At 40.6% G+C, this 144,179-nt stretch overlaps 2 protein-coding genes and 1 non-coding gene across 8 annotated transcripts; 2 read left to right on the forward strand and 1 right to left on the reverse strand.

The window, feature by feature from the left end:
* The first annotated feature begins 5,904 nt into the window (after window positions 1-5,904).
* On the forward strand, window positions 5,905-77,458 carry RPRD1A (regulation of nuclear pre-mRNA domain containing 1A). 3 transcript variants are annotated; one of them, XM_034996100.1, is made up of 8 exons: window positions 5,905-6,192; window positions 31,793-31,922; window positions 35,215-35,321; window positions 35,401-35,501; window positions 38,847-38,973; window positions 39,084-39,259; window positions 73,912-74,109; window positions 76,622-77,458. In XM_034996100.1, the coding sequence occupies exons 1-7, from the start codon at window positions 6,042-6,044 to the stop codon at window positions 74,059-74,061; spliced, it is 942 nt and encodes a 313-aa protein (XP_034851991.1). In that variant the 5' UTR covers window positions 5,905-6,041; the 3' UTR covers window positions 74,062-74,109; window positions 76,622-77,458. The 3 variants fall into 3 exon arrangements, with proteins under 3 accessions (XP_034851991.1, XP_034851989.1, XP_034851992.1); XM_034996098.1 differs by having other exon boundaries at window positions 73,912-77,458; XM_034996101.1 differs by lacking the exons at window positions 73,912-74,109; window positions 76,622-77,458 and adding an exon at window positions 40,543-43,614.
* A 15,066-nt stretch (window positions 77,459-92,524) lies between these two features.
* On the reverse strand, window positions 92,525-98,271 carry CUNH18orf21 (chromosome unknown C18orf21 homolog). Of its 4 annotated transcripts, XM_034995770.1 has the most exons (5): window positions 98,050-98,267; window positions 97,940-97,962; window positions 95,749-95,948; window positions 94,605-94,801; window positions 92,525-92,729 (listed from the first exon to the last, which is right to left on the reverse strand). In XM_034995770.1, the coding sequence occupies exons 1-5, from the start codon at window positions 98,124-98,126 to the stop codon at window positions 92,576-92,578; spliced, it is 651 nt and encodes a 216-aa protein (XP_034851661.1). In that variant the 5' UTR covers window positions 98,127-98,267; the 3' UTR covers window positions 92,525-92,575. The 4 variants fall into 4 exon arrangements, 2 of the variants coding, with proteins under 2 accessions (XP_034851661.1, XP_034851662.1); XR_004677581.1 differs by lacking the exon at window positions 97,940-97,962 and having other exon boundaries at window positions 98,050-98,237; XR_004677582.1 differs by lacking the exons at window positions 97,940-97,962; window positions 98,050-98,267 and adding an exon at window positions 97,748-97,919.
* Window positions 98,272-101,076: 2,805 nt separating this feature from the next.
* Window positions 101,077-101,187, forward strand: LOC118004849. The gene has a single exon (XR_004677725.1). It is a non-coding gene; the product is annotated as a U6 spliceosomal RNA (small nuclear RNA).
* Window positions 101,188-144,179: the final 42,992 nt, after the last annotated feature.

Genomic DNA, 144,179 nt, shown 5'->3' on the forward strand with positions numbered 1-144,179 from the left:
CACATATTTTGTATGCTATATGTATTGTATATTGTATTCTTACAATAAAGTAAGCTAGAGAAAAGAAAATGTTATTACAAAAATCATAAGGAAGGGTCACCTGGGTGGCGCAGTCGGTTAAGTATCTGCCTTTGGCTCAGGTCATGATCCCAGAGTCCTGGGATCAAGCCCCAGGGCTCCTTGCTCAGCGGGGAGCCAGCTTCTCCCTCTCCCTCTGCCTGCAGCTCCCCCTGCTTGTGCGCGCGCTCTCTCTGTTAAATAAATAAATAAAATCTTAAAAAAAAAAAAGAAAAAGAAAATTGTAAGGAAGAGAAAATACATTTACAGTACTGTACTGTAAAAAATCCAAGCATAAGTGGACCCATGCAGTTCAAACCCATGTTGCTAAAGGGTCAGCCGTACATTTTTCTTTTTTTTTATTAACATAAAATGTATTATTTGTTTCAGGGGTACATTTTTCTTTTAAGATAGTACATATTGCACCTTGAGAATCTAATATATCTGGAGCTGCTCTATTTTGATCATTGCCTATCCAAGTTTATGAACTTTTGAGAGGGGTTCTAAGACTTTAGTAGCTTACCATTACCTTTGCTGCTATTTCCTTACCTTACCATGTAAGATCCCCTCCCCCCCAACACACACACACACTTTTTGTCCCTTCCTAGTATGACATGATAGGGATTATAGACTTTTGAATATTTTGCCTGTTGTGGTGTAAGCTGTATACAGACTTGTTAGTTGGGCACCTGGCTGGCCTAGTCGGTAGAGCATGCTATTCTTGATCTTGGGGTCGTGAGTTCAAGCCCCATGTTGGGGGGTAGAGATTACTTAAAAGAAAAAAAAAAAAGAATGTTAGTAATTGAAGCTAATTAACCAGGAAATCAACTGAATTTTTACAAGGAAAGACACTGGTGGGAACTCAAAGGTGGCCTTTGAGGTGGCCCTCAAAGGAAAGTGGATACAAACATAGCAGCTGGTTTTATTATATGTTTTAGCTAACTCATAAAAAATCACACTAGGTATTAGACTCAATACCAATGACTAGAGATGAAAAGAACTGGGGTGCCTGGGTGGCTCAGTCAGTTAAGTGTCCAATTCTTGATTTCGGTTCAGGTCATGATCTCAGGGTCATGAGATCCAGCCATGCATCAGGCTCTTTGCTGGCCATGGCGCCTGCTTAAGACTCTCTCTCTCTCTCCCTCTGCCTCTCCTCCCGTTCGTTTGTGCATGTGCACGCGTGCACACACACACACACACTCTCTCTCTCTCTCTCAAAAAAAAGAAAAAAAAAGATAAAAAGAACAATATTAAGAATAGGGCCTTATAGGGATTGTGCTTAAGAGGTATCAGGTGTCTTAAACCAAAAGAGAGGAAGAAAAATAACAAAAAAATAAAGAATAGGGGCACCTCGCTGGCTCAGTCGGTAGAATATTTGACTCTTGGATCTCAGGGTCATGACTTCGAGCCCACATTAAGTGGATTGCATTGAAATTGAAGATTGCTTTGAGTAATAATTGCCATATTAACAATGCAAGTTGGGGCGCCTGGGTGGCTCAGTTGGTTAAGCGACTGCCTTCGACTCAGGTCATGATCCTGGAGTCCCAGGATCGAGTCCCGCATCGGACTCCCTGCTCAGTGGAGAGTCTGCTTCTCCCTCTGACCCTCCCCCTTCTCATGTGCTCGTTCTCTCTCTCAAATAAATAAATAAAATCTTTAAAAAAAAACAACAACAAACAATGCAAGTCTTTCAATCCATGAACAAGGTATATCTATCCACTTATTTAGGTCTTCTTCGATTTCTTTCAATAATATTTTGTAGTTTTCAGTATATACTTGAAAATCTCCTTGGTTACATTTATTCCAAAGTATTTTATTATTTTTCATATTATTGTAAATGGGGTTATTTTACTAATTTCATTTTCAAATTGTTCATTGCTAGTATGTAGAACTACAACTGATTTTTGTGTATTTATCTGGTATCCTGTTATTTTGCTGAATTAATTTATTAGCTCTAGTGCTTTCGTGGATGCTTTAGGATTTCTTTTTTGAGGATTTTTTAATGTATAAGATCATGTCTTCTGCAAATAGAGATCATTTTACCTCCTCCTTTCCAATTTGGATACTTTTTATTTCTTTTTATTACCTAATTGCTATGGCTAGAACTTCCAGTATAATGTTGAATAGAAGTGGCAAAAATATATATGCTTGTCTTGTTCCTGATCTTAGGAGGAAAGCTTTCAGTTTTGAATCATTGAATATAATGTTAGCTATGGGCCTTCCCATATACTTTTTTTTAAAAAGTATTTTATTTATTTATTTGACAGAAAGAGAGAGCACAAGCAGGGGGAGTGGCAGGCAGAGGGACAAGGAGAAGCAGGCTTTCTGCCAAACAGGGAGCCCAATGTGGGGTTCGATCCCAGGACCCTGGGATCGTGACCTGAGCTGAAGGCAGACACTTAACCAACTGAGCCACCCAGGCGCCTTCCCATACACTTAATATGTTCAAAAGTTTCCTTTTATTCCTACTTTGGTGAGTGGTTTTTTTTTTTATCATGAAATGGTGCTGGATTTTTTTTCATCATTTGAAATGATCATGTGTTTTTTCCTTCATTCTATTAATATGGCATATAATATTGATTGAATTTTGTGTTTGAACCACCCTTGCATTCTTGAGATAAATCGCACTTGGTCATGATGCATAATCCTCTTAGTAGGATGCTGGATTGGGTTTGCTAGTATTTTGCTCAGGATTTTTGCATCCATATTCATAAACAATATTGGCCTAAGTCTCTTCTTGCAATAGGCTTTTTTTAAGTTGAAGGAGCACATCTCTTTGTTACTTAGTGGTTATTCCAGGAAAGCCAAAGATAGTTATGGAAAAAATGCATTATTCTGAATTTGAGACCTGTATTTGGAAAGACAAAATCAAGAAGTATAGTCAGAGGCTATTATGAAAATAAGTCATAATTATCTAAGGGCAAGGGTGCCAGGGTGGTTCAGTGGGTTAAGCATCTACCTTCGACTCTGGTCATGATCTCAGGGTTCTGGGATTGAGTCCTGCCTTGGGCTCCCTGCTCAGCAGGGAGACTGCTTCTCCCTCTCCCTCTACCCCTCCCCCCGGCTCAATCACTCTCTCTCTCTCTTTCTCAAATAAACAAATAAAATCTTTTAAAAAAAATTATCTAAGGGCATATGCAGTTACAACCAATATTTTGAAAACACAGCAATAATTAACAATGTCAATAAATATAGATCTAACCGTTGCATGTGGAAAGCTGTGTTACACACAAGTACAGAATACTGTGTAAGTCCATAGCAGGAGCAGACAAATCAGACTGAGAACTAAAACAAACAGAAGCATTGGTGCTTTGGCTGAGTCACTGAGAGCAAAATCTAGCTGGGGAGAGAATATTTAAACTATATAATTATAAATAACACAGATTAGTAGTGTAAGGCATTCAAATCAGTAAATGATACAGGAAGAAACTTTTTACATACATTGGACTGGTTGGGAAAGAAAAGAAGGTGGAATTTACGGTGGTCTTTAAATTTCAGGTAGAATTGAGGTAGAGAAGAAGGGAATGTGAAGAACTGGAATCTTAGGTGAAATTTAGCAATTTTGTTGGCTGCAGGGTTCACGGAGGGGAATAGTGTTGAAGATACATTGAGGTCTCAGAAGATAGATAAGTTAAACTCTAAGTTCAGGCTAAAAACTAGACTAAACAGTTTGGAAAAACAAAAGGATGTACAATAGGGAAAGAAGCATGAAGAGATAGGAATAGATATTGGAGTGAAAGGAAGAGAGAGGAGAGTTATTTCACCTCTTGAGATATCCTCTGAACCTCATAGTAACATTAAAAATTGGAATGATAAACTATAATTATAATCAAACAAAAAAACATAATTGCTGCCTACTTGGTGCAAAGTTCTTGAACAGTGCTTCTCAAAAGGTAAGAATTCCTGTGGTTTTTTATTTATCTTTCTTGAAGTTTATATTAATATTTGGAATGTGACAGTATCTACCTTTCTGCTTCCTTTGTGAACTCATAGTACTATGTTAAAATGTATGGATTTGGGGGTGCCTCGGTGGCTCAGTTGTTAAGCATCTGCCTTCAGCTCAGGTCATGATCCCAGGGTCCTGGGATCGAGCCCCATATCGGGCTCCCCGCTCCGCGGAAGCCTGCTTCTCCCTCTCCCACTCCCCCGGCTTGTGTTCCCTCTCTCGCTGTATCTCTCTGTCAAATAAATAAAATCTTAAAAAAAAAAAAAAAAAAAAAGTATGGATTTGTCATACATCATAAGTCATTTGTCACATGTCAAAATGTTGGATTTTTTAAAAGATCATTTATTTATTTATTAGAGAGAGAGAGAGAGAGAGAGAGCAGAATGGGGGGGTGGGGGGTGGGGCAGAGGGAGAAGCCGCCTCCCCAGCAAGCAGAGAGCCCTAGGCTGGGCTTGATCTCAGCACAGGATCATGACCTGAGCCAAAGGCAGACGCTTAACCAAATGAGCCAGGCACCCAAAATGCTGGATTAATTAGGAGATTTCTGAAATTAATTTTTAATTATATAAGAAATACATGAACCCATTCTTGTAAAAAATAAAAACAATATAAACACAGGTTAAGGGCTCCAATTCTGATCCTGTCTTTGACACCACTATTAAAGTAGTGTGTATTCCTCCAAACTTTTTGCCATGCATTTACATACTTATGAATTCATATACAGGGCGCCTGGGTGGCTCAGTCGGTTAAGCGACTGCCTACGGCTCAGGTCATGATCTGGAGTCCTGGGATCGAGTCCCGCATCCTGCTTCTCCCAAAAAAAAAAAAAAAAAAAAAAGTATATATTGTATATGAATTCTTTTTTTTTTTTTAAAGATTTTATTTATTTATTTGAGACAGAGAGAATGAGATACAGAGAGCATGAGAGGGAGGAGGGTCAGAGGGAGAAGCAGACTCCCTGCCGAGCAGGGAGCCCGATGCGGGACTCGATCCCGGGACTCCAGGATCATGACCTGAGCCATAGGCAGTCGCTTAACCAACTGAGCCACCCAGGCGCCCTACTTTAATTTTTTTTTAAGATTTTATTTATTTATTTAGAGAGAGAAAGAGAGAGCATGAGCAGGGGGAGGGGGAGAGGCAGAGGGAGAGGGAGAAAAAGAATCCCAAGCCGACTCCTCAGTAAGCAGGGAGCCCAGTGGGGTGGCTGGATCCCACAACCCTGAGCCGAAATTAAGAGTCTGAGGCTCAACCGACTGAGCCACCCAGGTGCCCCCCAATATATACTTTCATAAAACGAATGTTACACTGTATTTTTCACTCTGAAACTTAAAAAAACCCTCCAATCCACCACTGGATTTATTAATCTTTTAAACTGCTACATATATTCTATAATATGCAGTATCACAATTAATCTTGCCATTTATCTTCCGTGAATGTCCCAACTCTTAGGGTTAGTGAGCCAGACCCAACAGCTAGCATACAGCTTCTTGTGCAAACATGCTGCTGTTTCCCTAGCACTGATGGCAATTAGCCAAATTGCAGGGTCATAGGGAAGGTGCAATTTTAAATGTAATATATCACGTCAAATAGTCTTCCAAATTGGCTGTACCAATTTACACGCCAGTGTAGAGAGGTTTTTTTTTTTTCAGCCAGTGTAGAGATTTTTAATCACTCCTTTTTCAGCAGATAGTTTTACCCTAGAAGGCGTCCGTGCTGGGCAAACCCCAGCCCTCCCCCGGCCAAAACCCAGGCGGCACGCCCCCGTGTGCCTCCCGAGCGCCAGTTCCGGCCCCGTCCTTTCGCTCCGAGGTCCTGCCGCTTGGCCTCGCCTCTTCCGAGGGCGGGGCGTGGATGGGCCCTGACGTCACTGCCGGCCAGACGCCATCTTGCTGGTTTGCGGCCGGTCTCGGATGTGGCGGCGGCGGTGGTGAAGGCGTGGGGAAGGGTGGGGTGAGGGGGCGAGGCCGCGGCGCGGGCGGCTAAACTCTCCTCCCCTTAGCCCCACCGCGTGGGACGGCGTGAACGCGGTATCGGAGGGATGTCAGCCTTCTCTGAGGCGGCGCTGGAGAAGAAGCTGTCGGAGTTGAGCAACTCGCAGCAGAGCGTGCAGACCTTGTCCCTGTGGCTCATCCACCACCGCAAGCACTCGCGGCCCATCGTCACCGTGTGGGAGCGGGAGCTGCGTAAAGGTGAGTCGCCCCGCCACCCGGCCTGTTCCCTGGTGCCGCCGGGCCCCCCTCCCTGCCAGCCCCATTCCCCCAGCGACCCCAGCTCCTTGCAGCCCGGCACCGCCCTACCCGGCGCCCCCGGCTCCCTGGCGTCGGTGGTCCACGGGCTGGGACGAGCGGCATCCACCGCGCTTCCCGCGGAATCTGCGCTTAGTAGGTCTTACTGCATAGGGACTGAAGGATTAAAAACAACAACAAAAACAAAAATAAAAAACCCTTGTGACTTAACACAGAGGCAGTCGTCAGGGGCTCAGGACTCTGTCCCTGATGAGGGCCAGGAATTCAGGCAGTCAGGTATTTTTTTACATTCTGTAGATCATAATGGAGGATAGGGGTGGAAAGGAAAAAAAAAAGACTGGTGTGGGCATGGGAGTTAATTCCATCATTTCTGTAATACATCAACTCAATCTTGTAAAATTAATAGCGGAATCAGAGTTTTGGAATTGGGGAATCTAAAATTGCATCCATGCATGGTGCAGTGGAAGAACCCTGATTTTGTAGATTTTAGAGGACTAGGATTCGGCGAATTTATTAATGTCTGGATTGCAGTTGCCTCACCTCAAAATGAAGTTCGATTGAGTGATCCAAAGTCCTTTCTTGCTGAGTGATTATATACTTCTAGGGCAGCGTGCTTGTTTTGCAAAACATTAGCGCTCCTGTAAATGAAGTTAACTTTTAAGAGCAGTATGTGCCCTCACTAAAATATTCAGAATCATTTCACTTCTGCAGAGCAATTGTATCAGTAAGAACTGATTGTATGTTAGTGTGACTAAAAATAAAAAAAATTTCATTTGCTTAGAGTCTGGGTTTGCACCTTAATTCTTCAGTTCATTGGGGAGAGAGAATGGGCACTTGTAGTTATTGTTTCAGACATCCTGATGTATCGATATGATGGTTATTTATTAATTAAGGGTTTTAACAACTGTTATTAATCAAAATAGATGCTTGTTTACTGACCCATATGAAATCTCTATGATGTATTAATATGAGAGCTAAAATGTGGCGTTGGCTATAGGGAATGGAGAGCTGTGCTGGTGTATTTGCTTGTGGTTAATCTCTTAGGAGAAATTGACTTAGAGTCCTGTTTTTCAGTTCATGTATAAAGTGTGTGTGTATTGGCACTCAAGGAGGAATTCATCTTCTGTGAGTGGTCAGAAGGGTTTGAGAAGCCTAGGTATAAAGGTCTGGAAAATAGCTGTGAACTTTGAAAAGGCAGAAATTGTCTTTGCTCCTCCTCTACTTTACTAGATTTCGAAATAAGCAAAAGGCTTGTACTTTGGGGTGGAGGGAGTTTTAGAAACACATAGAATCAATAAAGGATTGGTACCCAGACTATCTTAAGAACTACTACAAATCAGTAGAAAAATAGCAATGCTGTTAAAGGCATTTCACATGAGAAAAAACCTGAAAGGCCAATAAATGATACTTAATAATCAGGAAAAAATAAACCAATGAGGTACCAGTTTATACCCTTCAGTTTGCAAAAGTAAAAAAGTATGACAATACCAAGAATCGGTGAGGATGAGAAGAAAAATGGAACACTCTTAGTGACCTCTAATGAAGTTGAAGGTACATAGTCTTTGACCTAGCAGTTCTCCTTCTAGGAATGTATCCTAGAAACTAGTACCTGTGCTCAAGAAATTATATTTATTGCACCTTCTTAGCAACAAAATTAGAAACCGTTTAAACATCTCATTAGTTGGGAGTATGGACAAATATATTGTAATATTCATAGAATATAATGCTGACCAAGAGTTGTCATGAAACAACATGACTGAATTAAAAAACAACAAACAAGCAAAATGTTGAGCTAAGAAAGCAAGGTGCCATTTGGTAAAGTTTGAAAACATGCAAAAACAATATTCTATTTTCACAGATACCTGTAGTTACAGTTAAAATATGCATAGTGATGATTAACTTCATATTGCAAGATAGTGGTTACCATAAGGGAGAGAGGAAGTGAAAATGGATCCGTGTTATCTTATATTTCATACATTTTTGAAAAATTTGATACACGTGGGAAAATGATAAGATGTGCTATTTACTGGTTTGGGGGATATTTCCATACATTTAAGTGCTTCATAATTAGAAAAAATTAAAGGCATATAAATAGATGTTTTAGGAGGAGTGTGGTGTTGGGTGATGATGGTGATGGTGGAAGTAGTGGTGGTGATGATCATGCTGCTGCTGCAGTTTTGTTTGGTCTTGGATTATCTGCCAGAAGTTTCTTTTCCTTGACATAACTGTACCTTTGTAGGGCACAGTCTTTGTGTCCTCCCACCCCCACCTCTGCAGTTTTGCTCCTCAGCTTTAGGATCCTGCGTTACCTGTAGCATAATGATAATGAGAATAATTTACTGAATATCAGGGATTGTTTTAGCCATCTTATGTGATATCATGAATCCTCACATTATCTCTGCAAAATAAGTGTTTATAAAACAAATTGATCAAACTTGAAATAAGGAAGTAGATGAATAAAATCAGTTGAACATTTTCTATTAAGCTCGGCATTCTTTAGTTTCTTGAAATGTTTAAAGAAGACAAAAATGTGACACTAGTAGGAAAAATTAGTGTTCGAAATATAAGAATGAGTAGGTAAAATGATAATGTCACACATGGTTAATCATTCAGTTTTGAAGATTTCCTTTCTTGTTCTACCTTCCTTGTTTTTGCCTCCTTTAAAGAAAGAGAATTTCTGGAGTGGGGATAAGAAAAAGAGAATTTCTGTTTAGAGGGATATACCCCAAGGCCTTTATGAAGACTAAAGTAGCTATAATTTCCCTGAGAAATGCAATAGAGTGTAACCAAAAACGTGAGGATTTTGTTGTTTTGTAACAGCTTTAAAAAAAATTTTTTTTTTTTTTTAAGATTTTATTTATTCGAGACAGAGAGAGAGAGAGAGAGATCAGGAGCAGGGGGGAAGGGGTAGAGGGAGAAGCAGACTCCCGCTGAGCAGGGAGCCCTGTGTGGGCCTCGATCCCGGAACCCTGGGATCATGACCTGACCTGAAGGCAGATGCTTAACCAGCTGCGCCACCTAGGCACCCTGTAACAGCTTTATTGAGATATAATTAACATATCACATAATCCACTTACTTAAAGCATACAGTTCATTGGTTTTTAGTGTATCATATAGTTGTGAGTCTGCCACCACAATTTTAGAATGTTTTCATCACCCAAAAAGAAACTGCCTTTTAGCCATCATCCCACAACCCCTTCCACCTTCCCCAGCCCTAAGCAACCATTAATTTACTTTGTCTCTATAGATTTGCCTATTCTTAGCATTTCATTAAATGGAAGCATGCAGTATGACATCTTTTGTGATTGACTTCCTTTGGTTAGCATGTTTTCCAGGCTCATCCATGTTGTAGCATTTATCAGTACTTCATTCCTTTTTTTTTTTCTTTTTAAGATTTATTTATTTTAGAGAGAGAGTGTGGATGGGAGGGGCAGAGGGAGAGAGAGAGACCGTCTTAAGCAGACTCCCAGCTGAGTATGGAGCCCAATACCGGGCTGGATCTCATGACCTTGAGATCACAACCTGAGCCAAGACCAGGAATCTGACGCTTACCAGACTGTGCTACTCAGGCGCCCCAGTACTTCATTCCTTTTTATGGCCAAACAATAATCCATTATATGAATTTTTTTATTCATCAGTTGATAGACATTTGGGTTGTTTCCATGTTTTGCTATTATGAATAGTAGTGCTATGAACATTTGCATACAAGTTTTTGTGTGGCTGTGTTTTCATATTTTTTGGAAATATACCTATGGGTAGAATTGCTAGGTCATAGAGGAACTCTGTGTTTAACCTTTTGAAGAACTGCCAGACTGTTTTCCACAGTGACTATCATACATTCCTACGAGCAGTGTATGAGGATCCAATTTTTCTACATCTCTGCCAAGACTTGTATTATCTGTCTTTTAGATTATAGCCACCCTATTGGGTATAAATTGGTGTATGATTGTGAATTTTATTTGCATTTCCCTGTTAGCTAAGAATGTTGAGCACATTTTCATGTGCTTATTGGCTATTTGTATGTTGTCTTTGGAGAAATGTATGTTCAGATCCCCCCCCCCCCTTTTTTTTAAAGTAGGCTCCACACCCAGCCTGAAGCCCAGTGCAGAGCTTGAACTCACCATCCTGAGATCAAGACCTGAGCTGGGATCAAGAGTTGGACACTTAACCGACTTAGCTACCTGGGCGCCCTGATCCTTACCCATTTTCAAATTGGGTTGTCTTTTTATTAATTGAGTTACAGGTGTTCTTTATGTATTCTGGATATGAGTCCCTTATCAGATCCATAACTTGCAAATGGTTTTCTCTCATTCAGTGGTTGTTTTTTCACTCTCTTACCTACTGTCTTTTGAATGCAGTTATTTTAATCTCTGACTCAAGTTTGGGGCTGAATTATAAAACTATTAACATACATCACTTATTAAGTTATATTTTACATTCATTGCTATGGAAATAATGACCATGAACATACCAGAATTTACAAAACAACACTGATATTTGGGCTCTTATTTGGGCTCTTTTCTACACACAAACAACAAAATTGGGCTCAGTTGGTTAAGCGTTTGACTCTTGGTTTTGGCTGAGGTCATGATCTTGCTGTCATGGGATAGAACCCCATATTGGGCTCTGCCGTCAGTGCCGAGTCTGCTTCAGCTTTTCTCTCCCTCCTTTTTTTTTTTTTTTTTTTAAGATTTTATTTATTTATTTGACAGAGGGAGAGAAAGCATAAGGAGGCAGAGCGGCAGGCAGAGGGAGAGGGAGAAGCAGGCTCTCCACTGAGCAGGGAGCCGGACGTGGGGCTCGATCCCAGGCCCTGGGATCATGACCTGAGGTGAAGGCAGCCGCTTAACCAACTGAGCCACCCAGGCGCCCCTTCTCTCTCCCTCTTATTCCTGCTTACTCACTCACTCTCTTTCTAAAAATAAATAAAATCTTTTTTTTAAAGATTTTATTTATTTGACAGGGAGACAGCACACAAACAGGGGGAGCAGCAGAGGGAGAGGGAGAAGTAGGCTCCCCGCTGAGCAGGTAGCCCGATGGCGGGGCTCCGTCCCAGGACCCTGGGATCATGACCTGAGCTCAAGGCAGCCACTTAATGGACTGAGCCACCCAGGTGCCCCAAAACAAAAACATTTAATTTTTTATTTATTTTTATTTATTTATTTGAGAGAGAGGATGAGAGAGAGAGCGCACATGAGAGGGGGGAGGGTCAGAGGGAGAAGCAGACTTCCCACCGAGCAGGGAGCCCGATGTAGGACTTGATCCTGGGATTCCAGGATCATGACCCGAGCTGAAGGCAGCCGCCCAACCAACTGAGCCACCCAGGCGCCCCCCAAAATGAAAACATTTAAAGTATTTACTTAATAATTACTTATTTTAAAACTACAGTGCTAAATTGATTTCATGTTAATGTAAAGTAACATAATGAAAGATAACTATTTCCTAAAAATATTAGGGAAAGGAGTGACTTACATTTTTGCAAATCTTCATGTCTGTCTTAATTGAAGCCAGCTAGATTCTCATGTCTGCCTTTGCATTTAGTCTTGCTGTATTTTATATCACATGACCTCTGGAATACACCACTCTACACCTGTGAGAGAACTAGAATGAAAAAGGCAAATAGTGTAAAAAAATAAAAGGCAAATCATGTCTTGGTATTATTGTAAAAATAGTTCTGACTTCATGGACTCTATGAAAATGTCTGGAGGACATTTTGTTTTATGGGTGCACCAAAATTTATATAACCATTACTTTATTTATTTATTTATTTTTATTTTATTTATTTATTTGACAGAGAGAGAGACAGCAAGAGAGGGAACACAAGCAGGGGGAATGGGAGAGGGAGAAGCAGGCTTCCCGCCGAGCAGGGAGCCCGATGTGGGGCTCGATCCCAGGACCCTGGGATCATGACCTGAGCTGAAGGCAGACGCTTAACGACTGAGCCACCCAGGCGCCCCCAACCATTACTTTATTGTTGAACATTTACAATGGATCTGTTTTTAATCTTAAAATTTATAAATATTAATTTATGTTACTAAGTATTCTAGGTTTTTTTTTCTTAGTCGTTCCAGCTGACTTAAGAGACCATGATAGAAGTGATAGGCATTAGTGTATCACACCATTTTTTAAGTTCATTTTTATCCCCACATATTTGAAATGTCTCTTTTATCATAAATTAAGTTTCTCTATGTATTTGGTATATTTCTAGACTATCATTCTGTTTCATTGGTGTGTCTGTTTATGTACCACTATCACATTCTTTGGTATGTTTTCATATCTGGTAGGACATCTCCCCACCCCCATCCTTTCTGCCCTGCCCCCTGCAAGTTGGTCTTCCCCTCCCACCCCAGTTTTCCTGTGTATTCTTATAAGTTGTATGCCCATCAACAGACATATAATTATTGTTTTATGCATTTGTCTTTTAAATCATATAGGAAACAAAGAGTTACAAAGCAAAACATAAGTTAATACTGGTTTTTATATTTACTTATGTAGTTACCTTTATTGATGATCTTTCTGTGGCTTCTAGTTATTATCTAATGTCCTTTCATTTCAGCCTGCAGGAGTCCCTTTAGGATTTCTTATAGGACAGGTCTACTAGTGACAAACTCCCTCAGCTTTTGTTTAGCTTAAAATGTCTTAATTTCTTCAGTATTGAAGGACAGTTTTGCCAGGTTTCTTGCAGTTTTTTGTTTTGCTTTGTTCTGTTTTAATATGGCATACCACTTCCTTTTGGCCTCTATAGTTTTTGATCAGAAGTTGGCTTTCAGTCTTATTGAGCTTTCTTTGTGCATGACAGTGAGTCGTTTCTTGCTGCTTTCAAAATTCTTTGTCTTCTGAAAGTTTTTTTATGATATGTCTCAGTGTGGGTCTCTTTGAGTTTATCCTACCTAGAGTTCATTGAGATGCTTGGATTTGTAGATTGATGTCTTTCCTAGATTTGGGGGCATTTTGGGCCATTGTTTCCTCAGATATTCTTTATGCACCTTCCTCTCTTCTGGGATTCCTATAATGTTTATGTTTGTTGTATTGGTGTTGTGCCACAGAGTCCTTTTCTTTATTCTTTTTCTTTCTGCTCTCCAGACTCCATTTCAGTGGTCTTATTTTTAAATTTGCTGAGTCTTCCAACTCTGACATAGTCTGTGGTGTCACCTCCCAAGTACTTTATATGGCTATTGTTATAGCACTTACCGTACAGTATTTTAATGGTTCTGTGCTGAGTTTCTTTCTACTGGAGGACTGAGCCTATTCCTTTGTTGCCTCAGAATCTAGCACAAGGTAGATACTCAGTAAATATGTGTTGAATGAGTTAATGAATGAATGTTGGAAAGTATGTAGCATCTGAGACTTTTAGAGCTGGAAGGAGTATTACAGAATGTTTTGCCGTTTCTTTTAAAGACAGTGCCTGATTTAGGAACTTCTGACATCTTAAGGCAAATAATGAATTCCAGTTACAGACATTTCCCTTATTGAGATAGACTTGGAAAATTTCTAGCTTTTTCAGTCTGTCATATTGTTCTGTTCTTCCTATATTTATCAATTCTTAGAGTAGTGTTCTTAAAGTATAGCTGGTGGATCACCAAGATTCTTTTAGGGAGTGTATGAGTCCACAGGGTAAAAATTATTTTCATAATACTTCTAAAACATTTTTCCCCTTTTAACTGTTGACATATGTTGTGATAGTGTAAAAGCCAATGTGAGTGAAAACTGGTAGTACCTAAATATTAATCAAGGTAGAGGGACCACTCTGTACTAAAATTCATTGTGTTTGTCACACCACATTCACAACTAAAAATATATCACATTCCTGACTGCTAATCAAAGCAGTTCACATTACTAATTTGTTGTATCTTGATCCTTGAGTGCATATCTATGTGTGTGTGTGCGCGCGTGTGTGTGTGTTCACGGCGCACCTTTCTTTATTGTGGTAAAGTATATGTAACATAAAATTTAACATTTTAACCTTTTTTCTTTGTCTTTTTTGTGGTAAGCTATACATAATATGAATTTACCATTTTAATCATTTTTAAAATGTGCAGTTCAGTGGCATTATGTACTTTCACATTATTTTGCAACTGGGATCACCATCCATCTCCAGACCTCTTTTCATTTTCCCAAACTGAAACTCCATATCCATTAAAAAATAACTCCCCATTCTCTCCTCTCCTGGCCCCTGGCAACCACCCTTCTACACTCTTGTGAATTTGACTACTGTAGGTACTTCATATGAGTGAAATAATGTAATTTATTGTGTGTGTGTGTGACTGGCTTATTTAACTTCGTATGTCTGCAAGGTTCATTCATGTTGTAGCATATGCCAAAATTTCTTATCTTTTTAAAGCTGAATAATATTCCATTTTATATATATACCACATTTTATTTATTCATCTGTTGATGACATCTGTTGCTTCTGCCTTATGGCTATTGTGTATAATGGTGTTATGAACATGGGTGTACAAATATCTGTTTGAATAGCTTCTTTATTTCTTTTTAATATGTATCCAGAAGTGGAATTGCTGGGTCATACAATAATTCTATGTTTAATTGTTTGAGGAACCACTATACTGTTTTCCACAGCAACTGCACCATTTTACATTCCCACTTGCAGTGTACCATGGTTCCAGTTTCTTTTCCTTTTTTTTTTTTTTTTTAAAGATTTTATTTATTTATTTGTCAGAGAGAGAGCACAAGCAGGGGAAGCCACAGGCAGAGGGAGAGACAGACTCCCTGCTGAGCAAGGAGCCCAGTGCAGGACTTGATTCCAGAACCCCGGGATCATGACCTGAGCCGGAGGCAGACACTTAACAACTGAGCTACTCAGGTGCTCCTGCTTGGGGTTTTAATTTGTATTTCCATAATGACTAGTGATGATTCTATGTGTGAGGGTTTATTTCTGGGCTGTTTTGTTCCTTTGATCTATTTGCCTGTATTTATGCCTGTACAATACTATTCCAGTTAGTGTAGCTTTCTAGTAAGTTTTGCAGTCAGGATGTACAAGTCTTCCAACTTTAATTTCTTTTCTAAGATTCTTTTGGCCATTTGATATCACTTGAGAATCTATATGAGTTTTAGGATGGGTTTTTTTATTTCTGCAAAAATGCCGTGGAGAGTGTAAGAGGGTTTCCATTTAATCTGTAGGTCACTTTGAGAGGTATTATCTTATCAGTAGTAAGTCTTCCAACCCGTGGACATGGGATCTATTTGAATTTATTTATGTCTTCTTTCGTTTCCTTCAGCAGTGTTTTGTAGTTTTCAGTGTACAAGTCTTAACACCTCCTTGGTTAAATTATTTCTAAGTTATTGTTTTTATCTGATTTATAAATGGAATTGTCTTTAGTTTCCTTTTTGGAAACTTATAATTAATAGAAACTGAATTTTGAGTGCTGATTTTGTATGCTGCAACTTTGCTAAATAGGTTTGTTTTTTGTGGAATCTTTAAGGTTTTCTACAAGTAAAATCATGTCATCTGTGAATAGATTTTTGGAAAACTTGCATGTGTCACCTTGAGCCCAACAACTACCCAATATTTTTAAACACTTTTCCAGTGAAATCAATAAGGATATTTACACATGTGACTTTTGATACTGCCTAATGAAATGTTTCAATAGTTGGAATGTCTGTATAACTGTGAACCAGTATTTTTCAGAAGACCAATGCATGATGTTACGAAATTATGCATGAGTAAAAGATCCATTCAAAGAGCCTGGTAGACAAGGATTTTAATGTCACAGTTTTTAAAGTTGATTGATATGTTTTAGGATTCTGTATTGCAATTTAGCATCTTTTTAAAAAATAGAATTTATTGGGTTTTGTTGTAGTTTCAAAAAGAATATCCACAATTATCTGTGATAGTTATTAAAATAGTTGCACTGACTGTATCTGGGTGAAGCCTGCTTTTTTTCATTGCTTCCACTGAATAATTATCATGGCTTATTTAATAGAGAGCAGATATGAAAATCCAGCTCTGTTCTGTTGAGCTGAAGATTTGCAAAAATGTAAAACACGACTCTTCATTTTTAAGTTTTGGAAATACTTTTTTTTTTTTAAAGATTTTATTTATTTGACAGAGAGAGAGAAACAGGCAGAGAGGGAACACAAGCAGGGGAGTGGGAGAGGGAGAAGCAGGCTTCCCGCCGAGCAGGGAGCCCGATGCGGGGCTCGATCCCAGGACCCTGGGATCATGACCTGAGCCGAAGGCAGACGCTTAACGACTGAACCACCCAGGCGCCCCTGGAAATACATTTTTTAAACGTTATGTTAACATCTAATTTTTATTACTACTTTAAAATGAACTAATACATATTTTAAAGTTCTTCTGTTTTAACTTTTAATAAGGTAAGCATTGGTAAATGTAAGCTATGTGAGTAAAATCTCTTTTGTGTTCTCAATAATTTGTAAGAGTATGAAGGGGTCCTGAGAGCAGAAAGTTTGAAAACTGCTCTCAGATTAGTAGAGACCATGAATGTTTTACATTAGTTTTATTTATAATCTTGCCTAATTTAACATAATAATTGTTTTAATTTTTAAAGTTTTAGCTTTCAGATCCTTTTGGGGTGAAATCAAAGAAATTGCTATTAATGTCTGTAAATAAGTATGTAAATACCATATGAAGTTTCTTCCAGTTACCTTCTTATGGGCAGTGCTTGTGTAGTGATTCTTTAGCCCTGAGACTAGAGGTATTAATGTGAAGTTATAAAGAATACTGTATATTTTTAGATAATTGTAGATTCACATTCATTTGTAAGAAATAATACATCCTGTTTAGCCTTTGCCAGCTTTCCCCAGTGGTAAGTAACATCATGCAGAACTAGTTTTTGTAATTTCCAAAAAAACAGATATTGAATAAAAAGCCCAGCACAGTTGTGATACTGACATTATTATAGTCAAGATAAAGAACATTTCCATCACCACAGGGAATTTTTTTGTTACCCTTTTATTGCTATTCACTTCACTCCCAGCACACCCCCTACTTATCCTCGGTTTATCCAATTTTCTATTTTGAATTATGCTTTTTTTACAAAAAGATTATTTGAAAGAGAGAGAGAAAGTGTGCATGCATATGAGCCAGGGGGTGGGAGATCAGAGGGAGAGGGAGAGAAACAGACTCCCTGCTAAGTGTGGAGCCCAGTGCTGGGCTCTATCCCATGACGCCGAGATCACCACCTGAGCCGAAATCAAGAGTCTGCGCTTAACTGACTGAACTCCCAGGTGCCCCTGCATTATGCTTTTGATGTCATTTAAGAACCTTGCTTAACCCTGGATTTTGTGGGGGTTTTTTCCCCTATGTTTTGTTCTAAAATGTTTATATAATTTGCCTAAGTCCATGATATGTTTCGAGTCAATTTTTGTATAAGGTATGAAATTTAGGTCAAGGTTTGGTTTTTGCATGTAGATGTTCAGAATCTCCAGCACTTTGTTCAAAGGCTGTCTTTCTTTCATTGAATTGCTTTTGCACCTTTGTTTAAATTTTTTTTTTTTTTAAGATTTTATTTATTTATTTGACAGAGAGAGACACAGCAAGAGAGGGAACATAAGCAGGGGGAGTGGGAGAGGGAGAAGCAGACCTCCTGCCGAGCAGGGAGCCTGATGCGGGGCTTGATCCCAGAGTCCTGGGATCATGACCTGAGCCAAAGGCAGACGCCTAATGACGAGCCACCCAGGCGCCCCTGCACTTTTGTTTAAATTGACTTGGGCTTCTTTGTGTGACTCTGTTTCTGGGTTCTCTATTCTGTTGATACATATGTCTTCCCTTCCACCAATGAATACCATACATAGTCTTTTTTTTTTTAGATTTTATTTATTTATTTGACAGAGAGAGAGAGGGAGAGAGCACAAGCAAGGGGAGCAGCAGAGGGAGAGGGAGAAGCATGCTCCCGCTGAGCAGGGAGCCTGATGTGGGGCTCGATCCCAGGATCCTGAGATCATGACTGGAGCCGAAGGTAGATGCTTAACCGACTGAGCCACCCAGGCACCCCACCATACATAGTCTTGATTACTGCAACTGTGTATCTTGAAATTGAGTAAACTGGTTCCTTTTATATTTTTTAAAATTGTTTTAGCTATTCTAGTTCCTTTGCTCTTCTATACAGACTTTAGAATAATCTCGTCTATATTAATAAAAGTTATTTGATGGGATTTTGATAAGGGGTCTTTAATGCTATATGTCAGTTTAGGGAGAATTGACATCTTTATTACTTTAAGTCTTCCAGTCCGTAAACATGGCACATCTTTCCATTTCCTTAGATCTTCTTTGATGTTTATAATCAACATTATGTAGTCATATGTGTGTTTTGTTTTTGCACTTGAGCAGTTTAGCTATTTTGAGCAATTTAAAATGGTATTGTATTTTTAATTTCACTGTCCACATGCTCATTGCTTATATATTCAAATACAAGTGATTTGTAAGTATTTATCTTGTTTTCTGTGACCTTGCTGAACATACTTATTAGTTGTAGGAGTTTTTTGGTAGGTTTCCTTGGGACTTTTCTGTGAAGACAGTCATGTTATCTACAAATGGGTACACTTTTATTTCTTCATCTTTGACCTTTGTGTTTTTCTTTTTCTTACCATATTGAACTTGCTGGCATTTCAAGCACTGTGTTGAATAAGAATGATGAGAGTGGACATCCTTGTCTTTTTCCTTATTGGGAAAGCAGTCAGTCTTTCACCATTAGAATGTTAGCTGTAGTTTTATTTTTAGATTCTGTATGAAGTTGAGGAAGTTCCTCTCTATTCCTGGTTTTTGAGAGATTTTAAAATAAAATGTCTGAATTTTGTCAAATTCTTTTTTGCATCAGTTGATCATGTGATTTTTCTCTTTAGCCTCTTAATATCCTGTATTATTGATCAATTTTCAGATCTTGAGCCAGATGTACCTCCCTACCATAAACCCCACTTGTTTGTGATTGTGAATTTTTTTTACATATTGCTGAATTCTATTTGCTAATATTTTGTTAAGGATATTTACATCTGTATGTATGAGGACTTTTGCTCCACTTTGTGTGTGTTTGTGCATCTTATTTTGAAATTAGAGTAGCACTGACTTCATAAGGTGAATTGGGGTGTGTTCCCCTATTTCCTGGAAGAACTTGTGTAGAATTTTTAAAATTCTTTAAATGTTTGGTAGAATTATTTGGCAGAAACCATCTGGATCTGGAGATTTCTTTTTTGGGAACTTAAAAATTACATATTCAGTTCTCTTAAATGTCACAGGACTATTTAGATTTTCTGTATCATACATTGGGTGAGTTGCTGCAGTTTGTATTTTTTTGAGGCAGTGTAGTCTATTTCACCTAAGTTGTCAAATTTATGTGTCTGGGGTTGTTCATTTTATGCTCTTTGTATCCTTATTGTCCTTTTGATGTCTATACTGATATTTTTGATACTGAAAATATGTGTTTTCCCTTTTTTCCCTTGTCATTCTTGGTAGAAGTTCATCAGTTCTATCTATATTTTCAAAGAAACAGCTCTTTGATGCTCAACATTACTAATCATTAGGAAAATGCAAATCAAACCACAATGAGGTATCGCCTTCCACCTATTAGAATGGTCATCATCAAAAAGATAAGAGGTAACAAATGCTGGAGAGGATGTAGAGGAAAGGGAACTCTTGTTGGTGGGATTATAAACTGATACAATTACTATGGAAAACAGTGTAGAGGATCCTCAAAAAATTAAAAATAGAGCACCCATATGATACAACAGTTCCACCTCTGGGATGTATCCAAAAGAAATGAAAATGCTAACTTGAGAAGGTATCTGCACCCCCATGTTAATATCAGTATTATTTACAATTTCCAGGACATGGAAACTACCTAAGTATTCATTCTCAAATGAATGGGTAAAGAAATTACTGTATATATACACACTGGAATATTATTCAGCCATAAAAAATGAGGAAATGCTGCCATTTGTGACATGGGTGGACTGGAGGGCATTATACTAAGTGAAATAAGTCAGAGAAAGACAAGTACTGTATGATCTTATTTATATGTCAAATCTTAAAAAAAAAAAAAAAAGCCCTAGAAGCAGAAACTCAGCAAAAAGACATCAAACATGTGGTTACCAGAGGAGGGAGGGGGATTTGGAAGAAGGGGTCAAAAGGTACAGACTTCCGTTTACAAGGTAAATAGGTACTAGGGCTGTAATGTACAACATGGTGACTAGTTTATCTTGCTGTATTATATAAACGAAAGTCATTAAGAGTAAATCCTAAGAGTTCTCATCATAAGGAGAAAAAAACTTTTTTTGCGTCTGTATGAGATGATGGATGTTAAACTTAACTGCAGTAAGCATTTCAAAGCGTATGAAGTCAGACCATTATGCTGCACACCTTAAACTTGATGTACAATGATGTATGTCAATTAAATCTCAGTAAAACTTGGGGAGAAAACAGCTTTTGTTTCACTGATTTTTTTTTCCTCTACTTTTGTTTTAGTTTCATTAACTTCTGCTTTTATTATTTCCTCTTTCTGTTTTCTTTGGTTAATTTTGCTCTTATTCTAGGTTTTTGAGGTAGAGGAGTTTAGATTATTGATTTGGGACTTGTTCATCTTTTCTATTATATGCATTTAGTGCTGAAAGTTTCTCATCCCTGCTTCAGTTTTATTTCACAAATTTTGATAGGTTGTATTTTCAGTATATTTGCTTATGCTAGTTGAAGCATTCTTATGATGGCTGCCTTAAAATTTTTGTAAGAGAATTCTGATATCTCTGTCTCTGCAGTGTCAGCATCTATTTATAGTCTTATTTCATTCAGTTTGAGATCCCTTTGGTTCTTGGTATAATGAGTGATACTTGCTTAATCCATATTTTGTGTGAGTGTTATGTTTGAGAATCTGGACTTTATTTAATACTGTTTTATCTGGATTTCTCTGATACTACCCCATCAGGGGAGGGAGGTACTCTTTGTCACTGTTGAGTGCAAATGGGAGTTTGGCAGACATCACAAAGTGGGGGTTAGGAATGTGGTCTTAGGACTGCTGGGCCATTGTGGAAGTCCTAGCTCTCCACTAGGCCTTCTGTGACACCATCCCAGGGGGCAGTGCCTTCTTACTGCTGGGTGGGAATGGAAGTCCAGGCTTCCCTACCTTTGCCTTCTCTGACACCACTCTTGAGAGGTGTTGGGCTCCACATCACAGCCTGGCTTCTCATTTAGCCTTTGTTTAGTGTGGGCGTGGGTGGGGTACAGTTTTTTGTGCTGTTTTATCTTTTTTTTTTTTTTTTTTTTTTTTTCCCCTGTGGTATTTGGCTGGAGTAGATTGGTTATTGTCTAAAAGTTTTCTATCTTTCTAGGTTTCCCTTTTCCTGGTCATTTGGCTAGAATGGAAAGGTTTGTGTTGGAACTTTTTAAGTCGGCACCTGTTAGGATTTCTGGGTTGCTGACTTTTTCAACTCCCAATCTAAGATAAAGGCAAAAAGAAAACTCCAAGAACTCACCTTGTACTATTCTTTGGGTCCCAAGGTCCCTAGCCTGTCTGCCTTTGTTTCTTTTCTTATGTTTGTTTTATTTATAATGCCCAGGATTTGTAGTTGTACTTTGAAGGAGAAATAGGTAAAACGACATCTCCATCTTCCTGGAAACACAAGTTCCCTACAAACTGGTCTTTATATTGGAACTGGGACACATCATTTGGAACTCTGAGACTAGTATTTTTACTAGTTTTTCTTGTCTTAGATATTATAAGATACTTTCTGGTTTGCATGTTGTATTAGTATTTTAACAAACTTATTTTAATATAACTATGCTAAACACTTTTAGTTTTTATTGCTTTAAAATACACACTTGTTATAAAATTTAAAACAGCACAGTAATATGTTAAATTCCTAAGTAAAAATTCATTGCAAAAAGGCCAGTTATTCCTCGATTAATTTGTAAATTCAGGGCAGTCCAAAAGAAATTTGTTCTTTTACAGGAAATTTAAAGCTAAATCTAGAGGTCATTGGGAAAAGTAAATGTGGAGGAAGAGCAAGGCAATTTTTAATTTTTGTCTTGTAAATTTTGACAATTTTTTTAAAAGATTTTTATTTGACAGAGAGCAAGAGAGAACAAGCAAGGGTAGTGGCAGGGAGAGGGAGAAGTAGGCTCCCCGCTGAGCAGGGAGCCCAGTGTGGGGCTCCATCCCAGGACCCTGAGATCATAACCTGAACCAAAGGCAGATGCTTAACCGACTGAGCCACCCAAGTGCCTCATGAATTTTGACAATTTTGAAGGGAAAACAGTAAAGGAGATACTGTGTTCTTTTAGGTATCCACATAGCCTTTAAAGGCATTGAAGTTAGAAGAGTATGATGTCAGTACAGGAATAGGAATATGTATGAAAGGAACAGAGTAGACAAGAGGAAACCCATTTTATGTAGGCATTTGGTAAATTAGACACTATATTCATGGGAGAAGGACTGGAATATTACGAATGATTCTTAGATTTCTACTCAATACCGTATGTAAAATTAGTCCAGTTAAAGATAGAACACTGAGAAAAATCAACTATGGAATCATGTAAGGAAAACATGCATTTATAGTTCTTTCTAGTCTTGTGTTGTGAAAAGACTTTCTAAATAAGGCCCCAGTGGTCTTATAAGAAATACAAGGGGATCATGGCCTGAGCCGAAGGCAGATGCTTAACCGACTGAGCCACCCAGGTGCCCCTATAGTCATTCTTTTTGATGCTCTTTTGCCAGTGGCAGCCTCTTAGAGGGTCACTTGTGTCCTTTGGATACAACCCCTGTAATTTTTAAAGAGCTTTCTTGCTTTCTATCATGACAAGTTATGCCAGGTTATGCCAGGCTCATCTTACACATTTCCTGCTTTTATTGGCAAAATGTGTAGGGACCACAGTATGGGTCCTGGGATTGCTGATTGATTTTAGTGCATTTCTTTGAATGCATTTTATTACTTTAATAATTATTTCATTGGTAAATGGAGATAATAACTTACCTTGTAGGGTTGTTTTGAAGATTAAATTAGATACACAGTAAACTTTCAGAGCAGTGCCTAGTTATAAGAAAATAGTATGTATTTTTTTAATTCAAGTATAATTAGCATACAGTATTATTAGTTTTGGGTGTACAGTATAATTCAGCAATTCTACACAATTCTCAGTGCTCATTGTGGTAAGTGTACTTTTAAACCTCTTTATCTATTTCATCTATCCTCCCACCCACCTCTCCCCAGCAATCATCAGTTTGTTCTCTGTATTTAAGAGTCTGATTTTGTCTCTTTTTTCCCTTTGTTTTGTTTCTTAAATTCCATATGAGTGAAATTATATGGTATTTGTCTTTGACTAATTTAGGATTATACCCTCTAGGTCCATCTGTGTTGTTGCAAATGGCAAGATTTATTCTTCTTTATGGCTGATTAATACTCCACAGTATATCCATCTTTATCCATCAGTGGACACTTAGGTTGCTCCCATATCTTGGCAATTATTTTTTTATTTTTTAAAGACTTTATTTATTTATTTGACAGAGACACAGTGGGAGAGGGAACACAAGCAAGGGGAATGGGAGAGGAAGGAGAAGCAGGTTTCCCGCGGAGCAGGGAGCCCGATGCAGGGCTTGATCCCAGGACCCTGGGATCATGACCTGAGCCGAAGGCAGATGCTTAACAACTGACTGAGCCACCCAGGTGCCCTGGCAATTATTTTTTTAAAAGATTTATGTATTTATTTATTTAGAGAGAGCGTGTGAGAGAGTGGGGGGAGGGGTAGAAGTAGAGGGAGAAAATCTCAAGCACTCTCCCCGCTGAGCATGGACATGGGGCTCGATTTCATAACCCTGAGAGAATGACCTGAGCTGAAATCAAGAGTTGGATGCTCAACCTACTGAGCAACCCAGGTGCCCCCATATCTTGGCTATTGTAAATAATGCTGCAATAAACATAGGGGTGCATATATCTTTTTGAATTAGTGCTTTCGTTTTCTTTGGGTAAATACCCAGTAGTGGAATTACTAAATCATATCGTAATTCTATTTTTTATTTTTTGAGGGACCTCCATACTGTTTTCTGCAGTGGCTGTGGAAATTCCACAATACTATTTTAAAAATACTATTCTTAAAAGAGCAAAAAAGTTTTAGTCTCAGTCCCACTCTAGAAGTATAATGTGAACAAACCATATGATGTGTATTCTTCCAGAACTCTTCCAGTTGACAGTGTCTTCTATAGTGGTCTGATGGTCCAGGATGAAGTTTGTTCTTTTCAACATTTAAAAAATTCATTTGTGGGGCGCTTGGGTGGCTCAGTCATTAAACGTCTGCCTTCGGCTCAGGTCATGATCCCGAGGTCCTGGGATCGAGTCCCACATCGGGCTCCCTGCTCGGCAGGAAGCCTGCTTCTCCCTCTCCCACTCCCCCTGCTTGTGTTCCCTCTCTCTCGCTGTGGCTCTCTCTGTCAAATAAATAAAATCGTTAAAAAAATTAAAATAAAATAAAAAATAAAAAATTCATTTGTTGTATATACTAAAATCAAAATTTTTTGAAATTATTTCAGGAACTTGAATTGACTTTGACTTGTTAGACTGGGGAAGATGTCCATTTGCTTGGGTCTAGGTGGAGTTTTGTTTTGTTTTGTTTTCCCAAATATAGAGAGATCATGTACCTAAAGGACAAAGTCAAATTGGAGCATCAAGTGAGCACTACTCAGAAGCCCTCTTCAGCATGTAGGCCCAAGTTATTTTTTTAATATATAACTCATGTGTTTTCCCTTTACTTTATTTTTTTTAAAGATTTATCTCTTTTAGAGAGAGAGTGCATGGGGGCAGGCCAGAAAGAGAGGGGGAGAAAGAATCCCAAACGGACTCCCTGCTGAGCTGGGAGCCTGATGTGGGGTTCAATCCCCATGACCCTGAGACTGGGACCTGAGCCAAAATCAAGTCAGAACACTTAACCCACTGAGCGACCCAGGTGCCCCATCTGTTTTCCCTTTATTACTTAAATCTTTGTTGGCAACTCTTGACACACACCCCTCCCCAAATTATTTATTGATCCTCCCATGAAGTAGGTCTGTCTACTGTGTGTTTGTGTGAATATGTGTAACTTAACACTATGTCTGAGATACATGTCTGAGATAACACTATGTATCTCAGTATTATGTACTGATACTCCATATCAGTATATAAATTTCTCTTTTTTTTGAGGGGTGGGAGGGGCAGAGGCAGAGGGAGAGAGAATCTCAAGCAGACTCCACACTGAGCGCAGAGCCTGACTCGGGGCTCGATCCTATGACCCAGAGATCATGACCTGAGCCAAAATCAAGTCGGACATTTAACTGACTGAGCCACCCAGGTGCCCCTCTGTCTCATTTTTGAACAGCTGTAGAGTATTGGATTGTATGGATATACTGTGATTTATCTAGTGATATCTTGTTATCATGAGTATCCTTAGTGATTTCTTTGGGCAGTTATGATAATATATCCATAGGGTAAATTCCTGGACGTGAAGTTTGCAGGGTCAAGGGATTTGTGCATTTACATTTTTCATGGGTGTTCCTAAATTAATTTTCTAAGAGGTTTCACTAATATATATATTAACCACCAATGTCTGAAGGTATCTAAAGGTGATAATCCCACCATATTTTTGCCAGCTTTAGTGTCAGATTTTCATCTCCATCACTCTAATAGGTGGAAAATGATAATTGGTTTTAATTGCTTAATATTTGTGTTTCTTTCATCTTTCCATTCACACTAGCCCATTTTTCTATAGATTATTGATTTGTGAGAACTCTAGAATGGAGGAGGAGATAAACATACTTGAATTCAGTACTTCGAAAATAAGATTAGCTAGATCTGTAAGAAAGTTTGTCTTTCATAATCTGAATTTGAAGTTGAGGTTTCTGAGAGCAGTGTAATTTTACATTTTTCCCCCTTCAGCTATGCTGGGTGAGGTTAGAACCAGAAGCCAACTTAGTAGAACAAATAATTGAAGGAAAAGTTTTAGGCCAAAAAAATTACTGATTTAGTAAATAAGCAAATTGTGAATCAGCTGCTGGGCTTGATGCCATAGATGGGTAGATGAGAGTGACAGTTGTTGCTTTCGATGGAGCTTAGTTTAGTTGGGAAGCATTAGATTAAAGTAATTATAGTTGGAGTAAGTGCTCCATAGGAAAGTATGGGGTGCTATGAGAGCCCATCAGCGTTGCCTAACCTGTGTACTGGGTGGTGAAGGAAAACCAGAGGAACCTGTTTAACTGAGGTCTAAAGGATGGGTAGGAGTTGGGGAAGTTAGAGGAGTGGTTGTATTGGGCATGAAGAGAGAGTATTAGAGAGGGCAGAGACAGACATTTGTGGGCCTTTGGTTTCTATTAAGGATTTACAGTGTTACCTGGAGAACAGTAGAAAATCTTTGAAGGATTTTAAAGCCAGGGATGGGCTGCCAAAAGTCTGAGGCATTGTGGCAGTGGTACAGGAATACACTGGCTTTATCCACCTCATTTTTCACCCACCTCAGCTATTATGAAGCAGCCAGCTGTATTTGACTGAACTCTTGGTCCTGTCTGGGACAGATAGAATCTATTCATGAGTCACCTGTGGATTACGCACTTTCTGTGGCAAAGAGAGTTAAAGCAGTTTCTGCCATATAACCAACTATTCATCTGTATGAACATGTCTTGTAATATACTATAGTGATAATTAGTTTACCAGGGAAATAAATGAGGCTGTCCAGCAGTTTTTAGTAAGTCTTTAATAGGTTTTTGTTTCAAGATAATGGCTTTTCTTCTGATTTCCTCCTATAAGACCTACAGTAGTGTTCATTGGTATGTGTGTGTGTCTGTGTGTATATATTTGTTTATTCATTTTTTTTGCTCCTTCTCCCCCGTAGAAGGCTTCCTCTGTAAAGAGGGTTCTTGAGTTAATAGATAACACAGTAAAATTTTAACTGTTTGTTGTATTTATTGGCATTGTCATCTAGTGTGGTTTTAAATTTCAGTCACCATAAAAACATGGGTGATTACCTTAGATTATGATATTCTGCATTATATCAAAATAAATAGGCATATATGGTTTGTACAGTTGTAAGAAAAGTAATGATGCTCTCGCTTTATAAAGATTTTATTTATTTATTTATTTATTTATTTATTTATTTATTTATTTATTTTGTAGAGAGTGAGTGAGCAAGAATGCGCACAACTGGGGGAAGGAGCAGAGGGGGAGAGAGTGGGAGGAGGGGAAAGAATCCCAAGCAGACTCTGTGCCGAGCATGGGAACCCAACATTGGGCTCAATCCCATGACCCTGAGATCATAACCTGAGCCAGAACCCAAGTCATATGCTCAACCGGCTGAGCTACCTAGGTGCCCCAATGCTCTCACTTTCTGATTATGATTAAGTAAAACTAGATTCTAAACTGATCATGAATTGGTGAAACTAGGTGGCATTTATGTAGTCCTTTGATTGGCAAAGTTTGTTTCATATTGTTTATATAAGAGCCCAGGCTCTTCTTTTTGAAGCCTTGTAGTTGGTATTTCTTTTATTTGAATTGTGAATTGTTATGTAACTGTCTCTTACTTATGTGATGAACTGAATTTGTATTGCCCTTTGGGGGATATGCTCAACATTTTAGGTAATATTATGTCCTCATATATTATCCAGCCAGATTTTATTATTATTTATTTGTTTTGATTTACCTGTTCACATACAAGGTCCAAGGAAAAGGGGCTATACTTAATACCCACAGTAGCTTAAAATTTTTAGTTCAGAGAGGTGAGATATAAGAAAATGGTTCCTACAATGTAAATATTGACTGGTCCTTATTTGCTTATACTTTATTAGCACAAAAATAGCAGTATACACATACAGATACACTTGGATATATTATATTTATGATTGCTTCCAGTGTTGGTGTGATACATTAGTGGAGAGTAGGAATAAAGAGAACTCACATTTTTAGTGATGTGACCTGTCATGTGCCAGTCTATATAGAGCTTGAAAATTCTTGATTGAACAGGAAAGGTTATTTTTGGTCAATGCCCGGCATGGTCCCTGGCACATAGCAAACATTAAATAAATGCTATTTAGATTGAATGGAAGATTTAGAAAATAGCCAGTTTTACAAGGAACCCTGTGACAATAGAAATAAAGGAAGAGATTAGGTCAGACCCAGTTTTAAGCGTTATATTTTATTCCCAACAGAGTTTTTTCTTTAAGGAATTATGAAATGGTTTGTTTGCTCTTTCTGTTAATTTTGTATGCTTTTTTTTTTTAAGATTTTATTTTTTTATTTATTTGAGAGAGAATGAGATACAGAGAGCATGAGAAGGGGGAGGGTCAGAGGGAAAAGCAGGCTCCCCGCCGAGCAGGGAGCCCGATGCGGGACTCGATCCTGGGACTCCAGGATCATGACCTGAGCCGAAGGCAGTCGCTTAACCAACTGAGCCACCCAGGCGCCCCAATTTTGTATGCTTTAATAACAATTTATGGCTCTGTTATTATCAAATTATCAAAATTCATTTGAAAATCATTTTTGTGATTTTCTTCTGGAATTGCTTGTTGTAATTAGTTCCATTAGTTTATTTTTGCTCTCCATGAAGGTACACATAATTTTAAACGGAAGTAAGTTTTTTTACTGAGAATTTGGAGAAGGATATACGTTATAGCGGTTTCTAAGTATTTCTCATATTTTAGCTTGGGTTCCACAAGGGGAAGAAAATGAAAATAATGTGTTGATATTTGGACCTCATACCAAATCCATGCTGTAATTTTGGTTTGTTTGGGCGCCTGAGTGGCTCAGTTGGTTAAGCGACTGCCTTTGGCTCAGGTCATGATCCTGGAGTCCCTGGATCGAGTCCCGCATCGGGCTCCCTGCTCGGCGGGGAGCCTGCTTCTCCCTCTGACCCTCCCCCCTCTCATGTGCGCTCTCTCTCTCATTCTCTCTGTCTCAAATAAATAAATAAAATCTTAAAAAAAAAAAATTTTTGGTTTGTTTTTTGGAATTTGCTGGGAAATACATTTTGATATCTTGTAAATTTTTGCTTTAATGTACATTGTAGAAACCATTCTGAATTATTTTTAAGAGCTGGTAGCCCATGGATTTATAAATATGGTAAAATACACTTTTTATTTTGTGTGGTACATAACAGAATTTACCATTTTAACCATTTCTAAATGTTAGTTTATTGGTATTGAATACATTCACACTATTATGCAACCATCATCACCATCCATTTCTAGAATTCTTTTCATCTTCTAAAACTGGAACTCTATACCTTTTAAACAGTAACTCTCTGTGCCTTTCTCCCTCCAGCGCCTGGCAATCACCATTTACTTTCTGTTTCTATGAATTTAACTATTCTAGGTATTTCATATAAGCAGAACCATATAGTATTTTTTTTTTTTTTGTGACTGGCTTGTTTCACTTAGCGTAATATCCTCTAGGTTCATTCATGTTGTAGCATGTGTCACGATGTCCTTTCTTTTTAAGGCTGAATAATATTCCATTTGTATGGATTACCACATTTTGTTTATTCATTTATCTGTCAGTGGATCCTTGTGTTGCTTCTACCTTTTGCTATTGTGAATAGTGCTGCTAACATTCTAAAGTATTTTGGTTGGGTCACTACTTGATCTTTTCAAAAGGTAACATCCTCTTTCATTTATAACATAGTCGTAAGAGGCTTAGTCCAGTTAAGAGGGAATGCTTAGGAGTTGGACTTTGGATTTAATTCCTGGCTGATCCCTTCCTGGATATCTCAGTATGGGCAGATAACCCTTTTGATGCCTATTTGTTAAAACTGCCCAATGCAGGTAATGATGGTACCTTAAATTATTTGGATTAAATTAGGTAATACATGTAAAGTGCTTAGAATAGTGTGTAACACATAGTAAAAGTTTGATAAATGTTACCAGTATTTAGGAAAAGGAGCCCATTGATTCAGGTACTCATTTAAAGTACTACAGATGGTCTCCCAATTAGATAATAATAAAAATTTGAGTTTTTAAACTTATTTTGATGCTGAGAAGGCAAATACTTGGATTAATTAATTAATATTAACCTTTTCTTTGGGTGGGATTTTCTTTGGGCAGGGATAGGTAAAAAAGAGACAGGTTTGAATATTGGGAAAGTTGTCATTATGATCATCTTCATGGGAAAGGGTCCTGGTATCTTAATCAGTTATACTGAATGGTTTATCTAACCAGACCAGAGCCAAAAGAATCAGAAGTTGGTCTTTGTTATTGCCATCTCTTCCGTATCTTTATTCTATTCCAGGACTTTCAAAAGCATAGTAGTGAGCCACATCTTTAGACAGGCAAATGAGACTATGCAGTGGATGGCACAGATTTATAAAGTCTGGTCGTCTCTGACTCAGTATTTTAGTTTCTTGTAAGCAGGTTGTGTGTCACTAGTTTTTTCTCAAGAAAGACATGAACTCAGAAGTGGCTTTTAATGTGTTGAATGATTAAACTGAATACTCAGATCTAGAGGGCCCAAAGTAGCCTGCCTGTTTTCGTCTTAAATCCACTAAGCTGGCACACATATATGGTGCACTGGATTATCAGTCTTGACCATAAGTTTCCTATGCCATTGAATGTGGATGCCACAGAGTACAGTGTTTCTGAATATAACTGTACTACTTTGAATAATTCATATTTAATTCTAGTAAAATTATATTATGAAAATAGTCAATATAAAAGATTATGTTCAACCTACTAAATTTTACTTGTATGTATGACTCTTAACTTGAGTTGTACTTAATACTGTACCACTTAACACTTAACATTGTAATTAGTAAAAATGTATTCTGGCCCACAACTGTTGAAATCTTTTCCGTTCTTTTAGAAGAATGACTACACCCACTGAATATTATGAGAAGAGACATCTTTTTGTCCAGATGAATTCAACTATTTAAGGCCATGTAATCCAAAGTGGGTGAAAATCTAAACTGCCCATTTGGTCTCCCTAACATTTACTCTGTCAGCTTGGGAAATATTTATTTCATAAACAAAAAGTACATAATTAATTGAAGTGAGGTCTCTTTCAACATATTTTACATTTCGTACTCTTGTTTTACAATAACTTAATGATAACTTTAAAATCAATGTGGGTATTAAAACAGTCATAAATTCAAGCTTTAAGGTACCATCTTAACATGACCAGTTACCATCTTATTTTAAATAAGCTGTATTTCATGTAGTGTTTAATAGTTTTAACAAAATTTAGTACAGATTGAGTCACAGAGATGCATTTTTGTAGACCTGAGGATTTTGGTGTATAAAACTACTAATTTGGGAATAGTGGTAAGACTAGTAATCAAAGGTAAGTAGTTTGGGCAACTTAGTAAAAGCGCAGGGAAACTAATTATTGACTAGTTCCTCCTCCTGAGTCCTTTTTTTCCTCACATGCTGCATCTCCAGAAACTATAGAAACCTAGAGAGTTAAAGAATAGTGACTTGATAAGTTCGGTAGTAGAATGAGAAGCTAGAGTTGAACATGATACATAAAGGTTAGTAGGTTTGTTGTAGTTCTCAAACTGCTTGAGTCATATATTGAGAAAGTTTGTCCAAGTTAAACGAGGATATTTTAAGTAGATTTTTAATTTTTTTTTTTTATTTTTCAGCCAAACCAAACAGGAAGCTTACTTTTCTCTACCTAGCCAATGATGTCATTCAGAACAGCAAAAGGAAGGGACCGGAGTTTACAAAAGATTTTGCACCAGTTATAGTGGAGGCTTTTAAACATGTTTCAAGGTATGGTAATTGAGTACTAGGTAACCTCTTTTAAATATGCATAATATGTCCTTTTGTTAAAATTTGCCGTAAGCCATTCAAACAAAAAACAGGGAATTTATTTCTTTGAAATTTTCATTTGAAAAGACTTAACTATAAATGGCATTTGTAAATGTGTTAAATACTTTGTGTGAATGGAAATTTTTGAACTGTTGCAATGGTGGGTATATGGAGTACTTGAATTAACAGCTTTCCTTTAAGAGACCAAAAGCAACTGCCATTTTGGAATGAACTTCATTAAGAATAAATGAAGGTATTGAATTGAAAATTTGTGTGCTTATAAAGTTATTTTTCCAACTAATATTTCTGGATAAACGTCATACCTTTTCCTTTCATATTGCTTATAACTTTAAGGTTTTTTTAGTGTTTGGGTACATATTACAACATTTTAAAATGCTTTGGAAGTATAGAATATTTATTTAAAATAATTATAAGCCTGTTGAAAAATTTTGCTACAGAAAAATTCTGAGGGTAAAGGTCAGGGCTTTGGCTTATGCCCCTTTTAAATGCTTATTTCCAACATATGTGAATATTTGGTAGATTACTGGGTAAACATTATTGGGGTAGACTACTAAATCAGTCTAAATTATAGAATCCAGGGGTAAATGAAGATCTGTGTTGAATGATTTAAGGATGAGAATATACTCCAGGCATGCCCTGCAACTTTAGTCATAGTGGATGCATTTTTCAAAAATTACAGTGCTGTATGTTACTTTCTTAAATGTATATTATTTATCTTTCCGTTTAGATATTGTCTTTTACCATCTTTTCAGATGTTGGCATTTCTTAAGAGTTCAGTCCTTAGCCCTCTTTCTGTGGTCATATTCTTCACTTGACCTCTGGGCGATTTTATACATTGCATGTATTTAGTTATTATCCACACCCTAATAACTCGCAATCTTACACTCCAGTCCAGATGTGTTTTCTTTGTTTTAGACCTGTGTGTCCTCTTGCCTAATGAATTTCTAGTTGTATGCCTCCATACATCTCAAATGTACTAAGTCCTGTTGAACTCATATTGTCCTTGCTCCTGTCAGACTTGCTCCTCCTCTAGGTTTCACTCTCTCAGTAGATCCAACTCTATCTATCCAGATGCCCATATGAGAAATTAGGTGTCAGCTTTAACTTTCTCTGATACTGTGATATATAGTATATCACATTCTCCTCTCTCTTTCACTCCCTTTATCCCATGTAGTATATATAGTTCCCACAGTTCTTTAGATTTCTTTCCATTCCAGTTTCCATAATGTCATTTCTTTTTTTTTTTTTTCTTTTTAAGATTTTATTTATTTTTTTAGAGAGCGCACACGAAAGCATGAGTGGGGGTTGGGGGGAAGGGGGGACAGAAGGAGAGGGAGAATCAGACTCCCAACTGAGCAGGGAGCCCAGGGCGCAGCTCTGTCCCAGGACCCCAAGATATGACCTGAGCTAATGGCAGACACTTAACTGACTGAGCCACCCAGGTGCCCCCATAATGTCATTTTCTATAATAATTGCAGGAGCCTCCAGTATTGTTTAATCCACTTACAAAACTAGCCACAGTTGCAGAGCTGATCATAACGCTTCCTTGCCTTTGAGTTGTTCTCATTTGTCCCAGAGATTAAGTCTAAAGTCTTGAGCAAGACTTAAGGTGTTGCTTCATGGCCCTGTCCACATTTTCAGACTCCTGTCTCACATTTCTTCCACACACACAATTTATAGTCCAAGTTTAAGCTAACTGAACTCACTCTTTTAGTTCTTTCTACCTTAAGTTTTTTAAATATGTTGCCTCTTCTGAGAAATTCAATAAAGTATTTATTGACTGGCTACTACGTGCTGGGCCCTAAGGATACTTTAGCGAACAGGATAAAGTTCTGTCCTAGTGGAGCTTGCATTTCAGTGGATGACAAAGGTAAAAACTAGATGTACAGGTGAATATATACTATGCTAGTAGGTAAGTATTGTGAAGAAATAAGAAAAGAACTAGAGGGTAGGAGAACTAGAGGAGAAATAAATTAAGGAAAAAACTAGAGGGTAGGAGAGGGTAGGAGAAGAAATAAATTAAGGAAAGAACTAGAGGGTAGGAGAGCTTTACATCATGAGATAAAGAATGACTATTTTGGGGAGGTGGCATTTGAACAGAGACTGAAGGAAAAGATGAAATGAGCCACTTGAGCATTCTAGGAGAGGATTCTATGTAGAGGGAATACTTGGCAGAAATAGACAGCTGTGTGCTGGGCATGTTTGAGGATCAGCAAGGAGATTTGTATGGGAGAAGGTGTTTTGTTTTTTTTTAAAGATTTTATTTATTTATTTGACAGAGACACAGCGAGAGAGGGAACACAAGCGGGGGAAGTGAGCTCCCTGGGAGCCCAATGTGGGGCACAATCCCGGGACCCTGGGACCATGACCTGAGCCAAAGGCAGACGCTTAATGACTGAGCCACCCAGGTGCCCCTGTATGGGAGAAAGTATTTAGAGAATGTAGACTGAGAAGTAGCTAGGAAGTAGAACATGTCCCCCTTGTGGTCCAGCATAAGGATTTGGGTTTTATTCTTGGTATGATTGATAGCTCTTAGGGGATTGAAGAGCCGTATGATTTGATTGACATTAGTAGAGCACAGTGAAGAGTAAGAGCCTAAGAGACCAATGAGAAGACTTAAGAAATCCAGGCAAGAGGTAATAGCAGCTCAGTCTACAGTGGTAGTGATGAAGGCAGTTAGGAGGTGGTTGGGAGTAGTCTGTTTGCCACTACCCTGTTATTCCAGTCATCAGATCTCAAATATCACTTCCTCAGATCCTTTTTTTAATCTCTTTTGAAGTGGGCCAGGCCTCTGCATTATGCTTGTCTTTAATAGCTTGTTCTTTTTTGTGGCCCTTATAAGCAACAGCTGCTGTAAAGCTCCATTTGTATCTCCAGTGTCAAAGATAGTGCCTTGATCAATAAGTATTTGTTAAATAAATTTAAAAATCACCTATCTGAAATCTTCTTAGCCTCATATTCAGCCGTCATTCAGTTAGGGGCATCTTCTTTGTAAACCCCTAGTAGCCAGTGTGAGCACCTTTACATTTTTTTGTAATTTTTTGTTTAATAATGTGTCTACGGGTACCTGGCTGGCTCAGTCAGTAGAGCGTGTGACTCTTGATCTCAGGGTTCTAAGTCTGAACCCCATTTTGGGTGTAGAGATTACTTAAAAAAATAAAATCTTTATTAAAAATAACCATTACCTTTTTAGTAGCTCTATTAATTGTTATTATTTGTATTTTTTCTTTAGTGAAACTGATGAAAGTTGTAAGAAGCACCTTGGAAGGGTATTATCTATTTGGGAAGAAAGGTCTGTTTATGAGAATGATGTATTAGAACAACTTAAGCAAGCTCTGTGTAAGTGTGTAATCTTTTATCATGATCTCTTCGTTAAAATGTTTGCTTTCATTAAAACTTCAGTGTTCTTCCATTTCAGATGGTGATAAGAAGCCTAGGAAGCGAACTTATGAACAGATAAAAGTGGGGGATGAAAATGAAAACTGTTCCTCTTTGGGATCTCCAAGTGAACCACCACAGGTAGAAGTTTTTCTGTGTGGAGGGAGTTTTGCTACTGTTACTTCATGTGGCCACGAAGCTTTATTAATTTTACTTAAGTTTTACTTCTATAAATTGATTTTTATTATAATTCTGAGTGCAAGAAAGAAGCTATGTGAATATCTCTTATTTTCTGATTAACAGATTGCTTATGTTTAATATATGTTGTATAATGTATAGTAGGCAACCGTATTTTGCATAGAAAAAGAATATCTGATTGCTAAATATGAGGTCTGGTGAGATATCCACCATTTAAATAGTTTCCTTTTAAATAAATAAAACATTATGTAGTAAGACTATTTTGTTATATGATTTAAGTACACTGAAAATGCCATTCATAGAGATAAACACTGCCCTTTAGAGTATTTTTTCTTTTAAACATGTAAAAATGAGTGTTACAGTAACAAGCATGTATTCATACAGTTCTATGTAACTATAGAACCATGTAGTTCCATGGTAAAATAAGATGGATTAGAGTCATTATCTTAATACCCCATGTCCTTCCAGGTTGGTACAGTATAGCATTCTTTAGCCATCAATGATTCCAGAAAAACATTTTTAACTTTTAATTAATGTGGGCATTGAGTGTTAAAGCTTCCTCCTTCTATGTTTCAAACATATAGGAGGGACAGATAAAATTTAAAAGGAGAAAATGAAGACATAGCCATACTCATAAAACAAGGTAAATATCTTCGTGGGCTAGAAATGGTACAGAAGCACAATTCAGTATGTGAGCCAGAGCCTGGTTCTTGCTAAGCTTTGGTCCGGAAGTACATATGGCTTTCCAGAAATACTAGGGTAATAAGAACTCAAAGTGCTCCATGGGAGTTGGAGGACTGGACCTGAATTCACTGCATGAAACCAGAGGCTGGGTGAAACTCTTTCCCAATGAAAGGAACTTGAAAGAAAGATAAAACCAATCACTGCCTAAAACTGTTGGTGTGTTATGTCACTGTTAATACTGGGGAGGCAGAAAGAATCTCAGCTAGGTACTCAGCCAGGACCTGATCCAAACTACCTGTTCACTCGTTGACAGGAGGTGCAGAAGCCCACATGATCACCAGGGACAGAAGCTTGAGGAAAAAATAATAACATAACATTTCAAATAACCAAACGCTAAGGTTTATATTTCTTTTTATTTGGTAATAATTAAGACAAAGCACTTTGTGCTGAGAGCCTTATTATGATTCCATGAACAGTATTTTACCCAAGTTCTAGATACAGGGTCTGATCCTCTTGTGTTCTCCCTGATGAAAAGAGTAACCTCAGTTGTACATCTTAGGAGTATCTGTCTGACTCTAATCTAGTACTTAAATAAAATGCTGTTGCTTTTCATTTTATAATGACTTTTCAGATTAGTTATACTGCTTAATTCTCAGTGGTTCAGCTTTGTAGCTACCATTTTATTTTAAGAATGGCTAAAATTTCTCTTTGTAGGATCCAGTTGAACTCATTTCATTCTCTTCTGTTAGAAAGTTGTAGGCTAGTGTTGTTTTCAGACAACTTTGCTTTTTTATCTGATCCTTGACCCAGCACTGGAAACTTAGAATTAACTCATGTGGGAATGTAAAGGCGAGATGAGAGCAGATTGTAGTTAAAGCATGCATATCAAGACCATAAAGCCAGATTACTTCTCAGAACTTCAGAAAATTTTAGAACGTTCTAAGACTAATTAAAAAATTACTATATAAAAGTTAATTGGGGCACCATGAGAAACAAGCTTCCTGATAATCATCATTGCTCTCTTTTTTTTTTTTTAATTTTATTTATTTGAGAGAGAGAGAATGAGAGAGAGCGAGTACATGAGAGGGGGGAGGGTCAGGGGGAGAAGCAGACTCCCTGCCGAGCAGGGAGCCCGATGCGGGACTCGATCCCGGGACTCCAGGATCATGACCTGAGCCGAAGGCAGTCGCTTAACCAACTGAGCCACCCAGGCGCCCAATCATCATTGCTCTTAAGCTCACTTTCATTTGTAAGGGGATATATCTTACATCAAAATTATTTTGTAAAATATTAGAATATTAAACACATAGTAATGAATTAAAAGCTTATGTGGGATAGTATATTTCATATTAGATTCCATTCATTCTTAATCTTGTTTGATATTTACTTTGTGCTAGACCCCAGTGACAGCACTTTTTTGTAAGGGAATAGCTTAAAGAAAAACCAGTAACGATCTGTCAGTGTCATCTTTAATGTATGCACAGAATTGATTATATCCTATATTTTTCAAGTGTGTGTAATTTCCTACTGTTCCAGGAACTAGTCTTAGAGATAAAAAAAGAAAAAAAGAAGGAGGTGGGATGGAAATAGAGACCAGTAAAAAGAAAATGTATTTCTTTTTCTCTGGAGTAAATTTATAGACATTATGAATTGTGAAGTTACCAGCAAAGGCTTGCTGTTCCCTCCTAATTATATCTGATATGAAAACAGTGCAAGTAAAATATTCTAATGATAAAATAATTTTTATATTGGCTAAGTGTTTATGTAAGTATTAGTCATCAGATGTATGGAATTTTGTGATATTTTAATGATCTTGTTAACAAACTGTAGAGTAGTTGAAGATACCATATTTAAACAAATTCCAAAGCTACATTGCTCTTGTGCTTTAATTATGTCATATAGAAATACAATCGGTAAGACTCTTCTTTGTTGTAGTAGAACAATTTGTATCCCCCTACCCCAAATATCCAATTTAGTATTAAAAAAATTCTGCTCATGTATAATGATAATATAATGAATATGTCATATGTAAAACTTGTATTGTCTAGGTTGAAGTTATAGCCTGCTTTCCCTTTTGCCACTGTATGTATTTGGCATATAAATGATGCATGTTACTTTCAGAGTCTGATAATTATTTTTACACTATCTGTCTCTACCACTGGAGTATGACTTCCTCAGGGCTGAGGGCCATGTCTTATTTTTTTTTTTTTTTTTTTTTTGAGACAGAGAGAATGAGAGAGAGAGCACATGAGAGGGGGGAGGGTCAGAGGCAGAAGCGGGCTCCCTGCTCAATGCGGGACTCGATCCAGGGACTCCAGGATCATGACCTGAGCCGAAGGCAGTCGCTTAACCAACTGAGCCACCCAGGCGCCCGCCATGTCTTATTTTAGTTTTCAATTTATGTATTTCTAATACTTGACATAGTATAGTTTCTTTTTCTTAATATTTCTTAAAAGAAATGGACTGCCTTCAAAAGTAGTTTATATTTAAAACTTCCGACAGATACATAGCCCATAAGGAGTAAGGAATATGAAATAAATTTTAAGTCTTTTGTATTTGTTTAAGCTTCATTTATTATGGTTCTAAAGTTGTATAACTTTTTAGACTCTAGATCTTGTTAGAGCATTACAAGATCTAGAGAATGCAGCCTCAGGTGATGCAGCAGTTCATCAGAGGATAGCATCTTTGCCTGTTGAAGTCCAAGAAGTATCCCTACTAGATAAGATAACAGGTAAGAAAAGAAAAATGTGATCTGGAACTTTTTTGGAAGTCAGGGTGAGGGAATGGCATATGGCATTGTTTTTGTTGTGTAATAATGTTGTTATTCTGTGCTTTTCTTAGATAAAGAATCTGGAGAAAGGCTTTCTAAAATGGTAGAGGATGCTTGTATGTTGCTGGCAGATTACAATGGCAGATTGGCGGCTGAAATAGATGATAGGAAGCAACTCACTCGAATGTTAGCAGATTTTCTTCGTTGTCAAAAGGAAGCCCTTGCAGAGAAAGAGCATAAATTGGAAGTGCGTAACCTTTTCCTTCTTTAGTGCTTGTTTATTTCTTGGGTAGGCGTTTCAGAATACTCTGTTTCCGCACGTTTTGCATTTTTTGACATAGACCTTTTTAGACAATGGCCCAGGTAAGCTACTCCTTGCAGGAATGGGTTTCTTTCTACTTGAACCAAGTCAGCAGCCTAAGTAAATTTAGAAATTTGGTATTATGAAAATTGGTTGCTTTATAAAATTATTCATGTGGAATTCCAGTAGTAGTAATTCATCTGAAGAGCTTAAACTCTTATTTTCAAGAACAGATTTATGCGAAAATAGCAGTATAAAGTCTGGTGTCAGCTACAGTAAATTATGGTTGGATTTCTTGAATTCCTGTTCAGAGTACATGTATGCACTTTTAGGTATACAATCAAAAAATAAAAAGAGTTTTTTTGGCATAGAATTAATTGTGGGTATGCTAGTCCCCCTCTCCCTGTCCCTGTAAAGTTCATCAATTCCGTTCAAGAAGTTAGTCTTCAAGTTACTCTTTTGTTCCATCCCTGATTCTAATGTTTAACATATTCCCACCTCACTCCTGGCTCATACACAACCTTTGGTAAAAGAAAGTCATCACTACTTTAAGTTAAGTGGTGACTGATACTGTTGATGAGTCTGGAGGTTCAGGGGTGAGAAACATTTTCCTACTTCCTTTGAGCAGAGTAGCTGTTGTCAGGGGTGGTTGGACCAGAATCTTTTTTGACTAGTTCTTGTTTAAATTGTTTATTGCTCTAGCAATTTCTTTTTCTATATGTATATGTAGGAGAATTTCTAACTCGTCTGGATCCCTTTATTTAAGCAGTTCTCTGTAAATTTGTAGGTATGTTATGATACTGCCTCTACTAAGTTGCTTTTATTAGTGTCTAGTTCTTGTTTTAGCGGTCTCTGCCAAAGAGGATCATCATTTCTACCTGTGAGACCAGCTGTTTGATCAAGAGCTCTCCCACCCCAAATTCTCAGCTTTTAATTTAGCATTACCCCTTTACAATTTGGAGCATAGTTATTGGCACCATGCTCTACCTTGGAGAGAGCACGTACAAAAGGTTTCCCAATTGTACATAGAAAGGAAAAGGTAAAATATTTTATGAAGATACGTACGATATTCAACTTGGCTAGTTTTTGATCTTGTGATGCAACTTCAATCTTACACATATTGTTACTTGTTTTATTGTTAGCAGAATTAAGGGTAAGTAATGTTATGCAATTTTTGTCCTTAGTCTTTTGGTATGGTTTCTTTAACTTCTATTGAGCTTCTGTTGCAGGTATTGGACATGGGCGTATCTTCTAACGATGTCATCATCATTAGCATATTCTTCCTGCTAAAAATAAATATCAAACTCCAAAGCCTGTATTGTCTCATGTTTTTGAAAATTGAAGACTGAAACTGTTATTCTACTGTATACTGCTTTTTCACTTAAGTTGGTTATTTATCACTGGTTACAAAAATAGAATTTATGTTTGAAATGTTAGGAAGTGTAGAAATCAGATGTCACCCTCCAGTTCCCTCTTTTCCCAGTTCCTTTCAGCTAGATTGCCTAGTTGATGGTTATAGGTGATGAGGCTGATGATAATAATAGCAATAACATTTACCATGTGTTAGGTACTATTGTAAGCACTTCACATCTGTCAACTCATTTAATCCTATATAGCAGGAAAAATGATCCCCATTTTACAGGTAAAGAAAACCAAGGCACAGGGAAATTAAATAACTTGCCCAAGGTCAGAAAGAGGTAGTGAGTTGTTAAGAACCCAGGAACTCTGCCTCCAAATGGCACATTTGCTTCTAGGTTTTACTTAAAGAAATTTAAGTTCACAGCAAAAGCTAAAAACTCTCTCTCCAACTCTTTCTGCCTGCTCCCTCCTCAGAGGTAATCACTGTCTTAAAGTGTTCTAGGAACTTTTTTGATTTTCAACGTGACTGGATATTATCATATTAAAAAGAGACCACCTAAATTATGCTGAACATGTTTTTACAAGTAATAAAAATGTAGATTTCCAATACATTAGGAAGTCATTCCACAAAACTCTTTGTAAGTTATTATTTATAACTAAGTGATTTCTTTGTCAGAAGATTATGGAAATGATTTGAGATATTTAGACATTTTTTGTATCAAGTAGGTGGCATCGCTGAAGTTGAAACTGAGAGGTCAAGATTTATAGTTACCATATATATAAGCTGTGATACCATCAGATAGTTTTCAGTTATCTGCATCTTTGAACATCAACTGTCATTGACCAGGTATTGATAAGTCGTTTTTTGTTTTTCTTTAAATCGAACATAAGTTCAAAGTATTCATTCAGGGATTGTCTATTTCACATTTTTTAAGGAGGTTGCTATTTAAAGCATTTGTAATGAACGAAAACATGAAATTATTTTGGAAATTATGAATCATTTTTGGAACTTGTTACTAACTTTAGCTGGTTATTAAGCAGATAACTGTTAGACTATTAATCTAATTTATATTTATAAAATGCATGTCACAGATTGCTGTAGAAAATCATATTTCACCATTCAGAAGTTGACATTGAATAAACTCTTGTTCACCTAGTTTATTATTTTGGAAGGCATTCATGGATAGGGGACTTAAAGTAACATTTTGATTTTGATACTGTTGGGGAGGGGAAAGTATAGAGATCAGCAGTTCTTTCACATTTAATAAGATAATGTCTTTGATGCTCTGTTCAGCTGGTATAAGGAAATATGCTTTTATAAAATCCCTATTTTATGTCATAGTATCCAGATGTGTTTTAAATTCCTAGAATTCCATAGAAAATTGGAAATCACAATTTGATGGCTCTTAAGTCAAATTATAGTTCCAAGTTCTAGAAGTCAGGATGGGAAAACTGTCGGAGAGGACTGTTTATCTTTTGCAGTCCTACATCTGTATATTCAGATTTAGCTCATTTTTTAAATTGATGGCGTAGTATTCAGTGTATGAGTGTTATTTATTTATTTAAATCTGTCCTTCTTCTCATGGTGTCAGATTGCAACCACTGAGTTGCTTTTATTAATTTTGTGCATTTTGGTAGTGCAGCAGAGAACATCCTGGTGAGGCAGGCTTGTATAGTTGTGCAAGTATATCTGCAGGATTGACTACTTTTCTATTTGGTTCTAAGTTTGCTTGTTAATGTTTGTCTTTTCTTTTATAGATTCTGGGCTTTCTGGATATAGTTAAGATGGTGTTCTCAATTCATAACCTTAAAAACACTATGCTATTTTTCTAATAATTTTTTCCTAATAATTTTATCCATTAGGATTTTTTAATTTATGGTGTGACATAGGGATCTAATTGAAAGTGATAGTAAATGTCCTTTGTCATGTATTAATGATTAATGAGTTAATGACTCAGTCTGTCTTTTATTATGTTGTGAAATGCCGTTTCTGTTATACTTAATTCCTATATATGTATACATGGGAATGTAGTCTTTTTTATTCTAGTGGTCTATTTGTCTTACCCACCTTTAATTGTGCAGTAGATTTTTGTTTGTATTATTTTTGGTATTGTTCATGTCTGCAATTTTAACTAATAATGATTGTTGTGTATATGAATTTTTACTTCCTTTCCACTTACTTTATATGTATTTGCTTTCATACTTAATATTTCAAATGACATTTTCCTAAGTAGTTATTTCTTACTTTACTTGGCCTTCTCCCTGTTTCTGAACACATTGTTTACTTTTGTTGTCCATCCCCTCTGTCTGCTAGACAGCATTATCCAGGATTTTCAAGACTGTTACACTTTCGTAAAACTTCTTTTTCCAGAAAGTTCAATTTTCATTTCTTAAATGCTTAAGATAAATTTTGTTTTGCCTGAGACATTTAATGATTAGAAATTCCAAATGTCTGCTCTCGCACTATAGGAAATAAGAATGTTTTAAATAGCACTGAAAGTGCAGATTTAAAAATCCTCCTGAAGGTGTTACCTGCACATAGCTTTTTGATGGTTATTTATCAAATTTCAAATTTTATTAAGGGTATAGTGGTAAGGATATGGAGAACTGATTATGGAATCTTTCATCTGTAGTTCAGTTATTTCTTACGTTTTACTTTTTTTCACCGAATCATTGATTTAAATTTAGAAGTAATTTAATAAGATGGAGTTACATGGGTTTTTTTTTTTTAAAGCAGGCATTACTAATTTCTTAATGGTTTCTTATTTTTTGAGATCTAAATATCATTAAGTGTAAAATTTTTATGGTTAATTTACTTTTCAAGAATCATAATATTAATATTTTTTATTATGCAGTTAATCTATGTTCATCATAGGAAAAAAGCTCCGTTTTTTGTTTTTTTTTAAGATTTTATTTATTTGACAGACCGTGAGAGAGGGCGCACAAGCAGTGGGGGAGTGGGAGAGGGAGAAGCAGGCCTCTCACTGAGCAGGGAGCCGGTTGTGGGGCTTGATCCCAGGACCCTGGGATCATGACCCAAGCCGAAGGCAGACGCTTAACAACTGAACCACCCAGGCGCCCCAGGAAAAAAGCTCCCTGAGCAAAAGGCTTAGCCCTGTGTTTTGGCTCCATGTATTTTGCATACTGTTCTTTTCATGTAATATATGTACAACTTACATCACTGTTTTCCATTTAGTGAATGGCTATATCATAATTTAACAACTCTGTGTTCTTTGACTAAGTGTTTCAGTTGCTTTGATATTATTGTAAACAGTATTGCAGTGAACATCTCTTCTAGTATACTCTTGACTCATCTATGTCTTCTTGTTTCATGTATGTGATAAATTCCTAAAGATGAAATTGTTGATTCATGTTAAGGACTTGATACATGTTATCAGTCTAACTTTCAGTAAGATTGTACTAGATCATTGTCTTTGATGATTCCCAAATATTATTTATAGGTCTTCTCTTCTGGGCTATTAATTTTCTCCAAAAAAAAAAAAAATGCATCGCATTTGCTGGGTAGATAACATAGGCCATCTGTTTTCAGAATAGTGCCTTACTTTTGTCTGTGATTTGGATCTTCAAATGCAAATCTTTGGCTTGGTTTCTTACTCCTGTCTTTTGGCTCTATATGATAAGAGTTTTAACAGACTGATGTAGAGATTCTCAGTTGATCTTAATTGTCAACATTTCAAGGAGCTTGGTACCTCAAAGTCCTGAGCCCCTCCAAAGTTGCTCAGAATGAATTATATCACTTTCGGTCGTTATTCCTTGTTCCACTTTTTCCATCTTCCAAAAGTTTCTTGACAGCTGTGTAGTATGAGTCCCTTTTCTCCATTTCTTTCAGTTTCCACCTTTATAAATTGTTTTACTATTTTAGTGGCTTTTTGGGAGGGAGTGGAGAAAAATATGAGTTCAGTTTATTATAAAAATGGAAGACCATTGTGTCTTGTAAAATAGAACTATAGTATATGTGTTTTGTAACTTCTGCCAACTACCCTTGTCTAAGTGGTTGTCATACATTGCCTAGATTGTTAACAACTCATCTTCCTGTTCTCTTAATGCCCTACGCAACTGCAGCCTGGTTTATCTTTTAAGAAGTCAGGGCTCATCATACCCCTGTTTAAAACTGCACTGCTTCCCTTTACACTTAGATCTTATTTAAAACTCCATGGTAGCACTAGTCATGAGTCTGCATTTAACCTCATCTTGAACCATTTTAACAGTATCCATTTTACTCTTAAAGCAGGTGAAGCATTTCTCACATCAGATCAGGGTTTCTGCCTTGCTAAGCGCTAACAGAGTAGCTGGATGCTCTCTCCACCAGATCTTTACTTAGCTGGTGCCTTTTTTCATTTAGATTTATGTTCCTGTGTTACCTCTTCAGCGTCCTTCACTGCCCTTTCATTTGGTTCCACCTGCCCTTTTCCCACCCACTGTATTACACTGTCGTTTTCTTTTTGGCTTTTTATTTATTTTTCCTTCACAGTACGTATCACTCTTTGAAGATTTAAAATATTGTATATGTACTTAGTTATCATCTGTACCTGCCATTAGAAAGAATGTGAGCTCCGTGAGAGGAAGAACTTTGTTTTTTCATGTTTATTGCCATATCCTAAGCACATGGAGTAGTACTTTTCTCCTGGTGTTTTTGTTGAATGAATAAATGATTCAAATGATGAATGAGTGAATACCAGTACAAATGTAATTTGTGAGAAGTATATAAATATTTATATTTTAAATTGGTGATTTATTTTGTAATTAAATCAGAAAAAGAATGTTGCCTTTAAAAATGATTAATGAGGTTTTTGAGGAAAATTATATCAAGCACAGTAGGTGAACTAATTTTTAAGTCATATTCGTCTAGTCCAATACCTTAAAAGGTGGGCCTTGTGTTCAAGAACTGCAGCTGAGCATTTGAAACAAAGGAGTAAGTGGCCATTTAAAAATAAAATTATTTTACCAGTTTGCCCTGTTTTTCCTTCAGTAGAATAACATGTTAACAATATGTTAGAAAACATGAGTAACAAATGAACAGTACTCATCAGTGAAGAAGCACTGAATATATGAGTCACAGTGCTACCTGGTGGAAGAACTGGAGCCACAAATGATATCAGTCTTTAAGCCAGTGTTCTTTCTTTTTACATAAAAAGAAAGGAATTTAATCTGTAATTGCCTTTTGCTTGCTCACTCATTTAAAGAATATAGCTGATAATAGTAATACCCTTCAAGAGGGGCATTGTGATTAAAGAATTTATGCTTACAAAGCAGTTAGCACTCTTGCTGAAGCCAAGTAAGTGCTCAGTAACTGATAACTTCTACTACTGTTCCTGTAGCAGCTGAGAATTACTAGAAGTGAGGTGAGATTGGAAAGTAGTTAGAACCAAATTGTGGAGAGCACTGAAGGTCAGGTGGAGCTGATGGTTGTAGCAGTCCAAAGGTTGGAGAGGAATGGTGGTATTGGTAGTGTTTGCAAGCCTGGTTGAAGTTAACCGAGTGGATTACAATGGGGGAGAATATAAGAAGACCAGATAGGATTTAATTAGAAAATTTTTATTATGGATAATGAAGGCCTGAACCATAGTTGATGATAGCAGTGAGAAAGGAATGGGCAGGTATGGGAAACCACTGAATCATAAGAATTTTATCAATTGGGTCTGAGGGTAGAGAGGTAGAAGGAATCCATGATAAATGAAATTTTGAAAACCATGGGGCAAATGATTCTGACATTGGCTAAAAGGATATTAAATAGGGAACTGGTGGGGTGCCTGGGTGGCTCAGTCCTTAAGCGTCTGCCTTCGGCTCAGGTCATGATCCCAGGGTCCTGGCATCCAGCCCCGCATTGGGCTCCCTGCTCGGTGGGAAGCCTGCTTCTCCCTCTCCCTCTGCCGCTCCCCCTGCTTGTGTTCCCTCTCTCGCTGTGTCTCTGTCAAATAAATAAATAAAATCCTTAAAAATAATTAAAAAATAGAGAACTAGTTTTGGTGGGGAGGATTTTGGTTTTAGGTAGATCAAATTAAACTTTTTCATTTTTATTTTTTGTGCAGTGAAGCCTATTCTTTTTTCCCAGGTTTATTGAGATAACTGACATAATGAGTGAACTATTTTAAAATTCTTTTTTTTTTTTTTTGCTTTCTTAAAAAATTGAATAGTTGGCACTAAAGTTTTTCTAACTGTAAAAGTAGTAAGTGATCTTCATAGTTTAGAAACCCTTCATAAGAACACACAGATACCATCTGTAGTCTCATTACCCCTTAAATGCAATTGACAAGATTTGGAAGATGGAATCATATAGTGCATGCTATTTTACATACTGTCTTTTTTACACATTTATAGTAAACATTTTCTCATTATAAATATTCTCATTATCTAAAATGAAGTATTTCTTTAGCCAGCTGCCTATTGTTTAGCAGTTTTTTTTTTTCCAGTTTCTTGCTATTGAAAAAACACTGTTTTGAATCACCTTTTAGCTAAATCTTTGCTTATCTGTGATAATTTTTTTCATAAATTCCTAGATGTAGGGGGGAAAATAAAGGAATGAAGTGAAGTGAAGTGATTTTCATGCTCAGTCTGCTACAGTTTAAGAAACCAAATGATACCCTGTCTGGTGACAAGAGGAGGTGGAAGTGGAGATGCCTCTGTTGCATTTTAGTGATGTAAATCCATATGACACAATCTGCGTGAAGACAGTTGGTAATAAAATCAGAACCCCTGATTTTACATAATTATTTTTTCTGCTTTTATCCTTTTACCAGGTCATTTAAATTGCATAATGCTCTAAAAGTAGCTGGTTAGTAGGGGAAATTCTGGGAGCCATTAAAGTGATGGCATAGTTCTTGCTTTTATATTTTAAAATATTGTAAAAAACACATTACCTAAAATTGACCATCTTAAGCATTTTTAAATGGAAATTTCAGTACTGTTAAATACATTCTCATTGCTGTGCAACCTATCTCCAGAACGCTTTCATCATTAATGGGTACAGACTTTCAATCGAAAGTCTGTGCCCATTAAACAACTCCCCATTCCCCACTGTCCCCAACCCTGACACCCACCATTCTTTCTGTCCCTGAATTTGACTAGGTATCTAATATAAGTGGAATCATACACTATTTGTCTTTTTGTTACTGGCTTGCTTCAGTCAGCGTCATGTACTCTTAAGTTTTATTAGTGTTGTAGCATGTACCAGAATTTCCTTTTTAAGGCTGAATAATATTCTTTGGTGTGTGTGTGTGTGTGTGTGTGTATACCACATTGTTTTCCAATGCATCTGTTGATGGGCACTTGGGTTGCTTCCACATTTTGGTTGTTGTGAATAATGTTGCTATGAGCATGGGTTCTTAGCAGATAACTCTTTTGAGTCCTTGCTTTCAAGTCTTTGGGGTTTATACCCAGAAGTGGGATTGCTGGATCATATGGCAATCCTATTTTCGATGTTCTGAGAAACTGCTGTACCATAGCAGACCATCCATAACAGCTGCACCATTTTATGTTCTTACCAACAATGCACTGACTTCTAATTTCTTCACTTCCTCAACAACACTTGTTGTTTCTGTTTTTGTTGATAGTAGCCATCCTAATTGATTGGCTATTTGTTTATCATCTTGAAGAAATGTCTGTTCATGTCCTTTGTCCATTTTAATTAGGCTGTTTGTTTTGTTGTTGTTATAAAGGGATGATATATATATATATATATATAGTCTAAGGTTGATGATAACTTGTTACCAGAAAGAGTTTTGGAGATCATGTAATCCACCAGTGCTGGATTGTGCTAGATGTTATTCTAGAACATCTCCCCCAAAATAGCCTCTGCTTGAATGTTTCTGATGTAAAGGGAGCACACTGTTTTGAGAGCAGTCTTCCATTTTCTGGAAAATTGCTAGAAACATGTACTTCTTATTTTAAAATTTTCACAAAAGTATTTACTCAAACATATATATTTATGTGTGTGTGTATCCACACACACAGATTATACATTGGGGAAAATGGAAAGTATCAGAAATCTAGAATGGAAGATAAAAACCAGAATCTACTATTGATATTCAAAAAATGCACAGTTTGAAATAAGAGCCCCTTAGTTTTCCCCTGTCTTTCCTCCTTATAGACCAGTTTTGTTTATAAGATCTTAGACCCTTTATTGATGTGTAAAGAATCATTTTTCTTATTTTTTTATTGTGTTATTACCATTTTTCATGTATTGTTTGTCATTAAAAATTTTAAATGGATAGCTATTTCAGTCAACTGTGTCAAAATAAAGGACAAGTATAGCAGTCATGAAGAGTGACAAAAATAGTGCAAGTCCTTGCATGTCTGAGAATGGCTTTCCTTTCTGCTCACCCATGAATGACTGCTTGGCTGAATATAGAATTCTTGGGTCATGTCTTTTCTTTTTCTCTTTGTCTTAGTTACTGTATTTTTCCTTTCTCTTGCACATTTAACACTTTGCCTAACATACGTAGGATATTGGTCTTTTGTTAATTTTGCTTGATATTTGGTGTTCCCTTTTATTGCGAAGATCTAAGTTGCCTTTTTTTTTTCCGTTTCTCCTTAAATTCCTGTTATGTTGAATCTTCTGTATCTTCATGATGCTTATCTTTTCTCATTATTTTTCCTCATTTTTGTAATTTTCCTTTAATATTTTCCTTGAGTTTTTTGTTGTTGCTGTTGTCTTTGTTGTATTTGCCCTTACAGTGTGCTTATCTGATGTTGGAAGTTGAGATTGTTTTCTTGCGTGTTTATGGGGTTCTGTTGAAAAAAGGGATTTATTATAGCTTTTAGTGGGGCACTTCACAGATTCTACAATTCTGGGGCAAGTCAAAAGGAAATCAGAGTCACAGGAGATGATAGTGCCAAAGTTGTGTGAGTTTGCCACGTTTGCCCACACCTGACCGGCACCTTGCCTCTGTTTTGCAAGCACACCCGCCACACCATCCGGTACCGGTGTGGTCATTGTGGTTCCTGAATCTTCATGTGGTTGGGAGTCCCGGCAGGCACAGGTCGCCTTGTGAAAGTGACCCACAGGAGAATCAGCAGTAAAAATGTCCATAACTACTAGAATAGTCATGCCTCCAAGAGCTTGATGCCAAGAGTGTTTGGACCTATTTAACGTAAATGTAAAATACTGTTTAAGTAGTAATTTTTATAAAGCTTAATGTGGGGTTTTTTTGTTGGTTATTTTATTTATTGCAGCAATGCGTGCTTAAAGCATTTACTCCCCCTGCTTTTCGGTAACTTCCTAATCCATGGGTTTAGGAATTTTGCAATTAAATATTTAGAAGTGTATGTCTGATGCAAGTAATGGGCTCTGAGAAAGGATCTAAGGATCATTTCAGTAAACAAAGTATGTAACTATAGTAAGATCTGTAATGTGTCTATATTTTTTATTTTTTAAATAAAGAATATTTAAGTAAGGTCCAGTAAATAAAATTTTTACTATAGCATAAATAGTTTATGACATTTCTTTCTGTTGTGTATAAGCTTTACTTCTAGGCTCTGGAGTGTGCGTGTGGTTTTTTTTTATGGAGTGTACATATTTTTGACAGTGGAGCATTGGCATTTTTTTGATCGTGTTAATTTTAGGACTACTTCAAACCTCTTTTATTTTTTTTAATATCAGCTCTTCTGGGCATTGCTCATCAGATTCTTACGTACTTAATTTTTAAAATATATGTATCTTTATTATCTTATTGAGTCAGTGTTTCAGCCCACAGATTTTCTTGAAAACTTGACTTTTGTCATTTATTTTGGCTCTCTTGGCTTGCTTTCTTTTGCAGATTTCTTAAGGCTATATTCTGACTTAGAGATAAAATGTTTTTATGTGTTGAAGAGATAGGCCAGAACATAGGTCTGTCTTTGGTTAGAAATTTTTCTTAGTTGACTTTGGTCTTAGATCAGTGAACACTATGAGAAGCAGTTCAGCTTTGTGATGAAGAGTGGGAACTCTGGAACTGGATTATCTGAGTTTAAATTCTGTCTTTACCATTTACTAGCTCAGTGATACTAGGCAAAACATTTGACCTCTTTGTACATCAGTTTCCTTGTCTGTAAAATAGGAATAATAATTATACCTGCTTTATATGGTTATTATGGGATTTACATGGATTGGGTGTTTAAAACTGCCCGGTGTATATATAGTAACTACCTCAGAAAGTTCCAGCCCCACACAAGAAAACCTGGAGGTTTTCTGGCTAGCTTATGTCTGTCTTAGATCTATAGTCCTCTCAAAAAAGGAAGTTTTTATATTGCTAGTTATATTCTTAGCATCTTAAGGATTGTGCCTGGATTCCTAAGTTCTTTTAAACAACAATATGTTTAGTCATTTTTTGAGATCCTGACTTACCTGTATCAAGCGTACTTGTCTGTTGTTTATGGAATCTACCTCTTTAAATTAGGTACAGTATTTGCTCATGTTCACCCTTTTAGTTCTTCACAATTTCTTCAAAGTGATTGTCTCAGAAATCAAGTTGGTCTAAAGTTCACCCCAGTGTTCTGGAATGTAATTGATTATGTTGAGAGACTTGGATTCAAATAAAGTGTTACATTATTTCCTTGATGATTTAGATTTTCATTCTGTTCTGTAGAAAAAAAAAAAAAAAAAGCAGGATAGTTGCTTTGACATTCTACTCTTGACTTCTGTTTTAAGATGTTAGAATAAATATATAAAACTTAGTACAGTCTGTCTTTATAATACAAGTAATAAAGATGTATATATAGATACCTTACATATTGTTACATATCTCTTATATAAATAGAAAATAAAAAGATAGATATGAGAAGAGGACGAGAGGAGAAAAATAAGATGGAAAGCCAGATGAAATAGAGGGGTTGAGATGAAATGTATAGAGATACAGAGCTGCATGAATTGTTCAGTAGGTGGCCACTAGCCACCTGTGCTATTTAAGTTAATTAAAATTAAATAAAACATAAAATTTAAATCCTCAGCACTAGCCATATTTCAAATGCTCATTAGCCACATGTGACTTTTGGCCACTCTGTTGGATAGTGTGGATACACAGCATTTTCATTGTCACAGAAAGTTCTGTTCATAATGATTGGTCAAGATTGCTTAAAAGATAGGTGTTGATACACAGAAAATGAAGAAATTATATTTACTATATATAATATATGACATAGCTCTGCTCTGATAAAAAGGAAATGATGGGTGCCTCCCAGTGGCAGTATTGTTAGAAGATAGATACTGACAGGAATCGAAGAGAGGAACCGCATCTTGGCATTTACTCTACTAAATGTGGGAGCGTTCACACAAATACTCTGTGCCCCACATGGAACACCTAGAAGCAGGCGGCTGGAACTAAGGGTACTGCAGAGTGGAAACAATCGGGAGGATCAACTCCAATTACATCTCCTTTCTTGGGCCAGATTGCAGTGGTGAGGAATCTGTGTCTGTATGGGAGCTTGGAGCAGAGGAAAAGAGCAGTGTCCCTTCTGGCTGGTGAGGCCCAGGAGTGATGGGGATCATATATATTCAAAAAACCAATCACTGCTCTAAGTCCATGTTGGATCTTGTCCACTTTACTGACAACCAAAGCAGGTTACATACAGTCTCTAGTTACATAAAAATAATAACATCACTGGAACCACAGGGCATTTTCAGAAAGACAATACATAAGATAGTTGGCACAGAGGGAAGAAATTTCCCCTAGGAAATAATAGAAAACTCAGCACAGTGATGTACTGAAAATGCCTAAACACCTGTAGATCCCTGCCCACCCATATCCATCAGAAAAGAGTGTCTTCACAACCATGTTACAAAAAGCTCTGTACTTCTAAATTCTGATTGACAAAGATTCGAATGGTTGGGAATTCTAGGCAAGTAAAAAAACAATATAAGCAACAACATTATAGTCATAATGACTGTAAAATGAGAGCATAAGAGTGAAACAGTGGGACAAGTGAGCTACTTTGTGAGATTGTGGAAAAGTGAGGCTGCTGGTGAAGTTAGACTTAGTGTTTCATCTTCGCACATAATGCATTCCTAAAAAATGTGAATAAAAATAAATTATAGGACATTTTAGCAACAAAATTATGTATTGTGAGGGACAATGTTTTCCCCAGGCAGATTTCTTAAATTAAAAATTACTATTGTTAATATTTTTTTTAAGTTGTTTTGTGTTTTTGAGAGCGTGAGCAGGGGATGGGGGTGCAGAGGGAGAGGAAGAGAGAATCCCAGGCAGGCTCCCTGCTCAGTGTGGAGCCTGACACAGTGCTTGATCTTACAACCCTGTGACCCTGAGTTCATGACCTGATTTGAATGCTTAACCAGCGGAGCCATCCAGGCGCCCCTGTAGTTAATATTTTAAGCCCCTATATGTTATTTGAGATGTAAAATTCGTAAGGACATGGATTAATTATTAAAAAGAATGCAATTTTAAATAATATGTCATTCTCTTGACTAGATAGGAATAACATTTACTAGTCAGGAAGATCTAATCTTCAAGTTGAAAAGGATTTAGTTTTTAGAGCCTTGAACTAGAACTGGGATGTTGATTTTGACCATAGTTCGTCAACTTTCCTTCAGTCTATAAAGCAAAAGATGTGCAACAATTTGCCATCTTTTATCTTTTCATAAAATGCAAAGAAGCAATATCCTCCTCTTTGGATTCATGTAATTCCCTTTGCGTTTGGACCACTGGTATTTTTTTATTGCTGAATCCCAATTCAGAATTAAAAAATTCTGTTCTCATTTTCCTTTAATATGGAACATACAGCCAACCAGCTGAAGTCCAGGGAGTATCTGAATGGACCTAAATATTTGCCACCTTTAGCATGTCTTTCTATCATTCTTATCACAAATATTAGTACCCACATAAGTCTCCAGACTGCTGTACAAATTGGAATGACTGTAGCATCCTTATGGGGTAGCTTTGACTTGTTTGCTATCTATAGTGTGAAACCTGAATTTGGTGTCAAAGCTGTTTAGAATTACCTGTATACTGTGTATATACATAGTGTACATTAGGCGTACTGGTATATATACATTTCAAGCAAAATGAATTTTGTGTGAAAGTTGGGAGATGCCCTGAAAGTAATGTAGAACTGAAAATTTCACAGTACAGCTGTAAATGATGGCAGTGTTAAAGAGTTTCCTTTGACAGGATGAGGCAAGGGAACAAAAGCAAAAGAGAAAAAAGATGGACAGAAGGAAAACTGGGACAAAGAAGGAAGATAGGAACAAACAGTACAGCTTGCTTTATGCCTGCCAGAATTTAGTATTGTGTTCCCATCCAACACTTGGTATCATGTATAGCAGGTGACCCTTTTTCCTCAACTCACCACCTGTCTTAGAAGTTATCATCTGGGGGCGCCTGGCTGGCTCAGTCGTTTAAGCGTCTGCCTTCAGTTTAGGTCATGATCTCAGGGTCCTGGGATGGATGCGGACTTCCTGCTCAATGGGGAGCCTGCTTTTCCCTCTTCCTCTGCACCTCTCTCCTGCTCTGCGTGCACGCCACACGCTCTCTCTCTCTCTTTCTCACACACACAAAAAAATCTACAGGGAGGAGTGGACCATCTGGATGGCTGGGGCTAGTGAGTTTGAGTTCTAGGTTGTCAGTTTGGGCTTTTCATGCTAGATTACACTCTGCAATCCCTTTCTTTCTAATCAGCACCAGTGCCCTTCGTTAAAGCTTTGTAATGCAAAAAAAGAAAAAAATAAAACATTTATTCAAGAAGCTCTGCTCTTGAAGCCTCTAGTAGCTTATTAGTTTTTGAATAGTCAGAATTATTCAGCCTCTTGAATGAATCTGCCAATAGTGCATAAAGGATATGTTTCCATGAATTCTTTGAGTGAAAAATTACTAGTGTCTTTGTACCTAACCTGAAACCCTCCTGTTGCACTTAAACTTCACTGTAGGGGAGACAATAATTTAAAATTGAAAATTTTATCATAAATAACTAATAGCGTTTACTCTGTGCCAAGGTATTGATCCTATTTTTATTTGTAATTCTATGAAGTAGGTAACTTGTTAACATGTTTTATAACTGAGAACACTGAAGTCCAGAAATATTACTATATTACAAATTTGAAAAACCCACTAAGCTGAATACATTAAAGGCACTTAGCTCCTGATGATATATTTAAAGATTTTGTTTATTTGACAGAGAGACAGCTAGAGAGGGAACACAAGCAGGGGGAGTGGGAGAGGGAGATGCAGGCTTCCCACTGAGCAGGAACCCCAATGTGGGGCTCAATCCCAGGACCCTGGGAACATGATCTGAGCCAAAGACAGATGCTTAACTGACTGAGCCACCCACGTGCCCCTCCTGATGACATTTTGATATATTCCATTTGTCTTATAATAAAAATCATAGAAAATATCATTGTAAACAGTTATAAAATTTTTTTAAAAAAACAGTTAATAGCCATACTGTATGTACAAATTTACGTTCTATTAGGATAACTTAGTCTTCAGGGAGTATAGAGTATGGACTTAGAATAATGACAGAACTTAGAGTTACAGGTTCTGGAACTTAACTATGTGAACTTGAAATTGTACAATACCAAGCCTGTTCCTTTCTCATCTTCAAAATGTAGATATCAAATCTAATGATTTGTAAGATCTGTCCAAGTTCTAAAATTGAGTGCTCTTGCCTTTTTTCCCCTATTCCTTATCTCATGCTTGGGAACTTCTAAGTATTTAAGCTTAACTCAACTTAAAAAAGCAATATGTAGAATTTAAAACTTTTTCCTTGCCTTTTTTCCCTAAAACACTCTCCCACCATAAAAACAATACATGCTTATTGTAGAAAATCTGGAAAATAGGGGCACCTGGCTGGCTCAGTAGGTAGAGCATTCAGCTCTTAATCTCAGGTTGTGAGTTAAAGCCCCACATTGGGTATGGAGCCCACTTAAAAGAAAAAAAATCTGGAAAATACTGAGAAAAAAATATGAAAAAGCACTCATGAGTTTACACCAACCATTGAAAACAATTATTAACATTTTGATATATTTTGCTCCACTTCTTTGTTTTTAAGTAGTTGCATATATTCACTTTGATTTTTTATTTTTATTTATTTTTTTAAAGATTTTATTTATTTATTTGACAGAGAGAGACACAGCGAGAGAGGGAACACAAGCAGGGGGAGTGGGAGAGGGAGAAGCAGGCCTCCCGCAGAGCAGGGAGCCCAACGCGGGGCTCGATCCCAGGACTCCGGGACCATGACCTGAGCCGAAGGCAGTTGCTCAACTGAGCCACCCAGGCGCCCCTCACTTTGATTTTTTTTTTAAATGTATGTGCAAATGACTTTCTAAACTTAACATTTACAGCTGCTGACCAGCATTTATTTTATTTTTTGTTTCCTTCATTTCAGATAGGAGTGGAACTTTAAGGGGATTTATCTACATTGAGTTAAATAAGTTATACTTCTTGGACTTACTTAAAGAACTAGGTGTCTGTGACAAAATTGGGGAGAGATGTGTACCATCAAGAATATTTGTTTAATAAAAGTTATTGCCTAAGTCCAATTCCTTCAGTACACTGTTGTAATTTATTAGGGGAGTGGTATTACTGGTGACTATGCCATCTAATTTATCCACTCCTTGCTTTTGAAGTAAGATTTGTGTTAGAAATAGAACTTAAGTCTTGATAATTTTAATATCATTGCATACATTGGATTTGTTTAAGTAAAATGTAACCTCTCACATAGTTCAGCCAATGAAAATTTTATGGAGAACTGTGCGTCATTCATACTAACCATCTCATACAAAGAGTTCTGTCAGACTTTTTTTTTTTTTTAAGATTTTATTTATTTGATAGAGACATACCGAGAGAGGGAACACAAGAAGGGGGGAGTGGGAGAGGAAGAAGCAGGCTTCCCGCTGAGCAGGGACCCCGATGTGGGGCTTGATCCCAGGACTCTGGGATCATGACCTGAGCCGAAGGCAGATGCTTAATGACTGAGCCACCAAGGCACCCCAGACTTGACTTCTTAAAGCAAGAATTCTTTGTAAAGCATCTCCTAAATCTGGTCATGTTTAGACCAATTTATGGAAAAATTTAATTGCTTCAGAGCAAAGCCTATTCTTCTTGGAACCTTTCTAAGATCCAGTTATCTGATTCCAGTATGAAGTAGTAGTATTGGGAGGTTTTTAGGATTAATAAACAATACATTTTATTTTTCAACTATACATTTTAAAACAATTTACATAACAAAATGCACGGATAGTAAAGCAGCTCATTATCTGTAAACTTGGTAAGTTTGGCGACCTATTTGATGCTAGACCTAACATTATGCCACAGTAATATGTTTTGTATTCTAATTCCTAATGAGGTAGTAGTTATCATTTGACTTGTGGGAATATAACTAAGTGTGTTTAGGGTTTTTTTAATTTAGCAAAAGTGTTCATGAAAATCAGAAAGATTATACAATATCAGAACATGGACATTCTTAACCTATTTTGAGTTGCCAGCAGCTTTGAAAAATCCAGCATGCACACAGATTTGCTTATAACTTCAGTTTAGGGCCACCTCTGAGACTAATAATGGTTCACAGTTTAATGACCATTGTTCCATGACCAGTGCAAATTGAATGGGGATCTTTGGGAATCTTGCACTGCTTTCTCTGCTTAAAAACTTCCACCGTCAGTTCCTCCTAAGTTCACTGCATCAGTATGGTCAGGACCTGGCTTGGCATCACTTCATGAGAGGAAACACTAGTCATGGAGCAGGTAGCATGGTGACATAGCTGGCTTAAACAGTGTTAAGATACACTGAGTGTTCAGAATATGGCAAGTACATTCTGTTTCATTGGATGTTGGTTCAGTCACTGATGGGTTTCTTACTCAACTCAACAAAAGGAATTAAGTGCAGAGGCAGGGGCCAGGATGACAAAGGAAATAGATACAATACCTTGGAGGACATTTGAAGGAAATGGGGATATCAAAGATCAGACTTGGGGACAGGCATAATTTATGTCCTGTCTCCACATGAAACTATCAGAAGATAGTTTGAAAACTACCAGAAGAGAGGACTTGGGTTTAGATAAGACGGTACAACTAGGACCCAGTGGATATGTTACAGGTGACAAGACCGTTCTGCTAGTTAGAACTCACTAATGTGAAAGGACTGTTTAATAAAGAACTGAGTTTCAGCCTCTGCCATCCATATCTACAGCAAACACAGCCCATCTCCTGGCCAGATGAAGGTAAAACCTCACAATAAAGGCCCATTTACCTCAGTTCCTATTACCTGATAATCATGTTCAGCTTTTGAACAAATTACAAGGCATGCCAGAAGCCAAGAAACGGCCTGAAGAGACAAAACAGATTCACGTAGAGCACGACTTTTGGAACTATCAGACCAGGAATTTAACTGATTAATGTGTTAATAACTCTAATGGAAAAGTAGATACCATGCTAGAAATAAAAAACACAAAGGAGGAGTACCTTTGATGGACACTTAAATAGACTGGACACTGCTGAGCAAAGTATCAGTGAGCTTGATAATAGGTCAGTAGAAAATTTGAAACTGAAAAGCTAAAAGAAAAAAGGGGGAAAAATCCAACAGAACATTCAAGAATTGTAGGATAATTTGGAAAGATGCCACACACGTGCTTGGAACACAAGGAGAACAATTGAAGCAGAAGAAATATTTGAAGACGTAATGACCAAGAGTTTTCAAAATTAATGACTGACATCAAACTACTGATCTAGGAAATTCCAAGAACAAATACTAGGCAGGATACCAAAAAAACCTACAGTCTGCACTTAGGCATATCTTTTCCAAACTGCAGAAAGCCAAAGACAAAACTTCGGAAGAAACAGTAGGGGCAAGGGAGACATAGGATGAGAATTACAGTGGGTTTCTCAGCAGAACCACTTGAGCAAGAAGGGAAGAGGGATGAAAAGTGTTGAAAGAAAAACCTCACCAACCTAGAATTCTATATCCAATGAAACTACTCTTCAAAAGTGAAGGATAAATAAAGTAGTGAGTTTGCTGTTCGAAGAGGTGAAGAGGTTGAATGACCAGGACAAGAGAAACGTTGGGTCTATTGTTTGTATTCTATATATAAACTATTAGCCCTGGGAGGTGGGTAGGATGTAGTCAGCAAAAATGTATTTCAGTGATTTTGAGGAATGTTATAAATCAGATTTTGCTCTTGGAGCTTTGCTCTGACCATGAGCATATTAAGGGTTGGAGGGATGTAGCAAAGAAACTATTTTTGCTCCCAAAAAGCTCAGAATCTCTGACTTGTGATCTGAATGTTAAAACTTTGTGTAACAGTGTTTCATGAGACACCCAATTTGGTAAACACCAGATTAACTGATTATTACCCTGAGATAGTGTGATTCTTTAGTAACTGGATAATATGTACTGAGGGAGTGAGGCTGAAAGGTCACACAGAAAATGGAAATAAAGATAGCATAATTAAGTCTACTTCCTCATTTAAATATCAGTAGAATAGAAAAATTAACTTGCTTGTTAAAGCTCACTGACTTAAATTACTGCTCCCAACTTGATAATTGTTTAATAAACAGAATTAGCTTATATGCTATTAGCTTCTGGACAACCTCTTCATAATTAACAGCAGGTCCTGCTTTCCTGGAATATTGGTCATCAGTCCTGAGTAGACTAGCTCCTTGTGTCATTTCCCTTGTGTTTTCTCTGTGTTGTTGCTACTTTTACTGTTATTGGTCCTTTTTGTGTTTAAAAAAATTAGTGTTAAGGCCCATATGCTATTATTTGTGAGAAAAGGAGAGCTCTCCACTACTGGGAATTCCAGAGATGTTTAAATGGCAGAATTAGACTACCTAATAAAAGTCACAATTTGTTTGTAGGATTTTGTTTTACGGACAGGACTTAGTCCTGCCACTGTAGTGATCCTGTATTTGATGTAAAGTAACTTTTCAGTTGGATAACATATTTCCTCAGAATACCTATCCCATTAATAATTCCAAGATATGAAAGGGTAACATAATGGTTAAGCTTGAGGATTCTGAACCCAGACTGTCTAGGTTTGAATTCCTTTTTGCTCCTTAATCTCTTGATTTGGGAGAAGTTTCTTAATCAGTAGTTAATTGTGCTTTAGTTTCATTATATGTAATGCAGGGATAATAATGGTTTCTACCAGTGAAGATTAAATAGATCACTTAGAACAAGTGATTCTAATGGTTGGCATTTAGTAAGCACATCAAAATTTTAGTTAGGGTCACAATATGCTAGAGTGCATCTAGAAATGTATAAAGCTTATTTATAACAGTATCTACCCGTATTACAAGTTAGCACTGATTTTCCAAAACCTAGTTGATAACCAGGTGGGCATTGGGTTCCTTGCAGAAAAAATAGTCCCTGAGAAAACTGTCTTTTTTCCGCTTGTTAACAATTTAGAAGGCTAATGAACCTTTGTAACTTATTAACAGGAATTATTTATTTCAAGGATATTTTTAAAGTAAAATCTGCCTTTAGAAAACTTATTTAGGAGAATGAGAATAAGCCTTCAAAGGATGTGAGAGGTTGTGTTAGAGATTATTTACACTAAAGTATTTCCCACTAAATGGTAAAACTTGTGCACATAGTCAAGGAAAAATGGCTTCATCAGAGAGGAGTGTGATGTGGAAGGAAATAAAGGATTTGATAGCTGCATTTATATATTTTTTAAATTGATCAAAAGCAGGATTAGATCCCAAGCCAAATTTGGGTATTCTTGGAAGACAAGTTAGAACAAACCACTGAGTATCTTTATCTGCTTTGCCCTTTCTCCTGGAGATAGCAATAGACTTGACTCCTGGAGATAGCAATAGATTTGACTACTCAGTCTCAGAAAGTTCCTAACATCATGGAATTTTTTGGCCTTGTTAAAAAACAAAACCTTGTGCGATTTTTTTTTTAAGTCTTGATCAATACTTCAATTAACTTTTCCTATAGCAAAGAGCCCCAACCCCAGGGTAACCAAAATGAAGTCAATTATAGTGAATCCCGAAAAGTAAGAATCAAAGCTTATAGTTACATTGAAGACAGAGGCTTAAGAAAGACGTGTATGTTAACATTTTAGGAGAGGCAAAGAACAATGAAATACACGTCAAAGAACAAAACCATTTAGGGGTCTGCAAGAAAACAAATAAAAGGAACCAAGATTGTAAAGATTGGGTTCTATAATATAAAGATTATGTCTCAATACTCTTTTGAGTGAAGATAACTAACTTTTCCTTCAACACTAATTTGCTCTTTTCTAACCCAAGAATTTACTTATTTTAATTCTCAAATATTTAGTTACAATAAAGACTGGTAAGAATGATAAAACAGATAAATTTTAAATAGAACTGAATCAATCAGATTTCAGACTAAGGATACATATATTGAGATATACAGGGAGAAATTAAATTGCTTAGATATTTGCATAGCTATGCCTTCGGAAATACTTTGGAAATAAGGTGTCATGGAAATACTACACCACTATCTCCATCGTCAAGAAATACTGTAGGGGAAAGTCTTTAACCATCATCCTCAGATGTTCCCTGTTTCCTTTGCTGGGAAAAAAAAAAAAAAAATCCTAGCGTATCTTTTTATTGGGTGTTACCCAGTCCCACCACATTGTTCTTTTTTCTTTTTTAGTGTTTTATTTATTCATGAGAGTCAGAGAGAGAGACAGACGCAGAGGCAGAGGGAGAAGCAGGCTCCCCGCCTAGTAGGGAGCCCGATGCGGGACTCAATCCCAGGACCCTGGGATCATGACCTGAGCCGAAGGCAGACGCTTAACCATCTGAGCCACCCAGGTGCCCATCACCACATTGTTCTTGAAAGGGACCATAAAGATTGACTTTACAAATGAAAAGTGAGAGAATGACTTCTCAAAGCCCTGTTTTCAGAGCATTCTAAAACCTGGGCTATGCTCAGATTTGCATCCTGCAAACGCTACACAGCTTGCTCAGTAGCATGGGGATTGGGCTTCCTGCTTGATGCATTCCTCCTGCTACAGCAGCTCTCAGAAAGTGGATAGGAGAAAGGGGCTGTACTGTGGTAGGCCTGAGGCTTGCAGTTGTTGCCCAGTTTTTAATGACCACATGTGGGTGCAGATGAAATTCTCCTAAGTCTTTCTTTTTTAAAAAGTCACTGTCAAGTATGACCCGAGAGTGGAATTATTAGTAGCATCTGCAAGAAAACAGCCATGTAAATATTTAAATTCAAAAATAGTTAAAACATTTATTTAAAGCAATTGGAATTTTAGAACAAAGGTATTTGGGTCAGCCTTAAAATTGAGTAAGAACTCCAAAGTTTGGAACATTTGTTTTCTTTGCTCTTAGTGCGAGATGGTTCTTGGTACCATCCCAGAATGATAATCACAAATTATATAGCACTTCATAATTTGAAAACTTGGACATTAACTTATTTAATCCTCATATCCCTATAAAGTAGGTATCCCTATATTATAAAGAAAACACCTGAGGCTTAGATAATCTTAGGGAGTCCTTGCCTAAAATCACATAAGTAGTAAATTGAGGAGGCTTGCACCCAGATCTTCTGACTTCATGCCCAGAAATATTGACTAGGGACTTGTTCATAGCCAGTGCTCTGCTGGACACAAAGTGTGTTTCACCCTAATTATGGATATGAAGACTAGGAAACAGTATAATAGTATTTAAGTATTCAGAAATAACTAATAGTAGTGGCTCACAGGAAGTTAGTGTGAGGCTAAAGTAGAAAAAGTTTCTGTGGCAGTGTCTGGTCTTAAGGTAGGTTTTTTAAAATGGAGAGGATAGACAATATACACTCAGTTGTAAAGAAAGGGTTTAGCGACTGCCTTCGGCTCAGGTCATGATCCTGGAGTCCCTGGATCGAGTCCCGCATTGGGCTCCCTGCTCAGCGAGGAGTCTGCTTCTCCCTCCAACCCTCCCCCCTCTCATGTGCTCTCTCTCATTCTCTCTCTCTCAAATAAGTAAATAAAATCTTTAAAAAAAAAAAGGGTTTTCCAAAGGTAGTTCGTATTTCAAGCTTGCCTCTAATCCACTTTCAGTGCACACAAGACATCACACCTAATTCATTAATGTTGACGTACATGGTAATACAAAGTTTTCAGCCCTTGGGATGGAGACACAATGTGTGTATCTGTAAATGAAACCACATATAGTTTCAGCAAATAAAGGACAGAAATACAGGTCTTGTTAAATGAGGGAAATAGCAAAGGAGATGTAAAGTGACTCGTGAACAGTTGATGGGAGTGAGGTAAAGCTTTGGTTCCAAGTGTTACTCCTGCCACCGTGCTGCCTGAGAACATTTATTCTAGTAGTTATTTTAGTGTGTGAGTGAGATTCCAAGTAGCACAACGAAGCTGTGATTATATGGATGTTTCTTAGAATGAAGCTCTTAAAAAGTGAGTTGATTTAGCAGCATAGTAACTTGTGAAGAAATAAAAGGTGGCATTAGCTAATTGAAGTTTGGAAAATCGTGATTAAAAGTTGGGAGAGGTGGTTTGAGGAAGCCTGGGGTTCTGAAAAGCCTATCTCTTGTTGTAGAGTTTTGGATATATAACACATACACTACTCAAAGTATAGTATGTACGTAATAGTTAACGGCCCTAGGGGGGCGCCTGGCTGGCTCAGTCAGTGGAGTGGGTGACTCTTGATCTTGGGGTCGTGAATTCGAACCCCACATTGGGCGTAAAGACTACTTTAAAAAAATAGTTATGGATTTATGACGTGTCTCATTTAAAATATTGTAAATAGCTTTTGGCTAAACGGGTGGCGAAGATTGAAAAGAGAATTTGTAGAAGGAAAAGATGCAAAGTTGGTTCTCTAGTTAATTTAAATATCATTTGTTCCTAGTAGAAAAGCACTCAGGTAAATTTTTCATTTGATTTATATCCTCTTTTCAAAAATAATTTTTGGGGCACCTGGGTGACTCATTCAGTTGAGCGGCTGACTCTTGATTTTGGCTCCGGTCATGATCTCAGGCTTGTGAGATCAGGCTGCATCAGGCCCGGCCCTTGTCAGCCTCTGCCACTCAAGTGGGGAGTCTGCTTAAGGATTCTCTCTCCCTCTGCCCTTCCCCCCGCAAAATAAATTTTTTTTTAAAAAGGTTGTAGCTAAACCATTAATGAAGAAAAGATCTGTATTTTCTTATGAATGTTGCATTTCTTAAGAAATATAAGTGTGTGTGAAAGGGCTTTAGCTATTTAGATGACTAGAATTGTTTTCTTTTATTTTTTGGTGTTCTCATTGTTCATCAACTTTCTAGTATATCCTATATGTGTAGTATGTGAATAGTCAGTAGGATGTCAGAGCAGGATGTTGTTGAGTGATCAGGTAGTAGTGAAAGTTCAGTGTGGAAGTAATCAGGGAAAGGTCAGTTGGAGTGCTTGGGATTTAAGCTGGCACTTGCAGGATGGATAGAAATTGGATGCAGATCCTGGGCAGGTAAAAGGGGTAATTTGGACAAAGGATTCTGAAGAGAAATTTGTATCATTTAAAAAAAAAATTTTTTTTAGAAATTTGTATCATTTTTGGCTGCACAAAAATTTTGTGTACAGAGCAGGTTTAATACTACAGAATTCCTCATTGTTAGTAAACTTAGTGTATTAATATGTTATTTGGAGTCTGAAATTGCAGATCATTCTACAATATTCTTAACAAATCTGCATCAGAATATGGATAATTTAATATAAATAGTATTCTACAAAACATCTTGAATAGTTTTTGATTGTATCATCTTTTTGAATGGTAATTGTTATAGCATTTGGCCAAGAATAACTAAGATCTATTAGTTTATTATTCATTAATTTTGACAAATGTTATTAAATGAAATGTGTGACTGCCGTCAGGCATTTCTGACTTGAGCAATTTATGCTTAGTTTTCTAAATCTCAGTTTTCTCATCTGTAAAACAGGGATAGTGATACCTCTGTTGCAGGATTTTTGTGACTATTAAGATAAGAATGTATGCAAAGTGGCTTCAGTAATCTGGGAAAATGTTTAATTTTTCCATTAGATTTTTTTTTTAATTTTTTTAGGCAATTTTAAGTTCACAGAAAATCTATGAAGATAGTACATAGAGTTCCCATTATGCCTCATATCCAGTTTCCCCTGTTAATATTTTATGTTAGTATGGTATGTGTGTCACAATTAGTAAGCCAATTTTTATTAACTAAATTCCATACTTTATTCAGATCTTTAAAAGTTTTACCTAATGTCCTTTTTCTGTTCTAGGATCCCCATCTGGGTTATCACATTACATTTATTTGTCATGTCTCCTTAGACTCTTGGCTGTGACACTTTTTTCGACTTTCCTTGTGTTTGATGATCTTGATGGTTTTGGGGAATATTGCTCAGTTCGTGACATGTCCCTCAGTTGGGATTTGTCTGATGTTTTTCTCACGATTAGGATGGAAGGGAGGAAGACAGGAAGACGCAGAGGTCAAGTGCCATTTTCATCACATTTTGTCAAGGTACTTACTATCAAATGACCTATCAGTGTTGATGTGCCCTTGATCGCCTTGCTGAGGCATTGTTTGTCAGGCTTCTCCACTGTAAAGTTAGTTGATTTTTTTCCCCTTTTCATACTCTACTCTTTGGAAATAAGTCACCATGTGCAGCCCACACTTAAGAAGTGGGAATCCGTTAAACTTCTCAAATATGAAATGCTTTAAGTGGACCTTTTTGAAATCTCAAATTATACCGATTTGTATTGAATTCTCTCATAACTTGGAGAGCAGATATTGAGTTGGTTAAGGATGATTACTGAGTTCTTCAGATAATGGATGTGAATGGTATATTGTTCTTCTGAGGGTTGGATAGTCATAGTACCAAAGCAATCTGTTGGGAAAATTAGTATTTTCCTAAGAAAAAAAGTTCAAACCTTTCCACGTATAGGCCTTCCTGATTAGCTTTCACTGTTTTTTTTAGTCCTTTTTAATACTGGGAACATTTCTGCCTTCTGTCATTAGCCTACTTCTCTTTCTTGTATGTCTCTTTCCCAACCAGGAATGGGAGGGGACTTGCCATATTTTGGTGTACATTAGAATCATAAGGATGTGGTGTGGTATGATGGATAATTCAGTAAATCAGGTTCAGTATACATTTATTTTTTTCTGAAACCACGAAGAGCAAAGTTTGACAGTATCTTGGCTAATGGTAGATATATAGAAGATAGAGTGGGGGAAGGGTGAAGCAAGATGGCTCAGAAGCATTTCTGTATATGCACTCAAACAGGCCTAATGGGCTCCTGCACATTTCATGGTTTATAGATAGATTTTTATTTGCTGTCTCTGAAGCCCAAATCTTACTTCCAGCTCAGAATGCTAGAACCACATTTCCAAGTGCCTTCTGCTAGAAGTCCCAAGGATAACACACTTGACATGCTGAAAATTGAACTGTTTACTTCCCCAAAGGAGTTTCTACCCATCTTTGCTACCTCAGATAATAGCACCTCCATCCAACCACTCATCAAGCCTACAACCTCATAATTCTTCACACCAGAACTACAACCAGTCCTGCTGATTTTTCTTAATACAGATTCTTTTTGTCTTTTGAGTTAAGGTACTGCGTGCATACAGTGTAGTTTGTAAAGTGCGTTGCTGCTTGACGTACAGCGTAATTTGTGAAGTGCCCTACTGCTGCTGGCTTGTTTCAGGCCCTACTCTCTCTTTCTTAGACATTTGCAGTAAACTCCTAATTGGCTTTCTTCCTCAGGTTCATCCTCTTAAATGTGACTGTATTTGGTAATGGAATTAATTTCTTCACTTTGCACCATGCTCTGTGGTGGTAGTGAATTGGCTTGCTCATATCATGCTCTTTATCCTCCCTGCCCTGTTATCTGCTGTTCCCATGTCCTATTATGTTCTACTCACCTCTCCTCAGTTCTGAAACCCTTCCCTGAACTCTGCAGTGTGGCAAAGTCCTCCATCCTCCAGTTCTGGTATGTCACAGAAAGTGGTTTTTGCCTCTAGTGGAATACATCATACTTTATTGTAATTACTCATTTGTTTGCATGCCGATTAAATTGTGTATTCTTCTAGGTAAGGATTATGATTCATCTTTGTGTTCCCAGCACAGTGACTGGTACCTTCTATAGTAGATACTCAAGAAACATTTAACTGAAGTATGGAGTAGATCAGTTGAGACCTTCGAATTCAATATCAAATAGCAGAATGATGCATTATTTGAAAAATGAAAATGAAAATAATATGCAGTAAGAGCTAGAATCTCAAGTCGGAAGACTGTCAAACTGACATCTAAAATGTTGGTATGTAAATTAGTCGGTGTTATAAGTTACAGGCGATGTATAGAAAGTAGTTATTATAAGCAGGGTCTGTTTATTTTCTATGGCATTGCTTTTGTTTGACCTTTTGACCATCACTCATGTTCATCACTGGTTTTTATATAATATTTGCATGAACAGAGTGGTCTTTCCAAGAAATCAGGTTGGAATTTGGTGGAGAGTATTTATATTATATGAGCTTGGCATTTACTGCATCTGGAATAACAGGCTCACCCTTATCCTTGAATGTTTTTCTTTTTTAAGTGAATTTCTTAGTAAAGTAGCAGAACTTGGAATCCATTTCCCATTAAAAACAATATTATTTGGGGGTGCCTTGGTGGCTCAGTCATTAAGCGTCCGACCCTTGATTTCAGCTCAAGTCATGATCTCAGGGTCATGAGATCAAGCCCCACATCGGGCTCCAAGTTCAGCACAGAGTTGGCTTGTCTTTCTCCTTCTGCTTCTCCCCATTAGCGTGATCTCTCTTTCTCTCTCTAATAAGTAAAATCTTCTTAAAAAAAGAAACAGTACTGTGTGTGGCACTGAGGTTCTCAGACTCACAAAGCCTTTTTTTCCCTTCCTTTAATATTTTTATTGAGATGTAATTCACATACCATGTAACAGTGTACAGGTTTGTTTTTTTTTTAAGATTTTATTTTTAAGTAATCTCTACACCCAACAGGGAGCTCCAACTTAAAACCCCCAAATCAAGAGTCAGATGCTCTACTGACTGAGTCTACCAGGCACTCCTACAGTGTACAGTTTTTAAATATATTTACAGGATTTTGCAGCCATCACTACAATCTACAATTTTAGATCATTTTTATCCACTGTAAAGGAAAGCTCTTAACCATTTCCACTTCATCCCACCCCAAGCCGTAAGCTTGGCTCTATATTTGGCTTTTCTGCAGATTTCATATAAATGGAACCATACAGTATATAGTCTATTTAGCTAGCTTCTTTAACTTAGCATGTTTTCAAGGATCTTTCATGTTGTAGCATATATCAATACTTTGTTTATTTTTATGGCCAAGTAATATTACATGGTAGAAATATATCATGTTGTGTGTCTCTATTCACCAACTGAAGGATATTTGAGGTTTTTTCCTACTTTTTGGCTATTATGAATTACTATGAACATTCATGTTAAAATTTTTGTGTGGCCATACATTTTCATTTCTCTTGTATATTCCAAGGAGCAGAATTGCTGGGTTATATGGTAACTCTGTATGTTTTTTTAGGAATTGCCAGACCACTTTACATTTTCACCAGCAGTGTGTGAGGGTTCCGTATTCTCCACATGTTTGTCAGCACCTGTTATAGTCTTGTCTTTTTGTTTGTTTGTTTGTTTGTTTATTTGAGAGAAAGAATGAGCGCATGTGCATGAGTGGGGGTGGGGGAGGGGCAGAGGGAGAGAGGAAAAGAATCTCCAGCAGACCCCACACTTAGTGTGGAGCCCGATGTGTGGGCTTGATCTCAGAACCCTGAGATCATGACCTGAGCCAAAATCGAGTCGGATGCTTAACCAACTGAGCCACCCAGGCGCCCCTTGTCTCTCTTTTTTATTATAGCCATAATTGTAGGTGTGAAGTGGTATCTTTGTGGTTTTGATTTGCGTCAAGTTTTTCATACTGGCAGAATAAACAATACTATACATTTGCAGTAAAAGCAGTATATATCAGCTCAATATTTATTGCTAAGGGAAGGGGCTTAATTTCTTAATGGTTTTGCTCTGGGGGAATTTTTTATCTTAAATTTTAAAATTCAAGTTCTCTTTGGAGCTAGAACAGAATTAAATTCATTTAGGGAAAAAAGTTAAGTTGAAACACAAAATAAATTTTTTGAAAGCTATTTTTGCAAAATGCAGGTTTAGTTAGTAAAGAATGAGAAGATTATGAAAGGGATTTAAAAAACCGGTATTGGGCGCCTGGGTGGCTCAGTTGGTTAAGCAACTGCCTTCGGCTCAGGTCATGATCCTGGAGTCCCTGGATCGAGTCCCACATCGGGCTCCCTGCTTGGCAGGGAGTCTGCTTCTCCCTCTGACCCTCCCCCCTCTCATGTGCTCTCTCTCATTCTCTCTCTCTCAAATAAATAAATAAAATCTTTAAAAAATAAAAAAAATTAAAAATAAATTAAAAACCGGTATTGGCTTTACCTATTGACTGACTTATCAGGTTGAATTTCCCGATACAGTACATGTGTGCCACTGGACCCACAATTTTTGTTTTCTCTTTCATGCTTAGGGTTTTTTGGGGGGTGGGGGTGCAGTCAGTGTTGGTTTACTAATAGAATAAGGAGAGATTTGTTTTTCCCAGCTTTACTGAAGTAAAATGGACAGCTAAAATTGTATATATTTAAACTGTACAGTGTGATGATTTGACACATGTCTATGTTGTTGAAATGATCACCACAATCAGGGTAATTAACACATCATCACGTCACATAGTTGTGTGTGTGTGGAGAAAACACTTAGGTCTCCTCTCAGCAAATGTCAAGTACACAACACAGTATTATTAAATATAGTCAACATGCTGTACATTAGATCTCCAGAGCTTATTCATCTTATAACTGAAGGCTGGTACCCTTTGACCGGCATCTCTCCATCCCCCCCTCCCATCCCAGCTTTTGGCAACCACCATTCTACTGTTTCTATTAAGTTCATCTTTTTTTTTTTTTTTAAGATTCCACATGTGAGATTATACAATGTTCGTTTTTAACTGATTTCACTTAGCATAATGTCCTCTAGGTTTATCCATTTGCAAATGCCAGAATTATCTTTTTTCTTACAGCTGAATAATATTCCATTGTATATATGTATGTACCACATCATCTTTATCCTTTCATCTGTTGACAGAAGCGTAGTTGTTTCCATATCTTGGCTGCAGTGAACATGGAGTGCAGATATCTCTTTGAGATAACTGATTTTCTTTCTGAGGTCAGTGTTAGATATCTGTTCTGACACCAGGAAGTCACCTTCAGCTGTCTTTTACCCTATTTCTTTCCTGCAAATTAGTTGGCCTACAGTTTAGCTCCTATTATGAATCTTCTAATTGCTTTTCACCATAGCCTCCACTGTTCTTGACAGTACCCTTAGGCTTGAACTTCTCCTTGCTTTGTTGTTGTAACTAAAATGTGAAGAGATTAGGTTTTGTCTATTTTATGGCCTGCTTCTTCTGTCAGGCAAAAATCTTTTGTGTTGGGGGTCTGTAACTAGGAGCAGGGACAATGGTAAACTTCTGTTTGAGTGTTACCTCTGCTATAGATGCTGAGCTCTTAGTAGGAGTGAGGAGGCAGCAGCCTGTGTTCGTCTCAGCTTTCCCTTTCTGATTAGACCATCACCTCCTGAGTCGTGCACAAGGCTTGTCAGTGCCCCAGTATTCTTGGCTTGCCACATGCAAGGTAGAGCCTCTGTTTCACCAGTGGGGGCTGAGTGAAGGGCCTCTCTGGGGCAGCCTTAGCAACAGGTAGCCGGGGATAGGATGACAAATGCTGATGCCTTGCCCTTCTCAGGAAGAAAGCCCTCTGACTGGGAGCTGCCAGAGAGTGATCCTTGTGTTCTTGCAGTGGTCTGAGGGGAGTCTGCCTTGCTGAGCTGGGGGGGGGGGGCAGGGCGGGGGTGACATCTTGGTTTAGATACCACAGACGCTTGCCCTTCTTAATGGATTTTTCTGGAATAGCTGTTTCTTCATACGTTCTTTGCCTTTAGGATCGTTTCCAGAAGCTTTAAATGGCTAGTATGGTTTTTAAAAATAGTTTTCACCAGGAAGTGGGTCAGTTGAACTCCTCACACTGTCATGCTGGAAGTGAGTCTCTAGGTCACTGGTTCTGAAGGAACATTTTGAATCTTTAATCCCCTCTTAACTATCCCCCTACATTGCTCCATCTTATTCTCCTTTTGCCCAACTTTATTTTCTTCACTGTATTTATATCTGAAATAATATTTATATGTTTTTTATGTCTCCCTCCTCCTGAAATGTTAGCTTTGTGGAGGCAGGAGACCTCATCTGTTTTTGGTTTTTTTTTTTTCAGTGCTGTTTCTCCATTACTTAATAAATACATACTTGGCATATGCCAGGGACTGCTGCAATAGCATTTCTCTGAAAGTGCTGTGAGCCTTCAAGGTGCTGTGATGGTTTTGATTTGAGAGAAGTACTGTCGTTACTGTACATCAGAATCAAAGTAGTAATACAGCCTCTTATAAGCATTGTTGCCATAAGAAACCAACCTGAGGAATCCTGGAGCCTCTTTCTAGACCACCTAGTCAAGTAATTTAAGACTTTCAGGGCCATGGCCTGGTTCACGTTATCAGGCAGTTATCAGGTTTCATCCAGCTTCTTCTTCAGGCGCACATCAGACAGGTTGCCACAGCTCCTTAAATCTTCTGGGTAGGAGATCCTGCCTGTGGTAGTAAGCAGAAAGCTTTTGACTACTGCATACTTTTGTTTCTATTTGGGAAAGTATGACTTCACATGCTTATGAAAGATAATAACTCTTCTCATGGGATTATTGAGAGGATTAAATGAGTTCATATTTTAATGCCTGGCATATAATGGACATTCAGTAAATGGCAGCTTTTGTTTATATTTGCCAATTTTTTGTTTGCAGTAGATACCAATTGGCTGAAGGCTTTTAGCTGCCAATATCATTTGAATCAAATCTTGATTGAAGAACAATTATCTGGATGCTAGAAACTAGAAATTAGGGTGAGCCGTAATGACCACTAAAGGCACATATGACATTTCTCAAAACATTCTCTAGCAGAGAATAATTGTTTTTGAACATGTTTGAACAGCATCTGAATATATCATGCTGACCCCAGAGTGTTTTATGTATTATTTATTCAAGAATGATTCAGCTAAGAACAGTGGGACAGATGGAGATAAGTGTTTGCCCCCATACCAGTGTGTTTTAAGGAAGAAACGTGCTAAATGTGGACATGAGTAATGAAACCCTACTGAGAAGTATACATCTAGAATGTGAAATATTCTGGTGTTAATCTTTTGTATGCCACTCAGAGCTATTATACTGAAACTTACTTGGTGTTCCAGTGTGCATCACTGGTGAAGGAGATAGGGGAAGGGGGAAATCATGCCTTGAGATTCTAGATTTCTATTAAACTCTCTTTTACTCCATGTTGATGTTCATGATAACTTAGAGATGAAGGGACATGTAGACATGGCAAGAATTAACACCTCTCTTATGTGCCTGAAGCTGTCCTTGAACTTTTCCAGCCTCGCCTGCTTTGCCTGCTACTGTGCCCAGTTCCCCATGCTTCAGAATTCTCCTCTCCCCCATTCCCTTAGAGCAGTTGAGTTTTAGTAATTCTTACAAATTCCTTTCCCCACATGTGGTTATTCTTTAAAGGAGGAGGCTCAATCATGCAAAGAAACCTCACAAGTTGATTTCATTTAGGCAGAAAAACTAAAGAAGTGGCTCACAACTCTGTATTAGCATTCTTTTGGGAACTTCTACAAAATCCATGAACTCTGGACCCACTTCCAGAGATTATTCTTATTTAATTGATACGTAGTAGGACTGAAGTTCTCTTGAAAAAATCTGTTTATTCAAAAATTTCTTAGCTGATTCTGATGTACAGAGTTGAGAAACACTAAAGAAGAAGGGCTTTTTGTGGATAGGCCTTCTACCCAAAATGAAAGCTTATCAGTCAGCTTTTCTGTCTTGTTTGTGAGATCAGCCTTGGTTATTGGTTAGAGGGAGGGAGAAAGTTTCTAGTCTTTTCTAGAAGAAAGAATACCCATTTTCTAGATTCCCCCTTTCACATCCCACCTCCACTAGGTGATGGAGCATAGAAGGAGCCTCTCTCTCCATGTGGAAATCTGGCTACTGCAGTTAAAAGGAGATATTCCCAGTGTAGAGAATGGACTGTTTCCCTCTAAGCCAAATATGATCTTGATTGGTTTCCAGTCTCTGGGTCTTTGGGCCACTGTTGGCAGGGTTTCCTAACCTTTTTGGGGCCGTTGGAACCCTTTAGTGGTCTGGTGAAGCTTTGGACCCCTCTCAAGTTCAGTATTTTAATGTAGAAAGTAAAATGCATAGCATTACAAAGGAAACATTATATATAAAATACAGTTGTTGACATAATAAAATTTGTATAATATATGCTTCTTTACTGACACATTATATAACATTTAGTTGGTCTAATAACTACCATAATTTCAAAGTCATGATAAATGCAAACAATATTGGGATGCCTGGGTGACTCAGTCAGTTAAGCATCTGCCTTTGGCTCAGGTCATGATCCCAGGGTCCTGGCATCAAGTCCCGCATCAGGCTCCCTGCTCAGCAGGGAGTCTGCTTCTCCCTCTGCCTGCCCCTCCCCCAGCTTGTTCTCTCTGTCTCTCTCTTTCTCTCTGGCAAATAAATAAATAAACTATTTCAAGATAGCTTTAAAAAACTGTATTGTAATATTATAGCAACTTGTTTCTACTGGAGACAGACTCAAAGGTACTGATAATACTCCTGTGGTTTGTTGCCAACATTCACAATTGAAAATAATGCTAATGTTCAGTTTAGGTTTGTGAAAACAGATACGTAATTTTTCTTATCCAAGCTCAAGGATGCCTGAAAATCTTATATGTTGAGGTTAAGTATATTAATCTGTTAGTCTTCTTTTCACAGATGTGTCACAACAGTGCCACAACACAGATGTGGGTGGCTTAGTCAGTTAAGCATCGGACTCTTGATTTCAGCTCAGGTCATGATCTCAGGGTTGTGAGATCGAGCCCCGCCCAGCATGGAGCCTGCTTAAGATTCTCTCTCTCCCTCTGCTCCTCCCCCCTCCTGCTTGTGCTCGCACTCTTTCAAAAAAAGAAAGATTGTGGTTTTTCATAATAATAGAGTTTACCTAGCAGTATATTTCCAAAGTCCCTCCTTTGATCCTAATGCTAACATTGTAATCATCCTTTTTTATTTAGCATTAACTGAGTGTAATACCAGATTTTATGCAGAGTATTAGCTAGATAGTTCTTCTCTCAACTCCAAGAATGCTAATGAAAGTGGTTTGATGTTACAGGAATACAAGCGCAAGTTAGCCAGAGTTTCCCTGGTGCGCAAAGAACTCAGGTCCCGGATCCAGAGCCTGCCAGACTTATCCCGATTGCCCAATGTCACTGGAAGCCACATGCACCTGCCCTTTGCGGGGGACATCTACAGTGAAGATTGATGACCAGTCTCTTTCCAGGGCCCAGGACTTTGCAAGAAATGGAGACAGGTTAGGTGGACAGTCCTGTAGCGTTATTTTTGTATATGGTTGAGAGAATGACTAACAAAAGAAGTGACAAGTAATTTATAGAATTGTTTAAAATGTTGGTTTGTTTACTATTTTATTGGTAAGTTAACATGACTTAGTTTAAACAAAGTGATGATCTCTGTGTATTAATAAGCTCACAAATAGTGATTATTTTCAAAAGATCTTTTTGTAAATTTTTTTGATCCAGGGCCTTGTGAGAAATTCCATGTTTCTATTTCTTCGTGTATTTTCAAATATTTTTCTTTATTTTCTTCAGTATCTAATCACTGTAAAGTATGTAATTCCTAAAGGGTGAGAACTAATCAAGAGTTGGTAGAGACTTTATTATGGTATAGTTAGGACTTGATTGTAGAAGTGACTAAATGTTCCAACTTAAGCTTCACCCTTCTCCCTGACCAAAATATCAGTTCTGTGCCTCTTTAATGCCTTTGATTCCTTATTCCCTAGAGGTCAGTAATTTAACACTAAAGGGTCAGATTAAAGCTTAGAGAACTTTTCCACAATATAGTACTATAGGGGTTCCATTCCAGCTGCCAGTGTAGAATAAAAGGAGTGTTAAATAGGGACCCCCTTGATCAAACTGTTTAGAATTATTTGAGTAGGTTAATATGAAAATGCTTTGGAAATGTTGTAAAATGTGACCCTCTACCAAGAGGACAACTTTGATTCTGAAACTGATTGCTATTTTCAGATCAGTCTCTTTTTAACATAATCGATCCCTTTAACATAAAGCCATCTAGGGGATTAAAAGAAAAATAAAATAATGGTACTTTTATTATTCGCTTAGCCATTTAACTTCAAAAACAATAGTATTTTTAGCTCTAAAATCTCAACACAATATTCCTTGAATTTCGGTAAAGTAACCTGGAACATTTTTAATGTTTCCTTAAGGTTTTTGAATGACTGTATATTTGGAAATTAAGCAGTGCTACACTACAGGGTAGATCTGGCAAATGCTATATTTGTATATTTAGAATTACCAAAACAAATGTACTTTTACCTTTTATTTCTAACCCTGTGTGTTAGAGCAGTTGCATGCTCTTCTGCTTTCTTTTTAAATCACATTGTTAAGCTGTGGATTTGTACTCAATAATGACTTAGGATAAACATTATTTTCATTCATCACATATTAGACATTTTTCTTTCCTTGTAAGCAGATTCAAACTAGATAGTCAATAAAACATCTTTAAATCCCACAAGCCAGTTATGTCTCACTAGTCTGAATGGCTTCACTCTTTTGTTCTCAATATTAGAAATTATAGTTAAAATGAATTTATATGTGAAGGAGAAGGCAAGTATTTATTTTCAGTACCCAGTAGTTCAGGAAACAGTGCTTTTAACAGTTTGACCTCTCTCCAAAACATAGACACATATTAGTAGTCCCCATCCATCTATGGCTTATATTCCAAAGTCTTTTAGTCAACTTTTGGGCCTCGGGGCACATTTTCTCACAGAAACAGTAGTAGTTGGGTTCCCTGTAAACACTAGCACAGGAAGCTCACCTGGGAACCTAATCCACTTAGCCATGAATGTACTTGTTAACTTGTAATGTGGTTGACAAATTACTAAGAGACCCTGACCAGCATTTGTAACATCAGTCTAACTAAGGAAATGGTGTGCAGCAGCCAGACACACACTGGGGTGTCTGTCTGTCTTGCGTACCTCTGTCCCTAGGTGTAGGATATGTAAGAAGAAGACTCAGCATGGGGGGGGGGGGTAACCAATGCACAATTACAAAAACGTAGTTATACCTGTTATAAAAGTATACCATGTAAGTTAGTTTTTCTTGTTAAAGCAAAAACTTGTCTATTAATTTATTTTCAATGTCTTGATCTTATTTATGACCTGCTAAAGTGGTGATTTACCCATTCAAAATATATTTTTTCCATTTAAAACTAATTTATAAACTATGTACTCCTGGGAAGATTTGAATTATTAGAAGTTTGTTGAAATATTTTCACCACTTAAGACAGACTTCTGACTTAGATACCGATTTTAATGCCAGTATCTGTTCTAAATATTTATGATAAAAATGCATTATTTTTTTAAAGAGCTTGATGGGATTTGTGATAAGTGATAGTACTCAACCTGAATTCTACCCCCCCTTTGACCAATCCTTCACAAACCTTTAGCTGTTGGTTAATTCACTAACTGTAAACACAAATAATATGGTCTGGTTTAGAAGTTATCTTTTCAGCCTTATGATAGTTAACATGGTAAGCCTTAGCAGCGAACAGTCTTCCTTTCTAAAAGGTAGACTTAGATTTTCTCAAGAAATGGGGTAAGATGGGGTACTATAATACCAAATTCTAAATCATGAGCATTTTCTCCACTGTGTTGTATGTACATGAGGCAAATCATGCATCTTTGAGTGCAGTTTGGCCTGACCCCTCAAGAGAAAAGCATGTCACCACACTTGCAGTAGGGGTACTGTGGTTTGAATGGATACCATCACTCTTTTCTCCACAAACAGTGCAGAGAGCTGTCTGGAGTGGCAATTTGAACAGATTCCCTGGCGTTCCCTCTGCTCCTTCCATCACTACAGTAAGTAAAAGAACCACCTGGGGGAACCCGGGAGTCTGAGAAAATCAGCTATGCTCAATAGCCAAGCTCCCCCTCTAGGAAAACCAGTCCAGATGCAGCTATTTTAGGGGGTATAGCTCAGCGGTAGAGCATTTGACTGCAGATGCAGCTATTTTGGTACCTCTTCTCACATGCATTCTGAATCAGGGTTTTTCTGTAAGAATTCCTTCAGAATCAGCAAAAGCTGGGATGACCTGGTTATCTTGATTTGCAAAATTAAAAGAACAAAACTAGGTAGTCAGCTGTCACTGTAGATGAGCAGATAGTCTATTACAGTATAGTTATTGAACTGGCTCTGAGAAATCTTTAGAAAGAAAAAACTCAAAAGTCCAAATTAATTGGGAAAGTTAGAATGCCCTTTCTGAATTTTCCATTCTAAAAATTTGTATTATATGAAATAACATAAAGCTACAAAACCGCTTTGTATTCTATTAAGAAATAGCTCCTAAAGAGTAGTCTTGTTTCATAGTTGTTGCACTATATCAAAGCTTTTTAAAGTGTAAACCCAGTTCTTCTCTGTATAGAAAGGGAGCATTGTGTTACTGAATTTCTTTATACAGAGCATTTGTTGCCGTCTGTAATTCCAGCCATCCGCACACGAGTCTGTTCTGAGGTGGCAATAGCACATGGGAAGATGAAGTTTCCCTGTTTATTTACCCCCTTTTCTTTGGCTGTATCTGATGACAATATAAGATGTTCTTAATAAAGTTTTATGTTGTTTTTGAAATGTGTCGATGATTTCTGTGAATCTGATTAATTAGATGTGGGATGGGAGGGGAGAGATTAATGGACTGAGAAGGAAGCAGAGTACTGGAAGTATTCATTGACTTTATGGTGGAGAAACTGTTGAAGGAGATTCCTTTGGCTTGGCCAGTGGTTCCCAAACTTGAGCGAACATCAGAATCACCTGGAGGGCGATTAAACTACTTCTGGGGGAAGGCCTGATAGTTTCGATTTTTAACAATTTGATGCTGATGCCTCTGAGTTGAGGGACCACATTTTTGACAACCACGACTCTAGACCAACTTTAAAGTCCATGATGTGCTTCACAATTTGTAATTCCAGGTAATGAGATAATAAAGTATGGGTTTTAAGCTCATTCTTCAGCAACTTCCTTGTGGGGAGAGAACAAGATCCCCTCTTCTTTTGTGACCTACCGCACAGCAATGCCAAAGTGCTTTTGAGTGAACAGGTACAGTTGGTACCTTGCACTTCTGGAGCACAGACCCTCACCGCATCTTGAATCTAAAGCAGAACTGGGAGTACTAAAAATCTGTGAGAATCTCTAAGGCAGTGTTTGCCAAACTTCTTTGATAAGACTCACTTGGGACATTTTCAGAAAGGGCACCTACCTACTGAATCAGAATTTTGTGTGATTCTTATCGTCTAGAAAGTTGAGGAAATGTCTTCCTCTGACCACTGCTCCTGGTTCTCCGTTCCTCGAAGTCCTCTGGTCACTTTATCTGAATCCAGGTCCTCCCCACTCCCACCCCAGTTTTCCCCCTTTGCAGTAGCCGGTTTTATACAGTGGAGCCTATAACCAAAGATGCTCTTTAAGAAGATTTGGGATCCAGAAGCCTGCATCTTAAGCAAGGTACCCAGATGATTTTGATGCGCTTTGAGAAAGACTGCACTTTGAGAAATAGTGCCCTACAAAGCAGATTATAGTCTATACTAAACAATAGTGGTAGTTCACACGTATGTGGTACTTAACTGTGCGTTGGGAACTGTCCTAAGCACTTCATATATCCTTTGCAATGGATACTCTGATTATCCACTTCTACATACTAGGAAACTAAGACACAGTGTAAATTCTTTGTGACCCTGAACAGGTCAAATGGTGAAGCTGGGATTCAGACCCAGCTGCAAGTTTGGCCCGGAGCCTGTGCTTTTTTTTTTTTTTTTAAAGATTTTATTTATTTATTTGAGAGAGAGAGAATGAGAGACAGAGAGCACGAGAGGGAAGAGGGTCAGAGGGAGAAGCAGACTCCCCGCCGAGCAGGGAGCCCGATGCGGGACTCGATCCCAGGACTCCGGGATCATGACCTGAGCCGAAGGCAGTCGCCCAACCGACTGAGCCACCCAGGTGCCCGAGCCTGTGCTTCTTAACCACTACCCAGTGGTGCCTGTTACACGGATACATAGTGTAGCAGCTCCATGATTACCAAATCCACATTTTGCATCACATGTCACGTTAATAGTGAAATTGTAACATTATGCAAGTATGCAAGTTAAAATCCAGCACTACTGGAGGGGGCTTATCAAAGGATGTTACACCCAGGTTTGTTTTTTGTTTTGTTTTGTTTTGTTTTTTTTAAGATTTATTTATTTATTTATTTGAGAGAGAGAGAATGAGAGAGAGCAAGCACATGAGAGGGGGGAGGGTCAGAGGGAGAAGCAGACTCCCCGCTGAGCAGGGAGCCCGATGCGGGACTCGATCCCGGGACTCCAGGATCATGACCTGAGCCGAAGGCAGTCGCTTAACCAACTGAGCCACCCAGGTGCCCCAGGTTTGTTTTTGTTTTTGTTTTTATTGAGGTAAAATACATGTAACAAAAATAAAAAACACATGTAACAAGAAATATATCATTTTTTAGTGTACTCTGGCATTAAGTACATTGATGATTAACATTGTTGTGCAGCCATCACCACCATGAATCTTTAGATTTTTCATCTTCCCCAATGGAAACTATACCCATTAAACAATAACTGCCTATTCCCCAGCCCCTTGCAAGCGCCATTCTACTTTCTGTCTCTGTGAACTTGACTTCCCTAGGTACCTCATATAAGTGGGATTAAAAATATTTGTCCTTTTGTGACTGGCTTATTTCACTTAGCATAGCGTCTTCTGGGTTCATCCATGTTGTAGCGTGTGTCCTTTTTAAGACTGAATGATATTCCATTGTATGGATATGCCACATTTTTTTTTTATCCATTTGTCTGTTGATGGACACTTGGATTACTTCCACATTTTGTTGTGAATAATACTGCTATGAACATGGGTGTACAAATATCTGCGCAAGTTCCTACTTCGATTTCCATTTGTTTTTTTTTCAAAGCAGTACTTATATTCACATCAACAAAGTAGAGTTAGAATGAACTATTGATAAGGATATTCTAGACAGTTGATGTCAAATCTTTTGAGATACACAGATATTATTCAACTGTATGTTTTCTCTCAAAGAGTTTACAATCCAGTGGGAATGAAATACAGTGACAACTTTTAGAATTGCCCAAAGCTTACTTTCATTTTTAAACTAGCATATTTCTTCTAAGTTAGTGGTTCTGTAGGCCAGCAGTATTAGCCTTAGCTGAGAACTTGGCAGTGCAAATTCTTGGGCTCCAGATCTATTGAATCCGAAAAATCAGAGGATGGGTACCAGCGATATATCTTTTTAACAAGCCCTCTAGGTAATTCCGACCCACACTCAGGTTCCAGGTTTGCTTTGTGCGTCACTGTTCCAGGCATCCAACACTTTACCTCAGAGATTTGTGAGAAACCGTTAGAGGGAGTGAGAGGATTTGCTCCAACAAAAGCAACTGTTAAAAAAAAAAGTGTGCTTTCTTGACAAGCCAAGAAATGCTTTTCATCTGTGTTCTTTCAAGTCTTAATGAGCCCCACTCTACCCTGGCAAATTCTTCCATATTTCCTTATTTCATTTCTCTGTCTAGTGCATGTCTTGCAATTCTTCAGAGGTACGTAGAGTGAAGGAGAAACTGAAATGCAGTCTGGGGTCTGGCCATCATCTACTGGATCTAAAAGACTCACTAGCCCTTGGTGTAGTTAAACCACCACAGGTTTAGCTACTTTTGCTGCTGAAATCCCTGTGATTTTATTTCCAACTGTTCAATGACATCAAAAATGGAAACTATTTTTAGTATCTTTGTGGTAAAGATAATTATCTTAATAATAATGGACTTAAAATGGAATGTGAAATGAGTTTTAGAATTATACATTTCACATTTGAATTCCATGCACCATGGAAAAGGTATAAAACAGAATATTTGAATTTAAGTGAAATTGTTATGCAGAGCCATTAGCTAATTCAGATAGTCTAGAAAAAGTCAGTTGTACTGGTATTGTTTGGTTAAATTTATCATCTTTTTAAAGCCCTGTTTCTTTGTTCAGGAAAAAGTTCCATTTTACTCATGGAAATACAAGCCAAATGAGAGATTTTAAGAGGTTTTAAATCATGCATTAATACAGTAATATTTATGGTCTCCTTTTTCCAGCTCTTGATATTTAAATTAGACAATCTTGTACTTTTATGGGATCAAGTTAATAGCAGAGCGCTACTGATGGTGTTTGAATTCTTCTTAAAATCTCTTTGTGTATTAATAATAAAAATAAACTTGGGGGGGGAAATCCTTGTGTAATCCAGTTATAACTGCCCTAAGGTGGGAAGTGGTGCCTTGGTTATATACTGCAGCTGGAGTGTGCTTAGAGGAGGGAAATTAAACTGTTTTCATTCTTCTTTTTGAGCTGGTGTTTGAGCTATGCGGGATCTCAGGTAAGCTTCATGCCCAGTTCCTTTTCCTATCTAGCTGGTAACACTAAATACTCTAGCCTGAACAAATGTCATTATTAGGGCTTGGCTTAACATTCTCCGCGTTTGAATTGCTAGTCTCTATGTCTTGGCTAGAATGATGAAGAAAAATCTAGTTCCTTTATCTTTGGTTTCTTGCTTTTATATCCATTGATGAACAGAACAGTTACAGCTGTGGTGAAATTTTACATCAATAGCATAAAGCTCTTTTTTCCAGTTGGGTGTAATTTTCCCCACCAGGAACCAATAAAAAGCTAACTGCTAGTGATTGAGCTTATTGACTGGTTAAGGCATGATTTTTTCTTACAGCATAGACTTTTTTTAAGGTTAATATCTTTCAAAGCATGTGACTTGAAAATAATATTTAAACAGAAAACCTATCTTTTTTTTAAAGATTTTATTTGAGAGAGAGAGAGAAAGCGAGAAACAGAGCACAAGCAGGGGGAGGAGGCAGAGGGAGAGGGAGAAGCAGGCTCCCCGCTGAGCAGGGAGCCCAATGCGGGGCTTGATCCCAGGACCCTGGGATCATGACCTGAGCCAAAGGCAAACACCTAACTGACTGAGCCACCCAGGTGCCCCAAACCTTTTTTTTTTTTTAAGATTTTATTTATTTATTTGACAGAGAGAGAGCGAGAGAGGGAACACAAGCAGGGGGAGTGGGAGAGGGAGAAGCAGGCTTCCTGCCGAGCAGGGAGCCCGATGCGGGGCTCGATCCCAGGACCCTGGGATCATGACCTGAGCCGAAGGCAGACGCTTAACGACTGAGCCACCCAGGCGCCCCAAACCTATCTTTTTTAATATAAAGTGTTTTCAGTGTGAATTTTTTAAAAGCTCTATGTTATTTAAATAAGTCTAAAAATCCTCGTAGTTATACAGTGAAACAACTGCTAATTAAAATAACCCAGAGCAGGGCGCCTGGGTGCCTTAGTCGGTTAAGCGTAGGCCTTCAGTCAGTTAAGAGTCTTACTCTTGGTTTCCGCTCAGGTCATGATCTCAGGGTTGTCGGATGGAGCCCTGCATTAGTCTCCACCCTCTGGGCACAGGGTCTGCTTAGATTCTCTCTCTCCCTCTCCTCTGCTCCTTCCCCTGCTCGTGCGCATGTGTGCGCGGTCTCTCTCTTAAATAAAATCTTTAAAATAATCCAGAGCAATAAGTATGCCATTTTATTATCAGATGTTACTTAGTCATATGTGAATATGAATATGTGAAATTAAATATTCACTAGATATATTTTTGGCCCCTTAATACCTTTGAATACTCTAATGAGGTTAGATACAATGAGATTTACTAAGTGCTTGTTTGCTGTCATTTTACAAATTCTAAGTAGTTACTTCTATTATAAGTAGTGCCAGTAGTAAGCATCATTTGGTTAAAATATTCCTGTTTCATGTTTACTTTCAACTTTGATTTGGTTTCTATTTTTGTTACATTAGTCAGTGCATCATATGGATGTGATAGCATTCTGTAGGCATTTTAAAACTTCTTTACTGTGTTAGAAACCTCATTTGTTATTAAAATACAGTGTTAAGGATGTATAGACTTGTTTAATGAAATGGTAATTTGTATTTTATGTTCTCTAAGAATGCTTCTGTACAATATACTTTTGTTTCTTAAAAGATAAAACTGAAACCTGATTTCATTGATTGTTCCCAGAGGTCAGCAGTTTAAAAAAATTAGTCTTACTCTCTAGAAAGATATACCATCTAAGGTAGTCAATAAGAGCCAATAAAATTTAGTTATAAACTCAAAATTTTATCATCAGGTGCTTCTGATCCTTGAAGGTAGTTTATCAAAGAACTCTGCAAGTTTTCATTTTGTCTGAACCATGCCACCTTTTCTTTGGAGCAAGAATGACAAGTATATGTCATACATGCCCTTTTCCCCATAAGTTTCTCTGTCTCTTGCTTATGGCAGAGGTCTCTAATTCTATGAAGCCTCATCAAAATCAGAGCTTTGTGCAGCCATCACCCATTGACTAGGGTTGGAACAGGAATTGAAATACATTTCTTTGCTATGTGTCTAGGGGAAAAGTTGAATGCTTCTTCAGTTTTAAGAATGGTGCCACCATTCTGAACTTGAAATGTAGTAACCAGTAAGAGGAATATGTTCTCAGAGTTTGTAGTTTCCTAAGAATACCCAGTCCAGAACTCTTCCTCAGCTTTTCAAGATTTTATGGACCTAAGTTGTCAGAAGCCCAGTTAATATATCTAAATAAATACCCCTTTTCCGTTTAATAAAGCAAATATAGTTTCTGTGGTTTTTGAATGAATGCATTAATATGCATTGTTTAATACTATACCAGAAGCTGAGATAATTGAAACATGAGAAAGATACAGCTTTGCCCTATAGAACTCAGAATCTAATGTGGGAGAGAGACACTGACTGTAATATAAGTCTTACGTGATGGTGTGAAAAAATGTTACAGAAAAGATGAATGGCATTTGAACTCATCTCTAAAGGTTGATCAACTGACCATGGATCGAAAAAATAATGAAAAAGATTTTTAAAAATATGTTCTTTACCTATGTTTCAACAATGCTGATGAATTAAATGAAAAACTAATGGGATAATCTATATAAATATACTTTTTGCTCAGTGGAAATCGGAAGGCATTAATCTTACTCATGTTGAATAACATGGCTAAGTTTAGAGTAGTTCTTTTGGATAGAAAGGTTAGGTTTTAAAGAACAATGTAGTTGCCCGATTTCAAGTATATGCTGCTTGGGTCAAACAACAGAAACGGTCTTTAAAATTGTTCCCTGTGCTCCCATCCCCCACCCCCAAGCCACAGCTGTGTATTTATTTTTCTCTGTGGCTAAAAGGCGATAGTTTTATTCTGTTCATGTAGTATGAAATGCTGCGATGGCTAGAACATGGCTCCATATCTGAAATCAATTATAATAATAGAGTATGGACCAGTAAAATAAAGACCCTCGCACATGAAAATGAAACATGATGGGCAATCTAACTTCTTTCGTTATACTTGTTGCCATGACTGGGACTGACTGTATTTGACAAAGGGACAATGGGACAGACTGTCTGTCTGAACTGTAGACCAAGGACCATGCCACTTGTTCTCACTGGTAAAAAGACTAGATTTACTTTCGGGCGGACACCACACCTACGTTTGTCTGACCATGTAATTTGAGGAATGCCACTTCTGACTGTAAATATCTGAAGCCATAGCCAGAAGTGCGTACTAGCTGAAGGAAAATATCTGAATTCTCCTTGGGGGAGCATCTCTCACCCAGCTTTGGCTGTGTCTCAGATTTGGACTTTATTATAAAGACTTGAGTGAGGGTTCTGTTTACAGTTTAACCTAAGGGCTGACTAGGTGGGATGTATTCTCCTGTTTTTATTGGAGTTAATAACTCCTATGTGAGCCTGAAGGCTCTCATATTAATTGAGGTTATTGAATTCCCCCAGGTAAAAAAAAAAAATCTGGGTGTTTTTCTCTCATGAATTTAAGAACTGTAGTTTTCAGGGAAATGCTTGGAATATTAGCATATTTGGTGCATATATATTAAGACTGATGAGAAAGTTTATAAATTCTTTAGAACAGAATTGGTATGCCGGCAATATTTTAGATAAACCATTCTCTCTAATGAGGACACTTTTCCTAGACAAGATAGTGCATCTTAGAGGTATCCTTGAAGTTCATGGGCATAGTGAAGTTCTTATTGAATTGATATGAGGAAACAACACAGCACTTCAGCAGAATCTTAGCAGAGGCGTATGCTCCCTGCAAAATCCAGAAGTCCACATTAGAGTTTTAAACAGAAGCTTGAAAAATAAAAAATAAAATAAATAAAAAATAAACAGAAGCTTGAAGGCTACCCAACTACTCCTTTATATTCCAGTTGTCCAAAAGTCAAGTATTTGATCAACCCAAAGGCAGAAGTTAGAGTACATATTTAAAATTCAGAAAGAGGGACACTGGGTGGCTAAGTCGGTTAAGCGTCTGCCTACGGCTTGGGTCCTGGGATCAAGTCCGGCATCGGGCTCCCTGCTCAGCGGGGAGCCTGCTTCTCCCTCTCCCTCTGCCTGCCGCTCCCCCTGCTTGTGATCTCTCTCTCTGACAAATAAATAAATAAATTTAAAAAACTAAATCAATAAAATTCAGAAACATTGCTTGTATTGACTTGGGACTGCAACATAAAACTGATTTTAAAAAGATAAAAACTGGGGCGCCTGGGTGGCTCAGTTGGTTAAGCGACTGCCTTCGGCTCAGGTCATGATCCTGGAGTCCCTGGATCGAGTCCCGCATCGGGCTCCCTGCTCAGCAGGGAGTCTGCTTCTCCCTCTGACCCTCCCCTCTCTCATGTGCTCTCTCTCATTCTCTCTGTCTCAAATAAATAAATAAAATCTTAAAAAAAAAAAAAGATAAAAACTGTCACTAGGAAATAAATAAATTAGGCCTGCTTTTGGCCACAAAATTTAAAAAATTAAAAGATAATTTTAGACCTAACCTAAAAAACTTCTATTTATCTCTTCTTATTAGTCACATATAATTATATTTAAATACCAGATATCCTGCTTGGTGTTTTCCTGAGGGTATATGAAAAAAGTAGCTTGTATTATAGTTAACTAATACAGGGAGAATTTAGATCTATATCCTGTAAATGTAATTCCAAGATACTGAAACAAAAGCCCAAACATAGATACTTAACACCACTATCTAATCTTTTACATGAGTTTTGTGTGATCTTTTCCTAAGTTCAAAATGAAACGATGAAATAACTGATCTGAAATTAGTATGATTTAATGATAGATCTGAAGATTTTATATTTCTAAAAGTTAAGGATTTAAAGGCATTCTTTAAATATTGTAAATTATGTGTACATTTGATGTGTGTGGGTGTGTGTAATTGCTTACTAAAGTTAGTAAAATATTCTCTAAAAAGCTAATTGGTCTGAAAAGATAAATTTAAAATATTTCATATCAAAACAAAAGGGCCTAACAAGATTTAATTGAATATAATAAAAACTGTATACTTTAAACACTTGTACTACTGCATTCTCTTTTGTCTATTAACTTCAATGACAATTGATAATTGTACCTAAGATTTAAAACTAACATTTTGGGATGCCCAATTTATAAAAGAATATGTTAATTCCAAAAGTGTTGCTACAGTTTCTGTCTTTGAGAAAAGTAAAAGGTGATTTGGAATTATTCCAGAGAAACTTGGGCATAAAAATCTTGTACTTACCACTATGGGTTGAGCCACCTCAGGAAGACACAACTGAGGCTGGAAGGACCCCTTGTGCATAACTTTGGAGATTGAACCGCTTGGGTTTTCTGCATTTCACAAAGTGAGTTCATAGAACAGGCTTCCCTTAATCTCCAGTACTTACAGGCCACCTCAAGGAATCAATTGCCAAAGTCTGTCACTTGTTAGAACATCAAACCGCCTTGAATTGAATAAGAACTTAAACAATTAGACTGAAGATATATTAAGACAAGTGTTGATATCATTAAAGAAAAAAATTAACACCTGTCAAAAGGGTAAGAAAGACTTTTTATTCAGGACTTTTGTGATATGTATCAAAACTATCCCAATAGGGGAGAGAGATGGGGCTCAACTCTGAAGATGTCAAAGACAGTTTGGGATTTATAGCCAAGGAACAGAGTGAGGGGGTCAATGGGGTGGGAAATTACTAAGAGGAGACATCAAAGGTGAGGGGATTCTTGCTGAAGGCAGGCCAGGGTGATCAGATGTCAAGGGTGGGGGAATTCTCCCTAAACTGACCTAGCAAGATTCTTGCTAAATCTAGGCTAGGCAGGTGGAAGACAGAGCCCAAGGGGGACACCTAGTCAAAACTGGGGTTCAGAAAAGCCTGTGTAAAGTTTGGTCAAGAGGAGAGTCTTTGTCAATATAATTGCAACAGTTTTTTTACAAATGAGTTCAAAGGACAGCCACCCTAGGGTAATGCTAGATCTTATTCTTCTGGTGGTTTTTTTTATTAGTGTTGATATTCATATTTTATAGATTTTTTGGGATCAATTATGATAATAGGACAAATTGCTTGAGCACTTTCAGTATGCCATCTACTCTTCTGGGTATTTTTCCTGTACCATCTCCTTGAGTCCTCACGGCATCCTTATCAGGTAAGTACTATTATTATTGTCACTTTACATAGAAAGAAACAGACTCTCAGGAATTAAGAAAGCCAAAGATTATACAGTTAATTAAATGTCATAGTCTACCGCAAAGACTACAGTCTTAACCAGTAGGCTGTACTGCCTCCCAAACAGGTCATTTTTGGTCAGAATTAAGAATTATAATTAAAGGAATAGTAGTATGGTTTATCACATTATAAAGAATACTTTCATTGGGTTGAAGGGTTAGAACATTCAAGTGGACATTTGGTAATGTGAGAAGTAAATTTTAAATATGAGAACTCAGGATTTTTAAGAATTCATCTTTTCCAGATCTTACTCTGGAGAAGTCTGGTAGCAGTACCATTACTATCCGTCAGTAAAAATATCCCCAACATCCTGTCTCTGGCATCACTACTTTCTGCTTGAAACTAGCAGGGTTTCTTGGAGAGTGGAAGCTTCCATGTCTTAGGCCTGAGAGAATGAAGATGGTCCTGGAACTTTCTTTGCAAGAAAGCAAGAAGGATGCTTTCAAAGTTCTCATGGGGTCGCAAGAATAAAGCCAACTTAAAAGGGGCTCTCACTGGCCAAGATATAACAATTTAATCATCCAAATAGAAAATAAAAATTGTTTGGGGTGCCCAGGTGGCTCTGTTGGTTAAGCAGCCAACTCTTGATTTAGGCTCAGGTCATGATCTCAGGGTCCTGGGACTGAGTCCCATGCCGGGCTCTGCACTCTGGGGAGTCTGCTTGATGATTCTCTCTCTCCCTCTGCCTCTGTCCCTGTCTCTGCTCACGTTCTCTCTCTCTCTCAAATAAATCTTAAAAAAAAAAAGAAAAGAAAAATTGTACTAATTAAAGCAAGTAGTCTCTGGAAAAATTGTCTCCATAATGTCTTTTAAAAGAAAAATTGGTATTTTCTTTTTTGTAAAGATTTTATTTATTTGACAGAGACACAGCGAGAGAGGGAACACAAGCAGGGGCAGTGGGAGAGGGAGAAGCAGGCTTCTTGCCGAGCAGGGAGCCTGATGTGGGCAGGACCCTGGGACCATGACCTGAGCGGAAGGCAGATGCTTAACCATCTGAGCCACTCAGGTGCCCCAAAATTGGTATTTTCTTTCCAAATAAGTAATATTATTATACAAATTTATTTTTATTCATAAAAATTCCTGTTTATATTTAATTGTAAGTTTAGTCCCAGGATAGATAGAAGCATATTGAACACTTTCTACCTGAATTATACCTGGGGTTGCAGCACCCCCAGAGTTCGGACTGACAAGTCTCTTCAGGCCTCTGTGTGAGAAGAGCTGTGTGCAGGCAGGAAGGGCACCTTACAAGTCCACCAGAGGCATCCGACCCAGGCTTGTGGTCAGAGCTTTGAGCATTTCTCTGTGGGTGTTACACTTCAATAAATGGTTTACTGAACAAAGAAAATGTGGGGAAGGGAAGGATCCAGGAAAGGAAGAAGCTGAAGATGAAGGAAAAGGCAGGACTATTGCATTGACCTGAGTCAGAGCAGGGGTGGCATCCAGGCTAGATGGGCAGACTGGCCCATTGGGTAGGAGGAAGGCTGGCTCCTCTAGCGAGAGAAGCAAGAGAGAGAACTCAGCTGTGAAGCAGAGTGATGTCTCAAATGTGCAATTGCATTTTGAGCCCAGTTAATTCACTGGCACTGTCCCTCTCAGGGGTGAGCCACCTAGGAATATTACTCAAGAGTTCTAAAATCTGAGTAGTGGTCACTGTTAAAAGTCACCATTGTGCTTTCTGCAAATAAGTCCAAGGGGCTGTGCTGAGGGAGAGAACAGTGGCCTACAGATTGTCATCAACTATGTGACACCAAAGTTCTTTGTGACACGAATGAGGCAATCATTAACTCTCTTGCCCCTTTCCCACCCATTCCTGATTAGGTTTTCTTCCTCAGCGTTCTGCCCACCCTGTCCCTCTCTGGATGGTGAGGGCCTCTTTTTCATCCTCATAATGGCTGCCTTTAGCGTAGGGTTGCTGCAGCCCCCAGGGTCAGTGGTGCTCTGGTCACGTGTCCCAGGCTCCATATCCCCGGACTGGACAAAGAGCCCAGAGCTAAGTGGAGCTGTTTTCAGGAAGCACCCCAGTAAATATATCAGTGTATGAACAAGCCCTATGGTGATGGGATGGACGTCCAGGAGTTAGAGCTGCACAAATGCACGTTTGCTGCTTCTCTTTACGAGACTATCATTTTCATTTAATCCTGAGTATCTACACTGTAATCTGTTTAGGAAATGTTTCATTTTCATTTTTTTAAGAACAGCTTTACTGAGATAAAATTCACATACCACAAAATTCACCCTTTTAAAGTGTAGACTTTAGTGGTTTTTAGTATTCAGAGTTGTGTGGCCATTGCTAATTCCAGAACATTTTCATCACCCTAAAGAACTCCATACTCATTAGCAGTTATTCCCTCTCCCCGCCCCCCCTCAGCCTCAGGCAGCCACTAATCTATTTCTATGTATTTTCCTATTCTGAGCATTCCTTATAAATTGAATCATACATTATGTGGCCTTTTGTGTCTACTTTCTTTCAATTAACATATTTTCAAGGTACATCCGTGTTCTAGCATGTATCACTAATTCACTTTTATGGCTGAATGATATTCCACTATATGGATATATCATATTTAGGTATCCATTCAGTAGTTAGGTTGACATTTGGGTTGTTTCTACTTTTTGGCTATTACAAATAATGTTGCTATGAATATTCATAAACAAGATTTTGTTTTCAGTACTGTTGGGTATATAACTAGGAGTGATATTGTGGGTCCTATGGTAATGCTATGCTCAACTTCTTGAGGAACTATCAAATTCTTACAACATGGTTGCACAAATTTTACAATCCCAGAAGCAGTGTGTCAGAGTTCCAATTTCACCACATTCTCATCAACACTTGTTACTGTCTGTGATTTTAGCCACCCTAGTGGGTATGAAGTGGTAGCTCGTTGTTTTGATTTGCACTTCCCTAATGACTAATATTAGATGTAAGACGTTGAGCATCTTTTATGTGCTTATTGGCCATTTGTTTCTTTGGGGAATTGTCTGCTCAGAATCTTTGTCTGTGCTTTGTCTTTTCATTATTGATTTTTAAGTTTCTCCTACTCCTGGATATAGGCCTCTTAAGAGATACATGATTTGCAAACATCTTCTCCCACTCCGTGGGTTATCTCTTCATTTTCTTGATGCTGTCCTCATTTGAAACATTCAGGTTTTAAATTCTGAACTCCAATTTATCTATTCTTTCTTTTGTTGTTTGTGATTTTGGTGTCATGGGTAAGAAACCATTGCTTAATCCGAGGTTATGAAGACTTAGTTCTAGGTTTTCTTCGGAGCTTTATGCCCACAGTGTTATTTTAGTATTCTCTTTAAAGATGCCCCAAAACCCTTCTGCCAAACAGAAAAGAAAGTCAAGAATCCATGGTATTTTTCATTTGCCACTGAGGTAATGTGAGTAACTTCCCACCCAGAAGTTCTTGCTTTTACTACTTTTTATCCTTTTCCCAGTCAGGTGGCTGAAAGGACCTTGGTTCTAAATCTGGTATGTAACAAGCGGGCTAAGGAATTCAAATGTAAATGTAGTGGTTTAGGGATATTTGCAGAGCTTGTGCTGTGCTGGGCCACAGCAAATGAGATCATGTAGGCCTGCAAAGAGCTCACAGGCAGTTGGGGACAAAATCAGAAGCAGGAAACTACAGGGTCACCAGCACTTTGATAAAGTGGCCCTTCATAATGCAGTAGGGTTGGAGTGGAGGGCAGTCTGCAAAACCATGCAGAGGCCCAAAACTGGCAAGAAAATGGTATGTCCTAAGAACTATAAAGAGCTCACTATGGGTGATAAGGGAGAGTGGTAAGCAAACAGAAGAGCAAGGAGAAAAACAGATACTCCAGTGAGAAGTTAGCCAGAAAGGTAAGGTACCATGACCAAAGTATTGTGCTAGATGCCCTGTACACACTGGGAAGGCCCAGCTCCCTCACCTATGGCTCACAGGCTAAAGAAGTTCAGAATGATGACTCTTGCCATCCCTCTCTAATGCTGGCACTGTTAGTATTATTTCACTTCATAGAACTACAAGACCAACTCGTTAATAACCTTGGCCTTTCAGTTTGCCAAGCCCTAAAGGGAGAAGTTTAAGTTTTAAATTTTTAAACAGCAGAGAGAGTTTGGAAACAGTTTATAAAGTATCTAAATTATTTAAGGAATTTTTAAAAGACAGGTTGAATACAACCCTAGCCTATCATTTTAGTGTATCTATGTTCCAGAGATTTAACGTAGCTAAACTGTTCCTATGTTGTATTCTGCTCTAAATTTTAGACCTAGAAATAAGTCTTCACCAGAGCAAATAAAATGCCACTTGTGATAAAATATTACTAGGAACAATAGAAAGTTGTGAAAATGAAATCTGGGGTATCAGAATGATTTACAATTAAGAATGCTCCATATATTTACTTTTGCCTGCAAAACAGGAGGAATGTTCAGCTTTTATTTTTTAATGTTCAGCTTTTACTAATACAGTTATGCAGATGATTGTGGAAAAACAAGGCATACGTGATCCTTTTTCTGAATTAGCAATAAAGCAGAAGACGCCTAGAAAGGAGTGAGCAGGCCCTCTCATTAAGGTTTCAATTTCCTTATGAAAGAAAATGACATAATGCAAACTGCTAATTAAGGGAAGATAAAACAATATGACCACTCAATGTCCATAATAGCTTTGCTACTTACAAGGACCTCTCCCATATTTTTGATCCTCACAACCACCTGTGAGGTAGGCAGGTTTCAGTTATTCATTTTCATGAGGTATTCTCTCCATAAACACTGAAAAATGCCCAGAAAAGTTTGTTCGTGGACCTCAGGTTCCATGTACTTAAAGAATAAATAAATGGTTTTGGGGTTTTTTTTTTTAAGATTTTATTTATTTATTTGAGAGCGAGCAAGCAAGAGAGAGAGAGCGCACAAGCGCAGGGAGAGGTAGAAGCAGACTCCCCGCTGAGCAGGGAGCCCAACGTGGGGCTCCATCCTAGAACCCTGGGATCATGACCGGAGCCGAAGGCAGATGCTTATCTGACTAAGCCAACCCGGTGCCCCAGAATAAATAAAAGTTTTAAGAAAGATGTTTTTCTGACTAACTTTAGTTTCAGAAATTGCATTAAACATTTATTTTCACAGCCCATCCTTTACAAAGATAGTAAGAAATTTCTGAAGTCCACCTTTGAATTCTTTTGGGATTCACTCTGACTAAGCAACATTTTTAGTTGAGAGAAGTGCTTCTTTGTTTTGCTCACATTCTTTGAGGAGCAAGTGGGTGCTGACTGTCCAGATGTAGGTGTCCTGAAAACAAACATAAAACCACACTTAGGTATACTGGTAAGTTTAAAAAATGCTTTTCCTGCTTAGCCTAAATAATTGCTACTAGAATCCTTTTCTACTCTTGTGTATTATGGCCATAAATGAGCAGTGGCTGAACCCAGCATTCACCTTACTACATAGGCTTTAGGCAACATTCAGGAGGTCACTGGGTGGTTCTGGAAGTTTCTATCACACCTGAAGAAGGTTAAAGGTAAAGTGTCATCAGGCCTGAGTTCCCTTTAAGTCTGACATCAAGATTCATGACAATTCTAAGGACTTTAAAAACCTATTTCTTCATGGCTCAAAACCACTTCCTCTCTCAAAAATGAAGAACATGCAGGTGCCACTCCACTGTATCTCCCCACCTAGAACTGAACTCCATAGGGCAGACTTTATACTACTAATTGTATATTCCGCTACTTCTTAACAGTGCCAGGCACAGAAAAGGCCTTCTAAAAATATTCGCTGGATAAATGATTCCCAGGCTGCTATGTGTGTATTTCTGTTTCCTTCTATTTCATGCCCTCCAATTGTGTTCCACATCCACGAAACTTTATTAGGTTTTGTCAAGTCTGATCCCTCTTCTACTCCCCATCTGTACAATAAATATGAAATATCTCTCATTCCTGCATATATCTAAGCAGCAGTCTGGACTAAATGCAAGTGAATTATTTTAAATATGCCAAATTCTCTTTTATCTACATTTAATCCAATAAAGTAGAAACTTCTATGAATTCCTATCATGCCAAATATCAAAATAATTAAATCAAAATATAGAGAAAACTAGACTTGAAATTTTAGTTCTTATCCAATTTTATAAATGTCAACCCAATATAAAAAACTCAATGCAGTAAACAGATAATTCAGTCCTTGCTGAATTTTGCTGTTTATGTTCAAGAAACTACCAGACTCAGTTTCTCTTTTGGTATAAAATGTTCAAAAATTCATTTCCCAGTTTCTATGAAACTAAATTTACTATCACACTGAGTGAAGTACTGTGAACTACAGTACAGTGCTCAGTCATATAGTTAACCTAGTAGCAGCTGACAAATCCCTATTCAGTGAGATTTCCACAGGAATTTCTGACAGAGGAAATACCAAGAACAAAGGTTTAGAGCAGGAAAGTAAACTGAGTTTACGTCAGTTCAGTTTTGCTAACACATAGGATGAATTAAGGCAAAGTAAGAAGGCAGACGCACTGGTGCCAGGTAGGAAGGGCTGGGAAGCCATGCGGGAACATTTGATCTACATGCTGTAGCGTGAGATGGTAAAGGCTTCTAATCAGAGCTGTGCTTTAGGGAAATTATCAGACTAGAAGAGTTTGAAACTAGAAGCAGAAAAGTACTGTAGTAGTCCCAGCAAAAGCTGAATACAGACTGAACACAGCAGGAGGAAAAAAGGAGAACAGATGCAAACCCCATGGAGGAAGGACAGAGAGACACTAGCGACTGACTGGACAAGGACCAAGGGAGTAGTTGTCTACTCTACCACCATTTCAGGTCAGACTGTCTACAAGGCCATGTTCACTGACGGAAGAAGGAACTTAGGAGGATGAACAGGTTTGAGTAGTCAGCTGTGGGGACATGCTGGGGGGATAAAGTGGATATATTTAGCAGCAGCTGGGAACAGGCAAAGGGAGAGGTTGGAAGTAGAGGAAAAGAGCTGGAAGTTAGAAGCAGAGGTGAGAACGAAAGATATACGAGCATATGACATTAAAGAAAAGGGTATGGAGGGGAAAAAAAATGGGCACAAGGCCTGAACTGCGTGGCAAATTTAGGGAGTATATATTAAACAGAGGAAAGCAGAAGAAATAAGAGTTCACACCAGCAATGCAAATAGCTTAACGAATTAAGATACCTGAATATCAAGGCTGGGCTCTTGCCTTTGGAACCACACTTCTGATTTAAGTTTGCAGAACTCGGAGTCTTTCTCTCTGGTGTCTTCAGGCTGAGCTTAGTCGTAGGAGTGGTAGGACTGCTCTTCAGTGCTGAGAGAAAGCTTCTACTTTTACCATGATGTTTAACTGTTCTGTTGCATGTTTTACAAGTAGTCAACTACCGTAAAAAGAAGAAATATTGGGCCTGATTTCTCTTATAATTTAATCCAATAAATTACATGTTCATTAAATTCTTGTATGTAAGGGACTACACTAGGTACGAGCAGGTAAGACAGGCTGCCCTCAGGGAGTCTGTAATCTAGCAGCAGCAATCAGACAAGATACAAATATAAAATGAGAAAATCTACAATTAAAAGTTACTGGCTAAACATTTGTATTTAATTTAAAACACATTTTATTTTTATTTATTTATTTTAAAGATTTTATTTTTAAGTAATCTGTACACCCAGTGTGGGGCTTGAACTCATGACCCCAAGATCAAGTCACATGCTCCACCAACTGAGCCAGCCAGGTGCCCCTAAAACACCTTTTTAAAAATAAAGTCTCTACTTTTTCAGTGTAAAACCATGTTTGGGGGGAATAAAGGAACTGTGACTGATACCATTTAACATCTGGAAGAGTGTTCTTTATAACAGCAGTTGACATTTAACTTTTGTCTCAGAACTCCAAGCTGTTTTCCAATAAAACATGGCAAATTATCCCTGAAAATCTAAGTGACCCCTTCAAAACCTTAGTGATTCTATATTCTATAAATATAGGTCTAAATCAATTTATAAAACCATCAAATGAATTCTCACCTCTTTACTTCATTAATTCCAGAGGCTGACCTATCATGGTCAGAACTTCATAATGTATATAATTGTCAAATCACTGTGTGTAAACTTGAAAATAACATATCAACTATACATCATCAAAAATTTTTTTAAAAATAAGTTTTACTTTTGATGAAAATCAATCACTAAAAAAAAATTTATGTATATATATTGACAATCTATGTATACTATCACAAACCTCTGAGTTGTATGTAGCCTGATCCTTAATCAACCTCATTTTAAGTACAAGAAAATTCTTGTTTATTTATACATACTGGAATTGAAATCTTACCAATACACTTTTGGAGTCTTTGTATTTTTTCACAATTTTTGCTTCTTTAAAACTGAGTGTATAATTTCTTGCCTCTCGGTTAAGAAGTTTTTGTATTTTGGGTGTCAGTTTGGACTTGGGTTTGAGGCGCACTCGAGAGTTATCCAAAACCAGCAACTGGAAACAGTATGGACATGTTCCTTCAAAAGTTATGTTATCATCTGAAATAATACAAATGAAACTCATGATTCAGCAAATCAGAAAATTTTGTTACCTCAAACAGCCAATATTCTGTGATAAAGTATACTATTTAATATGAACAGATATATATTCTCTTTAAGCAAACTCAAAATATGAGAACTTGCAAAAAAGACAAATTGGCATTAATTTATTTTGCAAAATACTGTAATTCTATCCATTCACTCCTTTTAGCAGCAGACAGGTTAAGTCCCCACTCTTTGCTACCTTACTCATTACTTGTTACTAAGTAAAAAAAGCTGTCTCACCAATTTTACAAACATATTTATCACGAATCAGTAAATTACACTGTCATTTTCACAATTTTGTGATTTGTGGGCCAGGCTTTCTGCAGGTAGCTCTCAGTACAAGGTAACAGGAGAACAGACTTGCCCCAGATTGTCTATGCAATCAAGACAGCCATCTACCATGTTAGGCTGAGGAGTCATAACTAAGGAGTAAAAGAGCTGCTATCTTTAAATAACTCACATTCTAGGGGAGCCCTAAGCAGACAAAAATAAGACTGGTGACAAATGTAACAGAATATGATTAAAATGCCCTGGAAACTATTAAACTCTGTATGGACCCGCCGAAACACTCCTAAGAGAAGTGGCTTGACAAAGGTCAAATACTCCAAACATCTGTACTTGGAGATGGCATCCATTACTGGTAAAGGGCTTTCAGGTGGAAGTACAGTGAAAAAGAAAGCACAGCTATTAGGGAAAGGTGAGGGTGTGGGGGTGATGCAGCTGGAAAGGAAGGTAGGCACACCATGGATTTATTCAACAATTATTTGTTAGTGAGCACTCTGCTAAGTATACAACAACTAAGGACCATGCTTGTAACTCACTTCTGCCAAATGTTAAATTCATTCATATTAATTGAGTGACTGTCAAGTGCCAGGCACAGTTCTGGGTACAACAGACAGAACAGTGAATAAAGGACAATTCATGCAGAAAGTAAATATAGCAACACCAAATGTGTAGCGCGGGGAAGAAAAAAAGGCAGGGATAAAGAGTAGCAATGGAGCTGCCCTGGTCTTAGTTAAGGTAGCCAGCGAAGGCTTTGTGGCGGGGCATCTGTAGAGAGCAGAAGGACACAAGGAAGGAATCCACGCAGGTATGTGAGCTAAGAGTTCCAGGCAGAGGAAGGGCAACTTCGAGGCTGTGAAAGAGCAAGGAGGCCTAACAGTGGTTGGAGTTGAGTGAGCAGGTCGGAGAGGGAATGTGGGCTTTTGATGTAGGGCCTCGTAGTCCTTTTCAAAGATTTTCACTTAAAAAAAAAAAAAAGATTTTCACTTTTACTCTGACATGGGAAGTCATTTGAGAGTTTGTGGCAGAGAAGGAACATGATCAAGCTTAGGTTTCTCCTGCGCTCACATGGCTGCTCAATTGAGAATGGATGTAGAAATGCATGAGCGCTGCTGGCAATAACCCAGCCGTTGACTCGGTCCAGGACGCTAAGATGAACTGGTGAGAAGCAGCTTAGGTTCAAATATGCCAAAAGGCGTATTTGCTGGCCAGTGGCTTGGGGAGGGAGGCTATTAGGGAGTCACGAATGGCCCCAGGGTTTGGGGGGCTGAGTTCACTCTAAGGATGGAATTACCATTTACTGAATTGGGAAGAACCGGAGGAGGACTGTGTTGGGGGGTAAAGCTCGAGCTTTGGCCTGACAGACATTCAAAAGGTGTCAAGAAGACATCTGGCTATGAGCCTAGAATGGGGCGAAGTCCTGGCTGGGGGTATAAATTTGGAAGCCATGAGACTGGATGAGAAGCCGTCACCAAGGAAGTGAGTGTAACTAGAAAAGACGTCCAGGGAATTTGGGAGTTTTCACGAAACAGAAGCCACTAGGGGGTTGTATGAGAGCAGTGGGTCCGTGAGATTTCTCTTTTGCGTCATCCTGAGCGCTGCGCGGAACGCAGGGGAGCGGGGCGACGAGAGCCTGACCCACAAGCGTCGGACGTTCTCCCTACCGTGTGACGAACTGTAGGCCCAGCTGGAAAGGAGAAGGAGACCGGTGAGGGAGGAGGGAAGACCCCCGCCGCCGCAGCCGCCCGCCTCCCCTCTCCCGCCCCTCTCTTACAGGAGATAGCGGGCCTGGCCCGGGCAGCTCTCGTGTAGTTGCCGCGCCGCAGCCTCAAGGTAGTGCTTCTGCCTCATCGTGACCGCCACCCCCACGCCGATAAGCCGAGCGACAAGAGGAGTCTCCGGAAGCCGGATTCGCAGGCTGCCGGACTTGGACCGCGGAATCCAAGCTCCTTCCGGAAACCGGCGCCCGCGGCAGAGGAGTTCCGGTTTCCCTCGCCTCCGGCCCTGCCCCCTAGGCTCCGCCCCGTCCCCGCGGGCCCGAGCGGACCCGCCGCAGACCTGCGCCTGCGCGGAGCAGTGTGACCAGCTGGGGTGGCGACGTCCGCTCGGGGCAGTTCGGCCAGCCTCTCTTTCTCGCTCCTGATAGCGTCTTCTGTGGTACCCCTGTTGTCATTTCCTCAGCCCACGTCGCCTTCTAGATTCTCCATCCGGGGTGTTGGTTGGGGCCGGGCAGGCGGTGTGCGGCCCGCAAGGAGGCCGCCGGTGGCGCGGCCGCGGGCCTGGGAGGGAAGAGCAGGGCTGTCCGTGCACGAGCCAGCAGCTTACCTTCTTTCCCCGTTCTTCATGGAACACGGCAGAAAGTTAACAGTTCGGTGTTGCGCAAACAGCGCTGTTACGGAGTTTGGAAGCATTGCTATCGTCCAGAAGGAAACCCCATCCCCGTTTAGCAGTTGCTTCCCATTCTCCCCTCCCTCCCAGCCGCTGGCGACAACTAGTCAGCTTTCTGGCTCTATGGGCTTACTCTGGACATTTCTTGAAAATGGAATCATAGGTGTGATCTTTGTGTCTGGCTTCTTCCACTTAGTATCATGTTTTTTAGGTACAACCACCTTGTAGCTTATATCAAACTTAATTCCCTTTTATGACTGAATATTACATTGTATGCATACCAAGTATTGTTTATCCATTCATCCATGATGGACATTTGGGTTGTTTCTACCTTTTGGCTGTTGTGAATATTGCTGCTAGGAACATGTCTGTTTTCTGGGGTTTTTTGTTTGTTTGTTTGTTTGTTTTTTGATAAACACGTAGGAGTGAAAATGCTGGGTCATATGGTAATTCCATGTTTAACAAGGATTCCAGTTTCTCCACATCTGCCCCAACCCTCATTTTTTTCCACCTTTGTTTATTTTTTTAAATTTATTTTTTATTCTAACCATCCTAATGAGTGTGACTATAGTTCTGATTTGCATTTCCTAGTGAATAATGAGTTGAGCATTCTTTCATGTGTTTGTTGACAACTTGTATATTTTCTTTGGAGAAATGTCTATTGAAGTCCTTTGCCCATTTTAAAATTGGGTTGTTTGCCGTTTGTTGTTGAATTGTTAGAGTTTCAAAAAATAAACTCTGGAGACTAGGCCCTTATTTAGCCTTCATTTTCAATATCCAAAAGGACTCAAATTGAGATAGGGAAACTGAAAAGGATTCCATTTTTAGAAAGACTCCATCTCTGCTGTTTTTCTGCAAGGCCCCATTTGCTCATTATATTTCACCTTGCTTCTGAATAAACCAAAGAAGCTATGTTCCCACTCCAAGGGGGAGGCAAGAAAGTTAATCATTCTTTGAGTTTTGTCCTAGGCATCCAAATACCTGATAACATCTAAGAAGAACTGAATCTCAAACATGTTCCAGGACATTAGATTTGAACAAACCTCACCCAACACTGGCATCAATACCCCCACCTTCAATGACTTATGAAATAACACCTATTACTCACCTGTCACTCACCTTTGAATTCGACCCTACCCTGGATTCCTGAAGGAACATGTACCCTGGACCGCCTTCCAAAATGAACCCCTCACCCCAAGTGATGAAGAGGCTCACTCTCCTTTCCTTTCTGAGTCTCCCAGACTCTCCATCTGCTATACTCTGTCACTTACACTATTCAATAAACTCTGCTTTCACTTCCCACTTCCTGATTGCTCTCCTGCACAAAGCCAAGGATCCTCTTACCAAGAGGTATCCTTAGCCTCTGGGTCCTCAGACCTGGCCTGTCTACGTCAAAATGGTACAGAAGTTTGTAAAGAGAAAAATATACTTACATCTGTATAGACATATTTTAATTTTTCAAAAGAGAAGTTATTACATCTGCTCTTCTCACCTTCCCATCCTACTTCTGTGACTGATCAGCATTTAGTAGTTGGGTATCTTCTCCTCTATGTCCACACGTAAGGAAATGGATGAGTGTGTATAAATCCCCTCTCACCACACACACACACACACACACACACACACACACTAAAAAACCAAAACATACACAAAAAAAGCTAAACCAAAAATAGAAAGTCCCTTACTATATAACTTGCCTTTTTCCTTAACCACAGACCTTTCCAGGTCAGTACGTATATTTTTGCAACAGCAAAAAATCTTATATATTCTGGTGCTTTTTATTTCTTTTGTCTGAATTCCTAAAAGAGAAATTACAGAGTGGAATGATGTGCACATTTTTATTTGCCAGCTCATCCAAAATAGGTTGTAGCAATGTGCACTCCCAGCATCAATATCTGAGAAAGCTGGGTCAGAAGATATGATGGCCATTGGTTCACCTAAATACTAGTCAGATAAAGTCTCTTTTCACATGTTCCTTGATGCTTTGCATTTTCTCCTGTGAAGAGAAATCTTCTGTTGGGTTTATCAGTTTCTAGGAGATCTTTGTGTCTTGGGAAAATTTATCCTCTTCTTGTCATATATAATGCAATACTTTCTTACCTCTTATCTTTGGCATGGTTTATAGCATTTTTGCCATATAGGACTTTGTATGTGGTCAAATGTTTTTCATTATTGGGTCTGGGTTTCCTGTATAGCTTTAAAGATTTTATTTATTTTTTTGACAGAGAGAGAGAAACCACAAGCAGGGGGAGGGGCAGAGTGAGAGGGAGAAGCAGACTCGCCACTGAGCGGGGAGCCCAATGTGGGACTCAATCCCAGGACCCTGGGATCATGACCTGACTTGAAGGCAACCACTTAACCAACTGAGCCACCCAGGCACCCCTCCTGGGTAGCTTTAAAAAAGCCTCATGTAGCGCTTGCTTTGGCAGCACATATACTAAAATTGGAAGGATCCAGAGCAGATTAGCATGGCCCCTGTGCCAGGATGACATGCAAATTTGTAAAGCTCTTAAAAAAAAATTTTAAAATAATAAAATAAAAAAGCCTCATTTATGCCAAGACTAGACAACTAACGATTCATCCAAATCTTTTTCTCATACTTTTCTAGTTTAGTTTCTTCCATGCACATCTTTAATCAATACGAAATGTATTTTTACTTAAGTATAGGGTAGAGATCTGACACATTTTTCTAGATGGTTAGCAAGTTATGTGGATATCTCTTAGTAGATAAATTACTCTTTTGCTATTGGAATTGAAGTTTAAAAAAATGTAATGGACACTGAATATGTGGCAGGCACTTTTCTAAGCATCTTACTTGTAACTCATACAGTCTTCATAACCCCATGGCATAGGTGAAATGCCAGTTTATCACATAGAAGCTTTTTAACATCGCTGCATCTGTTTCTGGATTCTTCATCTGCTTCCGTAACCAATACAGCAGAAAAGAGGAGAGATGCACTGTATGTGCACGCACGCCTACTTCCCCTGCCCCCCAGCACACTTCCCTTCAGTTCTTCTCTCGCCTCAACACCACACTCCTATATCCAGATGCCTCCTCAGCATCTCTGCTTGCATTGCAACTTGTCTTCTCTGACGCAGGGCGGCCCAGACGGCACTCGTGATTTCCCCCACCAACCTGCCCAGCCACCCAGTCTTCCTCTGTCTCAGCCCCACCCAGTGTCATTGCTGCCTCCCCTTCCTACCCCTTGCAGCCAGTCTGCCCTGGACTGCCACCTCCCCACCAGGAGCAGATCTGCTCACTTCTCTGCACACCTTGGCCATTCTTTCCTTTTGCCTGCACCCCTGCCATGGCCCCTGACATTTTCTCATCCTGCATCCTCTCTCGCCTGCTTCCTCTCTCCCAGTCCATTCTTCATGGAGCAAACTGGCCTTCTTAAAATGTAAGTCATTTTTTTGGGACAGGGAGTATCCTTGCTCAGAGTCTCTGGGCTCCTCATTGCACCTGGAACACTATCGCCTGGCTGTGTTCTGCAGGTTCCTGCATGGCTGGCTGCTGCCCCACTTCAGACCTCACCTTGTCTCACCTGCCCACCCTCACCCTGAGCCTTGCTACACTGGCCTTCTCTGTCACTCAACATGTCCTGTTCAGACCTACTGCAGGGCCTTTGCTGTTCTCTGCTTTGAGTGAGGATCCTTCCCATGGCTGCTTTTCCTTATCATTCCAAGATCACCTCAAATATCACCCCCTCAAGAGGCCTTCCTTCACTACTGGAATAAACTCTCCCCCAATACATACACCCTTGCCCATCAAGTCACTCTCTGCCATAATTGGTTTTTATTATTGTCATTGTAACCTCACTCTCTGAAATTATTATTCATTCACCATTTACCTGTTCCCCTCCTGAATGTGACCGCCTGGCAGCAGGACTTTTTGGCTGCTCTGTACATGGACCCCCAGCCCAGGGCCTGGCACAGAGCAGGGGCTCAATAAGGGTTTGCTGCAAAATCATACTGGAAGGAGAGGAAGTTGAAGGGGTCAAAAATAAAACTAGAGGGGCGCCTGGGTGGCTCAGTCATTGAGCGTCTGCCTTTGGCTCAGGTCGTGATATCAGGGTCCTGGGATCAAGCCCCGCATCAGGCTCCTTGCTCAGCGGGAAGCCTGCTTCTCTCTCTCCCACTCCCCCTGCTTGTGTTCCCACTCTCGCTGTGTCTCTCTCTGTTGAATAAATAAATAAAATTAAAAAAAAAAAAACTAGATTGACCATGAGTTAGCAATTGTTAGCAGTGAGTTTGGATGTTGAATTTTGTCAAATGCTTTTTTTTTCTTTTTTGAATCAATTGAGATATAGTTTTTTCCTTTATTACCTAAATATAGGACGTTATACTGATTGATCTTGTCATACCAACTCTGTATTCCTGGGATAAAATCCATTTTCTCATGATGCATTTGTGTATTGTTGGATTTGATTCACTTACATATATTTTTTAAAATTTTTTAAAGTTTTATTTATTTAAGTCATCTCTACACCCAACATGGGGCTCAAACCCATGACCTCAAGATCAAGAGTCTCATGCTCCTCTGACTGAGCCAGCCAGGCACCCCAATTCACTTATATTTTATGAATGTTTTCTGTATTTGTGTCATGTAAGTTTTAGTGTCAGAGATATGCCAGTCTCACAAAACAAGTTGAAAAGCATGCCTTTCTCCTTCGTATTCCAAAAGAGGGTTTTTAAAAAAGATTTATTTATTTACTTTCGAAAGAGAGAGAGTGTTCAAGGGAGAGGCAGAGAGAGATGGAGAGAGAGAATCCAAGCAGACTTCCTGCTGAGTTCGACCCTGAAATCATGACCTGAGCCAAAATCAAGAGTCGGACACTTAACTGACTGAGCCACCCAGGCGCCCCCTGAAAGAGTTTTTTGTAAGATTGTTATTATTTCTTCCCTAAATGTTTGATAGAATTCACTAGTGAAACCATTTTGGGCTGGGGTATTCTGGAAGGTTTTTTGATCACTAATTCAATTTCTTTAATAAATCTAAAGCTATTCTATTTCTTTTGTGTTAGTTTCGGTAAATTGTTCTTAAGCAATTTGTCTATGTCATCTAAACTGTCAAATTTATTGGCATAAAATTTGTAATATTCTCTATTGTCTTTTTCATGTCTGTAAGATCTGTAGTGATATCCCCTCTTTAATCTCTTACTGGGGTTCTTGTTCAGGGTAAGAATGGAGCAATCACACTCCATCCTGCCTCTCCCACTGACTGTAATCATTAAACCCAGACAGACTGCATAGTGCACCCATAGGAAGACTGAAAAGTAAATAGTAGCAGGTTGAATGAAAAGAGGACTTAAAGTGCCCGTGAACTAGAGGTGAGTTTACCACTATTGTTCCTTTGATATCTGCTGGCCTGAATGCAATGCAGCCTGAAGCCCAGAAGTGGGAAGTGGGATGTGTGTAGGGAGAGCTCCAGGAGAAGCCCTGGAGTTCTGGCTGAGTAGCTGGACACACCTAACCCTCAGAGAGAGGGTGTGGAATTCTCCATTTTGTTGTTGTTGTTGTTTTCTTCTCCCCATTTCTTGAGCCTTGGCTGCCAAGCCGTCCCTTGTTGGCCACAGCAAAGGCCACAACAGGAGCCAGGAGGAGCCGAATTCTGAGGAAGGGGAACATTCCTTTCCAGCCAACCAATCTCTCATGCTTTTCCTCCCCTCTCTTTCTGCGTCCTACCACTTGGCCAAAGATAGGAATAGTCACAGAGGAACACAATGATGGAGTAACTTTCTAGCCCCAGCTTTCTGGCCACAGAACCAGTACTGGAAAGTACTGGGGAGATTATGGAGAAAGAAGAGCTCTTTCTTAACTTTATAGGAAAATCCCATTAAGTTGTATGAGAACTTCCAAGCTCACTGAGCTGTGCATACATGGATCTGATCAGTTTAGCAGTGACTTTGAGAACAGAACTAACAGACCATCGATCAGGTTCCAGATGACCACTGGGTAGTACATATTTAGGACCTACCCTAATGGTTCTGCAAAAGCTTTAGAAACTGAACCTAAATTTGAACAACTCACAGAGAGCAGGTTGAACTTGTAGTATGAACCTAAGCAGGTCTATTGCCTAAAACAAAAATAAGTACATTCTCCATAGGATTTAAAAAAGACTTGGGGTCTCATTACATTATATTCAAAATTTCCAGGAGACAATCCAAAATTACTTGTCATATGAAAAACCAAGAAAATCTCAACTCACATGGGAAAACAATCAACAGACACGAACAGCAAAATTGACAGAGATGTTGGAATGATCTGACAAAGACTTCAAAGCAGCTATTGTACAATAGCCCTACCAGTCAGTCACACTCTTGAAATGAGTAGAGTTAGCAAACTTTCCCACAGAGGGCTTGGCAGTAAGTATTTGAGGCTTTGCAAGGCATGTGGTCTCTGTTGCATCTACTCAATTCTGTGAAAGAGCCACATACAGATAGCCATCCACAATATAAAAACAAGTGAGTGTGGCCGTTTCCCAGTAAACCTTTATTCATGGGATTTGGCCCATAGACTACAGTTCACCAATCCCTGAACTATAGTGTTTTTTAGATATTTTATTGATTTTTCTGTGTTTACTTGTTCTAAATATTATCAAGAGCAGGATCTTAAAATCTTTCACTGTGATTTTGGACTTGATTATTTCTCCCCTTAGTTCTGTTAGTTTTTTCTTAAGCTATTTTGAAGCTCTGATATTAGGTGCATAAATACTTTCATTGTTATGTTTTCTTGATCCATTGACCCCTTTATCATTTTGAAATTTCCCACTTTATCTCTAATAATGTTCTGCCTGAAAGTCTATTTTGTCAAATATTAATATAGTCACTTCTGATTCCTTTTTTAAAAACATTCTATTTATTTATTTATTTGAGAGAGAGAGAGCATGAGCAGGGGAGAGGCAGAGGGAGAAGCAGACCCCCCGCTAAACAGGAGGCCCCATGTGCAGCTTGATCTCAGGACCCTGGGATCATGACCTGAGCCGAAGGCAGATGCTTAACCAACTGAGCCACCCAGGCGCCCCAGATTTCTTTTTCTTTCTTTCTTTCTTTCTTTCTTTCTTTCTTTCTTTCTTTCTTTCTTTCTTTCTTTCTTTCTTTCTTTCTTTCTTTTCTTTCTTTCTAATTGAGGTAAAAAACACATAACATTAAATTCACCATCTTCCCCATTTTTAAGTGTCCAGTTTGGTAGTGTTATGTATCCCCACACTGTTGCGCTACAAATCTTTAGAACTGTTTCATATTGTTAAACTGAGATTCCTTACCCTTCAACACTAGTTTACCCTCCTTACTCTCCCTAGCCCTTGGAAACCACTTTCTACGTTCTCTTTCTATCATTTTGACTACTTTAGATACTTCATATGAGTGGAATCATACTGATTTTGTCCTTTTGTGACTGGCTGATTTCAATTAGCATAACGTCCTTGAGGCTCATCCATGTTGTAGCATGTGACAGGATTTCATTCGTTTTAAAGGCAGCATGATATTCCCTTGTGTGTATATACTAGATTTTCTTCATCCATTCACCTGTCAACGGACATTTGGGTTGCGTCCACTTCTTGGCTACTTTGAATACTGCTGCAATGGACATGGGTATGCAAAGTTCTTTTTGAGATCCTGCTTTAAATTCTTTTATTTATTTATTTTTAAAAGATTTTATTTATTTATTTGACAGAGACGGAGATAACGAGAGCAGGAACACAAGCAGGGGGAGTGGGAGAGGGAGAAGCAGGCTCCGGGCTGAGCAGGGAGCCCGATGCGGGGCTCAATCCCAGGATGCTGGGATCATGACCTGAGCAGACGCTTAACGACTGAGCCACCCAGATGCCCCTGCTTAAAATTCTTTTAGATAAATACCCAGGAGTGGGATCGCTGGATTGTATGGTAATTCTATTTTTAAATTTTTGAGGCACCTCCATACTGTTTTCCATAGTGGTTGTACCTTTTCATAGTCCTGTCACCAGCTCATGAGCATTCTGATTTCTCCCACCCTCACCAACACTTGTTATTGCATGGCTTGTTTGTTTGTTCAATAGTGACTATCTTCATGGATATGAGATGATATCTCACTGTGGTTTTGATTTGCGTTTCTCTTATGATTAGTGATGTTGAACATCTTTTCATGTTTGCTGGTTACTTCAGATTTTTTATTCTTCCTCTGCCTGGTGTAACTCTTTCTATCCTTCCACTTTCTTTTTTCTTTTTATTTATTACCATTTTTAAAATTATTTATTTATTTGAGAGAGAGAGCACATGCAAGAGCATGAGTGGGGGACAGAGGGAGAAGCAGGCTCCCCACTGAGCAGGGAGCTCAGTCCCAGGACCTTGAGATCATGCCCTGAGCCAAAGTCAGACGCTTAAAGACTGAGCCACCCAGGCGCCCCTGTCCTTTTACTTTCACCCTCTTCATGTATTTGTATTCAAAGTGCATTTTATTTTTTATTTTTTGGTATATAGCATGCATTTGGGTCTACCAGACTCTGGTAGGCTGCATAATGGCCCCCTGAAGTTGTCCGTGTCCTAATCACCAGAATGTGTGAATATGTTGTTGTACATGGCGAGAGGCATTTCGCACATGTGATGAAGGTTACTGACCTTAAAATGGGGAGGTTATTCTGGATAATCTGGGTGGGCCCAATCTACTCATATGATTCTTAAAAGCAGGAAATCTTTCCCAGGTGGGTCAGAGAGATGAGACAGAAAAAAAGGAGGACAAATTTGAAGCATGAAAGGGACTCAACCCAAAGTTGTGGCCTTTGGAGATGGAGGAAGGAAGCCTCAAGTCATGGAATGTGCCCGGTGGGAGCTGGGAATGATGCTCAGCTGACAGCCAGCAAGAAGGCAGGACACTCGGTCATAGATCTCAAGGAACTAAATTCTGTCAACAACCTGAGTGGACAGAAAATGCATTCTCCACTCCAGCCTCTGCAAAAGAACACAGGCTGTGAATACGTTGACTTTGGCCTGGTGAGACCTCTACAGGACCTCTGACCTCCAGAAGTAAGATAATAAATCTGCGTTGTTTTAAGCCACTAAGCTTGTGGTAATTTGTTGTGGCAGCAATGGAAAACCAATACAGCACATATTTAGGGGTTCATCCTCTGCACGGATTCCTCCCTGGATTACCCCTCTAACTTTCCAATTCTCCTACTGTCCCCTCCTAGGCTGTGGTTCTCTGCAGTAGGAGCAGCTCCTGGCTTGGGGGGCTGCCCTCGGGGGGGAAAAAGCCACCAACTCCTAAATCTCAACAATTTCTATTCATCTTTCAAGGTTGCTCTCCTATTCAGTTTCTGCCTTCGTTTGGTCATTTGCCAAGGCCTTCAAATACTGCTTTTAAATGTTTTGCTCAGTTGTTTTTTTTTTTAAGATTTTATTTATTTATTTGAGAGAGAGAGATAGCGAGAGCAGGAACACAAGCAGCGGGAGTGGGAGAGGGAGAAGCAGGCTCCCCACCAAGCAGGGAGCCCGATGCGGGGCTCCATCCCCAGACCCTGGGATCATGACCTTAGCCGAAGGCAGACGCCCAGCGACTGAGCCACCCAGGCGCCCCACCTTTTGCTCAGCTTTTATAATCGTCATCTGCAGGAAGATTAGTCCACGGTTACCAAAAGCTGGGACCTCATTATACTCTTCTGCCTCATTATACTCTTTTACGTTTGCAATTTTCCTTGGAAATAAATTGTTAAAAATTAGTTTGTGCCATGTCTTAATTTTTCTCATTCTCATTAATCTGAAGGCTCAAACGGAGTTGCCTTGTCTTAGTATGGCACTTTAAAAAATGAATAAAAGGCAAGTTTTCTGACTTTTGATGGGGGTGGGAGGTGGAGAGGACCCCAACCTTAGCCCCCAGGAGGGAAGGAAGCTCGGTGCCAGGTTTGTCCCACCACATGCAGTTCCCCACAATCACCAGCAGGGGGAAAATTAGTTCTCTGTTTCCGACGGATCCCCGCGCCTCGCCGCTAATTCCCTAACGAAAGGAAGAGGGAAGAGCGCCGGGGAGGTCTCGGTCAGTGTTCGGAGGGAACTGGCTTCGAGGGGTGCCTGAGAACGCCGAGACCCCGCGAAAGAGCGTGTACCTATTCCCAGCAGCCGTGTCTTTCGAGGCACACGGAGAAGTTGGCTGGACCTCCCTGCCGACCCCGCGGGCAGGGCTGCCGCGGCGCAGAGCCGCCTCCGGGGCGGCCGCAGCATCGCGGGCGGGACGCGAACCCAGGTGCGGCCGCGCGGCTCCGCGACCAGGTGAGCCCGCGGTGACCAGGTGAGCCCGCGCCGGGGTCTGAGAGTGATCCAGGTGAGTCCGCGAGCGAGCAGGTGAGTCCGCGCCCGGCTCCGCGGCGGATCCAGGTGAGCCCGCGTCCACCACTCCAGCGTCTCGGTCGGAGTCCGGTGCTAGGACTCGAGCCGTCGGCCGGCAAAATGGGTTGAAGCGGCGAGCGCCGCGGGCTGGTGATTCAGGATCCGGGCCTGGGCACGGTTGCGGCTCCCGGGGCTGGGGTCACGAGACCTGAAAGGACCTTCCACTAAGTGGGTTCATAGTATTTTAGCCTCAAAAACAAGTCATGCAAATGAGATGATGTGTATGGGAGAGGCGACTGAGTGGTTCTTTTATTCGTGCTGAGCATTAATCATTCCCCTGAGGACCTTGGCTAAAGTGCTTCTTTTGTAACCGGTGGTACAGCCTGGGTCTGTGTCCCTGAGTTTTGAGTAACTGCGTGGGTAAATCACGAGCTGCAGACGGGAAGAAACAGCCACCACTTCAGGGGTGTTTTAAGATTGAAAGTCACTGGATGCTGAAGCAGTGAGAGAGATTGGAAGAGGAAAGCAAAGAACAGAAAGGTAAGAAGCAAACATACGGGAAGTAAAAGCAAAGCAAAACAAACAAAAAACCGCCTGGAAACAGCCTAGTGGATCCCATAGCTTGGTGGGGCGCGCAGGTGAGCAGCAGGAGAACTGTGTGGGTTGCCGTGGGGGGGCGAGGGGGGGAGACATGACCCTGAACAGGGAGTCAGAGGAGGTCTCTGGTGAAGAAAACGTTGGTTATTGCTGGGATTTTAAAGTTACCACGGAGGTATAGAAACGGATGCAATATGTAGGCAACAAATTTGCACAAATTATCAAATGATAAGGTATAAACCTGTAATTGGATTAGTAGGTAAATCGCAAGGTGCTGTGTTTTTCTATACTTTGATGAACATTCAAAGAGGAATCTCTAGAAAAGCATTTAGTGTAAATAGAGTTTAGGATCAAAGTGTTACAAAACAGCACAACAAATTATTATTTTAGGTCTCAATTGCCTATGGCAGCAGAACTTTATCTTTAAATGTATTTCAAGAATGTGTCCATTTGGGGCGCCTGGGAGGCTTAGTCGTTAAGCGTCTGCCTTCGGCTCAGGTCATTGTCCCAGAGTCTTGGGATGGAGCCCCGCAGCGAGCCCCGCATCCAGGGGGCCTGCTTCTCCTTCTCCCAGTCCCCCTGCTTGTGTTCCCTCTTCTCGCTGTGTCTCTGTCAAATAAATAAATAAAATCCTTAAAAAAGAGAGAAAAAGAATATGTCCATTTGTTTTAGATAGCTAACTACTAGTTTAAAATAGATGAGAATATAAAATATTCCAGTACTTTGAAATATACACGAAAGTCAAATAAAACAGTTGCCAAATTCTACATGAAAATGATGAAATAATAAAATAGCCAAGTTCAGCTACTTTTTCTTTCTTTCTTTCTTTCTTTCTTTCTTTCTTTCTTTCTTTCTTTCTTTCTTTCTTTTTTTAGCTATTTTTCAAAAGATAGGTATTATGCTTGGAAGCTGCCATTTCCTCTGCTCTGGTATTTCAGGGCCGAGGGTTGTTTGTCATTGCAGACTTACATCTGTGTGCCCCTCAGGCCTGTAATACCTAAACGGCCTTCCCACTATTCAGTTTATCAGTCCTAGAGCCTTCCTAGGTACATCTTTTTTCTTTTTTTTTTAAATCCTATTCTTGTGTTTTAAAACTTGCCTATTTGTTTGATGTTTTAAAAAATTTGAAAGGGGGGGCGCCTGAGTGGCTCAGTCGGTTAAGCGGCTGCCTTCAGCTCGGGTCATGATCCCAGGGTCCTGGGATCGAGCCCCGCATTGGCTCCCTGCTCGGCAGAGAGCCTGCTTCTCCTTCTCCCTCTGTCTGCCGCTCTGCCTACTTGTGCTCTCTCTCTGTCTCTGTTAAATAAATAAATAAAAATCTTTAAAAAAAAAAATTTGAAAGGTTAGAGAAAAGGCAGGTTACATATCCACGAATCAGAAATGAGGGGAGGGAGGATATGGTAATACTATTTGAACTTTGCATGCTATCTCTTCCTAAATGGTAAGGAGTTCAGAACAGGCACTCAGGCTTAGTTTGGGCTGAAAGACATTTCAAGTATTTTTCTTAGTCAGTGTTTATATGAGGAGTTTCTTAGCGCTTTCTCATAAGCTCCCAGAGACTGCCTCCTAGTATCTTAGAGGCAAGGTACTTGTCACTAAACTGTTACTTTAAATCTTGCATTAGTATATCTTTTTTGGCTCTGATGGAACTTAACAATCAGAATATGTACTATTAGTTATTTTTTTTTAAACAGGAAACGAGTGTGGGCTATTTGATTCCTTCTGTTAATTACTCACATTTGAGCCTGTGTCCACTGGAAAAAACAAATAACCATTGCCTAAGTAAGATATGTATGTATGTACGTACGTATGTATTATTTTTTTAATGTGTAGACACTCTGGAAGGAGAGGCAGTCCTTGGCTGGTATAGCAGCTCTGTCTCTCCTAGAACCTGATCTCCTTCTCTCTTTCTGCTGTCCTCAGTGTGTATCTTCTATCTTCCAGGTAACCTCATGGTTGCAAGATGACTGTTCATCACACCCATATTCTAGACAGGAACACAGAGGAAAGGGAGAAGGGCAGAAGGGCACCTGGGAGCTGAGTAAGATTTAACAGCTTCCACTTATGTTTTGGGGTAGATTGCAGAGATAGCTGCCAGTAATTCTTGCTGATGTCACTTTTCCCATCAAGGAGTGGAATTTACTTCTTTTCTTCTTGAGTTGGGACTGGCCCTGTGACTTGCTTTGACCGATAGAATGCATTGGAAGGCCTTACTAGGTCTTGCTACTTCTGTTTTTGCCCTCTTGGGATCTAGCTGCCAGGTAAAGAAGCTTGCCCGAGACTACTGAATAATGAACAACCAGGTGAGGAGAGGTCTAGCCCTCTCCACCTGAGGGAGCAGGCATGTGCGTGAAGCCATCTTGGATGTGCCAGCCCCAGCTGAGCACCAGTAGGCACCACGTGGAACACAAGAACCCCCCCGGGTGAGCCCTGCCGACTTACAGAATTGTCAAGGAGAATAAATCATTGCCGAATTGGGCCGAAACGTGACCAATCGGCCCCCTTTCTCCAAATACTAGGATGTCCAAGAAGTGAGGTTCATTAGTGGTGTGCTTGGCTGCATTGGACATGGTAGAAATTCGTACAACATCCCAGCAAGCCCCCCGGGATGGTTACCCGTATGCTTGGCTTTGGTGGGATTGGGTCACCCACCCAGGCTGTGCTCCCGGGTTCAGCTTCAGCCCTTCTTCTCTGCTCTGAAGCTTCTGTGCCTGCATCGCCTCAAGTGGCCCTGAGCCCCCTCTGGGCACACTGTGAGCTCTCAGCTCCCTGCTACTGTCAGGTCGCCTAGCTCTTGTTCTCAGAGTGGAAGCCTGATTGGATCAGATCGCTTTGCAACCGGCCCACGGCAAGGCCGTTTGCTGTGCTCTGGATTCACTGCCCATCCCTTACTTCTTATCCCTTTCCTAGTCAGCCCTGCCAGGAGAGGGACGTGGTCCTTGAGCTCTGAAGGCACTGGATCAAGTTCTGGCTACATGCCTTCCTGGCTATGGGACTTGAGCAGGCTTGATCATTTTTTGCCTCAGTTTTCTTATCTGTAAAGTGGGACTAAGGGTACCCACTTCATAGGGTTATTATTAAGATTAAGGCCAGAGTGCCTGTAAACACATGGTGTGTGGTCAGTAAATGGTGGCCGTGACTATTCATGTTTTATTGTAACTTACACAGCAACTATGTGCTCCCTTTGTGGAATCCATTTTCTTGAAAAGTCAGCTGTCTGTCAAGTGATACTTTCCCATAGATGTCTGTCATAAAATGAGAATTTTTTTCCCACTGAAAGGTTTAACAGCTTCTTTTTTTTTTTTTTTAAGATTTTTTATTTATTTATTCATGAGAGACAGAGGCAGGGGGAGAAGCAGGCTCCCTGCGGAGCAGAGAGCCCGATGTGGGACTTGATCCCAGGACTCTGGGATCATGACCTGAGCCGAAGGCAGACGCTTAACGACTGAGCCACCCAGGTGTCCCTTAACAGCTTCTTTTAAAATACTGCAAAACTTTTTTCAAAATCATCAATTAAGAAGAACATTATCTAATAATATACTTAAAAGATAATCAGAAGTCTTTGCCTATCATATACCCCTGGTTTTGCTCTGTCTGGGGTGAGTGGGGAGGTTGAAAACATGAGGTGTCCCTCCGAGTTCCGTGTTACATGGTCCCCCCCCCCCCTGCAGCTTTTGGGTGGGACTTACACTGCTCCCCTGGGACAGAGGCAACTGAAGAGAAAAACCAGGGACATCTAGGCGCTTTTGAAGACATACTTTTGATTTGTTCTAGGCTGTGCCTTAACCCAATGTACGTATGAGCTTCCGTGCAGGAAGAGTTTAAAAATTTTTGTAAAGTGGATTCTCTCATAATTGCTTATTTAATAGCTACGGCCAGAGATGATGCACTCTGTTGATGCATTTATTTGATTTTTTTTTGTAGGTGTTTATAGCGAGGACAGGTTTGCCATTCTGTTTGTGATGCACCTTTAAAATTACTGCTAGCCTTATATATTACTTCCGTAAAGACAAATCCTTCAAAGGGGACTTTTTGCCCTTCTTAGACTGTAAAGCACTATAAAAATGTAGGTATCCCTATAATTTTTTAAGCTGGACACACCCTAACTTGGTTGTGACATTTCTTTTTGTAACACTGGAGGACTAGGGGGGTGCCTTATGTAGAAAATGATGATTGATTTTGTGAGCTTGAGCGTGGTGGGCTTTATAACCACTGGTCAGAGTATACACTCACATCTCAGTGCATCTGTAATAGGAGGCAAGGAGGGGGGATGCTTTTGTAAAACAATGAGTTTTTACTTATTTATAAACTAATCTACTCTTACAAAGTTCAGACAGGACAGGAGGGTGTGAGACGTCCCCCCACCCTCAGAGGTAAGCAGCCACTGCTAAGAGTCTCTTATCCTTCTTATAGCAATTTTCTGTACATTAACAAACATGTACTCACGTGGTTTTCTTCTATTTCAACACAAATGATGTCACACTGTATGTGTTGTTAATGTCATCTTTTCTTTACCTATCTCTAGGGCTGGAATGTATTTTCACTGCAGCGTCTATATTCCTTTTTATTCTTTTTAACTGCTCCAAAGCATCCCCTTAAATGGCAGGACCAAGATCAAACCAATCCCAAGTGATGATCATTTCCAAGTAGGCTCTATCTAAAACTAAACACTTTACTAGAATTTTTCAAAATTATTAAATCAATTTTTAATACTTTATTTTTTAGAGCAGCTTTAGATTTACAGCAAAACCAAGCAGAAAGTACAGAGATTTCCCATCTACCCCCTGCCTCCACACATGCCTAGCCTCCCCGCTATCAACATCCCCATCAGAGAGTGGGACATTTGTTATAAGCCATGAACCCACATTGACAAATCATTATCATCAACAGTTTATAGTTTACATTAGAGTTCATCCTTGGTGTTGTATGCTTTATGGGTTTTGACAAGTATAATGATATGTATCCACCATTACAGTATCAGAGTAGTTTCACTGCCCTAAAAATCCTCTGTGCTCCACCTGTTCATTCCTGCTGCACCCCACCCTTGGCCATCACTGATCGTTTTACTCTCTTCATAGTTTTGCCTTTTCCAGAATGTTCTATAGCTAGAATCATGCAGTATGTCGCCTTTTCAGTTTGGCTTCTTTCACTTAGTAATGTGCATATAAGTCTCCTCCGGGTCTCTTCCTGGCTTGATATTTCATTTCTCTTTTGTGCTGAATAATATTCCATTGTGGGGATATACCACAGTTTATGCATCCATTCACCTACTGAAGGACATCTTGGTTGCTTCCAAGTTTAAGCAATTATGAATAAAGCTGCTATAAACATCCCTGTGCAGATTTTTGTGTGGGCATAAGTTTTCAACTCATTTGGGAAAATACCAAGGAGTGTGATTGCTAGATCATATGGTAAGAGTATATTTAGTGTTGTAAGAAACTGCCAGGGGCGCCTGGGTGGCTCAGTCGTTAAGCGTCTGCCTTCGGCTCAGGTCATGATCCCAGGGTCCTGGGATCAAGCCCCGCATCGGGCTCCCTGTTCCGTGGGAAGCCTGCTTCTCCCTCTCCCACTCCCCCTGCTTGTGTTCCTCTCTCGCTGTGTCTCTCTCTCTCTCTGTCAAATAAATAAATAAAATCTTAAAAAAAGAAAAAAAAGAAACTGCCAAACTGTCTTCCAAAGTAGCCGTATCATTTTGCATCCCCACCATCAGCGAATGAGAGTTCCTGTTGCTCTGCATCCTCACCAACATTTGGTGTTGTCAGTATTTTGGATTCTGGTCATTCTAATAAGGATGTAGCAGTGTCTCATTGTTGTTTTAATTTGCATTTCCCTAATGACATATGATGCTGAACATCTTTTCATATGCTTACTTGCCATTTTTATATCTTTTTTGGTGAGGTATCTGTTCAGATCTTTTGCTTATTTTTTTAATCAGGTTTTTAGTTTTCTTATTGTTGAGTTTTAAGAGTTCCTTTTTTTTTTTTTTTAAGATTTTATTTATTTGACAGACAGAGACACAGTGAGAGAGGGAACACAAGCAGGGGGAGTGGGAGAGGGAGAAGCAGGCTTCCCACCGAGCAGGGAGCCTGATGCGGGACTCGATCCCAGGACCCTGGGATCATGACCTGAGCTGAAGACAGACGCTTAACGACTGAGCCACCCAGGCGCCCCAAGAGTTCCTTTTTTTTAAGATTTTGTTTTTATTTATTTATTTGAGAGAGAGAGAGAGCATGAGTGGGGAGGAGGAGCAGAGGGGGAGGGAGAAGCTGACTTCCCGCTGCTGAGCAGGGAGCCCAATGTGGGGCTCAATTCCAGGACCCCAGGATCATGACCTGAGCTGAAGGCAGATGCTTAACTGACTGAGCCACCCAGATGCCCCTAAGAGTTCTTCTTAACACTCCTGTATCAGATATATAGATATATATAGGCAAATATTTTCTCCCAGTTTGTGACTTGTTTTCTCGTTCTCTTGACTTGATTTTTTTCTAACTACTGAAAAAAAAAATTATGCCCATTGTGGCAAGTCTAACAAAGCAAAGATGAATTAAGAAAAATACAATAATCTTCTCTTTCCCTCTGATTGTACCCTTTGAGGCAACTAATCTGAATAGTTTGGTTTGTAACCTTCTGTATCTTTCTCTGCTCAAATGCTCATTTTTTTTCTTTATCTTTTGTCTAAAAATAAGCTCCTTTATATATTTATCCATAACTTTCTTTTCTTTTAAAGTAAACCCAACGTGGGCCTCAAGCTCACGCCCTGAGATCAAGACTCACATGTTCTATTGACTGAGCCAGCCATTCGCCCCCATAATTTTCTTTTATACATTCCCTCTATATAATACATCACTGGTATATTCCTAGGCAAATATGTATAAATGTAACTTATTCTTTTTCATGGCTGTGCAATATTTCTTGGTACAGATATCATAATCTAGTCAGTTGCTCCTTAATTGTGAATATTTAGGTTGTTTCCAAATTTATTTTCCTTTTCTATTTTAAACAATGATGGTGCTTTTATTCCTGTAGGAGAAACCTCCCGAAGTGGGACTCCTGGGTCCAAGGTGATATGTATTTCTAATTTTTTAAAATTTTATTATGTTATGTTAATCACCATACATTACATCATTAGTTTTTGATGCAGTGTTCCATGATTCATTGTTTGCATATAACACCCAGTGCTCCATTCAATACCCATCACCAGGATAACCCATCCCCCACCCCCCCTTGTATTTCTAATTTTAATAGGTATTGCCAAATTATTTTCCAAAAGATTGTAATAATTCATACTCCCATCACTGTAAGAGGTGTTCATTTCCCCGTGTTCTCATCAGTGCTGGCTGTTAGCAGTCTTTAAAATGTTTACCCATCTGGGCGCCTGGGTGGCTCAGATGGTTAAGCGTCTGCCTTCGGCTCAGGTCATGATCCCAGGGTCCTGGGATCGAGTCCCGCATCGGGCTCTCTGCTCCTTGGGAGCCTGCTTCTCCCTCTGTCTCTCATGAATAAATAAATAAAATCTTTAAAAAAAATAAAATAAAATAAAATAAATAAAATGTTTACCCATCTATTAGTATTGTTTTTTTTTTAAGATTTTATTTATTTATTTGAGAGAGAGAGAGAGCACGAGCCAGGGGGGAGGGGCAGAGGGAGAGGGAGAAGCAGGCTGCCCTCCAGGGAGCCCAATGGGCACTCGATCCTAGGACCCCAGGATCATGACCTGAGCCGAAGGCAGATGCCTAACCGACTGAGCCAGCCAGGCCCCCTCTGTTAGTTTTTTTTTTTTTTTTAAGGCTCCAGATTTTGTCCTTTTTTTAAAAAAGTGTTTTATTTATTTATTCATGAGAGTCAGAGAGAGAGAGAGATGCAGAGGGAGAGGGAGAATCAGGCTACCCACTGAACAGGGAGCCTGATGCGGGGCTCGATCTCAGGACCCTGGGATCATGACCTGAGCTGAAGGCAGACGCTTAACTGACTGAGCCACCCAGGCGCCCCTGTTAGTACTGTTTTAATTTGTATTGTTTTTACAACCAGTGGCACTGGGCATCTTTTTGTAGCCATGAGTGTTGGTGATTTATATCTTTGCCCATGTGTCTGTTAGGTTTAAATGTGGTAGCCTTTTAAAGGCTAGAGTAGGACACAGCAGAACCAGGCACCAGGTTTGTGGTGGGCAGGGTGTCGGGTTCCGCCCTCTGGGCAGCTGCTGTCCTCACAATAGGATGGCGATGCTCACGGGTGATGCCCCTCCCCCACCCATCTGTGTGTCCACTTGCAGAGTTGCACATAACCTCCGTGCCTGTCTGTTTGCCATCCTTTTAGACTAAACTTACTACACTTTGATCCTCAATGCCTAGTATCGTGCTTGGTGCATAATTAGGCCTCCAAAATGTTGGCTGATTGAATGAATAAAAGCGTCTGCAAGAGCTGACAGGCCTCAGGAGGTGGTGTGTGCGCGTGTGTGCACGTGTGTGCACGTTTGTGCGTGTGTGTGTGCATGCGTGTGCATGCGCGAAACGTCAGGCACTCCAGGGCAACCCAAGGCAGCCCTTGAGTAGGGGCTGCTGTCAGGAAGCTCAGCCTGGGCACAGAGGAGGGGTGCTCAGCAGGTGGGAGCCCCTTGCTTTCTACTTTCCTCTACCTGCTTCGCTTGGCTTCGCTTGGCTTCTCTCTGCTGTCCCTCTCTCTGCAACTTGAAGTAGGAGTTGCTGTCCTTTCCTGAGAACTCCCTCTCACCCACAGCTTGAGGGGCCTTTCCACACCAGGGCAAGGAGATTGTGTTAGATGAAGCCAATTACTCCCCAGAGTATTCCTCCCAGAGAAGGTGGATTCTACACACTAACCATTTGCCTTGTGTGTGGCTTGAAAGGAACTGGCTGAACCCCAAAGACAGAGCTCAGAAAAATCATGCCCAGCCAATACTGATTAAAGGAACTAAGTGTAGGGGGTAAGAGTGTGTATGGGGGGGAGTCGGAGATCAAGGTGAATGGGGTGGGGATGGGGAAAGGAAATTGAATGGACAACAAAAGCCATTTTATTGATCAATTTTCTCCCATTCATTCATATAACAGATTTTAAACAGGTTCAGGATTCACAAACTTTTGAGGTGAACAAATTCTCTGAGTATCTGGAGAACACTATTGACATCTTCTCTCACAGAAGCATAGGTTATTTGCACAAAAGTCCTGCATACAATTTGGGGGGATCTCACCGATCGCCTGAGACCTCTAAGCTCCTTGGTTCTTTGTAGCCTCAGAGGAGGACAGATATCCTAGAGGTAGCTGACTTCTTAAAGGACTATTACCACATTATAATTACTTTTTTCCCCCAAAAGCTAATTAAAGCACCCACAAAGCATTAAAATTTTCTTAGTTGGATTGAGTCACAGTGGAACAGTAAGGAGACAGGATAGAAATGTCTGTTGCCAAAAGCACATGAATGCCAGGTGAAGATTAGAAAAGCCTCATAAGAAAGATAAAAGGCATAGTTTTCACTTTGAACTTGGGAAAAACATCCACTCTGCACAGAAGCAAGTAGCCAAAGTTGAACGTGACAAAAACAAACAACAGGGTTCAGAGCTGTAATCACTGGCATTTAGAGCTGTGGGAACTCTTTAGAAGGTGCATGATGCATTTACCCTCACGGCATTTTTATACATTTATTGCATAATTTTGTCATATTTTCCTGTTATAAACCTCAGTGTCTTCTCTATCATGATATAATAGGAAAAGGCCTTGCAGGGTAGGTAGCCTGGGCCAGGGGCCACGACGTCCTCATGTGACTGTGGACGAGGCAGGAGTGGTGCGGCCACAAGGCCTGGAAAGAAAGCCTGGAAGTGGAGGGGAGGCTTCCTCCTCCATGGAGGGGCTGAGATTTCCATCCTGAGGTCTTCGAAAGGTCCTCACCCTCTCAGGCATTGGCTGTGAGTGCAAATGTTACAGAGTCCTTTCCCTAGGATTTGCTGATCTCCCTTTCTCAATTGCCAGCTACACACTGACTATCCCGGGACTTGGGACATGAGTTATTCTGAATTAATAAATGCCAGCCCTTTACATCCACATGTCCTATACCTTTAACAGAAATCATTCCAAAAACATAACACATGGTTTGACCTTATTCAGCTGAACGGACCATTTTGTTTTGGAGGGATGGGGAGAGGTTCCACCAGTGGTTAATGCCCCGGGGGGAACTGCATGCGGGCTCACACAAGTTCCCAGTATTGGCCTGCTTTGCAGGTACTTTCCAGAAGTACAAAGGAGAATGTGGGGCTGCAGACCTGGAGGCAGTAGAATGAGGCTGCTTTCTTCGAAATTAATGAGTTCCAAGCAGAAGCAATCCTTTCCCACAACGCACAATGCTTTCTCAAATGCCAGAAAAACTCCACCTTTTCCCTTTGTCTCCGCCATCATCCTTGTCCTTTGATTTTCCAGTGGCATCCGAAGTGTTGTCTACTGCTTATGCATCTCTAGCCCAATGCGGCTCTTCAGCCAACGCTTCTACCTCACTGATGTTGAGGTTGCTTAAATATGCAGGAGATGCATCCCTCACTGTCTTCAGGTTTTATCCAAAGCCCACCTTCTGAGCTGAGTGCACTTTTGCCAACATAACAGGAGACTACAGTTCCTCTCTAGCTTCCTTGATATTTTACCTTTTCACTGAATTCCGAGCAGAGGAAATATTTGAAAATCACAGCTTTCGTATTCTGAGGCTGAAAGTCTTGGTGAGTGCTGCACCACTCATTATGCTGTGGTCTCTTGGCTGCAAACCCATCGTTCTCTGCTCTGTGCGGCTGGGCTGGGACTTGGCAAATCTCATGTTGCCCCCCTGCCCACACCCAGTTAGGCTCTGCCCGTAGGGGGCGCTCGATGGAAACTGAGGCTGCAGGAGGAGGGGATTTTCTCTGGCCCCCTTCTCCCAGTTTGTGGGTTCCTGTGACCATCACTCCAATAATGGCTCACCACTTAGCAGTGAAGGTTCCTCCCGGGGGGCAGCTGGATCCTATCTGATCCTGTTTGTAGTTCTCCCAACACTTGTGAAGCCAGATTCACCATACTCCTCCGAGCGACTGCAGCCCCAGCTACCCAATGCCTCCTTCTAGACATCTGAGTTCCAGGCACGACAGGCTTCTGTCCAAGCTCAGATGCCTCAGCACCCACCGGCCAGTGCCCCCTCCTCATGTCTCTGGGTCCCAGGTCTGGACGGATGTCGTCTTTCTCTGAGCAGCTCAGAAACACCAGCGTCCAGAGAAGCAGCTTGCCCTCTTGTGTCTGAAGAAAGGAGCCTTCCCTTGCTGGAGAACTTTCTTGTGAAATGTCTCATGAAATGAAATTCTTTAATAACATTTTATTTTCTGAATAATGTCTTGAATTGTTGAGGTAAGAGGGATGGTAGAAAAAAACTAACCTTGGACTGACTCTCCTTGCTCACCACCTTGTCTAGCAGTAGATTCATTTGCTGTCCTCAGGCAAACGCCTGGCTCTGTAGTGACCATTGGATACAGTTGCATAGATACAACACAATCAGGAAGGGTCTCTTTCTCAGTGCATGGCTCGCAATTGGCAAGCAGCTGGGAAAAATCGAGAGCTTGAGGAAGATTAGATTTCTTTCTTTCTTCCTTTCTTTCTTTTTCTTCCTTCCTTCCTTTCTTTCTTTTTCTTTCTTTCTTTCTTTCTTTCTTTCTTTCTTTCTTTCTTTCAATGGATGCCTGTAGTATTAGGATATGCAAAAGGAGTCAACATGTCCTCTTTTTTTTACGCTTCAAATCAGGGGCATGGCTCCATTTATGCGGAAACTGGCAAGCACCATTACAAAACCCGTTTCATCAGCCTTGTACAACTGCCCAAGAAGAAAGAGTACCTTGTAGTGCATTTATCTGAGAATTCCACATGTTGTCCAACAACTCCATGGTCTGATCAGTCCTGTCATGAGTCACTTTGAAATGCGCAAGTCGACCTTCAGAAAATGTATCATTCAGTCAGACGCATTTGGTCATTGAAAGCTTTTGTGTTCAGCTGGCCACCGAGCGGAGCCTTCCCTAAACACCTCTTCCTCCTCCACACCCTCTTTCTTCGGAGCCGGGCAGTGGTCAATGGCTTTAACAATAAAAGTCCGAATTTGATGAGCTGTCCCTTCTAAGCTCTGATGTCCTCTACGCTGATGCCTTTTCTTGGTTAAGTTTGCGTTTGAGCAGAGCCTGTGACAAGGGCTTTGCTGCAGGCAGTTTCTTGGGAGGTGATTCCAGGAGAGGGGAGAGTGAGGCAAGGAGGAGGACAGGCAAGTATGAGTGGAGGCTGTCTCTCGGTCAGGACCTGCTGGAAGCATATGGAAGCCTCCTACAGCCATCGTTGGGCCATCTGCTACATTGCTCCTGGAACATTTTTCCTCTGGCTCCCTTGGCCCATTGACTGCAGGCTACCCAGGGCTCTTCACTGCCTTGGGTAGAGTGGGATAGCCTGGGAATGTGGAAGGGTGCAGCACAAGCTGGAGGGGCTGTCACGGTTCACAAGGAGCTGTCCCCTGCAGCTTGGCTCCCATTAGAGGGGATGGACGGGATGGACACGGGGACCACGTCAGATCAGACCTTAGCTCCCTCACTGATTAGCCATGAAATCTCGGTCAAAAAACCAAACATCACTTTCCTCATCAGATATTATCATCCTAATAGGGATAATAGTACTTTACCTCATGGAGTATTGTGCTTAGTAAAAATTAGCTGTGGTTGTCCAACCATAGTCTCCTAGTCCAAATTGTGTCCAGAGCTCCCTTTTCTCTTTCAAGGCAAGTGCAATTTCTCTGTGCTTCCATATTTCTCCAGGGAAATGTGCAGCCCTGTGTCAGCATCGGAAGCCCACCTTCTCTCTCCCGCCACATACATCAGGGTCTGGCAGCTTAGCTACCTCTCCGAGGACTCCCACATGGACTCTGTTCTCCGTTGTCATCCCTCTGCTTCTCCGCGTCCCTGACCTGTCTGTCCTCTGGGCGCAGAGGGGCTGCAGAGCATAAGCCGTCACTATGCCCTCCTGTTTCTGGCTGCAGCCCTGGGGGCTGGTGTCACATTGTGTTTTCTTAAAAAAAAAAAAATCACTGCAGCTTGCTGTATTTTCTTGTAAGTGCTGATATAAACATTGTAATCTTCCAATACTTAGATTAATGTTGTCACTTCGACCCTTTAATATGGATAAGCTGAAGTGGTTTGGCTAATGTCAGTGTTCAGGGGCCTAAACTTTCCAAATTGACTACAACCACCATAGAACTTACTTACTGCTGGGAAAAAAATGTCATATCTTCTGGCAAAAAGGGATTTATGTAAAAATTAAGCTTTTTTTTTTTTTTTTTACCTTGGCTGCCAGGATGCTCTGAGCGAAATTGTGTGTTTCTGTATAATGATTATACTTCATTACTGTTTTCTGATATATCCATTTTTCCCCTCTGGGTATTTAATTTGTCTTTTAATTATCCTAATATATAGGGTTTTTTAAATTGTAAGCTCACCCGAATCCTCTTAGGGCAGTGTATAAGTAGAAAACAGTGCATGAATTATTGGATGTGTCATTGTCCCATGAAAATATACAGTTATTGTTGGTTGGTCTTTTTGAGCATAATACTTTTTAAAGCCAGGATTGATTGATTGATTTTTTGTGAGAGAGAGAGCATGCGTGCATGTGAGCAGGGAGGGGCAGAAGGAGAGGGAGAGAGAGAATCAATATGCAGAGCTTGACACAGGGATTGATCTCACAACCCTGAGATCATGACCCTGAGATTGTGACCCTGAGATCATGACTTGAGCTGAAATTAAGAGTTGGACACTTAACCAACTGAGCCACCCAGGTGCTCCATCAAAGCCAAGATTTCTAAAGCCTGTTACACAAGATGTTGGTTGTTTCCATTTTATTAACTGTTGAGTAATTCAGAAGATGTGGTATTTTAGTTAGGATGTTTTTGGTTATAGGTTACTGAAAATCCCACTTAATGCACAGGCTTGAACATCAGAGGAGATTCACTGGGATTTGTCACCCAAGTGCTTGATGAGCCCCAGGAATGCTTTGATCAGTGTTGTGTTTCTGGCTCTATTTCTCTTAGTTTCTTCTAGCTTGGCTCTCCTCTGTGTTGGCTCTTTCTTGAGACTGGCTTCCCTTGGCAGGGGTGGGGGGGTACCAGCTCCCTCCAATGAAGGCCCTGTGCTTCGCTCTGCTCGGGCCACGCTGGAGAAGCTCATCCCTGAACCAGACACCACAGCCAGGGGAACGGGAGTGCGTTGACTGGGCCAGACTCATCAGACCCTGCCTGTAGCTGCCACCCCACAAAGTCGCCAGGTGCCACACAGTTGGCTGGGGGGGTGAGTTGAAGGCAGAGAGGGAGGTTTATTGCCATCTCCATCCAACAGGGCGAATGAAAGAACATGGGAAGGATTTTGACCCACCACGAGGAGAGCTACTATGAAACCATGCATTTGCGTTTATTTGCCATGGACAATGCCAGATTATGCCCTGATGGGCCTTGTAGGTTCTATCAAAACACTCACTTTTTTGTTGGCCTGCAGAAAGAATTTGCCTTGGGGCACCTGGGTGGCTCAGGTCATGACCCCAGGGTCCTGGGATCAAGCTCCACATCAGGCTCCCTGCTCAGCGGGGGTCCTGCTTCTCCCTCAGCCTGCCATTCCCCCCTGCTTGCGCTCTCTCTCTCTCTGACAAATAAATACATAAAATCTTAAAAAAAAAAAAATGCGCTCTAGACACTTTGTGCTCCTACTTAACCAAGGAATGTCCTAATTCTTTTAAGAAAATAACCCCTTTCTTTCCCAGTTGCTGCATTATCCTACATCTAGTTATAATTTATGTCGCAGGAAGCATTTAGTAGAGAGCTCCCAGAATTTATGGGAAAGATGCCCAGAGAGCGCATGCGCACATATGCATGCGCACGCTTACATCCAGCCCCACAGCGACCGAGTCCTTTTCCTCGGGCATGTTTTTCATTGCTCGACTAATCGTAGGACAATGGCCTCTGTCAAATGCCTTTTCCTGGAAGAGTACTGTGGCTTTCACGTTCCTTTGCAGAGCTGTGGCTTGGCCATAGGCCGCAGCATAGACAGCGTTGGGTTTGTGAGTGAAATGATCCAGGGCAGAAGAATGAATATATTGGTTGGGTGAGGATGGAACCTGCCCCGGGAGACAACCTTTGCCATTTCTGTTCCCTGACTCAGATGTCCTGAGAGCCTGTCCTCTGCTGGGTGAGGCCAGGGTGCCTGTATCTCACCAAGGCTGGGAATGAACTACGAACCTTTGTGGCATTGTCCTCAGTGAGGAAAACCAGGCCAACGTAGACTGAGATTCTCTTTATAACAGGAAAGATGCTGTGTATTCCAGGGGTTGTGGCCATCTTTTTGGTAATTACTGTCAACTGCTTAACACCTCTCCCACCTGTCTTCATTTCTACCTAAAAAAGCAAGAATGACGAAATCAAAAAGGCCATTTGTTGAATCCATTGTGTTTTTGGTGATGGTATAAGACACCTGAGTCGCCAGGACTGATTCTTGCTCTGGGAAACACTGCTGTACCCCCATGCCAATAAATGCGAATCTGCACCCAAATGGAGCCAGTGGTGGAGATGTACGCAGGTGCTTCTGTGAGCGCAGCCGTAGGGGTGCTGAGGAGGACAAAGGGTCAGTCAGGGCTGGGGAACCAGACCAGCTAGAGGGCTCACCCTCAAAGAAGTGGTTAACCGTTCAAACTAAAGGTTCCAAGGATTGTGGGTAGCTCTGGATTGTTCTGACAGGGACGTGAAGCTCCGGTTCTTGGGGCCCAGCCTGCTGATCAGGGCCCTGATGCAGAAGCCCCATCATGTGAATGTTGTGAAGACTGGGATTTCTAGAAAGTCCCTCAGGTAGGCTCTGGGAGAACAATTTCCAGCTTACCACAGTCTGGTCTTTAGCAAAAGTCTCGAAGATTACTCAAAGGCTATGTCCCCAGCTCCACCTGCTGGGGATTAAACTGGGAATGTGGGAATGCTGGTCCCTGGTCTCTGGGTGGGCCCAGTGTCTGCAGACCTGCTCACTTAATTGCAGTCTCAAGGTGAAGCCATGACCCTGCTATTGATGAGGACATTCACTGTGCGACACAGTCTTTGCTTCCCCGGGCACCCTCAGGAGAAATGTGACCTACTTGAAGAGGAGGAAACGGCACTTCTCAGCATGAGACTTATTTTTATCGTAAGGACACTGTGAACTAAGTAAGCGTCTCTTGGTGCTGGAAGTTTCTTAAAGCCAAATGGGAGTATTAAACCTGTTTATAGGGCTTTATTATATGCATTTTTGTATTTACTAATTCCTGGCTCCATTTTATACCTTTAGCCTTGTTTCATTCCTTCTTTTTCACCTACTTTTTGCTTATGTTGCCCTCTTGCATTTTATGTATCCTTTTAGTCTGCCTTCCAGGGCTGTGCTAGAACCATTGCGGTTGTTAAATACCATGTTCAGGAATTTAATGATCCCCTTGTTCAACAGTTGATGGCTTGAAATCAGCCAGGGTGGGAGAATTTACACCATGGATATAGGCAGACGCTACAAATAGATCTTTCTTTTTCTTCCAGAGAACTAGTTTACCAGCATACTACTATCTCTATCTTATCTAGAAAAGATAGTCTTAGTAAATATGTTTTTAAAGTATTATTTTTTAAAAAAGTATTACAAAAATATCTATCTAACTTAAATATTATATGTGTGTTGTTGTTTTTTTTTTAATTTAAGTAAGTAAGTTGTACTCCCATTGTGGGCCTCGAGCTCACAACCCCAAGGTCAAGAGTTGAATGCTTTACTGACTGAGCCAGCCAGGCACCCCTTATATGTGTTTTTAAGTCTTAAGAACAGTGGCCCTGTTTTGGGTCCAAAAATGTTTCAAGAGTAAATAAATTTATGAGATTGCTTTTTATTGATGACAAGGGAAAAATGGGATTCGTCCAAAATGTGCCTTCTGGTCAACTTGGCTATCATGCAGCTCTTCTATAAAGGAGCATATTTATGTATGTGGATGTGGTGAAAGCTGTTTACAGTTCTGTTTATCACAGTTTAAGTTATACTCTGGAAGAGCTAAGTTTTTGGTAAATCTAGCAGTATTAGAAGCAAGTTGATATCCCATTCAATGTGTGATGGTTGCTAAGGGACCATTCAATGCAAATTAGAAGTAATAATAGCTCTGGTTTAAAAGGGCAGAGAATTAGGACAGGGAAGGGAACATGAGTCCCTACAGAAGACAAAGGTTTTGCAGTGACAAATGTGGATGTCTGCTACACAACTCTTCTTTCTGCGCCGTCCGGTGACAGAGAGCCAAGGAGGAACGGGGACAGCACAGGGACGAGGAAAGCCACAGTCACTCCTGGCAGGGGCCCAGGCTACCCTGGTCTTGGCTTACCTTGAAATAGGTGCAAATTACTACAGAAAGCATGTTTGTTATCCAGAGCTGGAAGCTCAGCAATTGCGAACTTCGGCAACAGCACGAAAGAGAAGAGAAAAAATCTCTGGCAGTAAAATTGTAACTCCTGGGCCACAAACAACCAAACCAAAGGCAGCTGGAAAGTGCCCCAAACCTGAAGAGCCCCCAAAGGCATTGCAGTGGGGCGGTTCCTGGACCGGGGAAGAGCTAACAATGATTGCCCGTTTGCTGCAGGACTGCACTAATAAACACTTTCCTGGTATTAACCCATTTAATGCTCACAACAGACAAAGAAACTGAAGCATGGATGGGTAAAGTCCCTGCCCGAGGTGCTCAGTGAATAAGGGGAGCTAGGATTTGAGCCTCTGCTCAGATCAAGCGGAAAGAAGGACGCATGTGGATGGTGGTGGTCTGAGCTGCAGTGATCAGGGCAGGGTGCAAGTGAGGATGTAAGGAGCCTGACAACAGTAAGAGAGAGAGGCTGATGCCAGATTGAGGGGTGCGGACGACACAAGGCCCAGCTCAGGAGGTCTACAGGCTGAACCAGAGGAAGACAAAACCTACCTCCAACACCTAGACAGTCTGCTATCTTCTGGCCAAATCTCACGATGTCCTGAGGCCATCGCAGAGCACCCCCTACTGTTAAGGGCAGCTCCACGTGGGGGATTTGAGGGGTTGGGGCGAAAGGGCCAGCCAAGGCTTGCTCTCTTCTTCTCTTTGGTAGTTCAGCATTGAGAGAGAAGCCGGGCAGTTTCTAGAGGGGACTGTGCTGAGCTGCATGTCGGGAGTGGTGACCTATAATCCAAGGGGTACATTATTATCACCTTATTGGGCTGGGGATTGGGACAGAGATTCAAGCTCCTGAGACGGTCAGGAGCAAACCCAAAACTGAGCTAAACCTTAGGGGAGAAAATGGGAATCTCCGTGTCTTTGGAATAGAGTAAGCACCACAAATTGGTTGGATGAACACAGCCTTGGTTCTTCCTTGTGAACTCCATCTATTTATCCCTGACGCCCACTACAGCTTATCAAAGAGCACCAGGCACCATATTCTTCCTGATGCTGGCAAGAGTTCCATCAGGGGGTCACAGAACCAGCCAGGAGGGTCCTTGGCTTTGCAAAGGATGGAAATCAAACATGAGACAGCAGTAAGTGAGAACAGAGTTTATTGAAGACATAGGTAGAGCAGATACAGATGGAACATCAGGGAGACTCAGAAAAGAAAGGAGCATGAGTCTTATCTTTGTTTGGGGCCTGGGGTTTTTACTGAGGACAGTGACCTGGTGTATGTGTCCTCTCAGGCATCCAGGGACCAGTTAGAACAAAGACAAGGGCCCAGGGGTCATTTCTTAGAATTAAGAAATAGGTTCTTGGCGCTGAGATGTCTAGCCCCGGTGTTCTGAAATACGTCTATGATAGATTCGTCTGGTCATTCTCACCAGGTCCTTCCTTAGATATAACCATTAACTCCTATCCCGCTTACAAGGAGGACGTACGCTATTTGCATTACAAGGCATGTGTAGAGTGGGGTGGGCGTGCAGGTCCTAGCAAGAAGAGAAGCAGGACAAGGAGCAAAAAGCAGATTTTTATGGAGTCCTTCAGTTTCTCTGTCTCATTATTAGCTGATGAAAATCTTTTTGTGGATTACTGGTCAAGTAATTACAGATCAAACCACCATACAAACACACCAGGGGCTAGACCTTCTGTTTGAGGAGCTCCTCCTGCTCGTTTTTACAGACCCCTGATTTCTCAAGTGACTTTGGTGTTTGTGGGTACACCAGCACTGAAGACAAGCTCTGGCTTATGAGAGGTGAGCTGGAGGTCGGTTGCATCCTCTCCTAGCCACCCCCCGAAGGACCCGTGTCTTCACGGAACAGTTTTCTCTTTCCTTTTCTTTTTCTTTTTGAAGATTTTATTTTTAAGTAATCTCTTTAATTTTTTAAAAATAATTAACCGAGGGGGTGCCTGGGTGGCTCAGTCGGTTAAGCGACTGCCTTCGGCTCAGGTCATGATCCTGGAGTCCCTGGATCGAGTCCCGCATCGGGCTCCCTGCTCGGCGGGGAGTCTGCTTCTCCCTCTGACCCTCCTCCCTCTCATGCTCTCTGTCTCTCATTCTCTTTCTCTCAAATAAATAAATAAAATCTTAAAAAAAAAAAATAATTAACCCAACGTGGGGCTCAAGCTTACAACCCGGAGTTCAAGAGTCCACTGACTGAGCCAGCCAGACGCTTCTCTCTCTTTTTAAAAAGCAGTTTTAGGAGATACATTGTATATACCATAAAATGCACCTGTTTAAAGTATACAATTCAATGGTTTTTAGTATATTTAAGGATGTGTACATACACGGCACAATCCAATTTTAGAACATTTCCATCACCCCAAAAAGAAATCTCTTGCCCATTTGTATTCACACCCCATTCTTACCCCCAGGCCTAGGCAGCCACTAATCTACTTTCTGTCGGAACAGTTTTGTATGCTGGTGACACGGTATGTTGTGCAAACACAGCATCTGCCCTGCACCTGGGGTGAGGGAGAACACGGACACGTTGACTGCTTTTGTGTGAGCCAACGTGCAATCCCACAAACTGAAAAATTTGGTGACTTGACAAAGTTAATGTGTTAAAAAATACAATTACTATTGCTTGTCACCTTTGAATATATTCTGTGAAAGACCCGTTCAGAATGATTGGCTGACTTGGAGGTGCAAACTTTTAGATTGCCAGATGATTGTAGAGGGGCCCTTAAGAAAGTACGGGGAGGGTCTAGATTTTTTTTGTTTTCTATTTTCTTTTCCTCTGAGACTCCATGTCACTGATGGAACGTGTACCCTTGGGTTCTCCTCAGAATACGCGCTGCTATTACCAAGCAGCCGTCATGAGGAAGTTGGTCCTACATTAGACTCCGAACATCATATGCATTTGGATCTTGCTTGTAGTATTTGATTCGTGGACGGCTCCCTCTCCTTTCTCCGGCTGACCCTTTCCTCCTGCGGTTTTCCTCCACTGGACATTCCGGATTCACCCTTGCTGCAATTTCTCCCATTTACAGAAACCCTCACTTTGACCTGGTTTCCCCTTTGGATACTGCCCATCATCCCTGATTGCCTTTTCAGAAACTTCTGTGATGGAATTGTCTAAGGTAGCCATCCCTACCTTGTCTTTGGTTCTCTCTAGAATTCGCTCTGGGCAGGGCTTTGTACCTGCCACTCCACCAAAATGGCCCATGGTGTTGTTGCCGGTGACCTCCATGTCGCCAACCCAATAGTTGACCCTCAGCTTCTCGTAGCTTATCGGTTGCATTGACACATTGATTATTCTTACCTTCCTGAGACACTTTCTTCTCCTGGCCTCTCGAGCAGCACTGTCTCTTGCTCTTCCGTCTCACTGCCCTTCCTGTTCAGTCTGCCGTGCTGGCTACTGCTTATCATCTCTCTAACACGTTTGAACATGTTGGGGAGCCCCAAGTCTTGCTTCTCCACCTCGTCTCTCTCCTGCCTGCGACACCCCCTGTGTGACCTCATACCGGCTACTGGGCACATTAGATCCTATCTCTTCTGACTTTCCAGTTTGTACCTCCAACCCACCCCATCCTGAAGCTGTGGGACTCCAAGAGAACTGTTCATGGAGGTGCTAGAAATTAGATGCACGGAGTGAGGGAGGGGATGTGACAACAGAAGCAGAGGTTAGAGTGATGCAGCTGTGAACCAAGGAGTGCAGGTAACTTCTAGAAACCGAAAAGGGCAAGGAAACGAATTTGCCCCTTACAACCTCCAGAGGGAACAGAGCTCTGCCAACACCTTGATTTTAGCCCCATGTGACTTATATTGAAATTCTGACTTCCAGAACTGAAAGATAGTAAATCTGTGTTGTTTTAAGTCATTAAGTTTGCGGTATTTTGTGAACGTCAGCAATAGGAACTTAATCCAGTGGTAAAGCCCGTGTTAAGGTGCTTGTCTCCCACCTCCCGTGCTGATGGCCTTCCTGCGACAACTCTGAGTGGGTGATGAAGCACAGTGATTCCTTGAGCAGCTTGAAGAGCCCCAGGCCCTGGCACGAGCCCTGGGCCGCCACAGAGGCGTGGTAGGCGAGGCAAGGTGGGAGCCTCTTTCCAAACGGTATGGCCGGGTGAGGCGTGATTCAGATAAGGACAGCTGCCGGAGTTTTGAGACCTAGAAGCCAGGCTGGTCAGTGCTTGAGAGTTAGGGAGGCCATTTAGCACTCTCTCTCTCAGACTTGGGATCAAGAGGCCACGTGGAGTGGGACAGTGGGACCTCAGGCACTGAACAGTGCTCCCCGGTTAGAGCCAGAGCAGAAATGAGTGGGGTGCATGGGTGGGGAGGGCTGGACCAGCAGGCACGCATGAGAGCCCCGTGGCCATGTTAAAGGCATCGGAGTGAACGAGATTTGGGGAATGCGGGAGTGAGCCTAGGCCCCTCAGCTTGGGGCTGGTGGGAAGGCTGGGTGACCTGAAATACTTCTTCCGATGGGACTGCTTTAAGAACGGAGGTGGGGGCGCCTGGGTGGCTCAGTTGGTTAAGCAACTGCCTTCAGCTCAGGTCATGGTCCCGGGGTCCTGGGATCGAGTGCCGCATCGGGCTCCCTGCTCTGTGGGGAGCCTGCTTCTCCCTCTCCCACTCCCCCTCCTTGTGTTCCCTCTCTCGCTGTGTCTCTCTCTGTCAAATAAATAAATAAAATCTTAAAAAAAAAAAAAAGAACAGAGGTGGCTGGCAGGTTTGGAGGGAAGGGATGTCAATGAAGGCAGCTTGCGGAAGCTGAAGAAGATGGAACAGTTGAAATGATACGGAAGCTAATGTTTCCCACCATCCTCGTAGTCGATTTAATAGAGTCACAACAATTTACAGGTCATGCAAAGTCTTACTAGCACTGGACTATGACTATAATATAAGGTCACATTTCCTTCTAAATGCCCAAATTCTAATAGCTCAGTGGCTCTCAACCTCGGCTGGATTACTGGAATGACCTGGGGAGCTTTGAAAAATCCTAGGGCCTGGTGCATCCCAACAGGGGTCCTATCCCTGGCTTGGCGTGTCAGGAGGCAGCCTGGGCACTAGGATTTGAAGGAGGCCCTGCTAGTGGAAGCCCCGCCATCTTACCGTGTGTAAATTGGATCTCTCTATCCCACAGCTATGCCCACGGGTTCTCCAGGCACATGCTCACCTGGGCTTGGGGCGGGGCCCCCCCTGGTCTCCGGCACAGCCTCCTGCCCGTGGTGCTGGGCCACTGCCTCCCATTCTGGAAACCTCTGGTCTCAGGAGAGGCTGGTCTCCCTGAAGTTACAGGCTCCGGTATGAGACAGGCCCTCTTGTGAGTCCCCACAGGGCAGCTGTGTCCCAGGCCTTCCTGAGGTCCGGGGTCAGTGAAAGGGAAGCAAGCCAGAGAGCAGCTGACAAGCCCAAAAGATTAGGTGGCTCCTGGGGCCCGCAGAGCCAGGCCTGTCCTCAGGGACACTCGTAGGACCACTCACTGCCAGGAAGAGCCAGCTTGTCCCCTGGCCAGGAGTGCTCTGGACATCACTGCCACTCAGAGAGCAGACCCCGCTGCCCCGGCGGGCTGCCTCCTTCTCTCACCCAGCCTCAAGGCCTTGCCTGAGCTCCATTTCCAGCCCCAGGATGATGGACAGTGGGAAGGCCCACTCTCTAAGGGGGTAAACTGCCCTCCCCCTTATGGCCTCCAAAGATATTAGAGTACAAGTGTGCAATGTGGGCACTTTCAGGGTAATTGTCTGAGCAGCCTGTGGCCTGTAGAACAGCCTCTTCCAGTGGTGGGGTGGAGGCCAGAATCTGAACCTTTGCTGTGGACCCCAGCAAACAACCACCCAAATAACCCAGACAAGAGTAGGTGGGAGTTCACAGCCAGCATCCATTCAGACAATGGCCATGTGTTTCCCAAAGAAACAGTCTTTAGAGGGGGTCAGCTTACAGAATTATAAATACAAATGAGGTACAAAAATAAATATTTATATAGAATGAGAAAAAAACAACACAACAAACTTCAAATTGCAAAAGGCTGAAAATGCCTTAAGTAGCACAAAATGCAGGCAAGTAACCTAAGGTTTTAATTAATCAACAGCCTGACACACCTTTATGTTTTTCCCTATTCTTTTGACTGCATACTCCTTGATCACTTACCTTATTCTACAGAAAGAAGAGAAAGATCATACTTTCTATTTGGCATAATTTCAGATTAGCATAATTTCCTTTAGCATGACTGATGAAAATTTACTTCAGCTGGAACTCCAGATGTCATCAGGACAAGATGCGTCAGATTTATTAAAATGGAATCTGACATGTTGTGATACATAAAACTCACAACTCCACAGAGATGTCGTCAGTGCTGGGAGTATTTTATAGGTTTATGTCCCACAAACAGAGACTCTGGAAAAGCTCACCAAAAGAAGAGAGAAGAGTGTGGTATGTTTATAATTGTATAAGCTTCATTTATCGAGACTATTCCTGACAAGAGAGAACATCCATTCTGATTAGGCTTGATGAGACCTGAATCCACTGCTTACAATTTTATATGTCTGGTGATTCAAGGAATTTCCCACAGGCCAGCTCCTGGCTTGAGGCATTTCAAACTTTGTTTCTCCTCCTACCCACATCTTTCTGTTGCTGGAGGCCCCAAGATATGCTCAGCTGGCAGTATGGCCATGAGCTCTCAGCTTCCAGGGGAGGAGAGATAGCCCTGTCCCTGGAGGACATTCTTGCACCAGGGCTGTCAGCAATAACTTAATTCCACAGAGAAGTGACTGCAGGCCCCATAAATGGATTGGCTAAATCCAAACTCAATGGATGCCCAACCTCATTTCCCTTGTTGGAACCCCCAAATGTCATGACCTGGCCTGAAGAAGAGTGTGACATAGGGAGTTTGGAGTAGACATGGGCAGTGGTCTCACTCGGTGGTTAAAATATCTTACTTTTAGAAATTTTACGGAAATAGATGATGATGTTTCCAGGGTCTGTGAAATGAGGTAGCAGAGAGAGGGGCCCTGAAGCTGGAGCTTCAGAGGTGAGGGTCAGCTGGAAGGCACCTTCCATGCACAGCGCGATACCCTCCTCTGGCTCTTGGTCTGCAGGTCTTCTAGGGGTGGGTGGACCTCCAGACCTGAGGAAGCAGGACTTGTTCTACATCTGAAGAGCCAAAAGGCCATTTAGAATGTTTTTCCAACAAGGGACACTGCCTCAAAACTCAAGCCTCCACCATTTGGGAGGGGAAAAAAACTACTTGAAATTTTAATTTAAAGTTTTTCCAGCATCTCTTTAATCACAGCTTTTTTCTTTTTTTTTTCATCCAGAATTAGCCACTTCCTTTTTTATGTCTTCAAGGACACCTTGCTGATGTTTTTAGTTAACTGGTGTCAGTCACTACATTAGTGTTTTGCAAACTGGAGTCCACAGGCTTTTGATGAGAATTTATAAATGTTATATTGAGCAAAATGGTGCAAGTGCTCTGGAAAAGTTTGGAAGATTTTTTAAAATAAAACTAAACATACCATTAGTGCACGACCCAACACCCCCCCCCCCTTAGGCCTTCATCCCAGAGGAATGAAAATTTATGTTCACACAACAACCTGCACATGAATGTTCATAGCAACTTTATTTGTAATAGCCAAACACTTGCCACCACTGAGATGTCCTTCAATGGGCAGATGGTCAAACAAACTGCTACACCCATACTGAGGAACATTACTCAGCAATAAAAAGGAACAGCCTATCGAGACACACTATACTTTGGTTGGATCTTAAGGGCATTATACTGAGTACAGAAGCTAGGCCTGACACGTTGCATCCCGTATGATTCCATTTATATAACATTCTTTTAAATTTTTTTTTTTTAAGATTTTTATTTGTTTATTTGCTAGAGAGAGAGGGAGTGACAGTACAAGCAGGGGGTGCGGCAGGCAGAGGGAGAAGCAGGCTCCCCGCCGAGCAAGGAGCCCGATGCGGGACTTGATCCCAGGACCCTGGGATCACGACCTGAGCCGAAGGCAGACGCTTAACCGACTGAGCCACCCAGGCGTCATTTATATAACATTCTTGAAATGACCAAACAGGGCAGATTAGTGGTTGCCAGGGGCTTGGGGGTGGGTGCGGCACAGGAGGGAGATGTGTGTGGTTATAAAAGAGTAGCCCCAGGGGTCCTTGTGGTGACAGGACTGGTCCAGATCTTGACTGTGGTGATGGAGACTACGCATGCAGTAACATGGCATAGAACTACATACACACAAAAATAAACACAAACGACTAAGTGCATGTTAACCTGGGGAATTCTGATGAAGACTGGTGCGTTGTCATTGACATTGTCAGTGTCCTGGATATGATAGGACTATAGTTTTACAAGATATTACCACTGGGGAAACTGGGTGACAGATACATGGATCTCTCTGTACTATTTCTTAGAACTGCTGGTGAATCTACAATTATGTCAAAATAAGGAGTTTGTTTTTTTAAAAGATTGTGTTTATTTGACAGCATGTGCACGAGTAGGGGGGAGGGGCAGAGGGAGAGGGAGAAGCAGACTCCCTGCTGTGCAGGGAGCCCAATGTGGGGCTCAATCCCAGGACCCCAAGATCATGACTTGAGCCAAAGGTAGACTTTTAGCCAACTGACCCACCAAAGCACCTCTCAAAAAAAGAAGTTTAAATTTAAAAAAAGTTACATGGATATTTTCATGGTAATAAAGAGATGATTATTAGTATATTCTGGATGATCTGAGTGACTTCTTTATAGCCTTGTAACCTAGTTCCCCTGGGGCCGTCAGTGCTTTCTTTGGCATGAATGTTTATTGCCAGTCACTTTGCCCCAGTAACAACCAGTAGGCAAGAACAGAGTCGAAGACAAACCTCCCCAGTGAGCAGTCTGAGTGTCAGGCACATGGTACAAACCAAGGAAGATTTTGTAAGGCAGGACTGAGAAAAATTCTTACGGATCCCCAGTGTTGGTTTTCGTGTTGTAATGCTACTTAAATACGTATAAGCTCATCTACAGCTATAAAGCCAAAACAAATTCTAACTGAATATAATAAAAACTACAAAACCAATAAAATTCAAATTAGTGACATTAATTTAAAGCGATGAATGATGCCGATGTGCTGAAACTCATTTACTGATCACACGGAGATTATATTCACATTGCTACAGAGCTCACCTGCCATCTTCATCAGAGCTGAGTTATCGGTACATCTTGAACTTTCTAGGGTGCTAGGGAGCAAGTAGGAAAGGGCCTCAGACCTTCTAGAATAAGTGTAGCAAGGACTGCTAGTTCTCTACCTTAATAATATGCATCTTGCTCAGACACAGCCTCGCCCAGCTTGGTTAGCCAGTTCCCCGGCCTTCACAGACAGGGCAGGGGGATTGCTTCTGCCGGCCGTCCTCATGAAATGACCACAGACAGTCTGACCATCATGGCGGGATTGGAAATTTATGAAAAGCAGGTATAGGAAAGAAATATTTTAGCACTCGAGAAGAGAAGGCACGGAGCTTCTGAGAAAATCACTGTATGATTGTATTGCACAAAAAATAATGTTCATGACAATAACTGAGCAATAAATGAAAGGTTGAATTAGGTTGAGAATCTTATGGTTAGGAAGAGTGGGCAGTCCCATCTGGACCCTTACGTGTTTTGGAGTTCTGGTCCTTGAATGAGTAGGCCTCAGTTATCTCCAGACCTGGGCATCTGTGGCGCTCCCTCCCGGTAGGGGGGAGGCAGCTGTGCGTGCGCATATGTGTGGGGTGTGTGTGTGGCGGGGGGGGGGTGTGGGGGGGGTGTATGCATGTGTGATGTGTGTGTTTGGGCGTGGGATGGGAGAGGGGAGACTGAACCCTATGACCTGCGGAACAAATGTTCTCACACGCGATTAACTGTGCCCCACTCCCACCCCATGCTCAAGGCTGATAATTGTCGCCCCCGCCCCCCTGTTTCAGGAGTTAGAGGCAGCGTATCCCACCTCCTGAGCTTTCATCTTCACACCTCTTCATGCCTCTTGTGACAGATAATTATGGCTGAGTATGAGCATCAACAGGAAAGCAGACCTCTTATCTTCACATTGGGCACTTAAATGAGCATTTTAAGACAAATTATTAATAACTGTGCTTGAAAAATGATATCAGCAAAAGCTTCTGAGATACTGGATTGTTGTATTGTGACTGTGGAAGAGAAAAGGCCATTTCCATGATAAATAGGGGCACTTTCATGAAGTAATTAAATATTAATTTATGCAACAAATATTTATTACATACGTCGGTACTCAAGATACCGTATTAGGGGCCACAGGGTACACAAAGCCATACGTGATTGAGTTCCTGATCTACTGAAGTTTACAACCCAGACTCTAGAAAGCATTTATTGTTTAGAAGTCCTACAGTATAAAGAAGTGTCCACAATGTGGTTCCGTCCCAGCGCTTGAGGAGGTGCGAAGCGGAGCCGTCTCCTGAGAAGGGCTGCCCAAGCTGCCCTGGAAGCCCGGGCCGCGCGGTGATGGGCAGGGCGGGGAAGGGCATGCCCGCGGGGGACGGTGTGAGCTAAGTAGCATCAAATACTGACGGAGGAGAAGCTGGAGATGGACAGAGATCCGGCTGGAAAGCCTTTCTAAATGCTAGGAGGCCACGGCCAGCTTCCAGGAAGAAGGCCTGGAGAGGGGAAGGAGGAATTTTTCAGCGGTTTCAGTGAAGTCTGGAGAAGGGTGAGCCTCACTTTGGGTCAGAAGCTTGCACCATGTCTGATAAGGCTGTATGGGGGACAGCAGGGAGGGGACCCAGCCTCTAAGGCACTCCTGCCCCCGACTTCAAGGTCCTGAAATTAACCTAGCAAATCTGTCTTATCTGCGGGTTGACCCTGTGCAGTTTTGAACTGATCCCAGTCATGTGGTTTCATGCGAGGTGCCTTGACTGTCCCCCAGAAGGTAACCCACACCCGGCAGTGAGCCCCAAACCTCTTGCTGGAATTGGTCAGAGCCTTCTCCCTGCTGAGCATGCCCAGCACCCAGGGTGTGCACAGCATATGCAGAACTCATAACCGTGGCCTCTAGCAAAGGCCTCGCTCAAGTCAGACCTTCACCGATCGGTCGGTTCATTCAGCCGAGTATCCTGAGCCCTCCTGTGTGCCGGCAGCTGGGCCGGCCCGGTGGCTGGCAGCCACAGTGACCTTGCTCTGAAGTCCCGCACTAGGGGACAAGTGTGGCACATCTGTGGATCTCACAGGCCAGTTCTTCGCTCTGGAGGTCCTGAGGGTGGAGGGTCACCTGCTGGGCGGGATCTAGACTAACCAGGAGAGGATTGAGGGTCACCTCTGTGGGGAGCCTGGGGAGTAAGCCCTCATGTCACCTCTGCATGTGTCACCAGGTACTGCTGCTGGGACCTACCAGGCCCTGCGGGCCACGTTCTTTATGATGGCACACCTGGTCCCCTCGGGGCTGTTCTGGGCATGTAGCTCTGCCACCCCCAGTTTAAAGATGGAGAAGCAAACCTGTTTTAACAAGGATCATGTAACGTTCCCCAGGTTACACAGCTCATAAGCCAGATTTGAACCCAGAACATTCTGGCTCCAAAGCTTAGGCCCTGGCTCCCCCGACACACTAAGCGCCCCTACTGTCACTGTGGATCGAAGATCCGATTGCATTTGGCTGCAGGGAACAGTTGCTGGTCACTGTAGCCTCAACAGAGGTGCTTTCCAGGGCTTAGCACAGGGCCGGGCACACACTCGAGGCTCAGTAGTGTTTGTTAAATGAATGAAGAGTGAATGTTTTCCTTTGGTGTTAACTCTACTCATATCTTCCACCCACATAACATTTTATTGTTCGTGCTCACTCCCATTTCAGGGGTCACAGGGAAGATCCTCTGCTGCTCTCCCTGTGAAAACAACTCTGGGCAGAGGCCAACGCAGGCTTTAATATCTCCATTTTGCAGAGGAAGAAACCGAGGCTTAGAAAGTTTAAGCGACATGTCTGAAGTTCCAATGTAAGAGCATCACAGTGTGGAATTCAAAAGCCCTTTTATTTATTTTTATTATTATTATTTTTTTTTACCTTGAGGTCAGTATTCCTTCTCCATCACTTGCCTCTTCCTCTAAATAATGTGGTAGAAGCCAAGGTGCATAGACTTTCTTTCCTCGTTAGCATTCCCGCCAAACTAGGTGTAGAGATTTGGGGCCATTCTATTAAATGCCATAAACCAATGGGCCCATTCTATTAAATGCCATAAACCAGTAGCCCCCAGCTTGCCCTTCACCATGTGGGCTTCCGTCCTGCTTTGGGAAGCATCTGCGAGTCTCGTGTCCTGAAGCCAAGGGGAGAAAATGTATTAGGTTCTCTAATATGATAATAATATAAAAGAAATTTATGGTGTCCCAGAGGGAGTGAATTACAAATGGATGAAAGGTGATTATTTAATGTAGAGGCTTTTTTTTTTAGGGTGTAAAAATAAATAGAAGAAAATAGAATATAGAACCCGCGGCCAATGGAAGGCAGATGGGCCTGTTCCATCGGCTCCCCTGCCGCAGTCCACCTCCCTGCACGGTGACGGCCATTTTTAACATGTCCTACTTTGTCAGTTTGAGGTAGTTCTGCAGTCTCTCAGTTCTTTGCCAGTCTTCAGGATGTTTCTAGAGCTCCCAGTGAGTGAACGGTGCCTTTGACCCTGTCTTTCCTTCCCTTACTTCTGCAGGCCTTGCCCTCACCACCTCTCTCAGGGTTCTCTGGTTCTTCCTCGAAGTCGGACCCTGGGCCAAGCACGGCAGGGATGGGTACTCGCCGGGGCCCGCTCCGCCCAGTCCGCCAACCGGCACAGTCAGTATGCCTGGCTCGGGGCCCTCTGTGGGCAGCCCCCAGGAGAGCCAGGGAGCCCGTCAACCAGGGAAGCCAGGCCTTGCCGGGTGCGCTGGTCTCTGCCACAGCGTTTTCCCTCCCAAACTCCTGCGCACATTGTCATGAGCTTCCCCCCACACAGAGACACCCAGGGGTCCCCAGATGCACAGCCTGGGGTGGGGATCTGCCCACTGCCTTCCAACTGCAGGCCTCAGTCGGCCCTGCTGGCACCATCTCAGCCCTGCCGAGTAGGGAAGCCGCCAGGACGCTCCGTGCAGACCACTTCTGCCCTGAAATCCAACTGTGCTTCACCAAGGCCACTGGCCATTCAGGAAGTAAATTCTCATTTCCCCAAGTCTTACCCCATCACTGTTCTTGGGGAGGCCCCTCCACGACAGTGGTCTCCCCCTGCTACAGATGCTCTTTGACTCACCCGAAGCATCTTGTCTCCTTTGTCTCGGGCTGGCTGCCCTCCCTGGGCAGTTTCCTCATTCCGCCATCTGGCAGGTTGGGCTCTGTGAGCCAGGAGTTTTGCTCTAAGCTTTTCTTTTTCTTTTTCTTTCTTTCTTTTTTTTTTTAAGATTTTATTTCTTTATTTGTCAGAGAGAGAGGGAAAGAGAGAGAGAGGTCACAAGCAGGGGGAGTGGCAGAAGGAGAAGCAGGCTCCCCGCTGAGCAGGGAGCCCGATGCGGGGGCTTGATCCCAGGCCCCTGGGATCATGACCTGAGATGGAGGCGGACGCTTAACCGACTGAGCCACCCAGGCGTCCCTAAGCTTTTCTTTTTGATTCCTACTCTCTCTTCACACTGCCCTCTCATTGACCCAAACAAGACACGCAGTTCCATTTCAGGATAGGCGTGGAGGACCACTGGTCCCCTCTAGGACCAAGAGGGGTGGGGTGGGGGTGAAGGGCCCAGACATCAAGCAGGGACAGGAAGCTTGTCTTGTTCCCTTCTTCCCGCAACAATGCCCCCTTCCACTGTTCAGGTCTCCTCTGGTCCCAGCTGCCCTGGACTAACCTTCTAGCTTGCCTGGGCCCAGGATTTTCTGGCTGGGCCCCGCCTCCTCCTGGGCACACTGCTCCCCTGCACTCAGGGTGGGGCAGACATCCCATGGGTGCTGTGGGCCGTTCTTCTACCCCCGTCAGAGGCCTGGCCTGGATGAGGCTCAGCTGGAACGGCAGAGAGGCAAGGGCAGTCATGGGTGGTCTGCCAAAGGACTCTCAGGGACTGAGGGTCTGCCCCTGCATGGCCCACACTTCGGTTGCTGGTTCCTGGAGACCAGGTCTCCTAACATCGGGCGAACAGGCAGGGCCTGTGTTTGTGCATCGTGGATCTGTTTCTGGGATCTGCTCATCATGGCCTCAGCAACCCTCTGTTGCTGTCTGGCCCGGGCTGGGATTTGCATCTCCCTGCCATGCACACCACGGGGCTTTCTCCCTAGTCTCCAACTGCCTCTGTGTCCCTTAGTTTCTCAAAACACATCATAGACTGCTACATATATGCTGATAAATATGGAATGCCTTCATTTTCCTAAAACAGGACTCAATCACACAAACCCACTTCTGCTGCTTTTCAAAGGCAAGGTCATCATGTGCAGAATTTGTTTCTTCTGAGTTTAATCACTATGAGCCAGCCCCTGAGCCTGGCCGCCTGGGGACATGGATACCATCAGTGTCTGGACTTTCTAAGCAGAGGTCCTGGGGAGTGGGGAGCTTCTCCCAACAGCCAGCAGCGGGCCACTGCCTAGTGGCTCTGTGACAGGCTCTCCTTTCTCAGAGGTCCTGTCCTGGGCCCGAGAACACAAGTTCTTAAAAAGTGAGTGGTGTCCAAAAGAGACAAGACGGGAAAGCTCCAGGAGCTTGGGGAGGGCAAGTTTGGGGAGTTTCTTGGTGGAGGTGAGCAGAGGGAATGAGCCTTCTATAGCGGGCCTGGGTGTGAGGAAAGGAGCCCCTTGCCTGTTTAAGCCTTGGAGGTCACTTTTCTATGCCTTGCAGTGGAATGCAATTCTATTTAACATGCAAGGGGACAGAACAAGACGCTAGCCCTTGCCATCTCAACTTCCATCCACTGATTTTTTCTTTCTCAAGCCTGTGATATTGGTGCAGTCTGCTCTTTCTGCCCCCCTCCCTCCCTCCTTGTGGCACAAGTCACGTGGCCTGTGCACTGTCTTCCTTCACACCTTCCCAGGTCCCCTTCTTGTCATGTTTCCTGCAGCACCTCTCCTGCCCTGCACTCCTAGCCCTCTGGTCCTGCTTTATTTTTCTTCCAAGCACTGCTCCCCTTCCATCGTGTATTTGCTTCTTTGTTCGTATATTATTTGTCTGTCTCCCCTAGAATGTGACCTTGATGAGGATGGGGTCTTTGCTTTGTTCCTGCTGTATCCTCAGTATCTAGAAGAATGCCGACTATCAGAGCTACTGTAGTAATATTCCTTGAATGAATGCACGGATGGAACAAGAAGCCTGGAGGTGGAGGATAGGGCTGGTGTGTGGCCCACTGAGGACGTGGGCTCTTTCTCCCTCATGCTCACAAGATGCCTTCTAGGCAGCACATCCATATTCTGGGCAGGAAGAAGATGAAATCCAAAGGCCAAAAAGCACATGCCTACTCGTGTGAACCCTCATGACAACAGAAAAAGAATAGCTTAAATTCCTCCTGATTAGAACTATGTCACAGGCCACCAGCTGCAAATGGATGCTGGGACGTGGCCACTGGGAACCCAGCAGGTTGTGCTGGAGAGGAAGAAGCAGGGAAGGGAAGTGGGATGGCAGCCAGAACTGCCTGAACTCTGTCTTCTGCTGTCCTCTGTGCCCTCTAGTGCTTCCCCAGGACCTCGTGTGCTCTTTGGGAAGAATCGCCTGATTGGTGAAAGGAGTTTGGGGGGGAAAATTACTTATTTGGGGAATGCGTCCCCCTCCCAGACACTGCACACACTTAGATACAATGGTGAGAATTTAGTCCTTGGGGAAGAACCCTTTTTACATCATTTAGGCGGGAGAAGGGATTATTTTCCTTCGAAACGGTTCATTTTTTAATCTGTTCAATTGTTCAGTCTATACAAATGTGGGCGTGCTATGGTAGAGTCTCTGGAACTCTTCTTTTATTGGTGGAAAACCATGTGATGTTTAATTTCTACACTTTATTTAATGTCCAATCTGTGCTCAAAGTCCACTGCCCTTTTGAAAGATGGGTTGAATAAAACTGGTGTGTCTGCTTTACTGGAGACAAGGCGAGCATTGCTGTAGGTCCTCCATCAGTCCCCAAGCCCGTGACTTCAGCAGAGTTTGGCGGAAGGGGAGTCTGGAGGAGAAATTTCAATAGGTCACCTTTGGAGGAACTGAAGTTGAGCATTCTTTTGATTCTGGACCCACCTCATTTTATTTTGTAAGGAAAAACAGAAATGGCTCACCGAAAAGAATCCACATAAAAATGATATGTAGGAGTTTTTGAATAAAAATAAGTAATAAATAAGTAATAAATCCTCCCTAGGACCATTGGAAATGGATAGCAATAATGCTGTGTTTACCGCCTTACTCCCAAAGTGCAGATATTTATTATAATTCAGGGCAATTCATTGTACTAGTCGCGCATTTATAAAATTCTCATCATAGTATTAGAATAAGAACCCATTTCCTAGGAAGTATTGTTGTAATAAACTGTAATTAGTGTCTTCGAAAGAGCCGTAATTCATTTTTTGAAGGAAAAGACTTGTGGGCAGCTAAGTACCTGTGTGCACGTAGGCTCGTGCTACGTTTCCAGCAGGCTCGGGGGCTCACCGGGAGCGCGCAGCGCCCGCGCTGCCCCGGGCGGGGCTCCGTGCTGGCGGCTCCAGGCTGCCCCACACCGAGGCCGTGGCTTTCCCCCTGCTGCCGTGGGCCCAGCCCGGGTCCCGGCGCCCAGTCCCCATGCCGACCTCTGTTTGCCAGCTTGCTCGTCCCCGTGCGCGGCACGTCGGATTGGCTGAGCGGAAGCCAGGAGGCCCACCTGGAAGAGGAAGCGGGGCAGGGGCCCGCAGGCCAGGCTCCCCACGACACGGTGTGAGACCTCGGGCTACAACACGGGACCCGGGCGCTGCTCCGACCCCTCGTGTCTTGTGTTGCAGCCGGAGGGACGCAGGTCCGCAGCAGAGCCGGCAACGGCCGCCCCGGGACTCGACGCCGCCGGTGGCACGGAGACGCAGGACGCCCGGCCCGGGGGAAGGTAGGTGTGGTGCGCGGCGGGGTGGGCCGTGGGCGGTCGGCTGTCGGCCCCCTTCTTGGCGCGCGATCGTGCTCGGTGCGGGGCTTCGCCTCACCCCGGCCGCGGCGGGGGGCTTGGCGGGCGCGCTCTGACGCGGGCTTTGCGGCCGCTCCGCCGCTCCGCCCCAGCCCCCCGGCTGCACCGCGAGGCT

This window comes from Mirounga leonina, unplaced genomic scaffold (genome assembly GCF_011800145.1).
Source record: "Mirounga leonina isolate KUSES-001 unplaced genomic scaffold, KU_Mleo_1.0 Mir_93, whole genome shotgun sequence".
NCBI lineage: Eukaryota > Metazoa > Chordata > Mammalia > Carnivora > Phocidae > Mirounga > Mirounga leonina.

Excerpts from the sequence above, each read along its gene's own strand:
- RPRD1A (XM_034996098.1), top strand. The coding sequence starts at position 6,042 with ATGTCAGCCTTCTCTGAGGCGGCGCTGGAGAAGAAGCTGTCGGAGTTG. Across the intron at positions 31,923-35,214 it reads GCTTTTAAACATGTTTCAAG|TGAAACTGATGAAAGTTGTA; the intron begins GTATGGTAATTG and ends TTTTTTCTTTAG. Across the intron at positions 35,502-38,846 it reads CTCCAAGTGAACCACCACAG|ACTCTAGATCTTGTTAGAGC; the intron begins GTAGAAGTTTTT and ends ATAACTTTTTAG.
- CUNH18orf21 (XM_034995770.1), bottom strand. The coding sequence starts at position 98,126 with ATGAGGCAGAAGCACTACCTTGAGGCTGCGGCGCGGCAACTACACGAG. Across the intron at positions 97,963-98,049 it reads GGCCAGGCCCGCTATCTCCT|CTGGGCCTACAGTTCGTCAC; the intron begins GTAAGAGAGGGG and ends TCTCCTTTCCAG. Across the intron at positions 94,802-95,748 it reads AAGACTCCAAAAGTGTATTG|TTGACTACTTGTAAAACATG; the intron begins GTAAGATTTCAA and ends TTTTTACGGTAG.